This window comes from Akebia trifoliata, chromosome 12 (assembly GCF_017979445.1).
Source record: "Akebia trifoliata isolate Shusen 1 chromosome 12, ASM1797944v1, whole genome shotgun sequence".
In the NCBI taxonomy this organism is placed as follows: Eukaryota; Viridiplantae; Streptophyta; class Magnoliopsida; order Ranunculales; family Lardizabalaceae; genus Akebia; species Akebia trifoliata.
The window spans coordinates 27,238,700-27,382,878 of NC_141386.1; the positions used below are offsets into that span (position 1 = coordinate 27,238,700).

The following is a 144,179-nucleotide window of genomic DNA, read 5'->3' on the forward strand; positions in this document are numbered from 1 at the left end:
TAAATAATAATGAAAATTTTAATTTGATATAATTTCGATGAGAGTCACGTTAATGAAAATATCATTTTTATTAAATTAAGAGCGCATGAAATATTATCTTTTTAGTGGGATGCACTGGGTGACCTATCTAATATATTTTTATTATAAAAACTCGCTACTATGACCCTCTAGATTTCATGGTAAAAATATATTTAAAATAATAATAATAACTTAGATTTTGATCTGTGATTTTAAGAAATAGAATTAATGTTGAGAGGTGAGAGGATATAATAGATATTTGATTTAAAGAAACTAATATATTACGGTCATTTAATATTTTTAAAATGATGTAAATCCACTTTAAGTTTTGTTGAGTAACAAACTTGATGAAGTAGGCTCCCTTGGAGCTATAAAACATCCAAGAGAGATTTGTAATAAAAATGCAACTGTTGTAAAACATTGGAAGAGTTGTTTAATGTGCAAGGGCGGATTTACAACGGGGGCACTTGCCACCATAAGACATTTCAATGTCTATGGTTTGGTGAGTTGTTGCTATAGATTTTAGCGGCGGATTAAAAAAAATCTATCACTATTGCCTCCACAGCTATTTTTTTCCATTATTAGTTGTCCCCACAAATTTTTTTTCTTCTCTTGGTTGCCCCCCACATGGGCAAAATCTTGGCTCCGCCCATATTAATGTGGTAGGTCTGATTGTTATGACATTGAAGGCAAATATCCCCATGCAGTTAGTTGGGTTCCAATTAGGATTTGGAATTCACGTTTCGCCATTCAACAAACCCAGTTTGTAGGGGTGGACAAAGATAATTTGTTTCTTGATTCACTCAGGTTTGACACGAATGGAGATAATTCATTTCATAATTCACTTAAGTTTTTCAAATCGATTGGTTCACTTGTACATATATATACAAGTTGAGGGAGGAGAAGGACTTCAAGGAAAGTTCATTAATAAGATATTTGATGTTAGTACCAAAATATTGTGTTCGGCTAATAAATTAAGGACGTGAAGTTCCATTCATTAAAAATAAACAAAAAGGGAATGATGGTTAATTAAGCAAAAAGAAAATTGAGGGGAGAACATGGCTAATCGCACTCAACTTAAAAGAGCAAAAATACTGAATGGATTCATTTGGTGATTTTTTTTTTTTTGATACCCGGATTTGGGGTTGGCGTAATCCATAAACTATGATTTTGTCCAAGGACCAGTCTCAGGGCAGGTGCAACACCCACACATGCAACACACTAGGTAAGTAAGGGTACACCCTCATGAGTGGCCCCTAAGAAATTAGTGCTCACACTGGGTATGGAACTCACCACCTACGAGCATTAACTGCTCATCGGTAGGGCTGTATTTGGGTGGGTTCAGGCTGGGCTTCATTGTGCCTTAACCTGGACCTAAAAAGACAGGCACTCCATATACCCCTATTGGGCCAAGCCCTAGTCTGGCCCTAACGGGTTCGGACTTGATTTAGGCCTAATAAAATATTTAGAATTCATTTTTCTTAGTAGAAAAAAATGCATTTTTTTACAATAATATTTTTTTATTTGTTGTGTTTGAAGATTATCCTATTGAATTTGCAATTAATATCTTATTAACATTTAATTGTAGTAAAAGATGAAAGTTAAATTCTAATTATACAACATATCTTACTTTTATTGGAAAAATATTCATCTAATCAATATTTTACGAATGTTTCTAAAATATATAATAGCGGGCGGGGGTCGAGCCAAGTTGGGCACTAATAAATCCTAGCTCAACCCGAATTTGACGGGTTGAAAATTATTGAGCCTGGCCCTACTCTTGCAGGCTCAATATGAAGGTGGGTTGTGCCGAGCTCAATTGATACTTCTACTTATCAATCCAAAATTGCCATTGTGCCAACCCCTCAGGATTCCATTTGTGACTTATTACCGAATTCGTTCATAATAAATCGGTAACAAGTTGCCAAATTGTTATGAATGTTTATGATAAGAAGTCATCAAATGCACCTATTTTATGTTTTTGCTTTTTCTAAGTGGGGTGCATTTTAAAATTTAGCTGGAGGAATGGGACAAGTCCTTTGAGCTTTACACTTCTTTTTACAGTATCATCATGCAATCCAATCCATTCATGAGCTTGGCACAATTTTTTTTTTGAATCATGCTGGAGTGACCTCAGCAGGGGACACCTTGACATGGTGGTGTGCACATGTTTGTAGATGCATTTTACTCGTATCTCGGAGAAAACACATCTACGGGCATGCGCGCACTACCACGTCAAGATGTTCCTTGTATATCCTCCCCCGAGGTTACTCCAACATTAATCTTTTTCTTTTTTTTTTTAGTCAGAGTTTATGGATCAAAAAAGATTATTAAAAAAAAATAAAAAATTCAAAATATAGTTGTGAGTTTCAAATTGACAACATTCCTCCCTTGACCCAATAACTTTCTCTTATAAAATAATATAAAACAATCAAGAGTCGAGACAAAATTAACACGAAAAAAGCCACTAAAACTTCACTCATTGGCATGACATATGCACATAACCATAGATTTCTTTCCGTGGGATACATGAGGAAAATATCTATGATTCAATGCACATGCCACATCAGTCAGTTAATTTTGAGTTGTTTTTTTCAAGATTGTTTATCATTATTCAATGATCTAAATACCAACATCTCTAATTTCTATAATATATATTAAAAAAGAAAAAACCCTAGATTTTTCTCTCAAAAGTGCACCATCTTCAAATTCTACAACCACATATGCTAAATTATGTATAATCTATTGAACTTCATATTGATCCATCATTTTCGATCTCATCATAACGTGTTATTTTATGTTTGGCAAAATTTGTTACTATGCCTTCGAATACCACCTAGACAGTCCAATCAACTGGTGATTGTTAGGTAGATGGGTACATCAAAGAGGTGGTTTAAGAGATGCATATGGTTGTTATAGCATTGGTGAGAGTATGTCATCTTCTCCAATACATCTCACACATATTTAGTGAGAAGCAAGGGAGGAGAAAAATACCTTGTGAGTGTTTATGGTTTAGGAGAAAAAAATGATTCATTTAAGAACGCTGGATTAAAAATTAGAAAATACTTTTTTGAACTTTAGTTTTTTAATCATTTGCGCCATTTTCATCCTCTAATAAAAAAAATCCATGAATTTTCTTAAAAAAAAAGGAAAAAAAATAAAAATAAAAGAAAAGAAACCTTGGAATGAAGGCAATGTATGGCGAGAAATTCTTGTATGGAAAAAGATACAAGAAAGGTAAAATGCTAACCTCAATCCATGGGTTGTGGCTCTCCACCAACATGACCATTGGGATGGTAGGATTTCCCAAGAAAAAAAATGTATCACTGGAAAACATGTGTTAATACCTAGAAGATTGGTATTGATCCCTAGAAAATCTACCCCTCAAACCCTAATGGTCATGTTGATGGAGAGGGCTCAAAAAAGTCCAAAGGCTCTTTTGAAGAGTTGTTATCAGCACCCCAACTTTTATTTAAAACTTTTTCAAACAATTTCAATAGTTGTTTACCATTATGATTGGTCTCATGTAAAATCCTAAATCCAAAAATTAGAAATCTAGCGCGCGCGCGCACACACACAATTTGTGTGTGTGTGCACGCTTGTACTGGCATCCAACTTGTACTTATTCTCAACCATCCAATTATTTTCTTTATATTTAATTGGGGTATGCCAATTGTAGCTCTCTTCTTTTGGGTTTTCTAAAACGAAAATGCTAGTCTCCATCAACGTGATGATTGGGATCACGTTTTTAAAACTCGTTTTGAGACCAAATTGTCTTAGACGAATTATTCGATACATTTGATTTGTCTCATTCAACAACGAGACAATTGTACATTTGACTTATCTATTTGTCTCATTAGTAGATGATACTGAGACATATCAGACAAGTCATCTCGATTTTGGAAAAGATTTAAAATCATGGTTCGGAATTATTAAAAAAAAAACGATAAAAACACATCTTGCATCTATGAAGATTAAAAAATGCGATTATTTCATTTGTGATATTTAAAAAAAAAAAAAGTCGTTTTATTCTCGTTTTTTCATTTGGGATTATATACATATATATATTATTCTCATTTTTTTCATTTGACAAAAAAATTTAATTTATTTTTTTTTTCAATGTGGGATTATATATATAAGGTCCCGTTCGGCACCCAACCATTTATCCAACAATTTGCCCAATCATTTTTGTCTTACATGGGTTAGAAGTTTTGGAATGGGCTGATTTTTGGTGAGGATGATCTCTATGGTGAGGAGATCATCCTCACCAAAAATCAGCTCATTTCAAAACTTTTAACCCCATGTTTTCAAGTTAAAAAATCGTGGACCGTCCATTTTTTGTAAAACATTTGTGATGGGGTTAGAAGTTTTGGAATGGGCTGATTTTTTGTGAGAATGATCTCCTCACCATAGAGATGAGTCTCACCAAAAATTAGCCCATTATAAAATTTCTAATCCATGTAAGACAAAAATGATTGGGCAAATGGTTGGGTAAATGGTTGGGTGCCGAATATTTCCCTATATATATCTATATATATATATATATATATATATATATATATATATATATATATATATATATATATATATATTTATTTTTATTTATTTTTTTCATAATTTTAATATATATTTATCGTTTTTCTGTTTTTTTTTTCTCTCATTTTTAATGTGTTTTCCTTAGCTTTTCCTTATCCTCTGACTTTGAGACTGTGGCTGGGATATTAGGAATTCCAAAAAAATAAAAATAAAAAAATTGTATCACTAGGAACTGATATCTATCTAGGAAATATAATTTTTTTTTCCTCAAATCCAAAACGGTCGTATCGACGCAGAGGCTAGAAAAGTCCACAACAAAAATTGTTGTAAGGCGAAGGGGCATTTCGATAGAAAATGTTCACAACATTGGGATTTAGAAAGAAAAACCTACATTAGGGTTCTTTAGAAAATTTCCCAACAAATATAAACCACGCGCCATTGTTTTCTCTACTTCTTCACTGACCAAAACGTCGAAAAGCATAGCAAAGGCGCGCGCCATGGGAACTTCAGTCCAGGTCACTCCACTCTGTGGTGTCTACAACGAGAACCCTCTCTCTTATCTCGTCTCCATCGATGGCTTCAACTTCCTTATCGATTGTGGATGGAACGATCTCTTCGATCCCAATCTACTTCAACCCCTTGCGAGGTTTACATCAACCCTCATTTATTTTTATTTTTCAAATTTCCCCTCTTTTTGGTTTCGTTTGTTATAATTTTGAATTATTTATCGAACATAGAAGTTGCTTGATACCCAGTTCAAAATTTCGTTAGTTGTGATTCCTTATAAGATGGGCATTTGTAATTTGAACTTTGGAGCACTTTAACTGACAAAACAAGTAGAAATGGTTATTGAAACAATTTAAGTGAGAATTTGCGAATTGGTTCCGTTATTAGAACAAGAACCCAATACTGTTCCACATATGTATCCCAATCATTAAGATTTACTTTCAAATTATAATTAAGTTGATGGGATGTCGTCCTAGGGGGGACTTTCCACATCACGTATCATTTCAAAACTAAATTTAATGGAACCAAAAATAAAGAAATTAAAAATGATGGCTAGCCATGCAAAGTAATTTTTATTATTATTTTTTTTATTATAACGGGGTGTCCGGACTTATGTCCGACTAGGGGGGCCGGATGAGCCAGGGCTGGAGCCAAGGCATATGGGTCTCTCCCCTGGGCACGTGCAATGCCCACGCATCACATGCACCAGGTAAGTGAGGGAGCGCCCTCGCGGGTGGCCCCGAGGAAATATTGCTCATACTGGTATCGACTCTCACCGCTCATCTGATCCGAAATTGCCATTGAGCCACCCCCTCGGGGTTATGCAAAGTATAAAGTATTTTTAAGTGTATGATTTATTTGTCTCTTTTAGATTTTTCTTAAGTATGTTATTCAAATATGCAAGGTAGCTTCCACAATGGATGCCATCTTGTTATCACATCCAGATACACTTCATCTTGGTGCTTTACCATACGCCATGAAGCACATTGTACTCTCTGCTCCAGTTTATTCAACAGAACCTGTATATAGACTAGGCCTTTTGTCTATGTACGATCACTATCTTTCGCGGAAGGTGAAGTTTCTTCTTGCCCTTTGAACTCTATCGTATTTCAGTATATAATATTGAATTGTTTATGAATTTTTTATTTGATATAAGTACAAGGAGTCTAAGCAGTGCGAGCGCTTATTTTCTTTCAAGTTTTAGTGGCATAAGTGTTGTTAATGTTTTTGATTTGTGGAGCTGAATGTTGGACAATCAAGGAACAACATGTTCATAGATTGAGTACAATACATACCCGAGATTAGGATGTTGAGTTGGGTGAATTTAAAAATTAAGAAAGGTAAAATAAATAAAAAATGAATGGGATTTATGAAAACGTAGGAGTAGTGCAATAATTCCAATTAGAAAGAACATGTATGTTGAAAGGATCCAAAAGAGCGAGATGAACCAAAAAAAAACTCTTGATTGAGGTAGTGAGGGCAGATTGGAAGATGCTTGAACTAACCAAGAGATGATTGAGTTAACCAAGAGATGATTTTAGGTAGAATTTATTGGAAGAAAAAGATTCATTCAGCCGACACAAGATATTTATGATAAAACTTTGATGATGATGATGTTGAGTTATGTTCGTTTTCTAATCTTCTCTCCCTTTGCAGCAAGTTTCTGATTTTGACTTGTTTACTCTGGATGACATTGATTCTGCTTTTCAAAATGTTATCAGACTGACATACTCTCAAAATTATCACCTGTTTGGTAAATTTTTTTCTTACCATTGTTTCTTTTAGGGTTCACCTGGTTATTCACAATACATTAGCTGGAGGAACACTTGGGTCTGGACATACCTAGGGGCCAGAACAATCCATGTTTTACATACTGGTGGAGCTGGACCTCCGTTACATAAGTTGTTGTGCTACGTGCAGCAATTATGATGAACAGTACAAAAAAAAAGAAAAACAAGAAAGAAATTGAAAACACACAGATTTAACGTGGTTCGGCGGTGTGCTTACATCCACAAGAGTGAGGAGCCAAATTTTCACTATATGTCAAATTAGGGTTACATCATAAGAATTTATAATAAACCCTAGTCGTACAATAGGTATTAGAAAATTCCAATAATACCCCTGTATCATACCGCATGGGCATTGCCCCCGCACCCCTAACCTACAAATTTGTCCCTGGTAAACATATGTTTTCTATATATACGTGTTCCACTCAATATGAGCCACATACATCAACATAAGCCTAATCTAGGAGACATTCTAGGCCACAAATTTGTCCAACTCGGTGATTTTACCATCCAATATATAAACCTCTTTTTTCTTTTAAATTTTTCCGTGGATAGTTCACACACATGTGCATATATTCAACCCATCCAAATGTGCTAGGTGGATAAATGTGATTGCTTGATTGGGGTTGGTTTTCAGACTCATAGAACCCCTCAGTGGAACCCACCTTATTCCTTGTCCCAGCCCTTTGCATGTGTCCACCTATAAGATACGGTTGGATCTGTATGTAGGTTGGTCCGATATGCAGACATCTTGCCCCTATTATTCATCTATTACATATTTGATGTGTTCTTATCGTTCCTCTTTCTTTGGTTCTTTCTGATTTAAATTTATGTCAGGAAAAGGAGAGGGGATTGTTATTGCTCCTCATGTGGCTGGACATCTCTTGGTTGGTACTGTCTGGAAGATCACAAAGGATGGGGAGGATGTAATATATGCCGTTAACTTCAACCATTACAAAGAAAGGTCATATGTGACCCTTCTACCAATTACTTCCACCCAACTTAGAACTCCGTGGACTCTGTAATGCTTATGTTTATGAAAGGAATCAAGAAAAAAAAAAGCTTACTAACGGAACTGTTTTTGAATATTTTGTTTGTCTTGCTGTTTTGATAACAGATGCTTATAATGCTTTGAACAATCAGCCTTCTAGACGCCAAAGAGACCAAGAGTTTCTAGGTATTCCTGTCTTCTAAATCAAAATTTGATTATTTTTCATTCAAGTGCCCATTATTCATTTTTTTTGCGACACTCCCTGTTATCCTTTTTTTTTTTTTTTTTGTGTGTGTATGTGGAAATTTTTGTTTTGTTTTTAATTTTCTATCTTTATTATGAAGGACAATTGTTAGAATCAACGGTTTGATGTAATAATTCATGACATTTATGTCACTGTATTCTTTAACATTATAGAGTTGCTAACATGATTCATTATGTTGTTTGTTATTTTAAATTTCCATTAGATTTGATACTGAAAACTCTGAGAGCGTATGGAAATGTACTACTCCCTGTCGATACAGCCGGGCGTGTATTGGAACTGATTTTGATATTAGAACAGGTCTGTATTGGAAGCATTGATATATCTTTAGTTCTCTACTAGCTAGCTTTCCAGGAATTCTAAAGGTTGTGAGATGTGTTGAAATTGCAGTACTGGGCACAGCATCATCTGTCCTATCCTATATTCTTTCTTACGTATGTTGCTTCAAGCACGATTGATTATGTCAAGAGCTTCCTGAGTGGATGAGTGATTTTCAATTGCAAAATCCTTTGAACATACACGTGACAATGCTTTTCTTTTAAAGAAAGTAGCTACTTTCCTTATAGTCCCAAATACCAACAGGGAATACATATATTCAACATTATTTCTTTTCTCTTGCCACCTTATGGTGTCCTTTAGCTCTGTCACCTGTATTGCATTCGCTACTTTTTTCATGAATACACAGAAAGTCTCTGAAGTTTCTTATTTTTCTTACGAATTTCCTTTTATTTGGTCAACAATTGCTTTACAGATTTTATGTTAAAAATTGCAGGCATGTCACGCTACTAATCAACAAGAATGAGCTTGAGAACGCACCGAATGGTCCAAAAGTTAGCACACCTTTTCTTAAAAACTACTTATTATTATTATTTTTTTCCTTTGAGATGGAGTGAACTGATGTCTGTTTTAGATTGTTCTATCATCCATGGCCAGTTTGGAAGTGGGTTTCTCTCATGATATATTTGTCAAATGGGCAAGTGATACGAAAAACCTTGTGCTTTTTACAGAAAGAGGCCAAGTATATTTTCTAAACTTTCCATCAGTTATTTGTGTGTTTCATTTCAACTCATATACTTTTTTCCCCTTATAATTGACAAATTGTATATGAAAAATTATGTCTTTTAGTTTTGTTGCTTATTATTGGAAATGAATCCATAATTAGACACTGCTACATTGCTCGGATGTTTCTGATGCAGCTTTAAGATTGAAAAGTCGTTTCTCTTGGTTTTTTCTTTTCATCCTTGTGCAGTCATTGCTCTTGAAAAATCTCCTTTTTCTCATATAATATTTGATGGTCTAGTTCTAGTAATCCTTTGATTTTCTTAAACTTTTTTATTTTTGATTCTCAATGTTTACACATGTGCATTTGTTTTTTTTCTTTAAAAAAAAAATGCATATGAAATATTTGGATGGTATTTATTTGTCTTTGCTCTTAAAAGATCCATTTTGACACCTTTTGCATCAATTAATTGTGCAGTTTGCAACTTTAGCTCGCATGCTTCAGGCAGATCCACCACCTAAAGCTGTAAAAGTCACCATGTGCAAGAGGGTTCCTTTGGTTGGAGAAGAGTGACGAGCTTATGAAGAAGAACAAAATCGAATTAAAAAGGAGGAAGCTCTAAAAGCTAGTCTAAGCAAAGAGGAGGTAAAAGCATCCCATGGAAGTGATGTTGATGTAGTTGATCCAATGGTCATCGATACAGGCAATGCTCATGCTTCATCTGATGGTATGTTTATCCTATTCTGTTTTTATTATATATTAGAAATCTATCTTATGCAATTTTCTTTTAGTTTAATTCTTTTTCTTTTCATTCCAATCATATTCTTACAGCCTTAAGATGTTTGTGTACACACATGTTAGTTCAAACTGTGGTCAGAATGCAATAATGAGAGATTGCCCGCCTTTTTTTAGTGGACAGAGAAGTTATCTAATACTTCAAATGACATCTATTTGATACATAAAAGAAATTAGTAAATGAGTAATACTTTTTGTTGAGCAGTAATGACACTGAAAAATTGTGTTTGATGTAAATGCATTGCCTGTATGGTTCAATGTAAATGCTTAATCTCTTTCTGATTTACTTTGCAGTGACTGGTCCTCATGGTGGTAGGCATCGGAACATCTTCATTGATGGGTTTGTTCCTACATCCAGTAGTGTTGCTCCAATGTTTCCTTTTTTTGAGAACTCTTCTGGATGGGATGATTTTGGTGAGATCATTAATCCTGATGATTATGTAATCAAGGAAGAAGACATGGATCAAGCATTTATGCCTATAAGTTTCTTTTGCCAATTATTTCTCTTTGCTTACTTGCACAGTGTTTGATCAACAATCCTTGTTGTTATCTCTTTATTTTTTTTTCTACTTGTATATTTTATTTGTCAAATGTTGAATATTCCTCACATTTAAGGATAATGAAGCTTCGTTATCAAATACTTAGAAATTTATGTAGAAGCCAAGAGGAATATTCTGTTTTATCAATCATGCCAATCTGTTGAAGATTCAAAACATTTGAATCATGTGGAAATCGTGAAATGTTGATTGGAACAAGCCTTTACCTTGGCTTGATTTCCGGTGAGTCCTTTTAGAAAATATGTGAAGAGTGAAAATATCCTTGAATCAATTCAACATCTGACCAAGTCCAACAAGCCTAACACTGTGCAAGCAGATGACATTTCTTCCATTCTTCCCTCCCTTGATCAAGAACTTTTGCGCAACTCAAATTAAAAATTGCACCGGGGGCTACTAAGCAAATTAGATCAAATAAACTAAGGTAACAATCTGTCGTAGATCTCTTAGTGAATCTCGTGATAATGAACGTAGGAGCCAGTGCGAAATCTTAACAATATGTTTTTTGTTATTAGATTAGTAGCGTGGGATACTTAACTAGTTTGTAAGAGGTTGAACATCTATGATGATTTGATGAATGAATAATAAGTGTGCATCCTTGACATGACTCTCTTTTGCTCTCTCTGTTGCGTGCGCACGCACACACACGCGCAAGCATTTATACGCAAGTGGGGCATTATTATTATTTTTTTGATATAGCAAACTATCAGTTTCATTGTATGTCCTGGATGAACATTAATCTATTAACACACCTGACTCGTCCCTTCGAAGGAATCCTCTTGGGTCAGTTGACTTGAATTAAGGTTTCGGGGAGTAAGATTCATCAAATACCTTACAAAACTCATATTCTGATAAGAATGTTTATAAGGATTGTATTAACCAAAATAAGGAAACTAATCTAACATAAATATTCTAATTTATTAGAATTTTCTAATGTAGAATATCCCAATTGATATTGCAATATATATTATTCTCCAACACTATCTTCCTTTTTCAGATGAGATACATTTATATAATACAATATATCATGTATCATAATATGATGCATCCAGTTGTCTACCATTTGAACATAAATTGGACATTGAAGGCCACCTTTGAGGAGGCAATGATCACCAATCTAACTAAAGATCATAGGGTCGATTTTCCTTTATGTTGAATTCAATTCAACTAAATGCCACATTTTTTGCTGACCTTAAACTCAAACTTTGATTGGGTGGGTTCAAGTCCACCATACTCGCACACGACCCTGAATATATATATATATATATAGGGTCGGGTTCCGTGTACACACATATCTACTCATATATCTACAACGTGTTTTGTCCTATGTGGATTAAAAGTTTCTAATTGAGCTGATTTTTGGTGAGGATGATCTCTATGATGAGGAGATCATCCCCACAAAAAATCAGCTAATTCTAAAATTTCTAACCCCATATTTATTTGTTGAAGAATCGTGGACTGTCCATTTTTTGTAATCACTTTTGACAAGGTTAAAATTTTCGGATTGAGCTGATTTTTGGTGAGGATGATCTCCTCATCATAGAGATCATCCTCACCAAAAATCAGCTCAATCCGAAACTTTTAACGACTAGGACAAAACACGTTGTAGATATATGAGTAGATATGTGTGTACACAGAACCCGACCCTATATATATAAAATGAATCGTGCAATCTACATGATGTGATACCATTCTTTGTACGATAAGATTAATAAGTCTTAATTAGTGATCATCTGATAATGTTGCATTTTAATAGGTTGAGCCGAGGATCCATAGATTCATGAAAAAGGACTCGGAAGGAAACCAAAATCACCAACGTTAAATATAGAAATCCACAGTTTGGGATAAAAAATGGATCGTGAGGATACATCAAGTATCACTAGAATAAATCGTGACAGTTGGATTTTGTGTTTTTGTGGTTAGGATTTTGTGCATTTTTATGAGTCCTTTGTTTGTGAATCGTTTTGTATTAAGGAATCTCCTTGGCATGGTTATAGAACTCTTTGAATCGAATCAAAACTCGGTTAAGACAATGGGACTGGATTACATTTCGATGTGACATGGCCCAACACTCAATGAAACCAACTTGTTGAGTTAACTCAGAAAATCATCAAATCAAATTCAGCTTGAACATACCTCGAGTTGAGTTAAAATCTCACCCAAGTTATTCAACTATATATAATAGATTGGACTCATTGCCCCCACCCTTCTAAAATCACACCCCATTTGAAAAAACAAAAATACCAAATTGGTCCATTAGATGACCTATTTCCGAATCCATCTGTAACATATTGGTAATATAGAGGTCATCAAATGGACCCATTCAGTATTTTCATGATTTTAAGTGTGGTGTATTTTGCCATCACATCGGGGGGCAAGAAGTCTGAGTCTATACAATATTGTTGGCGAGAAAAATTACAAATATTATATTTGCAAAATCCAAATAATAGAAAGTGAAAAAAATTTCCAAAAAAAAATGAGTATAACAACTAGCATGGAAAGACTTGAGAGCAGTGACCATCGTAGAGACACCTTTGCAATCTTTGGGTCTCAGGGGCGGATTTAGAGTGGGGGCACTTGCCCCCACAAGAATTTTCAAAGTCTATGAATTAGTGAGCTATTGTGACAGATTTTAGTGGCGGATAAAACAATCTGCCACTATTGCCCCCACAAATTTTTTTGGCAGATTTACAAAAACATGCACAACATTTCGAATATTTATCAAAACGGTACACTGTAGCAATTAATTCCGAAAACGGTAAATTTACCATTTTCGGAATTAATTTTTTTTACCAAAACGGTAAAAACAATAAAATTTATTTTTTTTACCGAAAATGCCCTTTTTTATTTTTTGACTGAAATTACGAAAATAAAATTGATTTCAATAAAAAAAAAATTATAAATACATATGATTGTTGGATTACCGAAAGAGAGTGAATCTTTTTAGTTGGATTTTCATTTTTTTAAGGTTAAAATTGTAAATATATATGTAAAACAAAAAAAAGGGTATTTTCGGTATAAAAAAAATATTTTACTGTTTTTACCGTTTTGGTAAAAAATATTAATTCCAAAAACGATAAATTTACCGTTTTCGGAATTAATTGCTACAGTGTACCGTTTTCGGAATTAATTTTGAAAACTCTACCATTTTGGTAAATTATTCATTTTTTTCCCCAATCTTAGTTGCCACTACTACTTATTTTTTTTTTACTCTTAGTTGTCCCCACAAAAAAAATTCTACTCTTGGTTGCCCTGACATGGGAAACATCCTGGCTCCACCCCTGTTGGGTCTCTTTCTTGTAATTTAAGAGAAGTGTGAGAGTTCCAAGTTTCTTCTCAATTGATATAATCTCTCTTTTAAATGATATAAATCTTTTTGGAATATGGGAAAAAAATATTCCTAATTTTTAAAATGAGATTAAATCAGATCATTTTTAAAAGTTAAAGATTAGTATCGTAAATAGGTTTTGTGTCAAATAGAGAGAATGCAAACAGATGTGTCTTTGGTCCTTGTGAGAGTAAAATTTATGTTTCCTTTAGAAAACACATGTTCCATTATTGAGAGTATTTTGGGGAAATAGTACCAAAGGTGACGTAGGAGAAGTCGAAGAAGAGTTTATGGATTGGAGCGTTTGGCAGAAAACTCAATGGGTTTTAAAACTATTATTGTAACTGGTGACTTTAATTAAATTTCTATGAATAATAATGCAAGTCTATGGCACATGCATATAGTAACCATTGACTACTTCAAGCACTAGGTGCTAAGTAAAACTGATAGCAAAAGCCCATTAAGTTGGATTAAATTCATTTGACTAATGCTGGAGTGACTCAAGGAGGGACACATCTGACGTGGTGGTGCACACATAACTGTAGATGCTTTTTTACTCGTATCTCACGGAAAAGCTCCTATGGTTATGTGTGTGCCACCATGTCAGATGTGTCACCCGTGTCACCCCAGCACGACTCAATTCATTTAAATAAAAGATAATAAAAACTAAACTTTCAAATGTCTGTTACAACATTTAATTTGTTCTCTCCCCTCAGCATTATAAATTAGCCTACTTTACCCTCTTCAATCACCCAAGCCTTGTTCAAGAAGAAAAAGGTCTAATTCTGCTTGCAAGTTGCAAACATGGTTAAAAGAGAAAGGGAGATGTCTTCTGTACTTTTAATGGTAGTATGTGTCATAGCCATGTCGATCTCCTCTGGTTTAGCCCAATTGCAACCCAAAGATCTACCATTTCCCGTCATTGGGCTTTCACCACCAGGTATTGACAAAGAGCTGAAGCAATGTTGGTCATCTCTTCAAGACATACAAGGGTGCGTGTTGGAGATGTTCTCCCCCTTTTACAACGGCCAAGTCCGCTTCATGGCCCCGCGTGTTGCAAAGCCATCACTGAAATTAATGAAAATTGTTGGCCTAAGATGTTCCCCTTCAACCCCTTCTTCCCTCCTTTGCTCAAGGCCTATTGTACAAACAACAAAGCTCCAGTTACTACCCCTAAAGCACTTGGAACCATTAGGAACAACGATGATACATCTAAAGTAGTTGAAGGAGAATCTTTGGCGAGGCTTGGGTTACTTGATCCAGAGATTAGGCAGTGCTTAACGTCTCTCCAAAGCGTAGAAGGGTGTGTGGAAGAGGTCATCTCCTCTTTCCTAAGTTTCCAAGTCCGCCTTCTTGACCCCGTCTGTTGCAAGGCCATTATTGAAGTTAATGACAAGTGCTGGCCCAAGATTTTCCCATTCAATCCTTTCTTCCCTCCCTTGCTCAAGAACTACTGCACTAGTCTCGTAACCATTGCACCAAGGCCTACTAAGCAAATTAGTTCAAATAAATTGTCAAGATGAGCTTCATCTGATCTCTTTTAGTTTCTCATGAAGGTGAATGTAGCTGTGCTAAACTTAATCATATGGTTTTGTTATTAGATCATTAGAGATACTTATTTTTATCTCTAATGAGTCTAATATCTTTATGGTCTTCAGTGAATGAATAAGAGTGTGTGCTTGGCATGACTGACTGACTCTCTCTCTCTCTCTCCACAAATTTTAATAGGGAGATTTTCCAAGTAACAATCCTACATCTAGGTATCTTAGACTCCACAGAAAATATATCAGACCAACGAGGTACATTGTCATAGGCATACCCCACTGGTCAGATATATCTTGGGATCAATATATACCTGATTGGATCCAAGAGATTTCAAGTTGGATCGATAGTCAAGCTAGCTATGATAGTGAAGCCATCCCATAAAGGCACATGGAGTCAAGAATCAATATTTAGGATCGCAATTTGGGAAATAATATTACTGGATCAGGTTTCGCTAGCATTTATTAAGCTTCGAATTGGTTTTGTGCTTGGATTTCCGAAACTGTCCGAAATTCAGGTGGCATGGGTAAAGTTATTTGGCTACTCAATTATTCCAAGCCCATCATCTAAACATAATATTGTGGGGACAAATTTTTTTATCTCAACCCTAATGTAGCATATCATATTGACATATTGAGATAACACATCAAGCAAAACTTCTAGACCCAAAAGTTGGAATATTATAGAGGTCTTGTCTATTACATAACTCTATAGTCAGATAGGAATGCCTGGTAAACATTTGCAATAAGAAAATGAAGGTAGAAAAAAAGGTCAATGGAAGATCTCAAACATTGCAGAAATGATATAGATTAAAGAAAATAAAACAAAAATTCTAAAAATCATGTAAACTCCATGGAGACCTAGACATGAAAACTTATAAATAAGAATGAAATAAACTAATATTATAACATTCACTCATTCAATTCTCCTTGTATAAACTTGGATTTTGAATTTTTTTTTTGTTGATAACCGGGTATCCCTGTAAACAGTGAATTGGGCCTATCTGGGCTTTGCTCAATTTATAGACCATGGTCTTGTCCAAGGACTAGTCTCAGGGCACGTGCAACACCCGTACATCACACTATCGATCTCTCTTATAATAATTTTATAAGTATCCAAAATATCATTCTCTCACTTCTTTTAACTTACCTAAGTTTCTCAGTGAGGATTGTGACCAATTCCAACTATTTTTTATGATGAATGCAGAATGTTATACTTATAACTTTGAACATTTAGATATAACTTTTGACCTATTTCAATAATTTGAAACAATGAATAACAAAGCGAGAAAGACTCACTAATAATTATTAAGATTTAGTCGTTTTGATCCAAATGTCTATTTCGCTATTATTACATATGTATTTTGAATATTTCAGAAAGATCTATCAAAATGTCAAGCTTGAAAAAGAAAGAAAAAAAAAAACAAAACAAAATCAAAAAATTAAAATTGTCGAGGTCAACTTTTGAATTATTGAGATTGATGTTTGATCTCGAAGATTTCAATTTTTCAAGCTTGATGCTACATAGATCTTTCTGTAATACCAAAAATGCATATATGACATGGAGAAATAAACAACAAACTTTACACTCTGATTAAGATTATTTGGAGTTCAATAATCTTAAATCATAGTATAACATTTAATTCGAGAATCCATTTCTCCAGTATTACATATGCATTTCGGGTAATTTAGAAAGATTTATTCAGCGTCGAGCTTGAAAATACAAAATGCAAAAAAATTGAAATTATCTTAAATCAATGACGGTTTACTTTTTCATCTCAAGAACGTTTTGCATGATTTCTTATAAGAAAATGTTGGAGGATGCAAAATTTTATGATAGTTTATTGTTGGCAAAGGCAAACAAATAAATGACAAAAATTGTCGCGATTTGCAGAGAAGCAGCCAAACATCTGCAATTTTTTTCTTTTACCAACAATTAAGTCCATGATAACAGGGCTTTTGAATTATGTACATAAGACTTCTGGGGATAATGTAATAGCATTTTAAATAAAAAAGAAAGTTTGATTTCTTTTATAATCGTGATAAATTGACTAAAAAAAATCACTCGAAATTCACTCAATTGCATAGAACCACATATATTTTTCCTCGTGTATCCCGAGGAAAAATCTATGGCTCCATGCACATGCAATGCCAATTGAGTGATTTTCGAGTATCTTTTTTCAAGTCAGTTTATCACGACTCATTATTTAATGGTGATGTCACGTGTATTGAAAAAAAAATACATATCTATATAAGTGACTTCACCATTGATTTATGAGTGTCGTTAACATGTGCCCTAAGGGCACACGTTAAGATGTATTAAGCACACTTCAAAAACATTTTTTACTACCTAACTAAGAAGTGGCATGTGCTCATTATTAAAGGATTTATTTGTAATTTAGAATATTGATTAATTTAGAATTTTGAAAACTAAGAAACGTTGGTGCAATTTTTTCGATCTTTTATCAAAATTACCCTAATTATATTAAATTTAAATATAATAGTGGGGGATATTTATGGCCACCCAAATTTTGGTGAGAAGTCATTTCTACTCCGCCTTCTCTCATTATAATAGTAAAGAAATGTCCTAAAAGAATTATAATTTTCTACTCAAAACGCTCTTAAAGGCTTATTTCTAAGGTGTATTTAACGCATCTTAACATGTGCCCTTTGGGCACACTTTAACAGAACCCTTTATTTATTCAATGCTTATTATAATTTTGAGGAATCGTGATATTAGACTCATCAGGTGGCATACTCAATTAACTCCTTGACATGAACAAGTTCAGGAACCATAGATTTGTACGTCTCGGGATACATAATTACACTTCCCCATCAAAAAGTGTATCCCAAGGGAGTCATGTATCCCGAGGCATACAAATCTTTAGTTCTCAAACTTGTCCACATCTGGGAGTCGATTGAGTATGCCACCTGGTGAGTCATTTTATCAGGACTCAATTTTGAGTGGTGATAGTATGACTCCCCCATGTGGCATACTCAATCGACTCCCCTAATGTGGGGTCACACTAAATGAAAACTGGAAAATTTGACATAAAAAATTGACGGGCCAAAGCCCATGAATTTTAGAACTTGAATTTTCGAGGTTTAGGACCGTCGAAATTCTTGATATTTCCAGATTTGACAGCTTAGAGTTGTCGAATTTCTCCCATCTTTCATTAATTTGACAGTTTCGGGCCGTCGAAAAAAAGAAAAAATTTGATACTGAAAAATTCGACGCCAATTTTACCTCTTGGTCCTTCGAATTTTATGAAATTTGACGGCCCAATGCCATCAAATTTGGGCTTTTTTCACATTATGGGTGTGCCAGAACCATAGACTTTATGCATCGGGATACAAAATCGCACATCCCCATCTTTCCAGCTGTGATCCCGAAGAAATGAAATCTTTTGTTCTGGCACACCCCACATCAGGGGAGTCGTTTGAGTATGCCACCTGGGGGAGTCCGATTATCACGACTCTATAATTTTACATTGAAAATTGAGATTCTGTCTCAGGAAGAAAAAAATATTTAATAATATTTTTTTCCTCTATTTACAGCTACAGGACTCTGAAAGTCAAGTAACCTGATTGAAGATTAACTATTGTATTGAAACAGAAACCATTTTCGGTTCTAGAAAAACAATTAACACATGAACTGATAGCTAAAGCCCATTAAGCTGAATTAATGGGATTTTGCTAACAGTGATGAAAATTTATTATCATCTTAAATTGAATTATTATCTATGGAACAAATTACGTCGAACTCCATCAACCTTTACCAAGGTTTAGGTAACATTTCCCAAAGTGACACAAAAAAAAAAAAAAAAAACTGATAGAATTAATACTTCCATTCAGTTGGATTAAATTCTTTCAAATAAACCTCTGCAACACGATATTTAATTTGTTCTCTCCCCTAAGCACTATAAATTGCCACACTCTTATCCCTCTTCAATCACCCAAGCCTTTGTTAAAAAGCAAACAGATCTAATTCTGCTTACAAGTTGCAACCATGGTTAAGACTTCTATACTTTTGATGGCAGCATGTGTCATGGTCATGTCCATCTCCTCTAGTTTAGCCCAATTGCAACCCAAAGATCTACCATTTTCCTTCATTGGGCTTTTACCACCACCAGGTCTAGACAAAGAGCTGAAACAATGCTGGTCATCTTTTCAATCCATAGAAGGGTGTGTGTCTGAGATCTACACCTCCATTTTCAAAGGCCAAGTCGGCTTCATCGGACCCGCGTGTTGCAAAGCCATCACCGAAATTAACGAAGATTGTTGGCCTAAGATATTCCCTTTCAACCCATTCTTTCCTCCCTTGTTAAAGGCCTATTGTGCTGGACCTCCATTGCCTCCTCCTAAAGTACTTGGATCATCAAGGAAAAGCATAGCTACGTCTAATGTAGTTGAAGGCAAATCTTTGGCGACGTTTGGGTTATTGGATCCAGAGATTGGGCAGTGCTTAGCATCTCTCCAAGACGTCGAAGGATGTGTTGAAGAGGTCATGAAATCTTTCTTTAGTTTTGAAGTCCATGCACTCGGCCCCGCTTGTTGCAAGGCCGTTACTGAAATTAATGACAAGTGTTGGCCCAAGTTTTTCCCATTCAATCCTTTCTTCCCTCCTTTGCTCAAGGACTACTGCACTGGTCTCTTAAAAAGTGCACCGGGGCCTACTAAGCAAATTAGTCGAACTAAATTATGGTAACAATCTGCAATTGATCACTCTCTCCCTCTTGCATTGAACTAACTTAATGAGGGTGACCAAAGGTTTTCTTTTATCTAAAGTGGAGGATATATATACATGTTTTTTTTTTTTGTAAAGGAATTTTCAATGTCCTTGAAGTTGTAGGTTTTGATGAATGAATAATTTGACATGACTTTGTCTCTCCATTGTTTTTAAATTGGATTTTTCTAACCTCAAAAGTGGCATGAAATTATATATATATATTTGCTCAGGTTTTGTTGACTCAAGAAAAAGCACACAATCCTGAGTTCTTGACTGAATAAGCAGGAAATCCAAGGATCAAGAGTTGTCTCAAGATAAGCATCAATGAGATACATAATTATGTATTTATCAGGATATAACCTATCCTTGGATTTTGCACTTATACAATCTGGATCGTGTGTTTTTTCTTGAGTCATCAGTTATCTGTATCTTACATATACTTGGAGTTATCCTCAAAATAAGTATCATTGGGATATCTATCATAAGGATACGAACAAGTCTCGACCATTGATATAACACATACATGGTTGAGAAGGCATGTTTATTCTTGAGTCAAGGGGAATCCAAGGCTATATATGGGATCCATAGAATAATGATAAGAAACTCATATACACACACAATCGTGACCATGTAGACACCCCATTTTTGCATCCGCCTGATTAATCAAGTCGTCAATCCGATCGCAAAGGTTCCCAATGATGGATGTCTATTCCAATGCTTTATTTTGTTACCAGATATGTTTCAGAAATCCGGATGAGGTATCTCGAACTGACAAAACTTAGAAACCACGCCACACTAGGAAAATACGACCCCAGAAACATAGAAATCATCATCTTGCAAACCAAAAAGAGCTTCACGATAAAAATCACTAAAAATAACTAAATTACCAAAATACCCCTAACATCAAAACAACCTTAGAGCCTACATTACGCTTAGGAAAATCCGTTCAAATACATAAAACGACAAATCGAAACCAAATAAATCATTTCGCCAATTTTCACAAAATTCGACAAAATTATGAAAATACACCTCATAAAATTCACGACCATTTCACACAAAAAAATTTTATAAATGAAAAAAACCAACATTCCATTGAATTTCTTACGAAAAATTGATTCCAAAACATCCTGGAACATTGAAAAACGACTTAAAACGTAAAAAATCATCTTCGAGGGCAAAATGGTAATTTCACAATTTTAATAATTAAAAATTTCGAAATTAATAAATAAATTATTAAATAATGTAAAGTGAAACATTAATAAAATTAATTATTAAAATTTAAACCAAAAAATTTATCAATCAGGTTTTCAAGCAAAATTGTTGAGGGTTCGCAAGATATTTCTTTAAGAACCCATCCATTTGGGGGTCCAAAGAATTAAAGATATAATAGAGAGGGGTTCTCCAAAAATTTAAAGCCAATCAAGCAAGACTAAAGTCAAGATATTAAAGTCAATCAAATAAGACTAGAGTCAAAATTGAAGTCAATTAAGTAAGACTAGAGTCAAGTATTAAAGTCAATCTCATAAGACTAAAGTCAAAACCCTAAATCAAAACCCTAATCTAAACTAATCGAGTCAATCTCATAAGACTAAGGTTAAAAACCTAAATCAAAACCTTAATCTAAACTAATCAAGTCAATCTCATAAGACTAAAGTCAAAACCCTAAATTAAAACCCTAAAGACTAAGTCAAAACCCTAATTGAAACCCTAATGCTTCTAAAAACTTTATAAATAGGAGCCTCCACACCCTATTTTCGTATCAAAGAAAAAACCTTAGAAAAAGTAGGTGAAGAAGCCTCCACAACCTTCCCAAAACCCTAATTTTGGAGCCCCAACTCTATCCCTAACACCCCTACTCCGATTTTAGCCTAAAAAACACCAAAAACCTCTCAAAAACATCCTAAAAATCCACAACAAATTCGAAGCACCCAGATCCAAGAAGGAGATACCTTACCTCGGAGATCAGAAATCAGATCCGGAGATAGAACGAAGTAAGGAATACGGTACAAGGAGCCGTTTTCACCAGATCTGAGGGAATATCACTTTTGCAGATCGAAGGTAAGATTTTTCATTATTTTTTAATCTAGGTTTGTCATTAGCGATGTAGATTTATTTGGGATAAGTAGAGACCGGCAATGGCCGGACGGGGTTGGTGCCTAACACCTTCCAACCCCGTAACATGATCCCCAGATTCAGATTTTCTATAGTAGATTAGTTCATTATCCGTTTTAGAGTCAGTTTGGTTCCTAGACCATAATAACTAGGTGGCGACTCCCAAACCTCAAGGGTCAAAAGCGGATCCGCACACCCCGCGGATCGAGGGCGCTTTCAGATCATTAAAACATGAATTCTACCAGTGCATAATTTTACAATAGATCACATCTAATACTCTAATATCATCACTGTTGAATAATTCTGTTTTAATTAGGTTTTTTAGTCTTTTTGTCCTTTTTAGTCTTTTCCACTTATCAAACTATGTAACCCTTTAAAGCCTAATTAAGACTAATTTAATTAATTAATTAATTTTAAATCCTCTCAATTCAACTTGGTATCAGAGCCTCGATCGTCCTCCTCCCTGAGACAACCTCCGTCAATCCTCACCTCCATTAAAACTACTTCCACTACACCTCTCGCGCTTAATAACCATCTCACCCCTACAAGGGTTCTTCCTACTCCTTAATTGTACCATGTGATAACGTTCTTTTTCTTCAAATCTCTATGAAGGGCTATAGACAACAACATAGTTGTTGTATGGTGAGGTTGCAGCAACAGTAGGGCTGTTGTTTTGTAACCAACAAAGGCATGCACTTTTGCAATCGATTGTTGAAGATCGTAGCAACAACAGAGTATTGTTTTTTAGTCAGAATAGGTCAAACGACACCTATTTGGCCATCATGGAGTCTCGCAACCCCCTATTGAGAGTCATAGCAGCATCAACAGAACCTGGCGATGAATTTTTTTGACAGAACAGGGTCAGGCGATACTTGTTTGCTAAAAACTAAGGCAGGCGACTCGTTGTTTGACTTCCATAAAGGCTTGCGACATAATAGGTTGTTATTTTGAAGCAGGTGACACATGTTTTTGATCTCCATAGAGGCTCATGACATAACAGGTTGCTGTTTTGAAGCTTGCGATCATAGCAGGTCTACTATTTGAGGGTGGCGACAGGTTTTTTGAACATCTACGGGGGCTTGCGATCATAGTAGGATGCTATTTAGGGTTGTTCTCATAGCAGTGTTGCTTCTTGGTGCCCTACGATTGTGCTAATAACTACTTGAGTCACCCACGGCTGTGTTTGATCATCTTTCACACCGCTTACGATCGAGCATTGTCACTTTTAGGGTGCTGCGATCATTTTCTCCTTATGAGTCACCCCCTTTTCTTGTTTGAACTCTTTTCAAACCAAAGCACATTGACTCTTTGATAACCTCTGAGACGTCTTCTTCCTCAATCAAAGGTAATAGTGATGAATTGAGTAGTCTTCATTCTCTTTCAATCGACTTTTCAAGCATTTAAACTACTACCGTGAAATTAGATGGTCCTAATTATCTTCTTTGGTCATGATCGATTGAAATGTTCATTGGCGGAAAAGGAAAGATCAGTTATCTCACAAAGTAGACAAACAACATGCACATATCGACACTTCTTATTCCTACTGGTTTGTTAATGATTCTATGGTCCATTCTTGGCTAGTTACATCTATACAACCACACATGACGGCTGATTTTATGTACTCCTCAATAACAAAACAAATATGAGATTCTACAAAGAGTATTTATTTGCAACGTCAAAATAACGTTTGGATCTTTAATTTAGAACGTGAGATTTCCCATCTTTTGTAAGGTGACTCTTCAATCACCAGCTATATATCACAGTTATGTGCTCGGTGAGAAGAGTTGACATTCTATTCCTTGTCCTACGCTTAGAAGGATTCCCTTGATGAAGCATTATATGTGTTGATTCTAGATAAGAATTGAATTTTTTAGTTTCTCACTGGTCTCTGGGATGAATTTAAATATGCAAAAGTTCATTTATTGGGTATCATTCGATGAAAGGGTGACGAATATCTCGCACCACGAACACCAGGTGAAGAATCCTTCACCGGGGAAGAAGACCAAACAGGCAACCACCGAAGACCAACATTCATAGGAATGTTGAATAATCGAGGGCAATACCTCTCTTATAGTTCTACGCATTTACTGCCAAAGTCGGTAAGAAACTCGACCGGGACAGCAGACGGAGGCCTAACAATATTCTCATAACCAAAGTTAGATTTCTTTCTAACTCAAAGGGAGCTACGCGAAGGGATGGTTCGGAATGCCCGAGCGAGAGCGATGACTAATGAATGGGAGAAGCCCTAGGTCATTAAGCAGTCCTTCCTTTCCTCCGGTAAGGCAGCCCTACCCTAGGTCATTAAGCTATCTGTCGTGCTTTCGCTAGAGATCTCAGGTGAATGTCTCTGTCGTGCCGTCCCTTCCTGCGATAAGTGGAGTTTGCCTTCCCAAAGATCAGTCAGTCAGTCTATGAGTAGTACTAGGAGTAGTAGCTATCATAGCTGTAGTAGCAATCCCCGGACATTTCAGACTTTGCACATAATCCTGCCACATGGATCCCGAATCTGTGATTGGAACTCACTGGGGTATCAATTCACATGAGGGACTAGTGATGAGCAAGTCGTCGACAAGGGAACTGAAGAAAGCATGAATTTAGCTTTACCATGCTATAGATGCCCATACAAAGACTTTTTGAGTCTACACACACATATATGCCATGCCCTTCCCTTATTGGATCATTTGTCGTCCCTACAGACTGCGTATGCTTATATCTTGACTGATTAGAGTCATCGCGCCGTTGTCCTACCTCATTTTTCAAGAAACCATTCCGCTATACTTGCTTGCCTACCTTCTCCATAGCCTCTCAATGAGTGTCTACCTACCCGTCAACAACATAAATGTGATTATTGTGGAAATTTGGATTACGTGAAGGCTCATTGTTATACACTTCATAATCGTCCTAACCAACAACATCAACAGTCTCAACGATCTTCAACTCATGTAATCTCTCAATCGATTATTGATCCAGCACCTCATTCAGCTATTACCTCTTCATCAAATTCAGTATATCTATTCTAGGTTGAGCTTGACAAGTTCAAGAAATTCTTAATCAGATAGAGACTTCATCTCAGTCGGTCTCTACTTTCGATCTCTCAGGTACCTTTGTATCTTCACACGGTGTTTCTACCACTTCTTTACCATAAATCATTGATTATGGTACCTTAGATAACATGACCGTTACGTCCTCCCTATTCAAAATCTATAGTGTTTGTTCTGGTCATCGTAAGATTCGTCTGACTGATGGTTCTTTGTCTTTTATAGCTGGTCAATGTCATTTTCTACATGTTCCTCAACTTACTATTAATCTTATATCTGTACGTAACCTTACAAAAAATTTGAATTGTAGTATAATTTTTATTTCTTTTATTGTGTCTTTCAAGATTTGAGGTCAAAGAAGACGATTGACACTGGATGTGATGTAAATGGCTTGTATTTCTTAGACGTACCCGTTTCACTTAGCACCCCTTCTACTTCTCAGCTTAGTAGTAGTAATAAGTCTAATAAGGTACTTGTAATACATTGGCACTTATGCTTAGGCTATATTTCCTTTGGATATTTGAAATACAAGTTCCTTATTTTATTTAATAATAATAATTTACTTGATTTTTCTTATGAAACTTACCAATTAGCTAAACATGTGCGTTCTCCTTATCCTATTAGTATGAATATTACTGTACCTGTTATGATTTTCTCTCGATGGCTACGCAATACTACCATCACTCCTATGCCAGATTAGCTCGCTTCCTCGCCTCCAACTCTACTTCTTTCTATCCTTTGTGATGATCGTCCTATTGCTACTCGCAAAGATAAACGTACTTGTACCTATCCCATTTCTAATTATATATTTGGTTATACCCTATCACCCTCCTATCAAAGTTTTCTTACTTATATTTCTGTTATTTATCTTCCTAATACTGTTACATATGTTATTACCCATCCTAAGTGACGAACAATTATGATTGATGAGTTGAGTGCTCTTTAAAGACTCAGACTTGGGAACTTGTTCTTCTTCCACCGAGGAGGAAGACTATATGATGTCGTTGGGATTTCACCCTTAAACATAATCATGATGGTTTTATTACTCATTATAAGGCACATCTGGTGGCAAATGGTTATGCTCAAACTTATGAGATTGATTATCATGAGACATTTACATTGATTGCCAAGATGACCACCATTCGAGTTCTTTTTCTATTACTGTTATTAGAAGATGACCTCTCTTTCAGTTAGATTTCACGAATGTATTTTTCAATGGTGATCTTCAGGTTGAAGTCTATATGGTCCAACCTCCTAGTTTTCTAACATCTGTTTCTCCTACAAATATCTATTGTCTTCGTTGTTCTCTTTATGGATTGAAGTAGTCTCATCGCGTATGGTCTGAGCACTTTACTAAGGCTATGCATCAGTTTGATTTTCATCAGAGTTCTACTGATCACACTCTTTATTGCGTCACTCATAGGGCAAAACTATCCCTTTAATTGTTTATGTGGATGATATTATTTTTATTAGAAATGATAGTGCTGGCATTACCGAGGTAAAATTTTACTTAGGACGTCAATTTGAGATTAATGACCTTAGACATCTTCACTATTTTCTAGGTATTGAGGTTGCGCGGTCTCATTCCAGTATATTTATCTCTCAGCATAAATATGTCATCGATTTACTTAGTGATTCTGATTAACTTAATTCTCATCCCGTTGATATTCCTATTGAGTAGAATAATAAGTTTGTCGATTCTGAAGGGAAGTGTTTATCGGATATTAGCCAGTATTAGCATCTTGTGGGAAAATTGATCTACTTATCATGACTTGCCCTAACATTGCCTATGCTGTTAGTATTGTAAGTTAGTTTATGCACTCGTTTGGAACATATCATTTTACTAATGTCTATCGTTGTAGATACCCCATTTTTGCATATGCCTAATTTGACAATTTGTTACTCGATTGTATTGAATTCTTAATGCTAAGTGCAAAGAACTCGAAAGCTTGACAGTAATGTCCCTGATTTCCATTTCTAGTATTTCCATTTTCCTTTTTCGTTACGACTTAACATAGAAATTTGCGTATGCGTAGGATCATTACACCTTATACACAATTTAGCAAGCATGTATACTTAGGTTCGCTATACATTTCGATAACCTTAAGATATCACGACGCTAGAAAAAATGTGACATCAAGATGTAAAAATAATCATGTTGGGACTGAAAGAAACCTCACACCTAAATTCGTAAAAAAAATGTAAAAAATCAATAAAATGATAAAAATACCCCTCATAAATTTTGAACTTCCAGAAAGATTCAAAAATATTTTCATTACCTTCAAAATATGATTTTGAGTTTAACGGGACCCAAATTGACAAAAACAAATAAATTTATAAAAAATCACAAAATGATCGAAACACCCCTCAATGTCCGACCTTTATATGGACACCTTGACTCTTAAGAAAACCAAAAATCGAAAGTTCTAATTTCAATGGAACGATCAACTAGAAAAATTTAAATCAAAATTAAAATTCAACCAACCAATCAAGATTAAAGTTAGAATTCAATCAAACAATCAAAAGTCGATCGATCAATTCAAATACAAATAAATATTCAATCACTAATCAAAACAAAAATTAAAATTAAAATTAAAATCAACCAACCAAATTAAAATTGAAATTAAATCGACTAGTCAAATTGAAATCGACATTCAATCAGCCAACTAAAATTAAAATTAAAAGTTAGTTAATCCACCAAATTGAAATTTAAATTCAAATAACTGATCATTTCAACAAAAAATATGAATTGAATCGAATTCAAATTGAAAATAAAATCTGATCAACCAATCAAATTGAAGGTAAAAATCCAATCAACTAATCGAATTGAAATCAAAATTCAATCAAACCAATTGTGAGTCGATGAATATATGAAAATAAAACAATAATAATTGGAAAAATCAAATAATCAGCCAAAAATCCTTTAAATGGACTGCCTACCATAGCAATTTATTTCATGAGAAGTCCGGGACTGTTGCTACGCATGCAGGCCTCCTTCATGGATTTGACAGAAAAAAAAATATAGAAAGAAAGATGAGACTTTCTTTAACTATTGAAAGAAAAATAAAAAGGGAGAATAGAGGAAAAAAGGAAGAAATTTTTTTTATAAATGGTAAGACTTTCTCACATTAGGAAAGGAGGTTGAGTTTTATTTCATCTTCTCTATGGAATTGATCTTGCATAAGAAAATGAGAAGAAGGGGAAAAAAAAGGAGGAAAAGAATAGGCATTATTTTTTAAGAAGAATCGAATATACAACAGCTCTCTCTTTCCCTCTCTCATGTCCTACATTATCTCTTCTTCCCTTGGACAGTAACAAAAGGAAAAAAAAAACAAAAAGAAAGAAAGGAAAAGGAGAAGAGAAGAAGAAGAACGAAAAAATACAAACTTACCTGGGTAGCAGCTAACATTCAAATGTTTGTTCTTATTCTCTTGAATACAATAGCCCTTTGCCTTCTGTTTTTCCTTTTCTCTTGAACCACCCAACAACAACATCTTCAGCCTCATATCTTCTTCTTTGGGACGTTCCCAACATCAACAACTCCAACTGATGAGTAGGTTTTATACCTACGAATTAACCACTTTTAAATATAATATTTTGTTAATTTTAGAGTCTTTTAGTTGTTTTTATTTAAGTTTAGTTAGTTTTATACTTTTTATGTGTTTATATGTTTTTATTTGATTTTTATGCTTATTTTACAGATTAGGAACAATATGGAACATTGGGATCGGTGCATACGTTTAGGAGAAATTCTGACTCCAAATTGGTTCACTCTCGGAAGAAGAAAGCTAAGCATAGAAGCTAAAAAATCTTCAAGCCGCAGCTTGATAGAAAACGAGGTCGCGACGGGAATTCAAGAATGGCATAACAGAAATATAGAAATACAAGCCACGGCATGATATATTGGGAGGCCATGGCCTGCTTACGTTTTCAGCTTTACACGTTAATTTGTGGTGACCGAATTAGAGACGGATTTTGGGACTCTTAAACCCTAATGACTCCATATCTATAAATAGGAAAGTTTAACCCTTATTTGAGAAGAGAAGTTTTAGGGTTTTTCTTGGAGGCACAAGATCAAGAAGGAGGACGAGAGCTGGAGATTCGACTTTTGAGTTTTATCTTTCTAAACTTTATCTCTTCTCTTGATATTTGTAATCTCTAAGAATGGCTGAATACTTTTGTGATTTTATTTTCTTTTCAATGAAGAACTAATTTCTATTCTAGGGTTATAATGGAACCCATTCATGATATTTGATTAGTTTTCTTTCTTTCTTCTATGATCCCACATGTGATTGTTTATTCTATCCAATGTTTAATGCGATTTGATTAACTGATCATTGATTGAATTGATTTGGTGAACCTTAATAATATCGGCAGAGTTATTTTGTGTTCATGACCTAGATAGATTAACATATGCTAATTTGAGATAGGAATATACTCAGGTTGCATGTGCATTCCTTATGAGAACTTATTCTTAATGAATTCTTCTTGATTTGATTCTCATAGGCATATAGGGAATTAGTCTAGAAGGGTATTTTTACATGACCATCGGAAGAGGCTTGTAGAGAATTTAGTGTTCTTGGATGACAACCATATTGGATTAATTTATCATAGAGGGAAGGAGAATTAAATCAAGTGAATTGTTTGGGGGAAATTATAAACCTAGATTTTATCACTCATTGATTTTAAATCTGCAAGTTTATTTCCTCCATTAGTTTTCTCGTTTAGTCTTAAATCCTATTTTTACTTTTGTTTGGATAAAATTAGATTGAGATAAATTGGTAATTAATAATAGATTGATATTTAGTCTCCGTGGGAACGATACTTTCTTATCACTTTATTACTTGTTTCGATACGTATACTTGCGTGCGTAAAATTAGACAACAAGTTTTTATGTGAGGAGTAGTATTTTTCTGAAAATTTTTCTTTGATTTTTGTGTTTGCTTTCATGTGTTTAAGTTTAGGTTTGGCGTGTTTAAGTTTAGGTTTGGCATGTTTAAGTTAGTTTTAATTTCTATTCTTAAAAAAAAAAAAAAAATTTATTTTGTGATGACTTTTGCTTGATAATCTGCAGCCAATGATAATGATTTTGATTTAGTACATACATGATTCTTAGAAAATGATGGAGGTTGAACTTGTCTGTGTGCTTAACTCTGATGAAATTCATCCTTGTTTTAAACTCTTTTACATTGAGTTTATAATCTTGCTGCACTTGGTTGTTTGATACACTTGGAGAATGTTTATGCTTTTGAAAGTAATCCATGATCTCAATGAACTCTAGAACTTATTTGATTGTTACTCGAGGCGAAATCCTAGGTTGCACTTGATCAGAAACATGATTTAGGCCATTCTTGGATCGATTGAGCCTTTTAAGCTTACCTATGTTGATTTTATCACAAGTCTTCCCCATTGAGCCTTGTTTCCAATTTTCTTTGGCACCCACAACTCTAACCAAGCCTTTTTGTCTAATTTTTCCAAGATTTGACCCATCACCTCTTAGGCATATTGATTGCTACTGGATAATTTTGAGCTATGCAAATAAGGGTTGAAGGTGAAGTTCATGGAATGTGGAAGGCAAAGTTTCATGAATATTTAGTTGAGGGTTCGGAAATACTTATGTTGAAAAAAAAAAAAAAAAATTTATTACTACATCCCTTCTTGTAAAAGAATGCATTGAATCAGATAAGTTTGGGGGTGCAGTGGGCTATATAAAAAAAATGGTGAATAAAAGGTTGTCAAGGGAATGAAGTGAGAATGAAGTGAAACAAGATTGAGAATGCGGAGTGACTTGATGTTGAAATGTAAGTTTGTGCTCTGTGAGAATCCTAAGAGATTGATGTGTTTAAGGGGTGATCTAGCCACAAAATTTCCTTTTATCCTACCTTTAACCTAGCCACACATTACAAGCCGAATTAAAGTCCTATTGATTCTTGATTGAGTGACAACCTACATTAGTGGAGAATAGCATGAAAAGTAAGCCTATGGAGTTCATCAATTTCAATATCTAGAGATCATCTGTGTTTACTCTTGATTACATAAACTGATTTGAGTTGAAAACTGATTAAGTGATAAGGGGTTATTTGCACATATGTGGATAGTTCAAGGTGAGGTTGAATGACATTTGGGTTGAAAATCTAGACTGTTTCAATTTCTAAAGTTTTCTTTTGAATTGTGAAATTTGCATAATCTTTGAGGCAAGTGTGGAGAATCAAGCTAGTATCATCACTTGTGTTTTCTTTATTTTAGATTTCTTTCCCGTAATTAGGTTTTCTTTGTTTTTGTTTTGCTCGAGGACTAGCAAAATGTTAAGTTTGGGGGTATTTGATGAGTATATTTTATACCTACGAATTAACCACTTTTAGATATAATATTTTGTTAATTTTAGAGTCTTTTAGTTGTTTTTATTTAAGTTTAGCTAGTTTTATACTTTTTATGTGATTATATGTTTTTATTTGATTTTTATGCTTATTTTACAGATTAGGAATAATATGGAACATTGGGATAGGTGCATACGTTTAGGAGAAATTCTGACTCCAAATTGGTTCACTCTCGGAAGAAGGAAGCTAAGCATACAAGCTAAAAAGTCTTTAAGCCGCAGCTTGATAGAAAACGAGGCCGTGGCGGGAATTCAAGAATGGCATAACAGAAATATAAAAGTACGAGCCGCGGCATGATATATTGGGAGGCCATGGCCTGCTTACGTTTCCAGCTTTACACGTTAATTTGTGGTGACCGAATTAGAGACGGATTTTGGGACTCTTAAACCCTAATGACTCTATATTTATAAATAGGAAAGTTTAACCCTTAGTTGGGGACAGAAGTTTTGGGGTTTTTCTTGGAGGCAGAAGATTGAGAAGGAGGACGGGAATTGGAGATCGGCTCTTGAGTTTTATCTTCTTTAACTTTAACTCTTCTCTTAATTTTGTAATCTAAGAATGGCTAAATACTTTTGTGATTTTGTTTTCTTTTCAATGAAGAACTAATTTCTATTCTAGGGTTATAATGGAACTCATTCATGATATTTGATTAGTTTTCTTTCTTTCTTCTATGATTCCACATGTGATTGTTTATTCTATCCAATGTTTAATGCGATTTGATTAACTGATCATTAATTGAATTGATTTGGTGAACCCTAATAATATCGGTAGAGTTATTTTGTGTTCATGACCTAGATAGATTAACATATGCTAATTTGAGATAGGAATATACTCAGGTTGCATGTGCATTCCTTATGAGAACTTATTCTTAATGAATTCTTCTTGATTTGATTCTCATAGGCATATAGGGAATTAGTCTAGAAGGGTATTTTTACATGACCATCGGAAGAGGCTTGTAGAGAATTTAGTGTTCCAACCTCATCTTTTTTTTTTTTTTTGGGATACCCCCAACAATAACCACTTCAACTTTATCTCTTCTTCTTTTTTAACGTCCCCAATAACAACACTTTCAGTCTTCAACTCTTCTTCTATTTTGGAACATCCCATACATTAGCAGCGTCAACTCAATTTTTTTTGTCATCAGCGGTAATAGAAACGGTTCATATTCCTTCACGTAGCCACTTTTACTTCTTATATTCTATTACTATAGTAATTGCCAGTCTTTAGAGTAGTGCTTGAAGGAACGATACTCGACTACTATCTTATCATAGGGGTAAGTTTGATTTTATTTCTGTTTATTTTCTTATTTTAATTTTTTTTATCTTGTTTTTTTTTTTTTTTTTTTTCATTTTCTTATTTTTATTTTGTGGATGATTATCTAACCTTCATTAACGTGTTTATAACATTCGCCACATGTTCGAACTTTTTGGATTCAAGAATTTTGCATATATACATAAGTTTTTGATTTGTTGATTTGTCACGTGTTTATAACGTTTTAGACTCCAGAATTTTGCACATATATATGAGTTTTCGATCAGCTAATTTGCTACGTGTCCATAACTTTTTGGATTCAAGAATTTTGTACACATGCATGAATTTTGATTCATTGATTTGCCACGTGGTCCTAACGTTACAATTCACAAATTTTGTGTATGTATATGAATTCTCGATTTGCTTATTCATTATGTGTTCACAATATTCCCAAATTAGGAATTTGACATGTATGAATCTCTAATTCACAGATATGTTAATATGTTTATAGTTTACCGATTTCGAGATCCATGTATGCTAATATTTTCATGGTTTGGTAATTTTGCATGATACTGATTTTTATCAATTTTTGAGATTCATGTACATTCATATTTCATTAATTTGGTGGTCTTGTGCCGATATTGAATTTTGTTGAGTTATTGAGTTACCATGTACTCATAATTTCCTAATTTGGAAGATTTCACATTCATAATTGCTATTTTGAAAAGTTCATGTTTGAAAATTTCTAATTTGGAAATTTCATAATTCTTTGTTTTGAAAAAATTCATATTTATAAATTCCCAATTTAAAATTTTCAAGTTGGCAATATTCCAATTTAGTAGTTTCACATTTTTTAGAAATTTCATATTCATGGACACTTATGACTTTCTAATTTGAAATTTTCACATGTCTATTTTGGAATATTCATATTTGCAAATTTTAAATTTGAGAACTCGTCATATTTGCAATTTTCTATTTTGAAAAGTTTATTCTTATAAATTTCTAATTTTGAGATTTATCATATATTCTTAGATTTTTAATTTGGAAAATTTTCATATTCCTAATTTAGAAACTTCATAAATTATCAAATTAGAAATTTCATATTCGCAATCTTCTAACTTAAAACATTTTTACAAACTTCAATTTTATCTGATTAGAAAGATATTTTTATATGTGATTTTTTTAATTGAGAGATATTGTCACGTGAACTTTAGAACATGAGATGAAATTAGAGCCTTTTCAAAGTTTTTCTTTTTGTGTGAAATTTGATGAATCATTTAAATATTTGAGATAACTTTAACCGTAAGATTCATTTAGCACATCCGATATAAATTGATGATGATTTGACCTTAGTTTAATTTTAATCTTTCCATGTCGATCGTAGGATAATTTTGGATCATAGTAGAGATCGATCATCTTGATCGGGCGAGTTCAGTGCCTAACACATTTCAAAACCTATAATCTGACCCTTTACCTATTTCTATTATCTGTGGACCAATCCTAATCCATTTTTAGAATTATTTTTGGTTCCTAGACCTAATCTAAGTGACGACTCCCAATTATCAGAAAATCCTCAATTTATCAATCGGACTGCTCTTTACTATTTAGTGAAAAAAGGTCGAAGCATTTCAATAGTATTTTTAGATATCTTAAGGGATATCCTGGTCAAGGTATTTTATTCAATAATCATGGTCGTCTTTACGTTGAGGCATGGACATATGTAAATTATGTTGGTTCAGTGATTAATAAACGATCAACTTCTGGGTATTGTACTAAAGTTAGTGGCAACTTGGTAATTTCACGCAGTAAGAAGTAGGATGTGGTTTCTCGATCTAATACTGAGTCAAAATACAGAGCTATGCCACTTGGAGTGTGTGAGTTATTGTCTGATTTGTGTCTTCTTGTCACAGTCCTTTTTTTATTATATTGTAATAATAAATCAGCTATTAACATAGCAACAAATCTGATTCAGTATGACCGAACGAAGCATATCAAAGTTGATTGACATTTCATTAGAGAAAAGATCATTTTTAGGTAAATTTGCACTCCTTTTGTTCCTACATCTCAACAACTCGTTAATATTATTATTAAAAGCATTAGTAAAATCGCCTTTGAAGGTGTCTTGTCTAAGTTGGGCGTTATTGATATCCACGCATCAACTTGAGGGGGAATGTTGAATAATTGTGTTTTAATTAAGTATTTTTAATTTTTTTTAGTCTTTTTCACTTATCAGAATATGTAATCACTTTAAAATTTAATTAGGACTAATTTAATTAATTAATCAATTTTAAATCATCTCAATTCAACTATCACCATTTTGTAGTGATGATGGACGATAGAAACCACAAGTATTATCGCATTTTAGGCTCTGCTTGGTATATTACAAATCATTTGCACTACAAATTTTGAATGATGAAAATTTTACCATTGCTTGATAGTTATAAGAAAATCTCTTGCGAAATCATTTATTTTGTATTTTCATGATATTTGCAATGAAATTTTTTTGAAGTGATTTCTTGTTAAATAAAGAGAGCTTCTATTGCCACACCAACTTTTGCTAACACCACCCCAAGTGTGTGCTACTTCTTTGGTGATTTACATATGATTAGGGAGGCATTAACAAAAGTTGGTGTGGCAATAAAATCTCTCTAAATAAAAGGTAGAAACAATTTTAACTTATTTTAACTTATCCCAACACCATATATCTCTTCTTGGACTTAGTTGGCTTCATATTTAAATCCAGAAACCTGACAAAAAATTAAAATAAAATAAATAATATATTTAAAAAAAAGTGAAAAAAACAGATAAAGAATACACACACACAATAACGTAATCAATAACATAGTCAAAATGTTTTGTCCTACATGAGCTAAAAGTTTTTGAATTTGGACATTTTTGTGAGGATAGTCTCTATGGTGAAGAGATCATCCTTATAAAAAAAATAAAATATTCTGAAACTTCTAACCCCAGTTTAAAAGTTGAAGAATCGTGGATCGTCAATTTCTAAACCACTTTTGATGGTGCTAGAAGTTTTAGAGTGGGATGAACTTCTGTGAAGAAGATATCCTTATCATAGAGATCATCTTCACAAAAACTCGGCCCATTCCAAAAAATTTAGCCATTTAGGACAAAACATTGTCTCTCCTTTGCAAGTGCCAGCTAACTTAGTTGGCAAAAGTCTTTGGGTGATGATGCTAGAGACTTGGGTTCAAATCATGCCAACATCGAGTTACTGAACTCATTAAAAACAAGCTTACTAATATAAAAAATGGCTTTGACTTTTGGTTGTCGAACACCACTCAAACGTCCCACTCCAGATATGGTGGAGTGGGGTATAAACATACTCCTTTTAACTTTTGAAGAAAATCGGAAATAGAAATAGTTCCTTTCTGATATGATTGAAGTTCTTGATGCAACTGTAACTCTCTTGCTTTGGACAGATTAGCAGATATTTTGCAAGATTGTTCACACTTGGTATGATATCTTTAATCCAACAATTTGTGCCATTATTGGTTCTAGTAAGGTGGTGTAGTTAAGACTTAAGACAAGTTGGTCCATTGTTTCTCATTCTTCATATAATAGATTTTGGTAGATAACATTATTCTCGTAAAAAATGGTAAAAGGTGCAATGATTTAGCCATCAATGTACCCCAATAATTTTTTACCTTTTAAAAGAGTGACTAATTGATTTTTCCATAAAAAGAAGTTGTCTCTTGTCAACTTAAAGGAAAATAAGCCATGGTCAAGAGATAATTTTTCTTGCATTATGGTAAAAGATAAAAGAAAATTCAGAAAAAAAAGGACTAAAAGTGGTGTTAAATGAAAATGCAAGAAGAAATATTATGTTGAAGGTTTATGGGCATTAGATGAAAGAGGAAAGAAATAAAACCAACATGGCTCTCATACCATAAACAAAATTAGAAAGTTGACGTTGGATATTTTTTAAATAGATAACTTTTATTAAAAAAATTATTGAAACATTCAAGATTATTTATAAGGACAATGAATCTCCTGCATTAAGAAAAGTGGAGTCCTTGTCATGCATATACTTATAATTTATAACTATAATGAGGTGTTCAAATTAATCATAGGTGACAAACTCTACATCACATAACAAGTGTTTAAGAAGAGGTTACAACAATTATACATGGAGCATTCTTCTCCATACAAAAGTAAGAAAAGTTAGAATAACTTCTAGTGATGATACAAGTAGTGATTGTTGCGCAATTATCTTGTATTTTGTTTCCTTTTTAGGGTTAGTAAAAAAGAAATATGTAGTATTTTCTTAAGGAATCTTTCAATTGATGAGATGTATTTTTATGAAATCACATGCATGTTATTGTTGCAAGTACTAAGGGTTATTTTAGTAATTTAAAATTTTCTTTATTGAGGAGTATTTTTGTAATTTCAATATGCATTTAATATATCATGATGATCAAGGGTATCTTCATAAATTTAAGTGCATATTGACGTGACAAGTATTAAGGGTATTACTATAATTTGATTAATTTCTTTGATAAGGGGTATTTTGTATTTTTGATATCCATAGGTCAAAGTTGAATAATTTTACAAATGATTTTTATTACATTGCCAGATATCATTTCAAAAATTTCTTAAGAATTTAGGTGATCCATGCAAATATTTTCACAGTGTAAGTCATTTGCATTGTATAAACAAGCACCCATAAAATTGATTTTAGAAAATCATTTGTATTTTGCAAATGATTTGCAGCATACGAAGCAGGACCTTAGAGGTCGATACAAAATGAAAAACCTATTAATAATGGAGGGAGGATAAAGGACCACAATCATATGGAAAGTGATTGCACTATTGGAGTGGTGAACAATGATCAATGAAGTTATGGACATTGCAAGGCCATGAGATTTTTGCAAATTGTTTGTTCAATTCTTTCGGTATGTGAAATAATCATGAGTCACTTGTTATGATTCATTAGTTTGCAAACTTTATGAATCATGATGATTTATACTTATTTCGCATTTACTTGTACCATATGAACATTGTTCATGAATTATTCCAAAATTTAGTAATTATGATTCCAACCATTAATTATCGCACGTTTCATGATCTACTACTAATGTTTCTTATGCTTTGAGGTCCTATTTTTGGGTATGGATCCTCTGTAGTATTTTTTCTTGCAATTCTCTATAGTGAGTTTTAAATAGCAGAGAATGAGATGTTGAAAACAAGATCTAACACCACAGCCACGTAAGGATCATGTTGTAGATTAGATCTTAAGAAAAAAAAAATTAAGCATGATTCTATGCTTTGAAATTGACGGCGTGTGATCTTTGAACTTCATTTCTTTGACAAGTGGCTTATTATTTTTATATGACGTTGCAATCTCTCATCTGTCAAAATTCACTATAGAGAACTATAGGAAAAAAGTACTATAGAGGATCCACTCCCCCTGTTTCTCTGTCATTTTGGTATTGTTTTTATTTTTTATCTTAATTTGGAAGGGGTGGGTTATAGGTCCATACATATACATATTTCCCGAGTGAAAAAGATGATAGAATAACATTAAATTACTAGTTTATCAAAAGTTGAATGTGTTCCTAGAGGCGGGAAACAACTTAAAAAGATATGATTATATTTGTCAAATATCATAGAATTTATCACAAGATCATAATACCCTATTTGAAAAGTGAATCTAGGTATTTTATAAATTCAATTCAAATAACATCACCACATGCACCACCACATGCACCTAATAGATTTTGACATTATTTGTGTGTAGAGAAAGTGGCCCACATAAAATATATTATTCTTTCTTGCCAAATAGAGTAAATGGTACATATGATTGATGTTTGTAAGGATGACAATAGTGTCCCCACATCAAACTTTCCCCACTTGTTCCTCTTCAAAGTTTTCTTATAATCTTTATTCCTCTCTTTACTTACTCACATATTTAATGGTCTTGCTCCTCCTATCAAGGGTCTCTAACAATAGATATAAAAAACTTCATTAAAACCTTCCTCTGTTGACCCTTATTCTTTCAAATATATAGAAAGACTTCACTGTGACATTCATAAATAAAGTAGTAGGCATGGTCATCTGTCTGGTCTAACTGTTTGGTCAACCTACTTGTACTTACCATAAGCTAAAACTAAATGATTCTCTGGCCCCTCAATTAATGTAATTCTGCCCGTTTAATCCGATGGTTAGGATTCAATCATAGAACAACCAACGGCTCACAATGAAAAACTTGGAAATTTTCTTTTATATATAATTACTTGATCAATGTATACAATCAGTCAGTGTGGTCACTTTGGTTAATTCAGATAAATTAGAAAAATCTTGTTAAAAAATAAAATCTAGAAAAAATTTGATGGAGGAAATATAACAAAAAATAGTGGTTATTTTAGAATTTTTTTTTTTTTTTTTTTTTTTGAATAAGTGACAATGTTTAAGAAAGAGAGAGTGAGAGAGAGACTGTCGATCTATTTTGTGACCCACCAATTAATTTTATTGGTGATTGTTTTTCGAATTGTTGACAAAATTTGGGGTATTTTGTCACTTTGTTTCTACCTAACACACCATAACAACTCCATGAATAGAGCTTTCCTAGACTGAGACTATTAGGACATTTTCAATCGGTTTATTTGGGTTTCCTAATCTTCTTAATGGGGCCACTAATCGTGTGGTCCTGATAAGACTTCACCATTTGTATCAAAGCCATATAGTACTCTAATCTAGAGAAGGTTCATGTGGCCATTAATAATTGTTAGAAACTTTATGATTAAAGTTCTTCTATCCACATTTGACCAACAAAAAGGACAAATATTAGGCGCTCAAAAGAGCAATCTCAACTGAATCACTACTTGCCCTAAGATTAAGAGGCCTCCTTTTGTCTTTTCTGGTGTCAGCAAATGACTTTGGGTGGGCATTAGAAGCATTTGAAAGTTACAACATATGATGGGGGATCTCAAGCTGAAGGTTTCAAAGGCCAGACCAAACAGGTCCAAACCTAAAATTACATAATAAAAATCGATTCGGGTCTAGTACAATCAAGATCTTTAAACGAATCGTCTACTTTTAATCAAGATGAAGGTTTCAAAGGCCGGACCAAATGGGTCCAAACCTAAAATTATATAATAAAATTGATTCGGTTCTAGTGCAATCAAGATCTTTAAAAGAATCATCAAGTTTTACAAAATCAGTCATTTATCTCTTGAATTGATTCAACAATATATATATATTTTTTTTTACCAAATTAAAATATATAATTTTTTAATTGTATCATTCTCAATATAAGTTTTTCAGGAAACCACGAGGGGATTGACTCAATAGGATTTACTCCCTTTGGTCGTGTGTTTGAAATTAGGTGGCCTCCTGACTTACTCTATTGGTCGTTGAAAAATTTCTAAGAAATTGGGATGTTTGAACATAAGGACTAATCCCATTCTAAAAGGTGTGGGATGCCCTACAATATTAAATATATAAATATATATAAGATTTTTTTTTGAAAGATTATTATTTCTATCTAAGATGGATTGATTCAAATCTTATAATATATATTAATATTATAATTTTACAAAATTAAAATAAGTTACGAAATATCAAATTACATTTTTAAAATTTCTCTAACAAATGAAAATCAATCCAACAAAATTGAATCAAGGTCCAATCACGATCGTACCAATTTAAGAAATTTTCAGTATAATCATTGATTCAGATCTTAAAACTTTGCTTGAGATTGGAAAGATGATGATGATGTCTTGACAGTCAAACAAATAAGAAATAAAAAAGTGATATAGAGGAGCAGCTTGAAAGAGAGGGCAACTTGAATTGTGGGGCCTACAATTATTCTGTTATGGTTTTGTTAAACCAACCAGATTTTGCCTTTAAAGAAATGAAATTTCACAATGTGGGTCCTCAAGGAGCTGTTTGGACAGACCCTAAAATCCAATTTTTGAATGTCGGCAAACCGCCTTTTTGATGGCACAAAGACAATATTTCCCCAAATATTAATAAGAACTGTTTTTTCTCTCTTGATGTTTGCTTTTGTATTCACACCAAATTTTTTAGATGAGACTTTGGTGATAATGACTTAAATTTTGAGAAACCCTTTCCTTACTAAGATAGTGAGGAAAAAAAAGCTTTACTAAGCCTCATCCAGCATAAAAAAGATCTCGAGATACTTAAAATAAGATCTCAAGATACATTCTGGATCTCGAGGTGACATGAAGTTATGGAAATGGAAGATGACCCTTATAAATAATACTTATCATTCAAGAAATGTATAAGATACAACAATCAAATGTATAGTTAATTGAGTTTGTCCAATTTTTTCTTGATCTTAAAAATATTTTAAATACGGTTCACTAAACAACTGAATAATTTCAATAGATAGAATAAGGATCATCTGGCCTACACTCTTTCGATAACTAAATCTTCAAGAACTATGCTTCCAAGATATCTCAATTGACTTTGATAGGTATGATGCATCTCTATTTATTATCAAAATAGGTATCACACATACAATGTACAATCGATCTCACAATAAAGAACACGAAGATTGCTAATTTTCACCTTACAAAAAGAAAGAAAATAAGTTCAATGTGTATAAAATCTAAAATAAATCCAAATGTATTTATATTACAATTTTAGTAGATTTCTCATATTACGAATTTGTTTTATATTCCTCTCATATTTTCTTTGAAGTCTTTCATGTATGTGAAAACTTGTAAAACAGAGGATTGTGAGAAGATAATTTTACGTTCTTCTTGTTAATGTGAGAAGTGAGAGAGAATATATATATCTGGGTATGAGACTGACGTGGCCAGGGCCCATAACCGCACATCTTTTTCTGTGTATCCCAAAGAAAACGATCTATAGTTCTGTGCCCTTGCCATGTCAGCCGTGTACCCAACCACGTGCATTGTATCTTATATATATACAAGATACACATCAACCCTAAAATCAAGGAACATATTCTCCACTCAACAACCATGGACACCACAATTTGGTTTAGTTGTAGAATCCTTCTCATTGTTCTCATCATCTAGAGAACACATGAACAAGTCCTAGTAGTATTTCCTATAATATTTTCTATGGTACTTCCAGCATATCTTCCATGGATGTTTTTTGATATTTGGGAAACTGAGTTGTGTTTATCAAATTTATGATTTGCATTTTCTCTTCAAAGTATCCTTTCAAATGAAACTATAAAATTGACTTAAATAAAAGTGGTTTCATAAGATTAAATACTAGTTTTAGAATACAAAAACTCAAGCTTAAAAGTTCGTGGAATCGACTCAACAAAATGGTGTTACACAAAAATGACCAAGTATTTTGCAAAAAGTATACAACCATTCATTTTTTTAAATATTTACTAAAACAATCATATACCTGATTTGTAACTATTTGTTTTACCAAAATGGCTATATTTTGTATGGTCCCGTTAAAAAAATTTACATATTTACTGTTTTTGTGAACCTACATCCAACTCAAGGAAGTTAATAAAGAAAAATTTCAAAACGTGATCAACTTTTGACAAAATTTTGATTTAGGCACACTATTCATTTTAATCCCCAAAATATGAACAACGAGATGGCATGCTTTTCAAGTGACAATCTCGCAGATTTCAAGTGACTATCTTGTAGGTTTGTTATTTTTTAGTGAGATTATCACTATATAAATCAACAAGATTGTCACTTTGGAATAAAAATATCAATGAGAATGTCACTTTAAACATGCAAGATCATCACTTGGAAAAGTTGTGATCTCGCTATTTACGATTTGGGAATTAAGATGAATAGTTATCCAGAATTGTAATTTGCTCTTAAATTAATTGTTCATACAATGATAGAATAACATATATTCATATTTGTAAAAAAGAAATAATTATGTACTCATATTCGTAAATAAAAAAAAAATCATGAAATTGGGTACATTGCCCTTTTAATCATGGTTTCAAAACTCGTCCGAGACCGAGATGTATTGTTTGAGTCATCTCGATATCAAACATGGGCGAGACAGCAGGACGAGTCAAATTTTCAGTTTAAATATTAAATCCTACGTTTGTTTTTCAATTTTTTTTTTTAACGAGACGTCTTAAACATATCGAAAAATCATATGAATATATATACATAATTATTTCTTTTTTACGAATATGAATATATGTTATTCTATCATTTTTAAGTTGTTCGAGACGACTCAATATCTGGTATGGATGAGACGAGAAGCAAAACCAAGTTTTAAAACCATGCTTTTAATAGATTATAGTTACTATCTAGTTGAGTAATAGTGTAAACCATTAAATCTTTTTCCTGAAGGAAGAGAAGAGTGGTTACCAAGTAACATGGGCCACCAGATATACCAACCACTTGTTGTTAAGTTATAATCAACTTTACCTTACAAAAAGAAAAGGACCCCAAACTTTTATGGCTTATACTTTTGGTATATTTGCTTTAATAGGGAGAAAGATTAAATAGAGAGAATGCTTAAAATCTCAAAACTGTTGTTAAGTTATTATGTACTCAGCAGCCACCATGACCCACCACTGTGGATAGACAGCTTAAAAATCATACCAATCAGGTTATTCCAACTCTCCAATCAAAACCTAAAACCAACGGTTTAGATTTATTCCTCGGCGGGTCGTGAGTAGGTTTTAGAGTTTTAAATACGAGGCACTATCACACTAAGGTAATATTGAAACTACACTAAACATTATCATCTTACCTCACCATCATTAAAATTTATCTCAAAGATTTGGAGGTGAAAAAATTGAATCATGATCACACAATTTTTCTAGATTAAATTGCAAGATTCTATTGCTACACCAACTTTTGCTAACGTCACCCCAATTCATACATAAAACACATAAGAATTTTACAAATCTTGGGGTGGCACTAGCCAAAGTTTGTGCAGCAATAGCAACTCTCTTAAATTATTCCTTCTGTTATTAAAACTTAAGGATATGTTCATATCATTAAGATAACGTTGAAACTATACTCAACATTCATATCTTATTATCATCATCATTATTAAAATTTATCTCAAAGATTTGGAGTCGACTAAATAAATCATCTTCCTTCACACAATTTTATCTAGACTTAATCATGACTTTTGTTACTAAAAATATAATCACATCAATGTTTGTGAAAATATCGAAGAGGTTGTGTCTACTTCTCAGAAGTTTGCTAATTGAGTCATGATTTTCTGACGCCCCCACTAACATACGCTTCTTGATGTGGCATGGGCTAAAATCATAATTTTTTCTCTCGAGATACACAATTGCACATCCTCATAAATATGTGCAGTTGTGTATCCCGAAAAAAATCTATGGTTCTAACACATGCCATGTTAGGGAGCGTATGTCAGAAGGGACGTCAAAAAATCATTATTCTTACTAATTTTTCGCATCCAACTCATTTTCAGAGTGAGACAAGAGAGAAAGAGAGAGGTTTAACTTAATGACAAATAATATAACTTTTTTAATTAATGCAAAGCAAGGGGTCCTATCAAGTAACCATGCAATATATTATTAATCTAAGGGTGTGTTTGATTATTAAAAAGAAAATATTTTTTCTCACAGAAGGTCTGTCTACCACGTTCAGTTTCTTTCTTGGGGGAAAATATTGTATTTCTAATAAGATTTGTCCGTCACCCCAGAATTTTTTTTTACCTCCCTTTAGAAAATCAATTTTCTGTGTCGTAAAACCTTTCCTAAAGTAAATACCCTTCAAGCCAACAAGATGGCCCCGTGAGTGATTTTCTACAGAAATCATTTTACCGAGGAAAGCATTCTGTTTGATTACAGATAAGATCTCTTAAAGACATTTAATAACTGAAATAAAACCTATGACACAATAAAATCTTACCCTTAACTCCCACCTCTGGCTTTGTTTATTCCACTTATTTAATGTCTTCTTCACCTCCAATGGGCAGCTCTGTATTTAACCAAACTTTTGGATTTTCATGGCTTCCTCAGCTCCTTAGAGAGACTAAGTTCTTTCTACATTTGTTAAACACTATAGATGGGTTCTCTTTTTCAACTTTTGGGTTTGTTTTTTTGGGTGTATATCTTCAGTTTCAGCTCCATTTCTGTGGTTTCTCAGAATGTAGGAGAAGCTGCGAGTGTAGAAGGAACTGTTTTTATTGATGGAAGGGTTTCCATAGCAAGTATAGATGATGATTTCATTTGTGCCACTTTGGATTGGTGGCCTCCTGAGAAATGTGACTATGGGACTTGTAGTTGGGGTCGTGCTTCTCTGCTCAATATGGTATGTTTTTAGATCATTTTTACATGTATGGAAAGAGAGAGAGATTTGGATCTTTGCAGGTTGGAAGTATCTTTGAAGAACTTAATTTGATGTGGGTTTCTGGTATTTTTTAATGGCACACTCTGTTTAATGTGGCCAGTGTTGTCTAATTTTCCTTCCATGTGATTTGATCGATGAAGATGATATAAGTTGATAAAATTTGCTATGGGGTTATAGAAACGAATTTCTTCTCTTTTATGTTTTTCTTTTTTCTCTTTTTCTTTTTTTTTTGGTTTTTTTTTCTTTGGTAATGTTTTGTGAGATTAAACTCTTGTCTTTTAAGAGTTGAAGTATAGCTTAGAAGAATTTATTTGATATGGGTTCTTGTATTTTTAATGTCATTATCTGTTTATTGTAGTCAAATGTTTAATTTTCCTTCCAATGTGATTTGATCGAGGAAGATGGTATATTTCTGGTAATTTTTAATGTTATTCTCTGTTTATTGTGGTCAAGTGTATTTAATTTTCCTTCCAATGTGATTTAATTGATGAAGAGGGTATAAGTTGATAAATTTTGATATGGGTTTATAGAAACAAATTTCTTTTCTTCTGTTTTTTTCTTTGTGGGCATGTTTTTTTTGACATTAAACTCTTTTTCTTAAGAGTTAAATATGATTCAGATGACGATTTTGGGATGTGGGTCATTTATGTATCACTGGTTTTGGTTAATTTTCTAATCCTTTGTTCTTTTAATGGAAGGATCTTGAAATTTGAAACTGATTTCAATAGTAGTTGTTTTATGTATTTTGGATGGTTACCCTGTGTGGAACTACAAATCTGGATATCTCAAACTTGGAAAAGGTTCAGAAGAACTTGTTTTGATCTTGATATTTGGTATTCTAGCTCCACTGTCTGTGAAGTGTTGATCTCTCTGTTTTTTTAGTGTTTTGGACATGCTGTTTGATGAATTTGATTGATGAAAATAACATAAGTGGTGAGAAAATTTGAAATGCATTCTTAGAATCAATGTGGATGGTTTAGGTTTGATTCTATCTTGGATTATCTTCTTATTCCTTTGTAATTGGTTTATTTTAAATGGTCAAGAGCTTTAAGTGGGGTTCTTCATTCGATGTTTTTTTCCAAGAATTATGTAGTTGGAATTAGGGCAATTCAAAAGATCTCAGGAGTGGAACTTTTTTGGAAACTTCTATTCTTCTATCCTTTGTAATTTTCTAATTCTGTTTAATGGTTAGACATGTGTTTCGAGCAATATGACTTCTGAATTTAATTGTTTAAGGTGATTATGAAGAATCGGTTTTTACAGGATTCTAACGTTTCTATCTTTCTAATTCACTTTCCGTAGGATCTTAACAACAATATTTTGCTAAATGCTGTCAAAGGTATGGGTTTCGTTAGCTAATTCTAGATATTAGTCTTTTATTAGATTGATCATTGTTTATGAAAATTTAAGACAATATATTACTCTTATTTTCAATTATTCTACAGCTTTTTCAGCATTGAAGCTTAGATTGGGGGGTACTTTGCAAGATAAGATCATATATGACGTGGGTGACCCTCAGCAACCTTGTCACCAACTAATTAAAAACAGCTCCGAGCTTTTTGGCTACTCTCAAGGGTGCTTACCCATGTATAGATGGGATGAACTAAACAATTTCTTCAAAAAATCTGGGTAACTAGATTTTTTTAATTCAATTTTGCGAACATAATTTTTTTTAGCTAGGAGATTGATGTATGTTCACATTTTCTTTTTCCTATTTTCCATAACTTTTTTTTGTGGGTAAGCTTGGAATGAGCCCTCAGCCTCATGGTTTCATTGGATTGCATGGCTCAAGTGATCCTTGCTTTAAAGTTTGCTTTCTACAAGTTGAACTATTTCATTGAACATTTATCTAATTTTTTTTGTTTATTGTTCAGGGCTGTCGTTGTTTTTGGGTTGAATGCTCTCAACGGTAGAAATCTTACATCTGGGGGTTTGGCAGTAGGGCGTTGGAACTCCAGCAATGCTGCATCTCTTATACGTTACACCGTCAACAAAGGCTATACTATTTATGGTTGGGAGCTTGGTATGAATTTGTCTTATTTACAATCTTGCCACAAGAAGCTGTGGAAAAAACTCAAAAAAAAGTCTCTAAAACAAAGATAATAAAAAAACCAAACAATCTTGGTTTATCTGGCCTTGAAGCTTCTACCCAATGTGCCACTCAATCCTTGAAACCACGTCTCCCTCTCACCATTAATCTCAGCTGTTATTATTCAATCAAACTCTAAAATTGTGAAATGTAGAGATGGTTCACAGTTTATATCATTTTTTTTAATCAAGGGATCGTTAAAAACTAGTCATGTGAGAAAAATCTTTTTTTTTTTTGATACATGGGTATCCAGACTTTATCCGACTATTCCCGTGGACATGTGAATCACCCCTTTCCAACATGTGCCAAGTGTAAAAATCAATTCTTACTTCTATATTAACATAAGACATGGGTTTGGTATGTTATAGGGAGTCTCTCCATCTCCTACTTTCATACTAGATTGGGTATGGTTTTGTTTCTTTTAAAAAGTCCGTTTTGTTTCTCAGGAAACGAGTTAAGTGGGAGTGGAGTTGGAACAAGGGTCACAGCAGCGCAGTACGCCACTGATGTGATTGAACTCCATTCCGTGGTACAAGACATCTACAAAGGTTTTAAAGTTATGCCACTAACAATTGCTCCGGGTGGGTTCTTTGATGCAAATTGGTACAAAGAATTCGTACAAAAGACACGGAATTCAGTTGATGTAGTTACCCACCATATATATAATCTCGGTCCAGGTATTTTGCTTCAACAAAAGACATTTCATTAGTTGAATCAAGTATCATACATTAGATGATTTTGAAACACTTCTTTGATACTTTAAATAGGTGTTGATACACATCTGATCGAGAAGATTCTCGATCCAAACTATCCCAATGGTGTGGCGGACACATTTCGTAGCCTCAAGAACATTCTTAAGGGTACTGCAACTTCGGCTACTGCATGGGTCGGCGAAGCTGGAGGAGCCTATAATAGTGGTCATAATCTTGTCACCAATGCATTTGTGTTTAGTTTCTGGTGAGCAAGCTTTGATAGACTAAAACTTTCCAATTTCTTAGATATTTCCTTCAGGACTGATCTTGCTTCTGACTGGCCATTTAGGTACTTAGATCAGCTTGGTTTGGCATCAACTTATGATACTAAAACATATTGCCGACAAACATTGATTGGAGGAAATTATGGTCTTCTCAACACTACAACCTATGTACCAAATCCCGATTATTACAGGTTATTGTTCAACTAATGAGACATCTATTATAATAGCTCCAATATAAAAATAACTATATGTCAGATGTTTTGTGTTCTTTCTTTGCAGTGCTCTTCTTTGGAGCCGATTAATGGGAACACAAGTCCTGTGGACAAACTTCTCAGGGACAAACAAATTACGAGCTTACTCGCATTGTGCAAAACAATCTGTAAGTTAGACTCACACTTGGATGGACCCACAATTTTTCTTTTTTGTAATTCGTGTTTTTTTATAAATTCTATTTGTAATCTCACAGCAAGGGATCACAATTCTCTTGATCAACTTGGATGGTAACACCACAGTTCAAGTCCATATTACGACTGAAACAACTTCCTCAAATAGGACTTGGACTTCAAAGTATCGACATGCATCTCCAAGAACAAGGTTTGCTCGGATGCCTCCAGAGTCAAAGAAACCCGTGTTTACAAGGGAAGAATATCACCTAACAGCTAAGGATGGGGACTTGCACAGCCAAGTTATGCTGCTAAATGGGAATATCTTGGCTGTAAATTCATCTGGAGATATTCCTTCTTTGGACCCAATAAATGTAGACTCATCGGAGCCGATAAGTGTTGCTCCTTATTCGATTGTATTCGCTCACATTCCTACAATTGATGCCCTTGCTTGCAGGTAGGAGGGACAAAAATGTAGAATTTATTCTCTTTGATTATTTTGATCAAATAAGAAAAGAAAGAAAGAGTATATTTTTCAACAAGGATATCATCATTTTGTATAATTGTGTGGTTCATCAAATCACGATTTAATGGGTGTTTATGGATTGAATGGTCATGGTTCAAAATACCAAAATGCATCTATTGATACAATACCAATATAATACACGATCAACTAACATTTATTGAATTTGAAAAAGAATTAGAAGAAACATCCTCTTATTTCTTGAACGCAGAGATCCATGAATCGGGATCCTGATGCATATAAATACAAATGGTTCAATGAGAGCAAGAATTTCCAGGAACATTTGCGGTTGAGACGAATACAAAACATTGATTGTTTCGAGAATATATCGGATTATATGGGTCTTTTATCGAAATACGATATTTTAAACCTTGGCTGAGATCGTCCAATCAGTAAATATCTAGTTTGGTATGGTCCTCATGGTGGGACCCACATGGGTAGTTCAGCCACCCCTTCACATGCCTCACATGAACAACCATGGCTTTTGGTTTAGTGTCTTCATCATCTACTACCTAATTGTTATCTGATTTCCACAAGTAGAAGAGAGAGGAACTTTGTAACTGCCAGCTGGAGTGAAGGGGGGAGCACTTGGGGACATCTTGATGTGGTGGGGCGAGCATGCCCATAGATGCATTTTCTCTAAGATACTAGTAAAACACATCTATGGACATGCGCGTCACTACGTCAAGGTGTCCCCGGTGTGTCTTCCGCTGAGGTCATTCTAGCACGATTAGCCACTGAAAAGCATCCTTACCCAAAACTGTTAGAAGATCCCAATGTCTAGATGCAAGGTTTCAAAAACTGGTCCAAACCTATGGTTCAATCAGCCTCAACCCATTTTTGTACCCAAATTTGTGGTTCAACCACGAATGAACCTCCATTTTATAATTCATTATAATGTACGAAACAGTTTCAAAAACTAGACTAGATTGATGGTCAGACCCGGCCGGGCAAGGCCAGATTTACAGTGGGGGCAATGCGGGCAATTGACCCCACAAGAATTTCTTAAACTTTAAAGGAACTACTTAAAAATTAAAATTTTTTTTTTAAGGATCTTTAAAGGCTTTGCCCTTACAGAATTTTTAATCTTTGAAGGAGCCATTCATATATTAAAATTTCTAAAGACTTTGCCCCCCTTCAATTTTTTTTTTTTTTTTTTTAAACTTTGAAGGAGCTACTTATTTTGAATAATTTAGAATTTTTATATCAACAATGCCTCTACGAAGACAAAATCCTGGCTCCACCCCTGGGATCGGGTCTAACCAAAATTTTAGACAAAGTTAATCTGATTCATTGAGAACCGATAAATGATCATGAACCCACAATTTGTATGAACCAATGGTTCAATCATCCGAACAGACGATTTTTTTTCGTCGGACAGGAAGTTAGATCTAGAATATATATCTTTGCAGATTCATCATGGACTCTCTTTCATCTCTACTCTCCAATAAAATCCAAAATCAACATCTAAAACCCAAATCAAGAAAACTGTGGGGGTTATGAGGAACCTGTTTGTCATATCAGGATATAGAAGTTTTCTTTAGTCTCTTTCCCAACAAAATCTAAAATCAAAATCCAAAATACCCAAATCTCCTATCTCTTCTCTAAAGGACCATTCTCAATCTCATATATGAAAAGTATGATGGTACGTAGTAAAAGTTATGATCAAATGGAGTGAACGCATTTTGTGATTGAATTAATAGCCGATGAATCATAAAAAATATTCAAGTAGGAAGAAATCATATAACATAAATGAGTCATACAGAGAAATATTGAAATGTAAACGGGGGGACATGAATGTGTGTCAGAATCATAAATGCTTTCATTTAGATTTCAGTGACACGCATTTACATCAAAAATGTTCCCACGATGTACATTTTAATGTTAATCCAACATTAAATTGAAACAAAAAAATTAATTCAAGTCAATCTGACCAACTCAAATCCTTGTCCAATCAATTGGGAAAACTTTCAGATTCGATTGTTGGCCCAGCTTTTTAAAATATTTATATAAAAATTTTAAATTTCTCTTTTTAAGGGAAGATCAAACAATCAAACCATACTAACGATATTCAAATTTATTTTAATATATATAAAACTAATAATTAGGTAAAAATCACAAAATTTTAAATTATTATGTATTATGCAATAATATAAAGATATCTGCTATTGCCACACCTGTCTTTTACTAATGCCACATCATTTCTTATGTAAATAAGCAAAGAATTGCACACAGTTGGTGTGGCAATACCAACTCTCGAATGTAATTTGGTCCAAACAAATTGGGACTCTAAAAGCTGTCAGACACTCCGACCAATTTGACAAAAAAAAATTATCTTATTAAAACAATGAAACATAATCATAACTTAGGTCCGTGTTATGTAACTTTAACATATCTTGGATATGATTTCTTTTTTCCTTTTTCATTTTGTAATTTAGTTCAAAAGTCAGAAACAAGTGGCATAGTGCTTCCTAGTATATCATGATAAAGTGGTTTGCCTTTTTCTTTATCATAAATTTAAATAATTATAAATTTTTTTGATATTTTTAAAATATTAATAAAATTATTATGTAATATTGGCAATTTGATAATATTTTATTAATTTTATGTGATAATTATGTTAAACACATGTAATATTTTTAATATTTTTTAAAATTTTGATAATTATTTAAAATAAAAAAATTCTATGAATTGTAATAATGTAACTTAAGCACGGGGCATACTAAATCAACTTACCTGATGTGATAGGCTTGAAAATTGTAGATCTTCTCTCATTGGATACAAAATCGAAAGCTTTTTATTTTATATGAAGCACATCTACTGGTCCCGAATCTGTCAAGTCAGGTAAGTCAATTTAGTTGGAACATGCCTAAGTCACATTATCAGCACTTTTTTATACATCTAAAGAGGCTAGTAATTGCTAAAAACAAAGAAAAAAAAACCAGTCAAATTACTAAAATACCCAGTAAAACTTTTTGCAAATCATCTCAACTTGAGAGAGTCAGCTCAATCATGAGTTCTGTTAGAAATTAGTTCCTATTTATTTAAGAAAAACACTTTCCTTACTAACATAGTAAGATTTTAGGCTTTACTAGAGGTAGTTTTGTTCAAATGGATTACCACCTTAGCAGTCCAACACCACAGCACTCTACATTTCATAGAAATACTCACATTAGGAATTCAAATATGGGAAATGTTCAGCACCCAACATTTTGCCTAACATGTTTTGTCCTACATAGGTTAGAAGTTTTGGAATGGGCTGATTTTTGGTGAGATTCCTCACCAAAAATCAGCCCATTTCAAAACTTCTAACCCCATCACAAATGGTTTATAAAAAATGAATGGTCCACGATTTTTCAACTTGTAAACATGGGAGCTAGAAGTTTTGGAATGGGCTGATTTTTGGTGAGGATGATCTCCTCACCATAGAAACCATCCTCACAAAAAATCAGCTTATTCCAAAACTTCTAACCCATGTAGGACAAAACATGTTGGGCAAAATGTTGGGTGCTGAACGGGACCCTATATATATATATATATATAATATATATATATATATAGGGTCCCGTTCAGCACCCAACATTTTGCCCAACATGTTTTGTCCTACATGGGTTAGAAGTTTTGGAATAAGCTGATTTTTTGTGAGGATGGTTTCTATGGTGAGGAGATCATCCTCACCAAAAATCAGCCCATTCCAAAACTTCTAGCTCCCATGTTTACAAGTTGAAAAATCGTGGACCGTCCATTTTTTGTCAACCATTTTTGATGGGGTTAGAAGTTTTGGAATGAGTTGATTTTTGATGATGATGATCTCCTCACCGTAGAGATCATCATCTCCAAAAATTAGCCAATTCCAAAACTTCTAACCCATGTTTTGAAAAATATTTTGCCAAAATGTTTGGTGCCGAACATTTCCCCCATATATATGTGTGTGTGTGTGTGTGTGTGTAATTGACAATGGGAATCCCAAGTATGAGTCTCTTTAGGGCCTCTGAACGCTACCCATATATATAATTCAAGTATGGCTCCTGTTCGGCACCCAACATTTTGCCCAATATGTTTTGTCCTACATGGGTTAGAAGTTTTGGAATAGGCTGATTTTTGGTGAGGATGATCTCTATGGTGAGGAGATCATCCTCACCAAAGATCAGCCCATTCCAAAACTTCTAACCCCATGTTTACAAGTTGAAAAATTGTGGACCGTCCATTTTTTGTAAACCATTTGTGATGGGGTTAGAAGTTTTGAAATGGGCTGATTTTTGGTGAGGATGATCATCCTCACCAAAAATCAGCCCATTCCTGAACTTCTCACCCATGTAAGAAAAACATGTTGGGCAAATTGTTGGGTGCTGAACGGGACCTTCAAATATTATGCCAAACATTTTTTAAAATAAGTATTAAAATTTTTATAATGAGCTTATTTTTTGTGAAGATGATCTCTACAGTAAAGAAATCAACTCCTTCCAAAATTTCTAACCCTAATTTACAAGTTAAAAAATTGTGGACTGTCCAATTTGTAAAAATGCTTGGCATAATGTTTGACTCTCCTTAAGGCCTCCAGACGCCTCCCTATATATATATATATATATTTGGGCATCGAATCATGTTTTTAGATGTCACGAGGTGAGCTCAAGGACCTTACTACTAAGGGCTCCTTACCAAGTAATTTTAGTTGGACTCTTTACTTTATTCCATGGGTAGCTTGTATGCCACTTTCCACATGTCACCATCACATTGAGCATTGGAACAAAAGCATCCAAACAACCTTTGCTACTCAGAATTCACATTCAAATCTGTTCTCAATTGTTGATTGGATGGCTCAGATCATCCAATCAAGGTGGATGCCAAATGGGGAGGTTTCACCCACTTCACATGCCTCACTAGAACAACCAAGCTTTTGATAGATTATCCCCTTTATTTCTGATTTCCACAAAAGATGAGAGGTAAATTACTCAAATAAATTGCAACTGTCACTAAAAGCATCCTTACATTGAAGATTGGTGTTAAATTCACCGAAAACATTCCTTTTGTGGCCTATCTGACCCTTTCAATCAGAAGATATAATCATTTATGATGTGGATATACATTGTATTACATATCATATAAGTAGATATATACACTGGATGATATCAATCTTCACATCTTCGCCAACAAAATCAGATCTTCACTTAATAAAATGAAATCTCGATCAAGTTGATGACAAAAGGTTTAATCTTCCTTGGAAAAGCTTTGAGGCTTACTGCTTGCAAAGACTACCCATACAATCGTGCCCGTCAAGTAGAAGAAGATTGACGGAGCAAATAATGCTATCTACATTAGATACAAAATAAATCAACACTTAAAAAGTGAGCAAATAATGCTATCTACATTAGATACAAAATAAATCAACACTTAAAAAGTGACCGTGGGATATATATATAGGGTCCCGTTATTCGGCCAACAGTTTGGCAAACACTTTTTCAAAACATGGGTTAGAGGTCTTGGAATGAGCTGATTTTTGGTGAGGATGATCTCTACGGTGAGGAGATCATCCTCACCAAAAATCAGCTCATTCCAAAACTTCTAGCCCCAGTTTACAAGTTGAAAAATCGTGAACCGTCCATTTTTTGTAAACCATTTTTGATGGGGTTAGAAGTTTTGGAATGGGCTGATTTTTGGTGACGATGATCTCCTCACCGTAGAGATCATCCTCACCAAAAATCAGCCCATTCCAAGACCTCTAACCCATGTTTTGAAAAATGTGTTTGCCAAAATGTTTGCCAAACTGTTGGCCAAATAACGCTACCTATATATATAAGGAAGCTAATGAGAACTAAATGAACTAAAATAATTCAACTTACACTCCATGAATGGGTTGAATCAAGAAGATACCCTGTGAGAGCAACACCGACAATTCCAGGCACCGCCCCAACTGTGTTGGTTATACCCTGTATAGAAATATGTTTTCTTATCATCCCTTCGATGAAGTTGCAAGGAATTCTTTATATTTCGTTCTCAAGCAGACACGAAATAGTTTCTTGGCAAATTTCTCTATCATTGCTTTCAAACATACGTACCAGAAGTATGCTCGCGTATTCAGGAGAAATGTCCTGATGGGTGCAATAAAGTCCTACAGCAACACAAAGTATGGATGAACATCATGAAATCCTTAGTTTTAGTGAAATAGGAATCTCAAGTACATTTATAACTTCGGTTAACTTTTAAAATGATGGGAGTATCAAATCTCATAGAGATCAGTACCTGATAAGGCAAAGCTTGAGAGAGCTAGGCCGGCAGTGAGAACCGCGACAACTTCCCAAGGAGGCAATCCTAGATCCAAAGAGGAAAGAATCATGCAAACTGCAGGAGACAAAAAGGCAACTGTTTGGCAAAATTTTCGCACCTACAGGTACAAAATGTGATAATCAGAAATCAAAAGAACACCAGTTGTAAATGATGATAGATTTTATTCTAGAAACTCATCTGCTTGCAAGTCCGGGAATATCCAAGCAAAAACTGAGGTCTACTATGGTAACAGCGCACATTGGAAAGAAAAAAAAAAACAATTTAAACAATGTTGGATGTGATTTCTTTTTTCATTTATTTGGAAATTAAAACAATTGTGATTGATTAAGTGTTTCCAATAGTCTCATGGTGAAAAGGTTATGCCCCTTTCTCCATATCTAAAGTGGTTATTGTGCTAGAATGTCTCTTTCTATTCATTTCTCTTTCTCTTTCTCTTTCCTATTAAAAGCAGATTATATTTGAATTCTGTAAATGATTCGAGATTTAATTATGTCACAAAAATGAAAGAGAAAAAATTAACGATGCCTCGTCATTATTTGGAAGATGGCTATAAAAAATAAGGGCACTATAAACCCCTCTACCTTTGTGGTGTCAATTCCTCTGGAGATTAAGCTGTCAGCAAATTGCGATGCAAGGCTAGTAACAAGAATTGAACCCAGAGGAGGAAGGACAGAAACCTGCAGAAGAAAAAATCAAAAGTAATATGAAAGAAAAGCTTCAAAAATATTTGTTAGGTATTCTAAGTAAAAGAGTTTTAGATAAATTGAAATAAAAGAGAGAATTCTATTCTCCCGTAAGATTACAATAAATAGAAAAATTAGGAAGTTATATAACCACCTAAGCATTACACATTTTCTTAAACTACCCCATCCTTATCTGGAATTTTGACATGATGTATCACAATTCTTGTTTACTAAATAACACCAATCTCTATTACCCTCATGTATCGCATGTTCCTTTGAAAAAAAGAACATGAGAATTGTTAAATTTAATATCAATCATGATCCCATAGATTTAATGGTTTATATCATTGTTACATCCCGCTCATCTTGGAATCGATCGAAACTGGTGACCCACAAAATCAGGTCTAATGTGATCTCTCCCAAAAGAAATTGATTGGATCGAGTGACTTGATTATCTCTCTGTGAAGACTAGATTGAATGAATTTATGATGCTGGGAGAGATTGATAATGTGAAATAAAAGAACAAGATCAATGATGAAAAAAATAATAGAGAAGGAAAGATGAAGGTAGTGAAATATGTATAGTGCAAGTAAGCATCATGACCGACCAAAGTCACCAAGTCGGGGTTCGGGAATAACTCAACAAGGGAAAACAAATCCAAAAACATGGTAAAATCATGAAACAATCAAAGAAAATCGTGAAAACAATGAGTCAGGGTTAGGATCATGTAATTTTTCCTACTAGCTGTTATTCTCATATTATATAATCAAATACCATGTTAAATTACAATAACAAATCACCAAATCCCATATCAAATTACCACAAGTAACCACAGGTCTACAACACAATCAAGGTTTATACTGTTCAAAATATTAAATGAAAACAATCATAAGTGTAAGTTAATATTCATCAATTGACCAAAATCAATGTCATCTTCATTTGCATCCTCATTATCTAACACTTAATTGGTGGTCATCTTCGCTTACTAGTGAATCAAGGACATCTTTAATTTTATTTTTTCGATTGAATCACAAATTTTGTGATTTAATCATGAAGTTCGTAAAATTCAAGATTTAATGAAAATTCTTGATTAAATCGATGAAGGAAAATGTCACGATTTAATCGTGACTTTTTCAATAAGTTGCAGATTTTGGTGACTATGTGACCCCAACAAGATCATAACATCAAAGTCAGCCATGGCCATGGCTCTCATACCATGCAAGATTTTCTAACTAAAAGAGTTTTAGATAAATTAAAATATTAAAGAGAATTATAATCTCCCATAAGATTACAAGAAATAGAAAAATTAGAAAGTTACATAACCACCAAAGCATTCTACGTTTTCTTAAACTTCCCATACTTATCTAGAATTTTGATATGGTGTAACACAATTCTGATTTACTAAATAACAACAATCTCAAAAAATATTATTACTGGAAACATCTTTCACTTGAGGATTATTCAAGCACAAAACTTTATACATGTGATAGTTCTTGTCACAAAGTGACAATCTACTTCAATATGTTTAGTTTTCTCATGAAACTTGGGATTGGATTTATTTGTTCAAACTTGATTCACAAACTAGCATAATGCAAAGGATGAAATTCATAAATCACATGCTTACCCATGCGGCTTCCATCAAATTTAGGCCCAACTCCTCACTGCATGGAAATGTCAATTGAAAGTTTAGAAGGCAGTGAACAATACGTTGACTAAAGATGCCAAGTTTAAATTAGTTTGAATAGAAAAAGAAGTAACAGAAAAAGAAAATATATAAAGATACCTAAAATAAGTAGGGAGCCAAGATAGACAAGTGTAATGGCCCCAACTCCCACAAAAATGAGCATATATCATCGCCCATACAGCTTGACTTTGAAAAAACGCCTTCCATGGTACATCCTATAAATAATAAGCAAGATAAACAATCAAGGCTAATCCAAAAGGCAATACACAAATAAAAGTTCGTACAATTTTTCAATGGAATAAAAGGATAAGTTCCCCATGACATTAATACCACCATCAATTACGGCATTATGCACAACAAACTAGATTTAGAAAACAACCAACTTATTCTACAGATGGAATAAATCCAAGGAGTAGGATTTGAGAAACTTAGGTATTTGTTAAGGAGCCTTTCCAATCATTATGGTTTTCACAACTATTCTTTTGGAATATCGAAGTATAGACTATTTCGTGTGTTGTATGACACAAGTAGTACATGTCCTAGATACCACTTTCTACTTACTTGAAGTATCAAATATTACTCTACTTCCCATGGTACAATAGAGCTCTGTTATGAGAGTTTTCTCTCCTTTACATTTCCTTCCACTTCTTGCAATGTCTTGTTAGATCTCAATCTTCTCACATTAAAAGAGTTCCACATTCATAATGTGTTATGTGCTTCATCACTTCCATTGATTTCAATTTTTCAGTTCCCCCTCCCCAGATTTAGGTTACACTAATGTACCAATAGTTTTTAAATAAGATCACAATTCTTGGATATCACCTTTTCAACTGATTAAGAAATACTGTTAATAGAGCACAATAACTAGGTTTTGGACTCTTGTTTTATGAGAAAAACAATGTTAACTTGGTAGATCAACACTTGGAGTCCCTACAGCCTTTATGAGTACAGATCCCTCGGTACTATTGCAATAATACTATACCATATTCACAGTGTGACACCATAACTCTGATTCAGAAAAGATATTAACTTCATTATTTTAACCAATGATCACTTTTCTTTTAAAGATTTACAAGCCACAGAATCACTCCTTTAAATCCGCTATTTTGGTCTTAGCTTTCACCCACGGATGGGAATATGATAGATTATACATTTCCTTCTTAATCCCTAACTTTATCGATAAAAGAAATGAGGGAAAAACATAGAATAAGTAGTCAAGCAGACCAAATCTATTGGAAAAGACGTCCAATAAACAAGACACGAGATTATTGCCTAAGATCAATAATCTTTAAAGAGAAAAAAAAAAAAAGATCCCATCTAAAAGCAAAATCCACAAAAGATAGGCATCCAAAATCAATGAAACCAATACCAATAAAATAAAATGCATCAATACTTGGAATAACTTCCTGCAACAACAACTCCTTTCCTTAAAAAATTCTTATGTTTCTCTTTCCAAATAACCAAACAAACCACCCAAAAAAAATTTAATAATAATCTCCACACAATTCTACCTCTTGTACTAAATCAGAGCAGTAATAGGAAATGTGACATTCAGCGGCTACAACGGAGAAAAAGTGAGTCCTAATCGTAAGAAAGAAATCACAATGGATTAGAAAGTGATTAATAGATTTCCCACTACCATCACACATAGAACAACAATTCACAATTAAGATCATATGAGAGACAAGATGATCGACTAGGACTCAAAATCTCATCCAAGTCAGCTTCCTAGACAAAAGGGAACTTTGGATGGGATTTGGGACCCTCTTATAATAGAAGTCAGGAAACATGAGTGATTGTGATAATCAAGTAGTGAATAGGAAGATATAACAGAGAAGGAACCATTACAATTGAACTTCCATACTCGCATGTCCTCAATTTTTAAAACATATCAGAGATGCTACAAATGAAACAAGCAATGGAGATCACATCCCAATCATTCAGGTTTCTCCTAAAAAAAAATCTAGTTGTCGTCACTATCAGCCAAAACCAGGAAATTATGAATTGATAATTCTTTTTCATTGAAATGGAAAAAAATCAACAAATTGTATCATATGGGTAGAATCTTCACACCAACTATCTTCCCCATTAGCATGAAAAAAAAAACTGTCTAATAAATTTATATTTTTCAGAAAATAAAATAAATTGTCTTCACATAAGCGGATTTTGGTCCCTTAACCTACCTTGAAATTGGTAAAAAAATAAATAAATAAGCCATTCAAAAACTTTTCAATTTCTTAACATACTCCACATCCTTAGGAAGTTTATCCTCAAGACTACCCTAACCAAAACTTTAGCTCCCAAACTTGTACTAAATGTTTCTCCTCCAAAGGCCAGAAGATTCATCTCCAAATATCCACAATCATTTTCCTAGGCTCTATTCATAATAGTTAACCTCAATGTAGCCAAACGTTCCTTACATATACATTTTCTCCTCCATAAGTGAAATTTATAAAAGGATTCATAATTGCCTTAGGATTATAGAAGACACATGAAATGTACTAGATATCTTGGGGAAAATCTAGTCTTCATACACTAATCTCTAGTTAATTCTCTCAAAGATTGGTCCCACCATGCCTTAGATCTATATATAGTCCCCAGGGGTAGGCTAAGGTATGATGTTGGAAAATACCCAGTCTCACATCCCAAAACATTAGCTAGGAGGTCCAGATTATTTGCTGTCACAATACCACATTTGTTTTTTGAAAGGTTCGTAGCAAGACTCAAGACTACAGAACAACATATAAATGATTAACCAATGCATCAACAATTACTAGGGTATCATTCGCAAAATATAATAGAGAATCCAACATAGAAAATCATTATTCCTGAACATCTACTAGGAAATTTTGAAGCTTTACAAAACTCACAACCAAATCCCAGGTTGTAGAAGTGTGGAAGCTTGATGATATCATAGGTTTAAGAACTTTTTGAGATTCTGCAGACATGCATTGACTATTTATCCCCCTAGAAAGAACAACTTGGCACACACCCATTCGAGAGGGTGAATGTACATTTGATGTATGCATTCATGTGTTTCTCTATAAAATAAAATAAAAAGACATGACGAACTGAAAACATTTTGGTCTCCCATGTTCGGTCTCTAAGTAAATCAATACTTTATAAAGATAAATTAGTTACCGATATTAACGAGCAATGTTTTCAGATGCTGAGGTACGAGGCAAGGTGCTCGGCTGGCCAGCTCCTTGAGGCATAAACATAAGCCTCACACACATGATACTTTTAAGTAAATAATATAACGCATAAAATAACTAATATTAGACAATTGAAAAATTAGGATAACCAACATATCCCCAAATTTCAAATCCACATAATGGAAGTCTAAGTTTTTATCCATTACAATAAATAATAATATAAAATATTTTATGTTGCATGCTAACAACAACAAAAAAATGGAAGTAAGGAATAAATTTATACATTTTTTGCTTAATTAGTATAACAAAGAAGTGAAGAAAGAAAAGAAAAAGAAGAGATATTTTTATTTTAAAAAAATAAAAATCAGAGAAATTAATGTGAGGCGTAAGCCTTGGCCAAAGGCATATGCCTCAGTCACATCTCATACTGAGGCATATGCCTGTTAAGATCATTTTGGTCTAAGGCGTAAGCCTTGGTTGCTTTTATGTTTCAATCCAGCGCCTTAAGGCATTTTAATGAGCCTCATCTCGAGGCGTACCTCGAGGCATAAGCCTCACATGCCTCTAAAAACATTGTTAATGAGTGTGTGAGCCGAGATGGTGTGTTTATTTGTGTCACTATACAAAATATTGTCTCAATATTTAAACATTACATTAAGATTCTAAATTTTTAATTTGTAAATACAAGCTTAAAACCTTTTAAGGTAGATTAATCATCAAAAGTTTGGTGTAGCTATCGTGTAAGTTTTTTAACTAGATCAATAACTCAAAGTTGAAAATGGTTTTAGAACCCAAGACCTATGACTCAAGCATGCAGACCCTTACCAACTAAGACATGTAGGCATTTTCCAAAAATTGAGGGGTGTTGCCACTAGGCAAGCCTGTTTTTCAATAGATCAGTAAGTTCAACATGCAACAGGTTTCAAGCCAAAGACTTGTCGCTCTACGATAGGGCACTCAATGCTAAGGGCACTCCTCAAAAAGATTGGTGTAGCCATTTTGTAAGACTCTTGTTAATGGGATCAATAACTCAGAGATGAAAACAGTTGAATCCAAGACCTATGACTTGACAATACACGCTTTTACTAGATAAGTAGGAATATGCCAAAAAATGATTGGTGTTGCCACCAAGTAAGCCTGTAAAAGATCAGTAAGTTGTAAATGGAAATGAGTTTTGAGCCTAAGACTTGTTATAGACCAACTTGGACAGGTAGGCATTAGTTAAGCTTGTTTCCTTACGAGATCAATAACTCAAAGGTGTAGATGGTTTTCTACGAAGACCTGGCACTCACACTTCACTCTCTTACCAACCTAGCGAAGTAAGCATTTGGTGGAACACTAGATGAGATTGCTTTTTAAAGTGGATACAACATCTATCTAACAGAAAATGCCCTAATTAACTCAGGCAAGTGGATAGTCAAGTAGGATGTGCCATATCCGATTTAGGATCCATACCTAAAGCTGAGTCAGGATAGGTCAACAGGGTAGATTCTAAGGATTTTAAGGATCCAAGTAGCATAGCCCATTTACCACCAGGAATATAATCATACAGTTCTAACACAATATATTGTAACCTAACAAGGTAGCTTACTCATTGACCCAGAAATATCATGATGCATTTCTAGCACATTATATTGTAGCCTATTACGATTTGTACATGTCGGGATATGTCAGCAAGGGCAGATCCAAGGGATTTAAGAGCTAGGTAGCATAGCCCATTTACTACCAAAAATATCATCATGCATTTAAGCAAATTACATTGTAAACATTATGTCCGTACATTTCTGATAAAGCTTCCCAGAAAATAGTACTTCACCTGTAGTGAGCCACCCAACTCTTTCAAGGAAGTATCCAATGATTTTTTCTGAGGGATAGGAGTCAAAGAGACACCATCCATACTCGGGGAACTGCCTGTTAAAGATTGTGAACCATATTTCATGAGTCTAATAAATGATGAATAGAGAATGGATCTTGAAACAAGAATGCAAGTATGATTAAAATAAATACCTTGATTATGAGGACTATTAGATGGTTTTGGTATATTTACCTCCCATAAACCTCATTATGCCGGCAATATTAGTGAAATTCATTTTACATTTACTCTTAATATTAGTGAAATTCATATTCAATCTAGCACATTTAGGCGTGTAGTCTTTTTATTCATGCAAGATATCTTGAGGGCCTTATTACACTTCAACATATTTCTTCCCAATATCACCTGACTGATATCTTCAATAAAGCAAATGACAAGACCAAGCATGACATTCTTGTTAACAAATTGTTTCCTTTCACCTTATGCATCAGATTGATGAGGAATGTGAACAAGTGTATGATACATATCTGTACTGGATATTACTGTAATTGTGCATAACTTAAGGGATAATTAAATGTTTAACCAATCCATTTATTCCCCAAAACTTTGATTTCCTTTCCAATCCATATACATGTATGACAGTATCAATTTCCATTTCCAGCTATATATATATGTAGGGGACGGATCATGGGACATATGTAAAAACAATGTAATAATAATAATTTTTCAAAATATGGGTTAGAAGTTTCGGATTGAGCTGATTTTTTGTGAGGATTATCTCTATGATGAGAAGATCATCCTAAAAAAAATCAGTCCAATCTGAAACTTCTAACCCATCAAAAGTGATTTAGAATGTGGATCGTCGATTTTTTACCAATAATTTGTAAACCACTTTTGATGGACATATAAGTTTCAAATTGAACTGATTTTTTGTGAGGATGATCTTCTCATCATAGAGACCATCCTCACCAAAAATCAGCGAAATCCAAAACTTCTAACCCATACTTTGAAAAACCATTGCTTTTACATATGTCCCATGATCCACTCCCATATATACAGGGGGCGGATAGGGAGCGGATCATGGGACATAAGTAAAAACATATGTCAAAACAATGTAATAACAATCATTTTTCAAAATATGAGTTAGAAGTTTCGGATTGAGCTGATTTTTTGTGGGGATGATCTATATGATGAGAAGATCATCCTAAAAAAAATCAGCCCAATCTAAAACTTCTAACCCCATCAAAAGTGATTTAGAATGTGGACCGTCGATTTTTTACCAATAATTTGTAAACCACTTTTGATGGTTTAGAAGTTTCAGATTGGGCTGGTTTTTGTGAGGATGATCTTCTCATCATAGAGATCATCCTCACATAAAATCAGCTCAATCTGAAACTTCTAACCCATATTTTGATAAATGATTGTTTTTACATATGTTTTTACTTATGTCCCATGATCGGCCCCCATATATATATGACGAGGAGATCATCCTCACAAAAAGCAGCCCAATCTGCACCTTCTAACCCCATCAAAAGAGTTTTAGAATGTGGACCATCCCTTTTGTACAGATAATTTGTAAACCACATTTGATCGACTTACAAATTTCAGATTGGCTGATTTTTTGTGAGGGTGGTCTCTATGGTGAGGAGATCATCCTCACACAAAAAAATTCAGCTCAATACGAAACTTTTAGGCCACATAGGACAAAATTGGCTCCCTAACATTGGCGGCTGAACCTGACCCGATATATATATATATATATATTTCTCAGGTTTGAATTCCAGACAAGGATGAAACCCAGTCAACCCATGAGTAACATTGAAGAAATCCGTAGATCCCATATTCATAATTGCATGAAACAACTCCTTAAAATGTCCAAATTATAGCCCATCGAATAGTAGAACCGTACAAAGCATGTATCATAACTAGGACCCTAATGACATTGTCAAACAAGAAAGTTTACTAGATTCACAAGACGAAAAGCAGCTTAAGTTGTCAATCAAATAAAGATGAAGAAACAACACAAGGAAGCAAATACTTACGTGAGACGTATTTACCAGCAAATGCAGATTGTCCTTCTTTAACAAACTCAAATCCCAAACACCTTCAAGATTGTATTGAGAATCACATGTTAAAGTCACTTCAGTCAAATCAGCACTTAAAAATTTTATTGTGCTTTTCAGATCAACCATTGAACTTTAAACACTATTGCAAGTTAGAAACACATTGGCTGAAAAAATCAGGCAAATTTTGGTGTACATCAACATGCCCTGCAAGTTTGCAACTATAGAAACTAAAGATTCTCACAGAATGGAATGTCATTCCAGCCCTACAAATTCTGAAAAGTGTTGGAACAATTGAGATACTTAAACCCACATTGAAATGCAATTTAATATGAATTATATAACTTTGACATACCAAATTATTCCAAGAAATCCAAATAAGTAAAAAACAGATTCCCAGCCAAAACTCTGGATAAGGGAAGGAGCCAAGAGAAGCCTGCAAGATTTTTCAATGTAGAAAGAGCATAAAAAAATCAGTAAGGTGTCAAATATAACGTATGAAGCCATATATAAATGATGAAGAAGAAGGTAAATACTACAGTAAAAATATGATGTATGACATTATATTTCACAAATTTTTGGGATAATGTTTGATAATGATGATGTATGTTTCACAAAATTACAAGGGTATCAAACATTGACCGCAAAGAAAAACATAATTCATTATGCACCATTTTTACCACCATAGTAAAAAAGGTACGTACCCTGCAACACTTCCTACACTCAAACCACCGAAAACAAACGCCACTGCTCGTGAGCGCTCTTCCAACGGTATTGTCCTGCATTTGACGAATAATCAGTAATTAAGCAAACAGAAAACTATATGTGAGCTACCCAAAAAAAACAAAAACAAAAAAACATTTCAGTCAGCAAGTAGAAAGCATAAACTTCTTTTTTGATAGGTGCAGAAAGCATAAACTAATATTCAGGGTAAAAGATAATATAATAATTGTGCAGAAAATCAGACACCAGCATTGGGTGCAGATGTGGTAGCATCTCGGAGTCATATATGTCAACATTCACAAAGTCTTATTCCAACTATTTGGGGTCTGCAATATGAATCACATTCCACCATTAAGTTACATCTAGAGTCTAGAGGAACAAATTCTTTTAACACACAGAATTTCTGAGCATATATAGAATATACAATACCAAAGGATAAATAGCGAATGGTTGGGTTGATAAAATCTTTTGGATGACTACAATACTACAGTTTGGGAAGTTAAAGGTGGTCTTGATGAAATTAAGGCAGCGTGGTTGGTGATAGAAGTATGAGCTCTGAAAGCAATGGGGAGATGACATTGAATAGCAACACCATGAGAAGGAGATTCTAGAAAGAAAACATGCAAAAAAATATATAGGGAATATTATGGATTATGGTAATGTTGGTCAATGAAAAAGTATTAACTGTTTGAATACCAGAAAGAAATGTGGTTGTGGGGGCATATAAAAGCCACAAGGAAATATTAGTTAACGTCATTATCAAGGATGACTGAGGTTCAGATCGAAATATTTATCATATGGTTGAAGACAAGGAAAGAAGTATGTTGTTGTAGAGTACAATTCAAAGGTGCCTGTGTAGGGAAGCCAGACATTAGGTAATGGTGTAATTTATCTACCGAAATCTAGATATCCTTTCTACCTTTATGTCAAAGGCAATTATCACTCTTGTCACCATCAAAGCCTAATTTCAAATATCTGGGTTCAGATGAACAAATGTTGTTCCTCCATTTTCTAGTTATAAGGAAAATAATTAGTGAACAATTGGAGAAACATAATTATCTCAGAAAATCTCCAAAAGAATATTTTGCATTATAATTATTGACATAACGACAATTAGCAACAAAGAGATGCTCTTGCAAGTTGGCATGATGAATGCCCCACCACAAAATTGACAAAAGGAAAATCCACCTAGAACTGAAAATATACATTGTAAGCGTGATTTAGTGCCTAAATAATGTAAGAAGTAAGAATAGCCAGAACTCTCTTGACATAGTTTATATAATAAATATGCTTTCTAAGCCATACAGAATATTTTAGTATCTTGCCTGGCAATAAGGTCAGTCGCAGCTGACGGGGAAACACCTTCTCCTATTCCAACCTGGATTTTGCAAATAAATAAATAAGGTGCTTATGAGGCAACATAAGTCTTGAAGAACAGAACTGGACCAGAAAGACAAAATCAGGCATGCATGAATATCCTACAACAGTGATAATATTCATCAAATATTTGCATTAGCCAGGGAGACTTAGGTGGTCAGAAACCAAAAAGGAAATGATAAAAAATAATTCGTTTTGACAAAAACCAACATACCAATATCCTTGACAAGACAAGTCCAGGCATAAATCCGGCTGCAAAAGGAACAAACATAGTGGCTAAAGACCAAGTCAAGACTCCAATCTTAAGAACTTCCCTACATCACGCAGAAGACAACTGGTAAGCATGAAAAAGATAACTTGTAATAAAAGAAGGGAGTTTCAATGCATTAAATGTATATCAAGGAAAATAAATGCAGAGAATGTAATAAATACATGTGAGCTAATAAATGTAAAGACTGGAAATGAAATAAAAGGCAACCACTTGGATACTATTATCATGACACGCACTCTATAAGGTCGGTGTCTACACACACGCACACGCGCACAAATACTTGTTCATGCTTAGGTGTGCGTGCTATGAGCATATATGGGAGAGGAAGTCATAGGACAAAAGAGGATGAGAGTGATGGTGTAAGTATGTTATTTTCACATTGTTCAAGAAAATACATTTAACTTGTGAGAATCCGGTGACTTCTAAAAATCCTTTAAAATTTCATTATAGAGTGTTTAAGCTTAAGTGAGTTTGCATTGTATACCATGATTCCAAATTGTTATCCAAGAATATACCATGGGACATAGGGACTGATAAGTGTGATTTTGATTGCCACAATGACATGAAGACCTGACACCCCAGAGAAAGAGAGAGAGTGTGCGTGCGTTTCCATGAGATTAATTGCGCAATTTGAGACGATCTCCCAGGCTCCCTAAAGCCAATTCACTAGTATACTTATTGGTACAAGATTGATCCCCATTTCCTAACAATGTTGACTGTTGAGGTCCTTAGAAAGCATTACAAGCAAGAATAGCAAGAAATATGCCTAAAATCAAGATGGTCCAAATCTCAATTGATAATAACACAGTTTGATTTTAAATTTTATTCCTTATCTAGTATGCTGCATGGACAACCCAGATGGGAATGTACAGTTTCTCGACCTCCTGACTTTTCTAAATTTCGACTTCAGATTTCTTCTCATGATTCTGGAATTCTCAAGGTGGGCACACTTGAGGTGAAATGGGTCCAGCTTAGATTAAGAGCAAATTCAGGCACGCACAACAATCCAGTTAAAGTTAAACATAAACAACATTTGCTAGCTAACTAAAGTAAGTTAAGTGAATTTGCCGAGAGAGAAATCTATAAAAACCAGATGAAGTAATAAAATATTGCAGTGTGATTTTCTTTACCATACAGTTCAGCGTCAAGTAATTGAATTGCTCAATTGTTAACAAAAATAGTTGATACATCTTGTATGGTAACTTGAGGGCTAAAAACGGAGTTTTGATAGGTAAATTGGCCAGCCTGGTCATTCTTAATAAAGTATTAAATTATTATGCATTCCGATAAGGTGTACACTGGTGCGCCAGATCATCATCTTCATGAGATTAGGATCATAGCACTTGGTTAAGTTAGTTAGGATAGTTATGCATGGCCATTGTAGTTTCCAAACTTCCATTACCACCTACTTCAACTTCACCTCTACAATGGAAAACATGAAGTGACAAACTTCTATCTCTTTGACCCTCACTCATTTTCCATTTCCTAGTAAACAATCACAATATCTTATGTCCCTTCATATTTCAGAACTTTATCATTGAAGCAGAACCGACACTAAAAACTCCTTAAAAACCCTAGAAAAGCTATCCTCTTCAAACCAAGCAAAACTTTTCTCATATTCTCTCTCTCTCTCTCTCTCTCTCTCTCTTTTAACATCGCTCACCAAACCTCCTTTGATATCCTACCCTTGAGAGCTATTGTAGATGTGAACCATGACCGCCACCATTCACCATTGCACCCTTAACTTCTCAAAGGGTTGGGAATTGTTTCCCCAATTTACAATAAAAGAATTTAGAAAAGTAATTTGCAAGCCTCATAATGAGAGCTTGGCAGATATATATATATTATCTAAAGTGTGAATGGACATAAATGCCCTTACATAGAATAAAAACAAGAAAAAAACTACTACTATATCCAATACTCCCCCTCAAGCTAGGGAAAATATATCTACTAAACCAAATAAGCTCACAAGTACCAAGGGTCATAGCACGATACTCAGTTTCAGTAGAAGAGCAAGAAACCACACTTTGTTTCTTATTTTTCCACGAGATCAAGTTAATATCATGGAAAGTACAGAAGCCAGAGGTAAATCTCCAATTTATAAGAAAACCAGCTTAATCAGCATCAGTGAAGCAGGATAAATGTGGTTGAGCAGAAGAAGAGTAGAAAAATGCAAGACCAGGACGAAACTTCAAGTACCGAAAAATACAATAAACAGCATCAAGATGAGAAGTGCGCGGGGCATGCATAAACTAACTGACTACACTAACCGCGAAGGTCAAGTCTGGTCTCGTGTTAGTCAGATAAATCAGGCGGCCTACGAGTCTCTGATAAAAAGAATGATTAGATAATAGATCACCAGCTTCGGCATGGAGGTAATGATTTTGATCCATAGGAGATGAGACAGGACGACAACCAAGTATACTAATGTCCTGAAAAAGATCCAATGTGTATTTGCGTTAAGACATCTAAATACCACGGCGAAAGTGCACCACTTTTATCCCTAAGAAGTACTTGAGAGGACCCAAGTCCTTAACCTCAAAAGTACGACCCAATAATAACTTAACCCTATCAATCTACCGTGCATCATCTCTTGTCACTATAGTAGCATCCACATAAACCAAAACAATGGTGCAACGGCCATCCACTCCTCAACAAACAAAGCAAATATGATCTGAGTGGCATATGGAAAACTCTATAGATAAAATGACCTCAAAAAAACGTTGAAATCAAACTTGCGGAGATTGTTTCAGGCCATACAAAAATTTGAGCAAACGACAAACTTTCCCAGAATACTCCCCTTAGAGACGAAACGCATGAGGGGATCCAAATAGATAACCTCAGTCAGATCACCATTTAGAAAAGCATTTTTTACATCAAACTGGTGAAGAGGCTAGGAATGACAAGCAGCTAAAGAGATAAGGAGGCAGACGGTAGAAAGTTTAACTATTGGGGTAAATGTAGCACCAAAACCTTATCTGGAGTCTGTGTAAATCCCTTAGCAACTAAGCAGGCCTTGTATCGATCAACAGTGTCATCTGCAAGATACTTGACAATAAAACCATATTTAAAACCAACAATCCACTCCCCAGAGGGAAGGGGAACAAGTTCTTAGGTGTGATTCTTCTGCAAAGCATTCATCACAGCAGTCATGACTCTAGTCCACTTACGATCTCATAAAGCCTCTGATACAAACTAAGGAACTCAAATAGAATTAGTAGCAACAAAGTAGGCTTGATAAGAAAGAGAAAGTCCCTGATAAGAAACAAATTGTGCAATAGGATGATCAGTAACACACCCCCGCTTTCCTTTGCGAAGGACAATAGGCAAGTGAGAATTAGAAATAGAAGGAATCGGAATAATAGTAGAAGAGGGGATAACTGAGTCCAAGGTGGAAGTTGGCAAAGTTGGAGAGGGTTGACGAGAGTAAACCTTAAAAGGCAGCAACGATGAAGATGTATCTTGCATAGGAAAAGATTATTGCAAAGAAGACGAAGGTGTATCCTGCAAGGGAAAAGAGTCATGCAAAGGAGATAAAGATGAAGAGAAAAATAGAGAAGATAGCACTATAGGAGATAAATCCAACAAAAAGGTATAACGCAAAAATAGGAAACATTTTCAACAAAAGTAACATCCAAAGAGTGAATTACACGATGAGAACGGGGGTCATAACAACGATACCCCTTTGACATAGACGAATAACCCAAAAAGACACAACAAATGGCTTTGTCATCTAATTTCGTGCGATGCGGTGTCCTATCCTGAACGAAACAAGTGCATCTAAAGACTTTAGGTGTAATGGGGAAAAGAGCGATATCAAGTTGAAGAACATGAAGAGGCACCTGTCCCCCTAAGATGCGACTTGGAACGCGGTCAAGAAAAAAGTCACAGTGAGGACTATCATATTTCAATATAACTTAAGAACATGCATCCCTTGAAGAAGATAATGGGTAATATTCATAAAATGACAATTCTTGCATTCCTCCACCCCGTTCTATTCAAGAATGTAGGGACAAATCAACTGATAAAGCACACCAAGCTCATGAAGATGGGATCGAATTCCATCAGAAATATATTCCCCTTAGTTATCAGACCAAAAAGATTTAACAGTGGTGTTATACTGGATCTGAATCTTTTTAAGAAAATTAGTAAAAATAGGGAGCACCTCTGAATGAGAACGCATCAAGTAAACCCAAGTACAACGAGAATAGTCATCAATAAATGCAACATAATATCTATGACCATAAAAAACAGTAAAAAGGGAAGGTCCTCACACATCAGAATGAACTAAATCAAACATTTTATTAAATCGATGCATACAAGGAATATAAGAAGTATGTATGTGTTTAGAAAGCTCACACACAGAGCACTGAAACTTAAGTCCACTACAAGAGGTTTTTAAAGCAGGAAATAAAGAACATAAGTACTGAAAATTTGCATGTCCTAAGTGAGTCTGTTATAAATCTAAGGTCTGAGAAGAAAAAATATGACTCCTGGAGAGTGGAAGCACGGACGTTAGAACCGCAGTAAGTTAAGATCAAACAAGTACAACCCATCTCTCTCATACCCCTTGCCAAAAATCCTCCTCGAAGTCAGGTTTTGAAAAATACAGTGAGTAGAAAAAAAGTTACGGAAAAATTTAGAGATTTTGTAATACTACTCACAAACAAAAGATAAAGAGATAGGTTGGAGACATGAAGCACAGAGTCAAGAGAAAAATTAGAAGATAAGAGGATGATACCCTTGTTGTGGATAGGAGTAAAAGACCCATCAGCAATACGTACCTCCTTATAAGTAGCAGGAATAATAAAAGACATAAAATGGTTAGACTCACCGGTCATGTGATCAGAGGCACCAAAATCAATTACCCAATTCAGAGAAGCAGAGTCAGACTGAGTAGCATGAAATGCAGAAGATGTACCTTACGACGTGATAACTAAAGTCACAGTCGAAGATGAATGAGTATGAGCGTGGATCTGATCACATGCAATAACAACACTCTAAGTCTGTAGTTGTTGCAAATCAACAGTACCACAGGAAGTAAGAATATCAGAAGGAAAGATTGATGATGACTCCACAGTAGCAACACGGGGAGCAGACTGTCCCAAAGAGGGGTAGTAGAAGATCACACTAAATGGGGATATAGCTGAAAGCAGAGGGGCATTCTCATGACCAATCTTCCCACAATGACTGCAATTAAGACCACTTCCTTTACTACAGCCACGGCCTCCACGACCTCGACTCTTAGATCCTTAAGTACGAGAGTCAGAAAATCCCGAATTGACTACTAGAGCCATCTGATCTGTAGTTGGAATAGAGAGAATGCCAAGGACCTAAGTCTAAGAGGAAACTACACGGCGATAACACTCATCACTATCAATGGTTGCAAATGTCTCGAATTAAGAGAATGACCGTGTGGTGTTAAGGATCTAAGTCCAAAGTGCCTCGAACTCAGGACATAAACCCATAAGAAATTGGTATGTCTGGTGTCTAGCAATTCGTGTAACCACATATTTAACAGCCTCTACAGACAATCCAGTCATAAACTCATAGTGAGAGAGCTCTTCCCAATGAGACTATAAGAACCCAAAGTAGTCAGCTACACTCTGAGTCCCCAGGTAGCCTGAGCGATGTCTCAATAAAGCTCATATATCCTCAAGTTATTCTGAGCATGCACATATATTTGAGTGAGGGTCGACCACAACAAAAATACAGTTTCATGGTACATGAACATGATGTAGATGCGCTACTCCATAGAGTTAAAGAGTCATCCAAGGATAGTGCAGTTGTCAATCTCCCATTATTCAATTTTGGGATTAGTAAATGGTTAATGGTGCCCAACAACCATCCAGATTTTCCTCTACTCCCCAAATAAAGTTTAACTAACCGAGATCAGGATTAAAAATTTAGACCATCTAAAAGAGCATTAGTAATATGTTATGCGGAGAGGTGTGCTCCAAGGATGGAATTGGAGTCATTGGTCTCTTGATGCGATGTCATTGCTTACTGTGAGCAAAAAAGGTAGAAACTTTGGTTTGAAGGGAGATCACTACAATCGAAAGATAACCAAAAGGCTAAGTAGAAATCACTACAAATAGCTCTATTACTGTTATAAACCCTCAAATCAGACTGAACTACTGTGTAGGGCTTCAGGGAACCCTATGTAACTGTCGCAAACACCAACACAACAATTTTCTGTTGTTGTAAGTCTTCAAAACAAACTGAATTACTATCGTGGGGCTTCAAGGAACCTGTATCATTGTCACAAATATCCACACAACAATATGCTGCTGTTGGAAGTCCCCAAATCTAATTACTATTGATTGTTGATGTCGTGGGACTGCACATAGTCCCCCAGATAAGGTTGGCCATTGTCGTATGACGTCAAAACAAAGGTAATACAAAAGTTGTTGTTATCATGGGCCCAAAAATACAGTAGACTGTTGTTGTGGATGCTAATACAACAAGTTGTTGTTATCGTGGGTTTAAAAATACAGCAGATTGTTGTCGTATAACTCCAAACACAGGTTGACTACTGTCGTGGGTACTAATATAGCAAGTTTCTGCAAGCTTCTGTTATCGTGGGTTCAAAGATACAGCAGAATAGTATACGATTAAATAAAAAAAAGGAACCCTATTGGAGGGCAAAAAAATCACAACGCGAATCGCAACATGTGGAAGAACATTAGAAAAAGTTTATCGCACAATAAGAAGAAAAAATTCCTAAAGGGGAGACTTTCTAACGAAGTTGCAGTTAGGTTAGTAGGTCTCAAGATCCAAGGATTTTGAGAAAGGAGGAAAAAAGAAGAGAGGAGAGGAGATAAGATAAAACTTCAAGGTCCCAAAGGAAATCAAAGAGGAGAACCCAAAGAAAAAGTGGGACGTCCTCCAGAGTTGCTCTGATACCAAGAAGAATAATTTAGAAGAGTAATTTGCATGTCTCATAATGAGAGCTTGGCATATATATATATATATATATATAGGGAGCGGTTCGGCAGCCCTAAAGTTTGCCAAGTTTGGTGCCAAACATTTTTTGTAAATCACTTTTGATGGGGTTAGAAGTTTTGGAATAGGCTGATTTTTTGTGAGGATGATCTCTACGGTGAAGAGATCATCCTCACAAAAAATCAGCTCATTTTGAAACTTCTAACCCTAGTTTATAAGTTGAAGAATTGTGGACCGTACAATTTTTGTAAATCACTTTTGATGGGGTTATAAGTTTTGGAATAGGCTGATTTTTGGTGAGGATGATCTTCACATCATAGAGATCATCCTCACAAAAAATCTGCTCATTCCAAAGCTTCTAACCCATATTTTGAAAAATGTTTGGCACCAAACTTGGCAAACTTTAGGGCTGCTGAACCGTCCCCATATATATATATAATCTAAAGTGTGAATGGACATAAATGCTCTTACATAGAATAAAAACAAGAAAAAAACTACTATTATTTCCATTAACAAGGACGTTTGTTAAAGAAGTTGGATTTGATTTTGTTTAATTCTCATACATTAAAAGATTGGTGTCTATATTTTCAATTGATGTCCATTCGATCTACCCAAACTTTTAGTTAGTCTCAAAGACCAAGATCCCAATGATCTTTTGTTTGAGTAAGAACTTGAAGGAAAAAAAAAGTTGAATGATTCCCCCTCACTACCATATGGGTCTCATATAGCACAAAGCCCACTTACAAGGCCCAATAAAGGCAATTTCCAATGAAGGAGCCCACAATGAAGCTGCCATTGAGCCCATTTACTAGTCTATTAGAGAACATCACATTAGATCCTTTGATTATTTTCAGATTAAAATCCATGAAGGCATGTGGGAATATATACCATCATCTCTCTCAAGCAAACTATCACCATCCAACTCTACATATCATCAATGGTGTGCAATCAACAAGTCCTCATCAATGGTCACATTTTTCAACATAACTCCTCTCACAAGAAGGTCATGTTCCACATTTCATTAACATTCATTTGGCAATCAATGTTCACGTTCTTAAGAGACTATTAATTTTAGCAAACTCATGATGATCATGGAGCACCATAGATTTGAAGGATGGTAATAGAACATTAAATTACAATGCATTTTGATAACGTACACAGTGGTATACCAGACCATTATCCTCATGAGATAACAATTAGATTAGTTAGTTAGGACAGTTATGCACATGGTTGTAACTGCATATATTTATCTCTTTTCTCTATTTAATATATACTCATGGGAGACCACATTATTCCGCTTATTAAGATTATTTTAAATTTTATCAGTTCAACTGATGGCGGCATTCTAACAAAAATACTCAGATTCTGATTTTGAATTGTCAGCGCTCAATCCTAACTATCACTTGCTCTTTAAAAAACTAACCTTCCACCGAATACCTTCGCAAGCCATCCACCGGGCAATTGACTTAAGGCATATCCCCAAAAGAAAGACGATTGCACCAATCCAGCCATCGATGAATTCCACCCAAACTGATGCGACATCGGGATAATTGCAATACTCAAATTGACCTAAACAATTAACAAGCAAAAAATAATAATAATTCAGCACAAGCACACCAAGCGTTCGAAGAATTGCCCAACAGAACGAAAACAACAAAAAGATTACCTTATCCATGTTACAAATAACAAAAGCTAGTGATGTAGTCCCTATAAGCTTATACCGTTGGGGGAGATTCTTCCATGGCGGCCAATTCGAATTTAAACCATCTCCAGAGCTACCATTGGAGCCCAATTGATCCTCAGAGACCGGTATTGGATTCGTTTTGTTAGATTCTTCGACTTGAAGACCTGTAAGAATTTCATTTCTTTCTCCTTCGACGATATCTCGTTTTTCTTTGATACTGGAAACGATTCTGAGTTTCAAATGTGGTTTTGAGGAGAATAGATGTAATCGAGTGTGTTTGAGATTAAAGATGGAGTTTTGGGATGTTGTGGGGCGAGGAGAACAGCACCAATTGTCTGGTCTAAGAGAGAATTTCGCCATTTTTAAGGAGAATAAGCTCTGTTTCAGTGAAAAAAGTGAGAGACAGAGAAAAAGGGTAAAAGAGGAGTACCGTATTTCGAAAGGACTACAGTAAACCACGCCAAGGAAGGAATGGTGAGGGGATTATGTCTGAGGCGCAGTGGCGCTCTGTTAAGTAGTTGAAAATAACGGTGACCACCAATTCAGAGTGGAGTATCGTCGACCTTTGATGCAACAAGTTTTGAGGCGTAGCGCGCGTAAACAAACACGTTAGCTTTTGCGTGAATTTCCTATTTAATAATGCTGAAGTGACTTTAACCTGAACCTCATATTGCACTTCTTGACGTGAAAGTTTATGGAAGTCTTTGATGTTTTGCATCGAGATACGAATAAAAAAACATCTATTATTACTATTCACTTTCACGTCAAGAAATGCTATATGAGATTCCAGATTCTTTGCTATTCGATTGACGTAAAGAGTTTGATGTCCCCCTTCATAAAAATTTATTCTGGCACACATGACATGTCAACCTAAATATTTCATTTTCTAGGACTGTGATACAACCTGAATATTATAATATGTTTGTACACGTAAAGTCTAATATAATGACTACACGTCATCCTATTCTCACAAAGTGAAATAAATTTTTTTATGAATTTTTTTTTTAAACATAATATCCCAATCGGACCAGGACTAAGACCCGGTCCATCAGGCAACCCATAGGACAAGCTCAACCCAAGTTTCCAGTCATACCCGATAGGACTAATCCATGACCACATGCACCAACCCACACAATACATATGGCAAGTTATTCAAGAAATGATCTTCAATTTTGAATACATGTGATTGGAATATCATTTTACTTTGATAACATAGCCTAAGTGAAATAATTATTTTTTTATCGATAATATCTATTTTTATGAGATATTAAAATTTCAATGTTGGTAGGATTGGATTGGAAACTATTCCACGATTGCATATTGCAAGAGTTGGAACTACTTTTTTTATATTATGGATAAGTCTATTTTTAATGAGATCATGTTAACTCAAACTCAATGATGATATGAATTAACCGAGTTCTATAGCACCTCAACAAATTATTATTATTATTATTATTATTGAAGGTTATGCAAGTCCTTGGGTAACTTTGAATAATCCCTCTTGATTTTGGTGAAACTTAGAGATATCCCTGTGAGAGACTAAAATAAAAAGAGTAAGATGCACTTGTCTTCAATCTTTTTCAATTAGTTCAGTTGGTAAAGTCTTTGGGTGATGCTGTCATAAACCTGATTTCAACTCCCTCCAATATAAAGTTATTATCTTGTTAAAAAAAAAATTGTTAAAAATCTCATCATCTTCAATTTCTTAAATAATTTTTTATACTTTTTTCTTGAACCTATAACAAACAAAAAAATCTTTATTTCAACTATCAAACCTTAAGAATATATGATAAGGGTTTTGGGGAGGTTGAAGACAATAAGCTTTCACGAAGAAAAATCAATGATTTCTACCTAAAAGTTAAAGATGGTTGGTTGAACATAAGCTTGAAGATGTTTAATTGGTTAAAAAACAAATAAAAAAATCTTAGAAGTTTTAGACACCACTCTGTGTGTTGAATTTGCATGAGCGGTTCAATCTAATTTGTTGCACCATTCCTTGCTCCATCATACAATAAATGAATGAGACTTTTCTTCTCCCCATGAATCAAACTTTTTCTTACCATAATGGTTTAGTTCCTATTATTATCAATGATACAAGTCATATCCTAGATGTAGAAATATAAGGAGGACCCCTTCTACGTCAAACCAAATGAGATCATTGCTGATACAACAGAGCATATAAAAAAATGAATTAACCAAAGTTACATGACGTAGAGGCATACAATAGACGGATGGGACAAATAGAAAATGCACGTTAGCTCATCACGGCAATGCATATACATGCAAAGTGCAAATTGCGTTTCAAGAACAATACCAAAGGCAAAGTCACTACTTTAGTCCTTTTCTAGCACACAATTTTTGAACAATTAGTATTAAGATAGAAGTGATCCTATTTAGACTTGGGATTTACTCTTTTTTTTTTTTTTTTGTGAGTTGATACCCAATACGAGTAGTATTTCCTTGGGGCCACTCACAAGGGTGCACCCTCACTTAACCCGTGCGTGTGACATGCGGGCATTGCATATGCCTAGGGGAGGGACTCATATGCCTTGCCTCCTCCAGTCCCCCTAGTTGGATATAAGCTCAGACACCCCCATCATAAAAATAAAAACATCAAGCATAAAGTTTTCCTTTAATTTAAAATTTTCAAAGTTTCCTACCAAAATCAAACTTCACATAAATATATATATATATATATCAAGCGTTGTCAACTCGAGGGTCTACCAAATGACATTGGAGTCAAAAACCCAAGATAGTATTTCAAATTCTTGAAATCTCATTTTTTTTAAATAAATCCAACAAGAAAAACAAAAAACCTATGCATATCGATAATTGAAAATCCATTTAAAACTAAGAAATAAAGTAGAACCAAGTTCAAATACCAAAAATGACTACAACAACATTTTTTGCGATATGTATAGCAAAATTGGATATATGCTTGAAATTTTAAAAATGTGATAACCACTAGAAATGTAATGTTTATGCATTTGTGGGAAGATTATTCTTGTGATGGAATACTTCAATTCAGTATTCTATCCAACACCAAGCAATATTAACATGTATATTTTTTAAGTCTTCACAACCAGGGGGCAACATAACGGATATATGTCGTGAATCTGTCTATACATCCATTTTCGAGCAAAGACATGACTTTGTTTTGCGTAATTTTTTTTCTCTATATATGCTGTTATTATGTTGAAAGAAAATCTCTGATTAAAATGAAATCACTTTCCAAAAATATAATTTACTCTGTTTTCTAACGACACCAACTAATATTAACATGATGTGTCCTTAGGGCACACGTTAAAGTGCAATAAATACACTTTGGGAATTGGAATATGAAGGCATTTTGATAAAATAAATAAAATTTAAGGGCATTTTCAGTACAAAATCCAATATTCAATGTGTATTTATTGTACTTTAACATGTGCCCTTAGGGACAAGTTAGCAAGATCTCTTAACATGATAATGTTGAAAAAAAAAAAAAATGGAACAAATGCATTCAATGGGTATGACCTAACACGAATGCCATCGGACGTAAGGTCTTTGTCAAAACCTTCTCATTAGAAGGTGAACAGACCGATTTCTATGGTTGAAAAACTTGTTTGAAATATAGCTGACTTGAGTTTGAGCAAGTCATCCTAGTCTCAAAGGCAACTGATAAAATACTCTCTCTCTCTCTACACCTCTCCACAAATAGGTGAGAAACAATATTCTTAAAACTAAATCGATGTTTGAATTGAAAATTTATCAAATTGGTCGGATATGAGTTCAATTTGGTTGGATTGATTTAAATTTATTAAAAATTCAAATTATATATATTATTTTTTAGGGTAAATTTTCAAATAATTACAAGTATTTTTGTTTATTCTGAAATCGTTACAAGTGTTATTAACAAAGCTATGACTTAGTGTATATACTTTGAGAACAATTTGTCAATAATATGTGGTATTTATGGATAATTAGATATATAGTTGAGGACATTTCCTTATTTTTTTCCTTAAATTGCCTACATTTATTGTCAAAGGAAAATAACATTCACAAAAACCAAATTCACTCACCAAACCAATAGTGTCATAAAATTTGGTCCAACCCAATCAGCCCATCTATTCAATCACGAAAACCGATTATTCACTCACCAAATTGATTATGTTACAAAATTGATCAAACCTCATCGAACTATCGATTTGGCCCATTTAATAAAACACCGATCCAAAATGGCTGGTAGCCCAATACAATTAGATTACTTCGGTTTGGACTTTGGAGTGGGTTTTGCTAGGCCCAATTGAAATAACCACTTTAAAATGACACCTAATATTGGAACAAAACATCAATCATTACCCGCCATTTATTATTTTAAAACAATTTCACAAAATTCTAATTCAACGGCTGAGATCACTCCTCAGATGTGATCCCCACCAAGCACATGATAACTGTGAGCACGCATTCATGATTTTTTATCCCAAAAGTCAAAAAAAAAAAAAAAAAATCCTACTAAATCCTGCAACTCACACCCATCAATGAAAGTGAAACAAAATGGCAAAACCAACACACCAATCTCCCACTCCAAACCCTCTAAGCAAAACCCTAGTAAGGGTGTTGCTCATCACCCTCCTTTGCTCTATAACCTACATTTTGGGCTCTTACAACAACTCAAATTCAATCTCTCAATCCCATTTCCAAGACCCTGATTGTCCTCAACTCAACCTCTCAACCCACACAACAACCCCTTCATCAACCCTAAATTTTGAACCCCACCACAGAATTTCTCTACCTCCAGACCCCTCTGTTCATCTTCAATTCTTCCAATTCTGTGCTAAGAACTTCACAGATTACTGCCCATGTCAAGACCCATCGAAAGACTATCAATTTGATGCTGCAAAGAAGTTCCACCTAGAGCGGCGTTGCCCGGAGAAGGAAAATGTGACTCGATGTTTGGTTCCTAGGCCGGTTGGGTACCGGACACCGTTTCAGTGGCCAGAGAGTAGAAAATTTGCTTGGTTTAACAATGTACCTTATAAGAAGCTGACTATTTACAAGAAATCTCAGAATTGGGTTCGGTTGGAAGGCGATCGTTTGGTTTTTCCTGGTGGTGGGACGTCTTTTCCAAAGGGTGCGAAGGACTACATCGATCTGATCAGATGGGCCGTACCGTTGAAGTCGGGGAATGTGAGGACAGTTCTTGATGTGGGCTGTGGGGTGAGTCAATGTGAAAGTTCCTGCATTTTATTTCTCTTGTTTTATTAATTGTGTTTTATTGTTCATCACATGAGTAAGAATGAAAACTAGCTGTTAAATAGTATCTGTTTATGTTAGTGTTTTTATCTCAATTTTGTCATTTTTATTGCTTAATGTAGGATGGAGTAAGAGATAAAACTTCAATCTCCATTGAAGCCGAGATTTCTTAGGGACATAGGGAAACCTCCTATAGGGTGCTATTTTAAGCAAATTGAAAAGTTCACAAAGGAACTAAAGAAACTCTAAGGGCCAATCATATTCAGTAATCGAAGGTCTTTCCTTATATGCTCGCATAACATTTATTTATAGTAAACAAAACACTAAACCTAAGTTAATACCTAATAAACAAATCCTAACCATTTATCTAATATACTAAAAAGTTTTTTTTTTTTTTTTTAATAGTTGCTTAAATATACATAATTTTCTTCACTTCTAGTATACCAATACTTCCAACTTAGTTTTGACATTCAAAACCATCATAACATCTATTAAAGTCATTAAGTATATGCCTAGTCTTATAACAATCTTTCCAACTCATTTAACGGCTTCCCAATTGGATATTTGAGTTAAAAGTTAGGGTAAAATATTTTAATATTTATGAAAAAGCAACTATTTTTTCAAAAATTACCAAAAATGAATTAAGTCACTGGACAGTCCAGTGTTTTAGTAACTCGTTGGACTGTCCAACGTTTTAATGTGTTAAATTACATTGTTTTACCAAAAATGCCCTGAGGATGATTAAAACGCTGGACTGTCCAGCGTTTTAATCTTGCTTTTAATTCCTTAGCAATTTTGCCTCCATTTAAAACATTGGACAGTCCATCAAGTTACTAAAACACTGGACTATCTAACAACTCAATTCTTTTTTGATCATTTTTAAAAAGTTGGTGTGGCAGTAGAATCTCTCGTGTTTTCTTCATTCTCTAATGATCATGGAGATGGATAAATATGAAGGCTATTAGATGATTTACTCTCTTGTTTCTTTGCGGAGGTTAACTACTATCTTTGCTCGATTCAAGTTTGTGGTTCTTTGAGGATCCAATTGATGAAAGTCGATTTAACTTATGCTCTTGTGCTTTTCTCTTTGTTAGGGAATCTTAATGGTTGGTTCTTAATTTTACTTCTTCAGGTTGCTAGTTTCGGTGCCTCTCTATTGGACATTAACATCTTGACTATGTCAATTGCACCAAGAGACATACACATGGCTCAAGTACAATTTGCATTGGAACGGGGACTACCAGCCATGCTTGGAGTACTAAGCATTTATAGGCTACCATACCCATCAAGATCCTTCGATATGGCTCACTGTTCACGCTGCCTAGTTCCATGGACTAATTATGGTACTCAAACCTGAATTCTATATTACAATGTGTGGCATAAAGAGAATTCTGATTTATGGTTTATGTTAACCGATGACTAGATGGACTGTATCTGATGGAAATTGATCGGGTTTTACGTCCTGGTGGCTATTGGGTCTTGTCTGGGCCACCCATCAGTTGGAAAAGCGGCTACAAGGGATGGCAGAGAGAAGCTAAGGACTTGAAAGAAGAACAAGACACTTTGGAAGATCTTGCAAGGCGACTGTGCTGGAAGAAGATAGCAGAGCGGGGCCCGATTGCAGTATGGAGAAAGCCAAGTAATCATGTTCAGTGCATCCAAAAATCAAAGACATGGAAATATCCCCGTTTCTGTGATGAAGCCGATCCTGATGCGGGTTGGTGAGTGTTACTCAACCCATTCTCCCAAAATAGCTTTTGTTTCATCTTTTCCTCTATCAATGTGTCTGAACAGAACTTCTGAGTGTTCTTCAAAATACTTCTGTGAACATTTGTCAACATGAAGAATCTTAAGTTTCTGTTCTTTTTTCCAAAAAGTCATGTAATATGTTGTATGGAAAATTCCGTGCTCAAGCTTCATGGTTGCTTTGGAAGAATCAAATAGAGATATTCTATTGCCACACCAACTCTTTACTAAGAGCACCCCAATTTATATGATATTAGTGGGGTACTCTTAGTAAAAGTTGGTGTGCAATATAATCTGTCAATCAATATTGTCCACCTTTTTTCATACAAACTGAGAAGAAACTGAATTAGTTACAATAGTCTATATATATTGCCCAATTCTTATTTAACTGATTTGAGGGTTCATCTTTATTAATTTAGTTTTCTGAACCTTAAGCTTTCTGCCTTCAAATCTTAAGTTCATTCTATTTTTGAGACTGCATTGTGGTGCCCTTTCTTCAAGAGAGGTGACATGATACTATTTATATATCATATAATCATAATCCTCTGATGTCTACCCGACTGAGGAGTTAAACCCAATTGGCTGATCCTAGCTACTTAATAAACGACTTTTCTTCCACACCATTTCTCTTTTTCTTTCTTGGATTACCCCATAGAATGCAATTGATTGGATGGCGAGGATGCACCATTTCTCTTTTTCTTTCTTGGATTACCCTATAGAATGCAATTGATTGGATGGCGAGGATCATCAAATGTAGTTTATTTTCAAGATATGGGATCTTGTTGATATCAAAGTGTCAAATGTATGGTAGAGGAAAGTAGAATTATTCAGTTAATTGGGAATATATGTATTTCCATCATCTGCAATTTAAGTTCTCATGTTTCTTCTACCTTGTTAATTTACTCCGATAGAAGCTCTCATACAGGTACAAGAAAATGGTGCCATGCATTACTCCTCTACCGAAAGTAAGAGATATGAAAGATACATCTGGAGGTGCTCTCGAGAAATGGCCTAAAAGGTTGAATGCTGCTCCACCAAGGATTAGAAGTGGGATCAATAAAGAAATTAGTGTTAAAGCTTTTTATCAAGATAATCAACTATGGAATAGGAGAGTTTCTCACTACAGGAAAATTCTCGAATCTCTTTCCACGGGTAAATATAGAAACATTATGGACATGAATGCGGGCTTAGGTGGTTTCGCAGCTGCACTGTTCAAGTACCCAGTTTGGGTTATGAATGTGGTTCCTTTTGATGCAAACAATACTCTTGGTTTCATCTACGACCGTGGGCTCATTGGAACTTACATGAACTGGTTAGTCTTACTAGAATTTTTTTTTTTTTTTGGGTTTTTCCTCTTTAATGGAAGGTTAGATTGGGGTCCAGCCTATCACATTAAAGTTGACACATGGTTCAACCAATTTAAACTTTTTTGCAATCCAATGCTGATTTTTTTTCTTATTTGTTGTTTTTTGTTTGAATGTAATGGGATTGACATTATAACAATGTTTACTTGCAGGTGTGAGGCCTTCTCAACATACCCTCGCACGTATGATTTGATACATGCAGATGGGATATTCAGCATGTACATGGGCAAGTAAGCTTTCTAGTTTGTTCTCTTTTCCTAAGAAATCATATAATCCTCAGCTTTTAATAGAGGATGGTACATTGTAATAAAATGCATGAGTTGCTCCTTATCAATATTTAGTTGTGTCCCAGCATATATATTGTAGATCTGAATTTGACAATTAGGATGTGACTACCATCAATTATAATTGGATTAGGTTCGGGATAGCTGTCTTAACATTTTTACATTTAAAATCATGCTTATGTTCTATTTTTCCAAAAAAAGAAAAAGAAACAATAAATAAAACATGCAACTTGGTCGCGTTTCATTCCTATTAGCTGAGTTTTTGAATTGATTCCCTAAGTTTTTTAATCGACTCGGTAAATCAACTCCTTTTTAATTGTATACCGAGTTACTCCAAATTCATCGTTGTGTGATCTCTATTGCAGGTGTGACATTCTCGACATTCTTTTTGAGATGCATCGTATTCTTCGTCCCAAAGGGACCATTATAATAAGAGACCACATTGACGCTATTGTAAAAATAAAGGGAATTGCTGCCAAGATGAGATGGAATGGCAAGATCCAACATAGTGAGCGTGGGCATTCCCATCCTGAAAAATTATTCATTGTCGACAATTCTGAATAGATGAACCATGCAAGCAATGACGTGTTCCGCCACCTAGATGTGAACAATGAATTGTTGATAACTATATAATACCGGGCAAGACCAGTTTCAGCTTATGAAGTAAGATCCAAGAAAGCTTTGAATCCATACCATAGCATAGCCCAGCCTACGCAATATATGTTCCCAAGCATAAATCTTTGATGGAAATCGGTCGCCACTTCTTCTTCCTTTGCTTTTCTGCCACCTTTTGTTGCAGTGCAGATTGAATGTATCATTTGTGTCTTGGGTTCCTGCCCAATTTGGATTACATCTGTTATGGACCGGACCTTGTGATTTGCACAGTCCGTAAATTGACGTTTGTGGTATTTTTGAACTACCTACTATTGATTCATCCACATTTAACTGATTCAGCTTGAGTTGTCCAAATAAGATGTAGTAGTAAATGACTTGTCCATATTCTTTCCTTTGACCAAGGTTATCCAGGAAAGTTTAAGGAGAACGTGGGTGAATGTTTTTTTGTTTGTTTATCCACTCCTCGATATACGTATTGCAGAATGGTTTGATCTATCATTTTTCTCAAGTGAATCTGATTGGTCCAGTTCTTCTTCTCTGGTGAAATGATTCAGTTCAAATCTTCTTCTCATGTGAAAGGTTAAGTATCGTCTTCTGCAACGAGCTGGGACACCGGTATGGTATCTACACTCTGACGATCAAGTTAGTACAAGGGCCACCAAGTTAAAAGAATAATAAGTTGTAAGAAAAAGAGAGAAGGAGAGAGATTATGAAGTATAAACCTAAATAAAAAAGTGTTGAGTTCGACAATAAATAAAAAGAAAATACTGAAATGACACAAAGTATATATAGTGATTCTCACAAGTCTGACGTGGGATGTGCACATAACTATAAATGTGTTTCCTTGTGATACAAGTAAAATTCATCTACGATTCTGTATGCATGTCCACGTCAAAATTGTGAGAATCACAGTAAATCCTGTGTCACCGCAGCATGAATCTAGTGGTGAACTTGACAATAAATAAAAAAGCGGTGAGTTCGCCAATAATGAGGGACATTAAGGCATATAAAGTTTATTAAATGTCTTATCAAGCTACTACACAAAATACTATTTAGAAATAAATCCCTCCGTCAGGGTCTTTTAAGTAACTCTAAAAAATTTACTAAACTGAACTATTAAGTTATGATGAAAAAGTTAGGATATCTTTAGTAATCCTCCCTAACAAAAATCTAGATAACGTCCAAGAGCTTTGCTTCTCAAAGTAGCAATCTCGAGTGTGCAAGAATAATTGATTGTCTCGACTCTTGAGTGCATGAGCCTCCTATCTCAAGAGAGAAAAAAAACATCCATCATATCTCAATTCTCAAGGGCTTAATAAGTAAAATTTGGGGTGCCAATAGTAGCTCTCAAAGAAAAATGCTCAACTGACTACGATGTTGAGCTGACATGGCAGTGTGAACATAGCTGAGGATTTCTTGTTTTACATCTCAAGGTTTGTTGCAAACTTATCAGTTCAGATACAACAACATCTGAATTCAAATTTAAATTTGATGGATGTTTTAAAACTCAGTCCAAATTTGAATTCAATTATCCTTTCGGATAATATCCGATTATTGTATCGTATAATTTGTGAAATCTGAATAGAATTCAAATAATTTATAATAAAAAAATACACAAATTTTCCTTATGCAACTGATTTTTCATTATTAAAACAAATAACCTAGATGAGACGTATTGAAGAAGACTAAGTTTTATTATATATTATATTATTTATATAAATAAAAAATAAAATATATTATTTATATATAAAAAATAAAAATATCTATTATATATTATTTTGAATCGGATATTATCGAATTCGAAATATTAATATCCAAATTCGTATTTGACAAAGATTTGAATATATAAAATTATCTGAATCAAATTTTTATTTATAATATCCGATATTTCAAATTCAAATTAGAATCGGATTTGAATTTTCGACCTTCCATACTTCGTAGAAAATAGAAATTCATTAAGAGAATGGAAGAGAAGAGAAGAAATACTTAATTTCTCTCCAAGAATATTTGGATTGACAAGAGAGTACTTGAGACAACTTTAAAATTTTAAAATATTTTAAAAGAGATTTAGAGGTAAAGTTGGAATTATAATATATTTAAAAATGATTTCTCTCCTCATCCCTCCACTTTTGAAGAGAAAAAAAAAACTTATTTCTCACCTTTTTTTTTTCTCTCCCCGATTCTTTTCTCTTCTCTCCCCCACTTAACAATCCAAACAAGAGAAAGGGAGAGAGTCTTTTATTTTCTCTTCTCTTCTCTTCTCTCCATTTCTCTCAATCCAAACACAGCGTAAAGGATTGCCTCGAAGAACCACGGCCTTGTTCATCATCTCCATCTCCATCATCATCATCATCACTGAGATCTTTGTGGAGATTTCTCGATTTATTTTTAGAAATATTTTACTTGTTGGTGGCGAAGAATCCATCGAAGGAGGAAAAACAAGGGTTTTCTTCTCTGTCGGAGCTACCTGTCTCTCGATTCCACTCTCTCCTCCTAATTTCCCTTCGGTTAGGGTTTTGAAGTATCTCTACGAATTTTGATCTACTCCAGTTCTTGATTCAATTCGTTCTGATATTCTCATAATTTGAGTTAATCTACTGTCTTTTGTCTCCACTAAACCCTAAAAAAACCCCCAATTTGTTCTACACAATCATGGATATCTCGAATCCCGTAAAACCATCAACCATGGAAGAAGAAGAAGAAGACGACTACGTCGAGTACATTCCCGTGAAGAAGCGAAGAGCAATGGAAGCCCACAAAATACTTCAACGAAAGGGAAAATCTTCAGCACTCGAAGACGATCTCGAAAGCTCGAAACATGCCGAAGTGAAGCCCAGTCTCCTCGTTAAGGCATCTCAGTTGAAGCGTGATCTACCCGAAGTCACTCCCGCCGAGCAAATCGTCCAGCAAGAGAAAGAAATGATCGAACACCTATCGGATCGCAAAACCCTAATGTCTGTCCGCGAGCTAGCTAAGGGAATTACATACAGTGATCCATTAAAGACTGGATGGAAACCTCCATTACCGATTCGACGGATGTCTTTGAAAGAATGCGAATCCATTAGGAAACAATGGCACATACTTGTAGATGGTGAATATGTCCCACCACCAATCAAGAATTTCAAGGACATGAGATTACCAGACCTAATTTTGAAGAAATTGAAAGCTAAAGGGATTGTTCAACCAACACCCATTCAAGTTCAAGGGCTTCCAGTGATTTTGTCGGGGCGGGACATGATTGGAATTGCATTTACGGGTTCGGGGAAGACATTGGTTTTCGTGTTGCCGTTGATTATGATGGCATTGCAGGAAGAAATTAGGATGCCAATTGTTCCAGGTGAAGGGCCATTTGGTTTAGTAATTTGCCCATCTAGAGAGCTTGCGAGGCAGACTTATGAAGTTGTTGAGGAGTTTTTGATCCCTTTGAAGGAATCTGGATATCCGGAGTTGAGGCCTTTGCTTTGCATTGGTGGTATCGATATGCGGTCGCAATTGGAGATTGTGAAGAAAGGTGTGCATATTGTTGTTGCCACGCCTGGGAGGTTGAAGGATATGCTCGCAAAGAAGAAGATGAATCTTGACAATTGCAGGTATTACCTCTAAATTCTACAATTTTTTATGCTTTATATCATTTGTTGCATTTTTTTTTTTTAATTCTGAGATGCCCATATTAGTAGTCTTTAGTATTCTCTGTTCTTAGTTTTATTGGGGAATAGTGTTCATTATAAAGCTACTTACTCTTGAAGTGTTCAGTCTATTTTCTCAACCATTTAAATTCTCAACTCCACTATTGGGTTTTAGCTGCATCATTCTCCTAGCAGACAATGAACTTTTCCTTAAGTTCTACCTTTGTATTGTTTATGACCATCCACTTGGTTAGCTTTAGATGTGGAGCGTTTCCAAATTCATGAACGAAGTCCACTTTGCTAGTACTGTTAGCCTTGGTGTCCCTTAGGGTTTACTTTTAGAGAGATTCATGAGTATCTATTGATTCAATGACATGGGAAGACTTCTTTTCAGTCTTCTGGTTGGTTTAACCTACTTCTCTTGGTAGGCATTGTATTCACTTGTGTCACTCAGTTATAAATATGCAAGATGAAGATTCTAATAAAGTGAATTGGAAGACCCAAAAGAATGTAGATTGAGTTGTTGAAAGTTGATCTGAACACACTTTATAGTGTAGTGTAAGACATGATTCTAGACAATTTAATGGAGGAACATGATTCATTTAGCTGACCCCAAATCTTTGGGACTGATGATAAAAATTAGACTGTTAGACAACAAATGTGTAATAAAAATTGCTTTATCACATTCTCACAAGTACATAGTTTTCCAAAGTGCAAGTCTTATAACTTTTTCTACTGCTTAATCTTCCAAAGCTCTGTTGTCAAGGGGCCTAGGCACTGATTCAACTCCTTCACCATCCAGTTGCCTGGGCATCACGTACTTGTACGGGATTTAAAAAGGGGTATTTCAATTAGTTTTTGGTAGTCTCTCATACAATACCTTGGTCTAGGGGGGTATGTCTTCAGTTTAAAATCTAGGGGGTATAATGCTAAATATTCACCAAAAAGTGAAAGGGTATGTCTAAAATATTTGATAGTGGGTATGTTGAAGATTCACCAAAATTCTAGGTGAGGGCATTATGCCCTAACCTTTCTGAACTGAGCCTAACAAAGAAAAGAATGGCACCTTTTCTCATCCCCTTGAGAACCTTTTCCTCTAAGAATAAAAAGAAGAAGAAACATGAAACATACAGCTGAAATGAGAGGAAAAACCTGGGCTTCCTAGATTCAATACTTATTTCTTAGGAGCAATGCTGGTTTTCTAGTGATGCATGTTTCTTGAAAATCCATGAGAGTATCCTTCCATTCGTTGATTTTTTGTTTGATAATTATAAATTTATTAAGAGAAGAGAAAAGCTAATATAACAAGCGGCTGAGATGACCAACCCCAAGAAAAGCTAAAAGTTACAAAAAGAGTTCCATCTAAAGACGAAGTCTTCAAAAAATACATCCTTAAACTCTGGACATAACTTGCACCAAAAATACATCAAACCCTAGACACTCAAAACCAAATCATGAACCGAAGAAGTCACCCCTTTAAAGATTCTCCTATTCCTTTCCAACCATAATCCCCAAGTTATAGCGAAAGGAAGAAACCTCCAAAAATTGTTTTCTTTCTCCCCATGAACAGAGCAATCCCAACTTTGGAATAAGGATAACATCGAATTTGTGAACACATTGAAAACTTTGAAAAGACCGAAGAAGTGGGACCAAATGGAATAAGATGATTGGCAATGCATCAAAATGTGGTCCACACTTTCACCATTCCAATTGCAGAGATAACAAGAGTCACAAATCCTCGATTGATTAAATGATCGAGGGTGGGTAACTTGTCAAGGGTAGCTAACCAAATGAAGAACCACACTTTTGAGGGTGTCTTCGAACCCCAAATGAATTTGAAGGGGAGTTGTAAGGAAAGATTGGTAGGAGTGATCATCCCATTGGCGAACGAACTAACAAAAAAAATTAAACCTTTAGTTCGAATCCACACCCTTGCATCATCTTCCGTAGTCTCCCACTAAGTATGATCAAGCTGAGTCGTTAGATCTTGAAGTTCCCAATTGTTGAAATCCCTCCTAAAACTCAGGTCTTAGGCAGGCTCGCTTCCCTCAAGATTCAAAAAAGCAGCATAGGGCAATCCTTTTTTCAAAGAAAGATTATAAATGCGAGGAAAATGAACACAAAGCGCTCATCCCCACACCACCAGTCCTCCCAAAATCTTACCTCAATCCCCCTTTCCCACTCTAAATCTCACCCACTTCCTGAACTCTGACCCCACCTTCATAATACCTTTCCACAAACAACACCCATACGAGAATTTATTCATTTGTTGATGTACCTCACATGTTATTTGAGGCTAGTAATCCTTTTTTGGGCTCTCCATCAAACATGCGGCTAAGATGAGAGGAAAGACAGCTTTTCTAGTGATTAGTTTAGATTTTCTAATGATCCATTTTATTTAGCCCAGTTATTCATTTGAAGGAGGGCATATTTATCATTATTTTTTGCTATTTTTTTTCTTTTCCTTCTCACTTTATTTTTACTTTTATTTTGAATGACCTTAACTATAGCATTGAATTTGAAACATTAATTGATTGTTGCTTCAAAAAAAAAAAAAAAGGAAGCTCTGCCAAGAGTATAGGGGGTGTACCTGCTAGGATCCACTTGGCACCTTTGATAACCTTGCTCCAAAGTGCAAGTCTCCTTCCTACCGTATCTACCACTGGATCCCACATTACCTTTAAAGCCTAATCTTAGCTTGACCCTATATTCTCACAGTAACCCATGCCCTCACGATGTTGGCAACATCATGGATCCTCGTCTGCTTTGTTGCTACTTATGCTTGTCTTGGCCCATGTCTGTCACACACCATCCTTCATGTATTTAATGTCCGGAGATGTGGACATCAAACCTCGTGGATCCTTGTCTGCTTTGTTGTTACTTATGCTTGTCTTGCACCATGTCTGTCACACACCATCCTTCATGCATTTAATGTCCAGAGATGTGGACATCATACAAGTACTTGCTTTCAAGTATTCTAATTTCACAATGGCATGCATACCTCATTTATAAACAGCTGCTTCACTCATGATTTTATATTACTGATTATATTGTTACATTCCTTGAACTAAAGGCCTGCAAAGTCTTTTACCTACTAATGTCACTCGTATTACATTGACCTTGTCTGACTATATTCAATCTCATAAACGGATTCTCTCCTTACCAGGATAATGTTTGAGAATGGAGACCCTTTTCTTTGAACATGGTTCAATCTCTCTTTTATTAACACCTTTCTTTTGCAGCTACTTGACACTAGATGAAGCAGATAGGCTTGTTGATCTGGGCTTTGAGGATGATATTAGGGAAGTCTTTGACCATTTTAAAGCTCAGAGACAAACTCTTCTATTCTCTGCCACAATGCCGACAAAGATCCAGAACTTTGCAAGAAGTGCTTTAGTAAAACCTGTGACTGTCAATGTGGGACGGGCTGGAGCTGCTAATCTAGATGTTATACAAGAAGTTGAGTATGTGAAGCAAGAAGCGAAGATCGTCTACCTTCTCGAGTGCCTACAGAAGACTCCACCTCCTGTCCTCATATTCTGTGAGAACAAAGCTGATGTGGATGATATCCACGAATATCTTCTGCTGAAAGGAGTAGAAGCAGTGGCCATACATGGAGGGAAGGATCAAGAAGAGAGAGAATATGCCATTTCATCATTCAAAGCAGGGAAAAAGGATGTCTTGGTCGCAACCGACGTTGCCTCAAAAGGGCTTGATTTTCCTGATATTCAACATGTTATCAACTATGACATGCCTGCAGAAATTGAGAACTACGTCCATAGAATTGGACGAACTGGAAGGTGTGGGAAAACGGGAATTGCGACAACTTTTATAAATAAAAACCAAAGTGAGACCACACTTCTTGATCTGAAGCATCTCTTGCAAGAGGCAAAGCAGAGGATCCCTCCTGTACTTGCGGAACTCAATGATCCGATGGATGATGTGGATGACATCACTAATGCAAGTGGGGTGAAGGGTTGTGCTTATTGTGGTGGTCTTGGGCATCGTATCCGTGACTGCCCCAAGCTGGAGCACCAGAAGAGTATGGCGATTGCCAGTTCAAGAAGAGACTATTTTGGGTCGGGAGGTTATCGAGGGGAAATATGATCTATCTTTTTTTTGTTTTCTTATCTATAGCTTCTTTGTTTACACTGTTTTGTGCAAATGAGATGGCAATCTCTTAATTGGAATTTAAATCCGTATGAGATGGTAGTGTTGTAGATTAATCTGTGACAAACACTGTTAGCAAATTTGTTTCATATATGCATACTATATTATTATGTGATTCAATGGAAAATGTCACTCTGATACATAAAATTACAGAATGATCAATCTCTTTTAATTTCTCAGCTTTTGCTTTTTTGTCTTGTTTTATTTTTGCTATTAGTGTCAAACGCAGATTATGCTTGAGCTTCCTCATACTGTAATTTGTTCATGTCACGATAATTCTGAGGAAAAATAAGGGCCACTTGCCTGCGGGGCTGTTTCCCTAGCCTATACAGAAGTTGTTATTGGCCAGCCAAAGGTTGGTTTGAGTATTCAGAGGTGGCAGGGGCCGTGGTTCATCTCCGGTAGGATGTTGGGGATGAAGGAATGGGTGCTAAGTATTGAATTAGCTAACTTGAGTCTTCGGCTATACCTGTATGGCTTAAGATCTACAATCTCCCGAGCCAGTTTGGAACCTAGACACAATCAGTTTCATTGCGAGTAGGATTGGAAAGCCTCTGTTTATGTATAGTTTAACAGAAGGACAGCTTATAAAGAACTATGCTAGGATTTGTGTTGAGATAGAAGCAGAAGGTGATCCACCTAAGAGTCTCAAACTAAGTGTGAAGGAGGGTAAAATGGCAGAGCTGGAGATTGAGTACGACTGGCTGCACCTCGGATGGGATGCTCAATCTGTTACACCTTTGGGCACTCTGAACTTAGCTGCCCCGAGGAACCCACCCTGGCACAAATAAGACAAATGAGGAGGGAGGAAGACACAAGGAGGAAACAGAAGGCCATAGGGAAGGGAACAACCAGGGGTGGCAGGATGTGGGTGGGAGGAACGGGCATACAGGGAAGCATCCACAGAAGGCTACCATTCCCCCCACAGACAGTCACGCTGCTCGAGACTCTCAAGTAACACATGTTACATCTCTTGGAACTAAGGAGAAGGCCACTACTCAACTGGGTGATCAAGCTGGAATGGAGTGGGATGGTGACCAAGAGGGAAGGATTGAGACAGAAAAAGGGGAGCCCAGTAGGGCCAACGAAGACCTCCAAGACCACCAGGGAACCACAAGCCAACACTTAGAAGGGGAAGGAGACACCAAAGGCAAGGGACATAGATCAACAAGAACCAGTAGCAAAAGCTAATGTGCAAGGAAACAACACCCGAACTTCTAACAGATTCCAAGTGTTAAATGAGGAGCATGACAACAGAAGTGTGGAGATAAGCAAATGGGGCACCAAGGACTATGACAACCTAAGGGCGGATGAAGTGGACATGAGAGATGAGAGGAAGCTCCCTAGCTTGGACCAGATCAAGCATAACCCCACAAAATCCAGAAGGAGCCTACTCTAGGAGGCAGCCAGGAAAAGAGGAAGGGCAAGATGGATTGGGGCACCCTTACCCTTTCTAAATGAATATAGCAGCTTGGAATACGAGAGGGCTGAACGACCCTCTGAAGCAGCAGGAGGTTAGATTGTTTGTGAGGAAGCATGGTTTTGTTGTTATGGGGATTGTTGAAACAAGGGTTAGAGAATAAATAAAGGCCACATTGCCAATATAATCTGGCCATGATGGAGGATGGATGACAATTACAGCCAGGCTCTGGCTGGGTTGGGACCCTGATCATTGTAGCCTGGATGTACTGCACAAAACCGATCAAACCATCATAGCCATTGGGGAAGCTGAGGATAGGAAAATGTTTATGGTTACTATGGTGTAGGCTCTAACAGAAGACTGGAAAGGACGAGACAATGGGAGGAGCTTGAGTGCATAGCAGGCTATGCCAACTATCCCTGGATTGTGATGGGAGACTTCAATGCTATGAGCTGTCAGAGAAAAGATAGGGGGGAGACCTGTTACTCAAGCGGATATAGAAGATATGGGTGAGTGTATCCAAAGAACTTGCCTCATAGACCTCAAGGCAGTGGGCTGTTAGTATACCTGGAGTTATAAGCAGCATGGGGGAAGCATCATGTCTAAAATAGATAGAGTCCTGATTAACATCAAGCTAACTTTCTGACTAGTGGAATTTCTGACCATAGTCAGATGATTGTCAACATGGGGCTGAACAACATAATACCGAGAGACCCTTCAATTTCTTCAACCATTGGATCAACTAGCAAGGTTTCTTGCCATTGGTGAAGAGTTTGGGAGGACCATGCTAGGGGCAAACAAATGTATCAGTTGGTGCTCAAGCAGAAGAGGATCAAAGAAGTTCTCAGAGAGTAAGTAGAGCAAGGCCAACTTTGGAGGTGATGAGAAGGTCATCACTCTGGGGAAAGACTTGGAAGCTGTCTGGGGGTTTTCACTTTGGAGGTGTCCAGCAAGCCCTACAGATTGCTCTCTGGGGGTTTTCTCATTGCTCATCAAAGTTTAGGACATTTTATCTAAAAAATTCCATAAGTTTATGACAATGGCAAAAAAGTCACTTTTTTTTTTTAATACTCAAAAAAATTCCATTTGCTAAGTAACTCGTGTTTTTTTTTTTTTATATACAAAAATACCCTTCACTTCATCTTTTCATTAAATCTTTTATAAATTACAACTTCCTCCTCCATTTTCAGATTTTTCAAAGGAGAGAACTCTCCATTCTAGCTCCAAAAATCAACCAAATAGCAATTGGAATCATAAAAAAGGATCCGTTGTGAGGAACAATCAACATCTTGTTGATCTCGGTGGATCTCATGTTCCATCCATGATCTATTGGACATTTTCATCAAATGTTATCCCTCTCTTCTTTCTTTATTTCATTTCTTTTAAAATCATTTGTATTATAATGTATAATTTTATCCTCATAGTTATACAAATGGAAAATGAAAAATGAAAGTGGAAAATGGTAGTAAAAAATCGGAATAATTTTGCAAATTCTTTAGGTCATAGATCATAAATATTTTGCAGTGTTGAGGTTCCACATTGGAATATGATAGAGCTATAGTCGAACTTATACTTTATATATAATAGTCGAGGTTTGATGCTACAAAAGTTTTATTTAACATTTTGTTATAAATTTATTGTCTAACCTCTGCAATACTATTATAGTCGATCCTCTGTTTAATATACAATCATTGAGGTTCAACGATTCAAACAACTTTTATTTACAAAAGAAACGTTATGTTAGTCATTGTCGAGGTTCAATGATAGGTAATGTTGAATCTCGACGATAGTAATGTTATATTCTAATGTTGAGTCTCAACATAGCAATTTTTTTATGATCCATGCCCTAAAAAATTCGTAAAATCATTCAGATTTTTGTTATCATTTTCTATTTTCATTTATATAACAAAGAGGACAAAATTATACAAGGGGTTTTAAAAGAAATGAAAGAGAGAGAGAGAAGGGGGATAACATTTGATGGAAATGTCTAATAGATCATGGATGGAACACGAGATCCACCAAGATCAATAAGATGTTGATTATTCCTCACTACTGGATCATTTTTTATGATTCCAATAGCTATTTGGTGGATTTTGGAGTGAGAACGAGAGTTCTCTCAATTGAAAAATCTAAAAATGGAGGAGAGAGGAAGTTGTAATTTTTTTTTTTAGAAAATTAAAGGGGGTTAGCTAGACCCCAATCAAAAAAAAAAAAAAAAAGAAAATTACAATCTGTCATATTTATGCCCAGAGGCATCCTTACAAACAATGTCACTAAGACAACTTGGGCGATCCTTATGCTCAAAAAGAATTCTGCCCTTAGTGGGAAGGAAAGAGGCGTAAGAAATCCGTTGATTGATTGCATTCTCTAATGCAGAAATTGAAATTAATTTGTTGGAATAGTGAATCTCTAGCTCTTATGGCTTTGACCAACCTCTCTTCCCTCCATGGAGGTATGCACTTCACCTTGATGCACTCAATAATCACCTTAGAATCTGCTATAAAATAAGGGCATTTTTGTATATAAAAAAAAAAAAAAAGAGTAACTGTAGCAAATGAAATGTTTCTGAGTATTAAAAATAAAGTGTCCCTTTTTTTTTGCCATTGTCATAAACTTATGGATTTTTTTGATAAATGCCCTAAAGTTTAACGTTGAAACTTAAAAGAAGAAAGTCGTGACAAAGTGATGCGGTAATCGTATGCGATTGATGTGGAAAGCGCACAGAATCATAGATCTTTTTTCCTTGTGTATCCTAAAGAAAAAGATCTACAGTATTGTGTGTTTGCCACATCAACTACGCATAGACCATGTACGATTCACTGCGTCGCTTTATCATTGCAAAAAAAAAAAGAATGATATTTTGAGCACTCAACAAATTTATATAGATTTTTAAAGAGTAACACCAAGCATTCCCCCACTCGCAAAAAGTCATAAAATATCATCAAAGTAAAGTTTTGCACTAAAAAAATTTCAAAAAAATAAAATATTTATTAAAAATAAAATTTCAGAAATTTGTTAAAAAAAACAAATTATGACAATAAAAAAAATGTGATATTAAATAAATCTAAAAATTATTAAAAATAATAAATGTTTATGAAAAAAATTAAGCAAATTGTAATACTAAAAAAATAAAAAAATAATATTATTTATAAAAAATAATTAAATTTGTTAAAAGTAAATTATAAAAATAAAAAAATAAACAATTAATTATTGTTAAAAATAAGAAATTGTAACAAACAATAACAAATTGTACCACTAAAAAAACAATTTTTTAAATATTAAATTAATTACTAGATATTAAACATAAGAAATTTTAATGCTAAAAAATTAATAAAAATAAGAAACTAATTCTCCAAATTAAAATGAATTGTTTTCTAATTTGGAAAGTTTTCTATTTTGAGTGCATGGTTTAGTAAAACAACTTAATAATAATAAGGGTAAGATATTTTAATATTTACAAAAAAAAAAATCAATTTGTTTAAAAAATTACCAAAAATGAATTAAGTCACTGGATAGTCCAGCATTTTAGTAACTCGCTGGACTGTCCAACTTTTTAATTTGTTAAAATAGATTGCTGTATCAAAAATGCCCTTCTAATGATTAAAATGCTGGACTGTCCAGCCACTTAATTCGTTTTTTGTAATTTTTTTAAAGGTGTTTTTTGTTGTTGTAAATATTAAAATATTTTGCCCTCTTTTAATAATTTTCCCTAATAATAATGAAGTTGGTATATGAAATAATGGATGGTGGGAGCGGATCCTCTGTAGCTCCAATTTTCTGTAGTGCCCTGTAGCACTCTTACACAGTTTACAGAGTGCCACGTCAACCTTACTTTTATAATACACCGTTGAAAAGTGTTTGAAAATTAGAGGTTCAGCGACGGTCCATTTTCAAAATCATGGATCATCTTAAAAAAAAAAAAAACTTTCTTTATTTGAAGATGATCAATAGAATTAGATTCTCATGGAGAGCAAGTTCCCCATAAAGTGTCAGAGCGAAGTTGGGAAGCATATTAATGATCCAGTTTAAGAAAAAACACCAAATGATGCAATACTTGTTAATGACACCAATTGGTGTTAAACTGTACATGTCAAAGCATGTCATCAACTGCCAAATCACACATTGATACTATATGATGAGAAGAATAACTAGGATGGCTTACAATCAAGATGAATAAGTAGATTTTAAGCCAAATATATGAAGAACCAATTGATCTCTTGTTATATAATCCAAACTAGATTTATTACACTCTTTATGTACAGATTAACAGTGAAACTGAACATTTGCTTCAGTTGCAAATTTACAAACATTCCTCTAAACTTTTAATCGAAGTAACGTGCATGAAAATATGTAATCTGAATATGTTGACAATATGAGCCTATATCAGCTTTCTTGCATTTCTCTAATAGGGTCATGGAAGGCAAAGGTATTGGCTTTAAGAACTCTAGTAATAAGAGATGGATTTGTATCTTGATGAAGAACTTGTGACAAGCCAATAAACTTGCTTCCATCCTGTTTACGAATTTACATAGTCATCCGGTTAAAAGCTAATCCATTAAGAGATTACAAAGACAAGAAAAACTATAGTACACAACAAGAATATTAATTTTGTTTATGTAGATGTGAAAAACAAGCATAGAAATACTCGTAAAGATATAACAGAATTAAAAGACTTAATGGACTTAATAGCACCAACGTTAATATTGTGAGCTGAAAACGTTTCAGAAAATCATACACTAGAGTAGATGTGCTGTGGAATTGATCTTTTTCATGAAGAATCTTGTAGTTGATTACAATTGATCTGGGTGTTAAATGGAGGATTATTGAAGAATGGTTGGTAAGAGCTATTGAGATACTGACCCATGAGTGCAACTGCACAAGGGATGAATTGACATTCAGTGATTACTTTTCCTCTTTTTTGGTACGTGTAGAATGAATGAAACAAGAGATGAACAAACAAGAATGTGTACAAGCATCATGGTTTTAAAACTCGGTTTCACGTCTCGTCTCGTCCAGCCAAGATACCGAGTTAACTCGGACGATACGTCTTGTCTTGTTCGAGTTGTCTCGTTCGGCATTGAGACAATGATTTTTAACCATTTAAAAAATCTGAAAAAAATCTTTAAAAATTCAGAAATGATTCCTATTAAAAAATGAAGCCAAAAAAAGAAGATGAAGAAAAATCAATTTGTGGGTGAGAGCATAGGGTTTCAAGCTTGAAAACCTGCTGTCTCGTTTAACGTGGACGAGATTTTGCAAAATCTCATTTGAGACATCTCGTTTATCTAGCAATAAGTTGCTGTCTGGGTTGTCTCATTTGTGTCGGACGAGATTTTACAAAATCTCGTTCGAGACGTCTCGTTTATCTCACGATACGCGATTGTCTCAAATGGGTTTGTGCGTTTGTCTCATCCAGCCGCAATGCCGAGTTAACTCGGGCAATACCTCTCGGTCTCGGACGAGTTTTAAAACCATGACAAGCATACACACCTAAAGTACCGAGACAACTATAAGAAAAACAGAAAAAAGAGAAGAGAGGAATGCTAAGAACAGAAACTAGTTTCTTAACAACGCAATGCAGATGTGGCTTCTAACTAGTGTAGTTAAAGTCGAAAGGCACAAAAGCTTCCTGATGCCTAGGTCAAGGTGAGGTGGGCGTAAAGGAGAGCACAATAAAATTATAAAAATTAGTAAATTAAATAATGAATTATGGATTCTAGATGCATTATAATTATAATATTATAAATATTAGTTTTATTAAAGAAGAAGGAGAACGATCAACAATAGCAAAAAAAAAAAAAAAGTTTATAGAGGAAGGAGACCAAGAATAAGAAAAGAAAAAAAGTAAGTTGGCCAATAACAACATGTGTTGTTGCTGCTATGATACAATTAGGGTCAAGGTTTAAAATGTCATATCGGAGGAATATTTCTGTCATGGAAAAATATTGATACTATATCGATTGATACATTCAATGCTTAGGGGTCAATTTTTTTTATTTGTCTTGGCTGACACTAAGATGTATTGACCTATACATTTCAATATTTTGAACCATAACTAAGGCCATCAATGGGTAGGTTCGAGCAGTCTTTGGTTGGGCCTTACCAAAGCCCTAGAAAGGCAGGTTCAACCTTAGCCTAGCCCTATACCACAACGTGAAAAAAGCCTATATTTGATGGCCCAAGGCCGTCGGATTTCATAAAATTCGATAGATGAAGGCGTCAATTTTTTTTCGAGGATTGAAACTGTCAAATTAATGGAGGATGGGAGAAATTTGATGGCTCTAAGCCGTCGAATTGGGGAACATAAAAAATTTCAACGGCCATGGGCCATAGAAATTCGGTTTCTAAAATTTTTGGGCTTTCGCCTGTCGAATTTTCTTTTCAAGATTTTCAGTTTTCACATAGTGTACCCCTATGACAAAATATAAACATTTTTACTGAAGCGCAATCAAGACGTGTGACTTGATGTGCTTCACTTATATTGCCTCGCCTCACATGCATTAAGGCTCCTTGGGCGTGCCCTGCCTTGAGGTGCGCCTGAGATGCACTAAGGCGCTCGCTTTGACTATAGAGCTTCTAACTCTTGCTTCTTGCAGAAAATGTGTATAACCTCTTTCAGAAACCTTAGATGTTCTCTGCAGGTTTCCTGTAATGACCAACTTGAACATAAGGTATTAGTGGCTTTTGGTATGGATGTATCTGGTTCCATAACTAGGAACACCATTAAAAGTTTAACAAGCCCCAATCAACTAGTGGAAAAACTAGTCGTGCAAGACAAGTGTTGGGGCTTCCAGTGAAGATCAGAAAAATTCACAATGACGAGGGATGTGAATCACTAATTTAAAAGCAATAAAGAAACATTTGAAAGTTCTTGTTCAGACCAAGAATTAATACTAATCAATTTTTTCTATAAATCCTGACTGAATCGTTAAAATCGTGTAATCTGACATTCGAGTTATGGTCAAGGCTGTATTGACTGCAAATTTTGTAGGTTAAACAGTACATGGCATAATTCTCAGGACAATCACCATAGATTGTATCTTTGAAGTATTAAAACAACATGCAAGAAATGGTTAGAATACAAACCATACCTTATCTAGGCTTAGGATCAAAGAACCCGCCAAAGACTTCTCGCCATTTACTCGACTACTTAGATGTTGACATATTATCTGAAACCTCTGAGATATCTCACTCAGTAACTCACTTCTTTCTTTCACACTTCCGATGAATTCTTTCTTAATAATTTCGTTGTCCTCTTCAAGAGTTTGCAATCTCATACAAAGTTGTTCGATTTCACCACGCGACAACCCCACCTTTCCCTTGTGTGAATTACCACCAATCTTACCTTCTAAACCAACCTTCAAGGCTTCACCACCTAAACTCAAACTCGACTCTTTATGTAACTTCGATCCATCTATGCAGTTGTTGACTGGAAATGATTGGGACAAATTAGTTCGATACCCGTTATTTCTAACCCCCAAATCTGTACCCTCAAACCTCAAAAGATTCTGTTTGCAGGATTGGACTAGTAAATCCAAAGCAGCGATTTCCATTTTCTTCTCATACATAATTTCTTCGAATCTTTGAAGGGTTGGTACATTTCTTGTATGGGGTCTATCAAAACAACCAGATTCCATCATCTAATTTACAGAAACCAAAGAAAACCTAAGAACCCATATTGGAAATATTTAAAAGAAGCAAAGAAAATGTAAGAAAAACCTCAAATGCAACCAAGAAATGCTAAGAAATCAATTTCATAGAAATGGGTTCAAACAATTCGATCCAATTAACATAGAAACTGGTGCAAATAATGAAATCATTGGTAGCTGAAGTGTTGTAGAAGATGAAAAAGAAATTTAAAACACGAACATTGAAAAAAAAGAAAAAGAGGAGCAAAGGTTGGAGATGATAAAGAGAATGATGGTTGCTTACCTGACAGAGTTGCAGAGATGAAGATGGAAAGAAAGCTTCTTGAGTGGATGTCCAATTCTTTGCTTCCTTTGTAAGATCAGAGAGAGAGAGAGAGAGAGAGATGGCGCCAACTTTCTCAGTAGAGAAAAAGTCTTTCAAGTTGGTTTTAAGTAAGAGGCTTTGGCGTTTAGTTTTCATTTGAATTACTCAAATCACGAAACAGCCCCTAATGTTTTGAGTTAATTACCTGTGTTTTTCTCACAACAAAAAAAAGGTTTACAGAACCGAACTTATGATCCGACCCGAAAATACTATTAATAATTTAATAGTGCTTAAAATGGCTAAGACCTGATCCAGATATGAGTATATCCATATTTAGATTTTGATATTTTCACTGGATATCCGTTTTTGAATCCAACAGATCCCACTAGATAAAATCATATTTGAACCATTTTATTTTTTCTTAAACAAGACCAACCCAACCTAAATTGCTTGATTTTGATTGGGTCGGGTTGCATCGGACCAGGACGGAGTGAGTAACATTTTTTCTAATTTACTTTTTTGTTAATTGTTATACTATTCTATTTTATCATTATCATTATGAATATTTCTAATTATATTAAAATATTAGAAAAAGATATTTTATAAAATCTAAAAAAACAATTTTAAAATAAATATATCATTTGGATCTAGGAAGATATATCCATATCCTACTCATATCAAGGGACATCAAACCTCAACCCATTTTTTTTATTCGAATCTACTCCAAGGATCCAAACATGTTAAATAATGTCAAGTCCTACCCATATTATACCCTATTATTAAAGTTTGATTATTACAAAAAAAAAAAAAAAAAAGCCCTTCTATAATAAAGAATTTAGGGTGATTTAGAAACGCCCCTCCATACTTACTTCGATGGGTATTAGAAATCCTCCCTGCGTTTTTAGAAATCCTCATCTTCAAATGTCATTTGAGGCTGCAATAATCCTTTTTTAGGCTGTCCATCAAATATTCGGATACGAGAGGAAGGACAGCTTTTCTAGAGATTAGTAAAGATTTTCAAAGGATCTGTTTTATTTAACCCAATTGTTGGTTTTGATGAAGAGCATTCTTATCAATTCTTCCTTCTTCTTTTTTTTCCACATTTTCACGACCTTAACTATGGCACAAGGCGGATTTTTTGTGAGGAGATCATCCTCATAGAAAATCAACTAATTCTAAAACTTCTAACCCAATCAACACTACATGAAAATCGAAAACTTCGACAGGCCAAGCCAAGAATTTTAGAAACCAAATTATGATGGCCAAGGGCTGTTGAAATTTTTGATGTTTCCTAGATTCAATGACTTAGAGCTGTCAAATTTCTCCCGTCCTCTATTAATTTAATGGTTTTGACTTGTTGAAAAAAAAAAGATTCAACAATAAAAAATTTGACGCCTTGATTAGTTGAATTTTATGAAAATAGATGGTTTTAATGGACTTTTTCATGTATGTTGTGCAGAAGTGATTTTCAAATTGAAGAATTGTAGACCGTCAATTTGTAAATCACTTTTGATGATGTTAGAAGTTTTGGAATGAGCTGATTTCTTGGTGAGAAGAAAATTCAGCTCATTCTGAAATTCTAACCCATACATGATAAAATATAGGCTTTCAACCCATATGTGTAGCATTGGAATGCTCTAAGTAATAGCACTTTAGCTTTGTAAGACGAATGTGCAATTTGCCAGTCCCTTTTATTCTTTCTACCAATGTATCCTACATTGCCTTTAATTTATAAGTTTTTGCCTTTGTATTGAGAGAAGAGAAAGAGAAAAAAAAAATTGAGTTTCTCCCCATTTCTTCTGTTTGGATTGTTAAGTGGAGAGAGAAGAGAAAAGAATTGGAGAGAAAAAAAAGGCGGGTTTTCTTTCTCTCCAAAAGTAGAGAGAAGAGGAGAGAAATGAAAAGAAACCCTTTTAAAAATATTTTATAATACTAACTCTGCCCCTAGATCACTTTTAAGAGATTTTAAAATTTCAAAATTGTCCCAAGTTCTCTCTTGTCAATCAAAACATAATAGAGAGAAATTGTGTTTCTCTTCTCTTCTGTTCTCTTATCTCTTAGTAGGTTTGATGTGTCCTCCATGCTCTGTACAATGTTGTCAACATCATGGATCCTTGTTTGCTTTGTTGTTAGTGTGCTTGTCACATACCTACTAATTTCATTATTATCTATTCATCTTCACAAATCCATGGCTATGTTTCCTCCGAGTCATGATAATCTGACTACCCCATGTGGCATACTCAATCGACTATCTGACGTGACAAGTTTGGAAATCATAGATCTGTGAATGGGGAAGTGCAGCCATGTATCCCGAGGAGCGCAAATCTACAGTTGCCAAACTTATCACGTGAGGGTAGTCAATTGAGTTTCCCACATGGGGTAGTCAGATTATCACAATTCTTAATTCTTTTCAAGACTACAAAAGGTGATAATGCGGGCCCTAGTGGTTTGGGAAATAAGACTGTTCCTTATGTTTTAGACTCTCCTAAGGAAAGTGAAGATTTGGGCTGAGGTTTTAAAGCCCATCGTCGCGCAGATCCAATATGGGATGGTGGGTTGGGCCTAGCTCTTTTTAGGGAGAGAGAAAAGGTCATGAACCTAAGCTAATCCACCAAGGGAGTGGGCTACCATCCCAATTTCAGGATCTTGCTTTGTCCAATGGGAATATGAACCTGAAATGCATGAAACCCAATTCTGTTGATCCTTACCTGTCCTTGACATGGTTTTAAATCTCGTCCAAGACTGAGATGACTCGCCCGAGTCATCTTGGTATCTTCTATGAACGTGAGGGATAGACAAAGTGTCTCAACTCTGCCAAATCTTGCTAGATAAACGAGATGACTCTGCCGAGATTTTGTAAACCTTGTTTGAATCAATAAAACTCAACCGATTCAATCGGGATTTTGTACATTTTAATTAAAATAATTAATTTTTTATAATTTAATATATACATTATCTAAATAAAATATGATCTATGATTAAACATCTTCTAGTCAACATTATTGTATAACAAAGATTACAATTATTTTCATATAATTATATATGAGAAAATGACTGTAAAACAAGTTCAAGGTTTTTTTCTCATCTTAGATGAGTTGACTCGTCCGTGAAAACTCGGTCTTGTCCATGGACGAGAGACGTCATATTGAGTTTTGAAACCATGGTCCTTGAAGAGGAGGCTAATGGGAGCAATGTAAAGAGAAAGAAGGTCAAGACTAATTAGGAGGTTAATGATCTTCAAAGGATGGTGTGGGAGTTCTCAGTGAAATCGTTTTCATGAAAGAGGTCATGGCGTAGATAATTGTTGGTCAATGTCAATTAAGTTATTTTATTGGAAAATTAGAGGGCTCAATGATTCATGGAAGAGAGCGATGATTAAATCTATGATTACTTATGATAAGCCTCACATTGTTTCTTTTTAGGGGTTGAAGATGAGTGTTTGGTGCAGTTTGTCAATAAAAATAGATAACAAAATAATAAGCATTGACAAGTAATGATCGATCCACAGAGACAACGTCGATCCACAATTTCTAACTTAAAATGATCATAGTTAAAAGTATTAAAGGAAAATTGAATAAAATTAACTTTAGATAAACAAGAATAAAAATCATAATGTAAAAAGTTAGATCGGTCGAATCTTCAAAAAACAATCCGTCTCATTAGTTTATTTGTCTTTATATTATCTTTATCCAATCAACAAAGCTAATATTGTTGGATCAAAAGATGAAATCTATTAAACCCAAATATGTAATCTAAATTTTGTGATAAAATTTAATAAGACGAAATCAAAAAGGTTAAATATAAAATCTCTAACAAGGCACAATTTAAATTTATCTAGATTAAGCTATCAAAATTAAGAGAATAAATATTAGATCTGATGATCACTACTTAATCAAATTGATATCAAAATAAAACACTGAAACATAGTTAGAAACAAATAAAATTAACTAAGATGGTCTTGCTCAAGCTTCATTGACCTCTCTAATGGAGGTCTAGTTACAAATCATTGCAAAAATAATAAAATAAATTATAAAAATAAAAAGAGAAGAAATTGATAAGAGAATGATATTTTTTATTATTAATCTTGGCTTGAAATTGACAAAAAACTCATTATGTTTATAAAACTTGAACAAAAAGTAAACCTAAAAATTGAAAACTAGAATAAATGAGAGGAACAGAGAATATTGGAGAAGATGATCTATAACTCTTGTCTGGTCTCTTATTTATAGAGACTGGATTAGGGTTTTAGGATTCAGAATACTCTCATGTTTTACAAAGAGTCTAAACCCTAATGTGTTATGTCACAAATCACGCCGCCCTAAAGTTTCATGAATCTCGAGGAACATTTTGTCGACATCACTGCAACGCGGCTATTGTGGGCCCAATAGGTTTGGTCTTCAGTCCGTGAGTTTGTTTTGGGTCTTGGATCGTAATGTACTTCTTTAATTATCCTGCTTTATCCTTTTAAATCTCATAATTTTGACCTATCACAAGTAAATAATGGTCAAAAATTCATAATTTATTCAAAAAATAAAAATAAATAAACATGAACTATCAATGAATTATATCTATTTAAGAGATTTAGTATATAATCAAATCTTAAAGTCTCTATAAATAGGGCTCTAAAAATGACTTTCTAAGTCCTAATCACACCCTCAAACTTATATTTTGTCAGTCCAAAAAAAAAAAAAAAAAAAACCTTAAAATAAAAATTATACTTTCGTAAGTTATACGATTGCATAATGTAATAAGTCCTTAAACCCGTAGATTACTCCTAATGGACAAGTTTGACTCGTGAGGATTTGTAGTGAATATACCCACAAAAGTCAAACACTAAATGAAATATTAATATCAAAATCGACGTACGTAATGAAAACATAACGACATTTCACAAATCAATCAAAGGTCCTTTATGCTTAAGAAGAGTCTTATTTTTTTATTCCTCACTTTAAAAAATTTAAGAAATTGATAGCTTGAGACCTTGTGCAAATTTTTTGATTAAAAATAAAAAATATCAATTTTTTTAGAATAAGATTTTACCTCTTAACTAATAAGAATGGTTGGTTCAATATAAATTCTAACGCTTGTCTGAGATAGTGAGAGGTGTGAATGATCCAGACCTTGCATTATCCTTGGAAGATAGGAAATACATATACATAGTCTTTCCTCGAAAAAAGCCACTCAAAATTCACTCGTTGATATAGTATGTCTACTGGATCATAGATATTTTATTTGTGTATCCTGAGGAAAAATCACCTCTTTAGGGATTTATCCCTGAATTTACCTAGTGCAAATACTTTAAGAGGACCGAACACCAAGGTTACAAAAAATATATATCATCGATCAAGTTTGCATTTTTGTATAAGTTCACTATAAAGTGGTGGCATAAATCCTTTTTTTTATAATATGTTTCCCTTTATGCTTATTTCCAATGGTAGAAACTCGACGTATGATAAAAATTCACCATGGGATTAATTTAAGCATGATTCGAACATAAATTAATGTTAAAGTTGAAAACTAGGGTAAAAGAGTTATCCATAGACATTTCATTGAAGAGGAGGGTGATGGTATGTGTGGCTCACCAAACAAAAAAAAAAATTCATTTTTCAAAGGCTTTATAACTTTAAGTTAAAGAATAAAGAGGTGAGTAATAACCTTTCGTTTGTATACTGGAGAAGGTGGAGGTCAAGGGGGCATGTAAATATTTGAGATAGTCTGTTTTTTAACCTGATTGCTGCTGACTTGACTTGCGTATTGTCTCATACACTAATGAGAAATGATCCAAATGCCTTTTTCTTCAAATTTATAACCAAAAAACACAAACCATAGATCTTTTCGTTGTGTTTCTTGAAGAAAAAGTTTTATTGTCTATGCATTTTCATGTTAGGGGAGCTTACAAAGAGCATCAAGTTTTGGGGCGTCAGTTTATCACGAATATTTTCTAATGTATTAACAGGTCAAATAGTGAAATAAAAAAATATCCAAAATCAAATTAAGAAATAACCATTAATAAAATAATGAGACCAAAACCAATGAGTTTGGCCATTAGAAAGAAATTGAAGAAGAGGACAAGGAGGAGTAGAAGCGGAGGAGGCGGAAGAAAGAAAAATGGTTTAAATATACATTTTTCCCTCATCTAGCTAGGCCAAGAAATTCTTTTAGCTATTCGCCTACCCTAACAGTCTCATCATTCTTTCTTGTAAGTCAGGATTTGTTTGGATGTAGGAGTTAGATGGATAAGTACTATGCATTTGGGAGCCAATTCTTAGAAGTGTTGTTAGAATTACTTTTGAGACAGTTTTGTGTTTGGGAACTATTTTGAATTCTAAAAAAATGACCAGAATGCTCTTATAGAGACCAATTACTCTTTTATCATTGTAATTGCATTAATACCCTAAAATAATGTATTATTATAAAAAATAATACTACTGGCTCAAAGGAGCTCTGATCAAAGATATTTTTATTCTACAAATAATAATTCATACATTTAATCGTGTCTACATTCAATATATTAATTAAAATTCTTTTGTTATTCAACAAAAGAATTCAAAAAAATCCACCTAATAGAACTTATGCATAAAACAATCTGCAAAATTCCACCAATTTGTGCATGTTTGGTAAATTTGCCTTTTAAAAACCCATCAAAATCATTCCTTGTTAGGATTGCTCTAATCAAATAAAGAGACCCAAGTTTACGAATAGAACATAAAAATACTCTTTTCTTGTAAAAAAAGAGAAGGGGAATAAATCACTAAAATTGATTAAAAAAATAAAACCATAAAGATTATAGCAATTGCAATTAAAGCAAAACAATAAATGAAAAAATTGATCACTTTCTGTCAAATTAAACCAAAAAACTCAAGAAGAAATCTATTCAAGATTATACCTTACTACAATTCCAAGCAACAAATACGAGATAACAATACAACCTTTTTGAAATTTATGGAAAAAATCCTTTTACAACATTAATACAATTAGAACAACTGAAAGGGAAAAAAAACCCAACAAATAGTCGATAAAACCCAACCCAACCCATCTCATCTATGTTTTCTTTTCCACCCAAAACATAAACATAATTTAAATAAAATCCTAGCTTTCTGCAACTCCCCATCTCCAATAACATGAACTTAACATCGCAACCGACTGCTTGTTAAAATGGCATTAAAATAGTTGTAATTTCTGATATTGATGAGGGACATACTTGTTTCAAAGCTGTTAAAATGGCGGTATTATTGGCTCGCCACCGCCAGCGCACATTTGAGAAGTACTAACTTAGGTGCTTTGTCAAAACAACACTTAAAGTGCTCTTGAAAAGAGTAACTTTTTTTCCGTCGAAAACTATCCAAATGGTTGTCAGGTACTTATGGCTCACCGTTGGAGTCATAAGCACTTTTCCCACTCTTCTCCTTGGAAGTTAAAAGCTCGACCGACCAGCACCTCCAAACCATGAAAACGATTATAATTGATTTTTCAAAAAATAGATAACCACAATGCACAAAAGCTAGAAAAAAAAGGTTAAAAACTTGTAATTGATGAGACATGGTTTGAATTTCAAAAATATATAGTGCTTGAAACATATCTTAAAAAGGAAGGATCTGCGGTAAATAGCCTTACAGTCAGTGGAGTTGGATTCCATAAAAATATATTTACAATTAAACAGAAATGCCATGATCAACGATCAAAAAACACACGAGATGGATGGAGAGAAAAATCTCCTCTCAAAAAGGGAATTATAAAATTCTCTGTCATCATGAAATCACACATTTCATATTCCAATGATGGAGGTTTATACTTTATATAGAAAATTTTGACTGAAAATTTATTAGTATTTCAAGGTACTACAGGTACACTACGTAAAGTTCAAAGATTTTAGAGCTTATCAAATCACTTATATTAATAAACCTATGTATTTTGTTTGTAGCATGGATTGGACCCAATAAGTTTCCTCTTTTGCTTTCCACTACACCTAGCCTTAGAAGATTTTGGTAATAACGTACATTGAATCAAATGTCGGAAAATTTTACCTTGCCTTAATATTAAAAGACTTTGTTAAAATTTTACAATTTGTCAAATCCTTATCTATGAATAACATTCTTGCATTGTTTGTAACATACATTGAACCATATCCACCCAAAACACGATCACAAGGCTTATCGTTTGGGACACTGGTATGCACAGAACCATAGATGCTTCTCACTCATATTTCGATAAAAAACATCTATGTTTCTATAGACCCATCCACATCAGCAATGTCTGAAATGATGTCAATTTCAATGTTACTTCAGCATTTTCCAAATACATAATGTTAAAAGGTATTTATGATAAGATTTTATAACTTATCAAATCTTTTAGATTAATAACATTCTTGTTTTGTTGGTAACATACACGAACAAAATATATATAAATAATATTTTTATTTTACAACTTGTGAGATCTTTTAGATTAATTCTTCTTATTTTGTTTTTGACATACACTCAACATAGTATGTATAATTTACAATTTTCCTTTTCTGCTTTTTGTTACACATAGTCTTAGAAGATTTTGGTATGATAAAACTAAACATTTCCCCACCCTTAGTAGATGTTTACCATTATAATGAGAGAAGGTTGGGCACAAATTGTTCTACGCCAAAATTTAAAGCCCCACAAATGCCCCTAATTTTTGCATTTAAACTTTGTATCAATCAATAAAATTAGAATCCAACAGGTGTCAGTTAGCTAACTTAGTTGGTAAAGTCTTTGGGTGGTGATATTAGAGGTATGGTTTGAATTCTCAATGGTACCATGTTACTAAATTCTATTATATCTGTGACGTTAGATTAGAGAAAATAGACAGAAAATAATGTGAAATAAAATAACAAAATAAATTATAAATACCGTAAAATACTATCTTAATATTAAAATGAGCGAGGGTTGAATTGAATACAATAGCCCTAAGAAAAATTCCGTCCCTGTGAAATGCTAGCAGTCTTTGAACATTTGTCTCTCAGGATACTACGCTCAACATATGTACAAGACAACACTCTTAGTGTATACGTACAAATGAACTTATACTGTGATTTGTACTCTCAAGGACACACAAAGAAATCTATTAAAAACAAAAGGGCATTATGCAAATTAAAATTTTGAAAATTGAATTATGCAAAAGAGGAAACAAATGAGAATTTATAGAATTAGAAGTATTTCTCTGGATAGTCACTAAGACTGGTGAAAATGTTCGAACAGACACACATGTATGTAGAGTTTTGAGTTTCTTAGAATAGTCACGAGTTGATACACGCGCACCTACGTGAGGTTTAAATCCAAAGATTTGCACCCCCTGCATCCCTCGTGCGCGCATCGCATGCGCACACACATTAAGGTTTTTTTGACCAATGGGTCTAAATTCCTTTTAGAACCCATAAGCCCTCATGTGCTTGTGGGCTTTACCTATATCTCTTTTTCACTTATTACACTATGTGAGAACTTCTATATAAGAGTTATACTCTTTAGTTGTTTCTATACGATGTGAGACTAAAATATTATACCACAACTTATAAACAAACCACTTAACTCTTACTTTTACTTTTACTTCCACTTCCATTTAAACATTAAGATAAATCCCGCTTTTATCCAACAAACTCATTAAAAAAAGGCTTACCAAACAAAAAAATAAAATAAAAAATACAATCCTAAGCCTTATAAACACGTTAGTTTTAGTTTTTAAAATTACAAATTTTCTTTTACTGTATTCATCATCCCCTTAATTAGTCTTTAAATTACAAAGGGCCCTTATGATGCATGTGTATATTTGCACATGCCACCTACTAGTGAAAATTATTATATTATTAAATAGACTAAATGATAAATATTTTGGTAGAATTATATAATTTGTCAAATCCTTATCCATAAATAACTTTCTTGCTTTGTTTTTAACATACGTTGAACCACATAATATCATTAATATGTTTCCATTTTTATTTCTTTACTGAAAAGTTAACAACTAGTTGTAATGTAAAAATTCACTTTAGGATAAGGGTGGAGCCATGATTTTCCTGTAGTGGGGGCAAACTATGGTTAGTTGTATAGTGAAGATAAATGGTTTTAGGGAGAAATTAAGAGGTTTTTAGTTAGAAGTTGAAAAAAATGACATCTAGGTCATTTCCAATTAATATTTGAGAAGTCTTGGTCAAGAGGCAATGTCATCAATAAAAAATTGAAGAGGTGAGGGAGTGGGGACAAATGGGGCATGTAATTAGTTGAAAATATAGGGGTGTCTCAAAGTTCTATGGGACAAATGGGGCATGCTATTTATATTTTCAAATAAAAGTTTAGTCTCACGTTGAGGCTCTCCATCAAATAGACGGTTGAGATGATATAGGTTTTCAAGAAAAATGTTCCCCTAGAAAAAAAAAAATTGTATTGATTCCTAGGCGATCAGCATTGATTTTTAAGAAATATTCGTTATTCGTCTTATCTCAATTGTTTGTTTGATGGAGGAGTTGGAATCTAGTGTTTTCAAAAATAATAAAATGAAAAATGAAAGTGATGTAATTGTCCATAGGCGGATTTGTGACTTATAATCCAAGACATTGAATGCATTTTTGGATGTGTGGTTCGGTTCGAATTATCCAACTAATTAAAAAAGTATTTTGGTGAAGCTTATAAAATATTAATAAGAAAGAGACAGGGGCAGAGCCAGGATTTTCCTATAGTGGGAGCAAACTATGGTTAGTTGTATAGTGAAAATGAATGGTTTTAGGGAGAAATTAAGAGATTTTTAATTAGAAGTAGAAGAAAATTGGGTCATTTCCAATTAATATTTGAGAAGTCCCCGTCGAGAGGTAATGTCATCAACAAAAAATTGAAGAGATGAGGGAGTGGGGACAAATGGGACATGTAATTAGTTGAAAATATAAGGGTGTCTCAAAATTCTGTGGGGGCAAAAATTGGAGGGAAGTGAGGGTGTAATGGCAAATGGGGAGAGAGGTGAGGGAACGGGGACAAATGGGGTATGTTAGGGGTATCTCAAAATTCTGTGGGGGCAAAAATTGGAGGGAGGTGAGGGTGTAAGGGCAAATGGGGAGAGAGGTGAGGGAATGGGGACAAATGGAGCATGTAATTAGTTGAAAATATAGGGGCGTCTCAAAGTTCTGTGGGAGCAATTGTCCCCACCAGCTCCTTACTAGCTCCGCCCCTGACTTTAGGATGTGAGAGATCACAGGTCTTTCAAGTGACGATCTCTCAAAAGTAGTAAACTTATGAGATTGTCACTTTAAAATGAGAGATCGTCACATGAAAACCTGTGAGATTTTCACATTCAAGTTTTGGTAATTAAAATGTATGGTGATCTGGAATCGGAATTTGATCAAAATTTTATCACGTTTTGGTAAAAAATCCAAAAAATAAAAATAGAAGCCAAATCTTATTTAAGCAAGAAAGTAAGGAATAAAGTTACCAACCTATTTGTATCCACATATCCAAGTACCACTCAAATTGAAGAAAGAAAGAATTCTGGTTAATGGGAGTAATTAAAGGTTCTTGATGCAGATATGCAAGATGTGTGGGTTCTCTCATTTTTGCAGCACCAGCAGATATAGATGGCTGAGCATGATTGTGTTTAAAGAATTGGATAACAACAATCTTGTAAAGGTTGTTTATGAAAGAAATAGAGAGCTGCTATTGGCACCCAATTTCTTAAATTATTTTTCGCCCCAATTCCAGATTGAAACAGACCATTCAAACATACAAAGGTTTGGCTCAGATTATTATCTCAACACTTCAAACACTATAAGACTTGTTCAAACAACTTCAGTAGTTGGTTACAATTATGATAAGGTTCATATAAAATCTTAAATCCAAAAAATAGAAATCTAACAAAAAAGGAAATTCTATTAGCACCCCACCTGTTACTTTTACACAACCATTTACTTAATTTATTAATTTTTAATTGGGGTGTAATAAGTAAAAGTTGGTGTGCTAATAGCAGTGCAATGTGAGGGCATAGGGTGAAGTTAGAGGACAAAAAATAGTAACAGGTTGAATACAAGGGTATTTTGGTCTTTTTATAAAAGTCAAGAAAAGTCGGGATGGTTCCCCAAACTCACTTCCAATACAAAAGTATTTTTCGTAATACTTCTCAGAGTTTAGTCCCAATCGCACTTCTCGCACATAAATACTTCTCCAGCTCTTTCATAGAGAACTTTGGCTCTTGCTTTTTGACAAATTACTTTTGCCTCTAGTATCGAAACAGGCCCTCAGCTTCTCAGCTCAACCAACAAACGCCTCCAAACTGTAAAAACGATTACAATTGAGTTTTCAAAAAATAGATAACCACAACGTGCAAAAGCTAGAAAAAAAGGTTAAAAACTTGTAATTGATGAGACATGGTTTGAAATTCAAAAATATATAGTGCTTGAGACATACCTTAAAAGGGAAGGATCTACGGGAAATAGCCCTGCAATCAGTGGGGGTGGATTCCATAAAAAATATATTTACAAGTAAACTGAAATGCCATGATCAACGATAAAAAAACACACGAGATGGATGGAGAGAAAAATCTTCATTCAAAATGGGAATTATACAATTCTTGATCATCATGAAATCGCACATTTCATACTCCGATGATAGAGGTTTATATAGAAATTTATTAGTATTTCAAGGTATTACAGGTATGATAATAAAGTTCAAAGATTTTATAGCTTATAAAATCTTTTATATTAATAAACCTTCTTATTTTGTTTGTAGCATTCATTGGACCTAATAAGTATCATTAATAAGTTTCCTCTTTTGCTTACTACCACACCTATCCTTACAAGATGTTGGTAATATCCATTGAACCAAACATTGGAAAATTTTAGGTAGTCTTAATGATAAAAGAATTTGGTAAAATTTTACATTTTGATAAATTATTATCTATGAATAACATTCTTGCATTGTTCTGTGCATACCGATTTAGAACAAGCTGTGATTTGGTTCCGGGTTACAAAAATGGAGAATCGATCAATTTATTCGATTCTCAGATGAAGCTTGTATGGAACCGAACCAAACCGAGAATGGAACCTTTATGCAATATATATATTAGATAATAATTATTAAGAATTATTTTAGTTGTTAGGACATAGATTAATGATCTTTCATGATAAACTAATGATTTTATATGGATAGATTAGTGATTTATTATATAAAATTTTATTTTTATTATATGTTTGTTTTTTCATTAAAAATGTTATAATTTCTAGAATATTGACAACCTATAGAATCAAAGAAGCTGCAATAAAGAAATATATATAAAATCAAAATCAAAATCAAAAGACGACATAAAAAAATTAATACATAATAGACTACTATGAGAACACTTTTATTAAAAAGTCCTAAAAAATATCTCAAAAAAAAAAAAAAAAGTTTACCAACTAATGTTTCTCATTCATTCTCAAAACAAAATTAAATGTGATATTTATATAGAAAACCAACTAATACTAATTAAATTCCAATTCAAATAATCCCAATACAAATCCAAATGCAAATCAAATTTCTTATTACAACATAAGCTGCTCAAGACAACATGTCAGATGAACATTAAAGTGACATTGGCTTACCAAATCAAAAACAACATTCAAATATTTATTTGGGCAATTAAAAAACAATAGACTGTTATTCGGAAAGTGAACTACTAAGTTCAAGTGATGAACATGTGTTAGAACCTTTAATTCAGCAATGAATTCTTTTAATGCTTGCATATCCATCTCTTTTGTTGCATACATGAAAAGTAGTTGAAGAAAAAGGAAAATAAATTCTGATAATGAACGTCAGGAAAATCTAGGCCAAGATACATAGACAAGGGTACATTTCCTAATGTGGAAGCCAAATGATCTTTCCTTTCCCCAACAATTCTCAACATTACTAGTGCACTGTGTACAAACCCTTAAAACATCCAGATTCTTGACATTTCATGACAAATGAATATTGATAATCCGACTGCCCACCTATATGTGCCGAAGGCTGTTGGGTGCCAAGATCAAAAAGATAATTTTACATCGTTGGCTTCGAATCCTAAATTAGGGGTTTCAATGACCGTCCATTTTTAATAAATTCGATCAAGGTGAAAAAAAAAAATGTTTTTTTTTTTTTTTTTCCAAACTGAATCTAGACTACAAATTTTAGAGGGCTGAGGCGTCGTTTGGAACAAAAAAAAAAATTATATGATTTTCACCATTGTATTTGAATTTTAAATATGGGAGTTATACTGGTCCATTTTCGAAGTCTTAAATCATCCCAAAAACAAAAAGGTTTTTTTCTTTTTCCCCCTTTCCTTTTTTCTAGAGAAATTAAGACCAAAGAGGTCTAAGGTGTCATTTGGACCAACTCGACAGTCGACATGGCCTGATCTTGATCATGGTCCTTCAGTCCATGCAACTTTGCCATAATATTTATAAATTGGGCGTTGTCTTGTTAGTAAACAGATAATGCTAAGAATCCACCAATTAGACCCCATTATGCCGTGTCTATTGTCTCGAATCATCAAGTTGCTCAAGATCTACACTTTGTCAACTCCACATTATGTTGTGGATATTGTCTCGAATCATTAAGTTGCTCAAGATCTACACTTCATTCCAAAGCCCGCCGTCATAGAAGGAGGGGGGTTCTCCAACTCAAAATGCTTTCTGTCTTCTGCACTGGCCAAGATCCTAGAAGCCCGTAAAGGTGCTTCTATGGCATTGGCCTGGTAACACATGGTAATATCTCTATTGTTGGATGACAGAGAATATGAATGTAGAAGGCTCGGTCGAGGGGTTCCATGTGTGTTTCAAGGAATGGAGATATTTGCTCATTGCGGAAAGGATATTCATTTTAAAGGCCCTGTCGGCCACTGCTTGCGAAGATGGAGCTTGCACTGAAGTGGACCTATGGCTTGACCTCAGCTACACAACTACTAAGAATCACGACGCTCTCCTATTTATCTATATTAAGATTGGAAGGTTGGGATGCTTTTGAACTTGCCTTTCTAAATGTGATCAAGGGATTAGAGTTTTGCTTCAACTCGCAACATGTAGCATTGTATGCCAATGCACGAATCCTTTCTTATGAACCTGAATTTCTACCTGAAAACAAGTGTTTGGAGCTATTCTGTATGAAGGCCTTCTCCAAAAATGGAGCAATTTGCCTGCCTGAACTTGATCAGTTGGGAAACGAACTTCTGGCAAAAGGTGTTATCGCACAAAGAAAAGGCAGCAAGCTAGTTGGAGAAAGTGTACAATTGCATCAATAGGCAATTGCAACAACAAAGCTGTGAAAAATTACCTGAAATCATTCTTCCTTTACTGACGTATCCGAAGACACCCAGATTCATGCAAGGAAGCTTATAAACTTTGGATTGTGAAAGGGACTCCTCCAACGGAGGATTTTATTTGCATGAGTTGATTCGTCAAAGCATGAATCAAATAGCAAAAAGGAATTCCAATGGGTGGATGAAAGCATGTTGTATACATGACCTTTAACGAGACTTCTCCATTTCTGAAGCCAAAGGTACCAAGTTCATTGCACGTCAAGATTCTATATACCCAACAGTAGCTGTTTGTCAGAACATTACCTCCGAACCACTCTCTCTTCTGCATCAATCTTACTTGAGATTAATCCAAGAAAAAAATCTTCACCATGGTTACTACAAGAACTTCTCCAAAGGCCCTTAAACCTGTATCTCAAAGGTGTTCGCCTTTCACACGTACCCGATGATAGTAGAAAGCTTAATCATGTAAGTTACCTTAGGTCAAGGAGAATGGAAATATCTACATTTCCATCCCTCCATAGCAACCTTTGCAATCTTCAGATTCCCACATATATGAGAAAATCAGTGTAATAATAACCCAGTGATGGAGTTTAGGGAGAAGAACCAATATATCAGATATCTATGAATGGGTAGATGTGTGTTTCACATTTCTAAGGTTTTCAGTGAAGAACCCATTGAGATACCCAAACAAGTGGGATTGGGATGATCCAACCATAAACACTTTTCGCACCATCTGCATATGTACTTGCTTTGTAGATTGAAGTTACCTGATCGGAACAAACTTTGAGCAAATCTCACCAAAAATGTCTTAAAAGGTTCAGAGTTAAAGCAAGAAGACAATTTGCAGTACTAAAGAATTTGCCTATGCTTCAGATTCTTGGATTCTTGTGAAGATCGTACTCAGGAGTCTTTCTTCGAAGAATTTGGAGTATGGAAGTAGGACCGTTGCCTAGCATCAAATTTTTTTCTCCACAAAGGAATGATGTACATGAGTAAGTCGTACCTAGGAATTGAAATTTTTGCTTGGAAGAGATTGGCATATTAAGAACAGGTTTGCAATTGCATGATAATTGAATTGGTTTATGATTTTATTGACAAATTTGTGGGAAGAAATATAATATTTCTCTATAAAAATGAGGGAATTTTATGGAAATTTCCAACCTGCAAAGTAGCCAAGGATGCTCTACTAGCCCTCTAGTCCTCTACCACTACTCGAATTGATTGTCACGTCAAGCACATCTTCCCCTGGGTCAAGACCGTTGGATGGTTCTCGAGATTCACCATGACTACCCATCTATCTGAATGGCATGGCGTTTTCATATCCCATCATGACTAAAATCAAAACCTATTAAGATTTGCAAAACTATAAAAAAAAATAATAATAAGATAAAAAATAAAAAAGAAACATGATCAAGGAAAGTATTTATCATTCACAAACACTTGGTTCTTTATTCAAAATCAAATTGAAACTTGAAAAGGATTTAAGTACAAGCATTGAGTAGATAAGTTAGAGGGAAAGATCAGCCAAATCAAAAGTTCTCGAGACGGCCTTGCACCAAGACTCCACTTTCTTCTTCCTCTGTTCCTCATCTAATTTGGGTCGGAAAGTGGTGTCTTTCTCGGCTTTCCCTTCGGCAGCAAAAATATCATTTTCAGTCCAAATTCCAACAGCTAATCCAGCTGCATAAGCTGCACCAAGGGCTGTAGTTTCAATGTCAGCGGGTCTCACCACAGGACTTCCCAACAAATCCGCCTACAAATCAGAATGAAAAACAAAGATTAATCCATGATTAAGAGCATGAGAATGAGAGGCTGCACACGAAGAAAAAGTTAACAAAGAGGATGGTTACAGTTCAGTATAGTTCTATTGCTGAACCTTTGCATAAACATTGTTAAAAGGGAGTATCGAATCCTTATAAGATAACTGAAGAAGTATATCTGTAAATCTCACTAGAAGATTTTGATCCTTTTTTTTCCTTCTGGGAGGAAGAGAAACATATGTTCTTTAGGGAAAATTAGCATAAACAAGAATTTGAAGTAAGAAAAATCTTTTAAAATCCAAGTTTACCCTTGTGGGTATCAATGGGGTAAGTCCACAAACCTAAATTGAATGGTATAAGATTTGGCTATGAACCTACTCAAAATTTACTAGAAGCCAAGCTCAATACACTTATACCCCTACTTGTGGAACCATTTGAGAGTGTTATGAAGGAATAAGACAGAATGTCCAAAATCCTAACAAACCTGACCGACTATGCAGATTATATGGAAAAAACCAGCAGAATTTTTTTTCTCAAAATATCTATCAGAGTTGAACCACTGTTTGGATGCGTCGCTGAGGTGGCCGATTTACAGTGAAAAAAATTGCCCATAAATCCTAGATGAAATCACCTAAATCGAATCAGATTCGTCCAGGTTATATAAACCAAGCCTTAAAGAGCATGGTTTTTAAACTCGTTCGAGACTGAGACATATCGCCCGAGTCATCTCGGTATCAAGCATGGACGGACGGACAAGTCAATTTTTCGGACGAGATTTAAGACCCCATGTCAAAATTTCAAATTTTTGAATGAGACGTCTCAAACGTATTGGAAAACTCATCCGAGACGACTCGGTATCTGGCATGAACAAGACAAGACGAGAAACGGAGTTTTAAAACCATGTTAAAGAGATAATAGTCAAAATCAAAACTAACCAATCAAACTGTAGACTATAACTAACGAGCTTTTTAAAAATGGGTCAGAGTTGAACTGGATTTTGAAGAGGCATTGAGGTGGCCGATACAGCTTGGGAATTTGAGATGACTTTCCCAAGCTGAATCAAACTAGTCCAAGTTTTGAAACATGATTTGGTGGGTTAATCTTACGGCCAATTTGGATAACATAAGTATAACTAACAAAAACCAAAACAAGAAGGGATCAATGAAACAAAACCTGAGTCTGCATCAAAAGATTGTTAACAGTTGCTCCACCATCCACCCTAAGCAAGAACTCTCCCTTCTCGGCCTCTCCCTTCTCACTTGCATCTTTGTGCATTGAGTCCAACACATCCTTCACTTGAAAACACATACTCTCAAGAACAGCTCGTGCAATGTGTGCCTTGTTCGTAAACCTCGTGATCCCAATACACACCCCACGTGCATCATCACGCCACCACGGTGCAAATAGTCCATTGAAAGCTGGCACAAAGTACACCCCTCCAGAATTCTCCACCTTTTCCGCCAACTCTTCAATCTCACTCGCACTCTGAATTATTCCAAGACTGTCCCTCAACCATTGAACTGCTGCACCAGCAATAGCAATAGACCCCTCCAAAGCATAATTCGCTGGGGCATTTGGGCCAAGCTTATAGGCAAGTGTGCTCAATAGACCGTGGGAGGATTTGATCACCTCATCACCTGTGTTGATTAGTATGAATGCCCCAGTGCCATAGGTACTCTTCGCTTCACCTTTCCTGCAAGCTTGTCCCACCATTGCTGCATGTTGGTCACCTAGACAGCCAGCAATCGGGACATCTGTAATGGGCCACCCATTTGTGATCTTACCAATGATTTCAGAATTACTAATGATCTTAGGCAGGATTTCGATGGGAATTCCTAAGGTTTTTAATGTGGGTTGATCCCATTCAAGAGTCTTGAGGTTCATGAGCATCGTTCGAGATGCATTTGAGACGTCTGTGACATGTAATCCACCGCCATCACAACCACCAGTTAGATTCCAGATCAACCAAGTGTCAATGGTTCCAAACAGAGCATCCCCTGTTTTTACAGCTTGTTTAACATCATCCACATTTTCAAACAGCCAGAGGAGCTTGAGTGCACTGAAATATGTACTAATAGGTAAACCACACGTCTCCACGAAATGAGTTCTTCCTCCTGGTAAATCTTTCTCCAATTTCCTACAAAGAATTATAAAATTCCAAAACATGGGTTCCCCTAAGAATAATAAAACCCATATTCCAATAATAAAATTTCAAACAATGGTTCTGTTTATATTCACAAATGAACAAAACCCATATTCCAATCTAAAATTATAAAAATGGGTTCTATTTATAATCTCAAAATTACAAAAACCCATAATTCAATATCAAAATTCAAGCCATCGGTTCTGTTTATAAATGGCAAATAAAACTACCGCGGATTTGGATTTAACTGGTAAAACAAAGGCGATTGTTTTGTTCACAATGTGAAAATAACAAAACCCAGATCTTTAAGCACAAAAATCCAAGACAAGGGTTTTGTTCATAATCGAGAAAAAAACAAGACCCAGATCTTAATCTCAAAATCCAAGGCATGGTCTTTGATTAAAATTGAGAAAATAACAAGACCCAGACCTTCAAAAAGAAGAAATAGAAACCTGCAGATAGAAGTAGTTCGAGCATCCATCCAAACAATGGCGTTGTGAAGAGGACGACCAGTTGATTTGCTCCAAACAAGAGTCGTTTCTCTCTGATTTGTGAGACCAATCGCCTTCAATCCTTTGTCAACGTTGTGTCCATCTGCAGTGGCTTTGTCAACTGCCTTCTCCATACAAACCCTCACACTCTCCAGAATCTCCATCGGATCATGTTCTACCCATCTACCCAAACAAGTTAATAAAAAAAAAACGATGTAGAAGAGAACAAAAATTGAATTTTTACAGAAAAATTTAAGAAAATAGAACAAAAGATGGGTTGTACTTGATTACCCTGCTTCGGGATAAAACTGAGTAAATTCGACCTGGTGGGACCCAACTGGTTTAGCAAATCGATCATAGATTATGAATCTCGTACTCGTCGTTCCTTGATCAATCGACCCAATAAAAACATCTTCATTCGCCATGATTTTTCTATTTTTTTTGGGTTCTTCAGAAGTCTCAAATTCAGAACAGGGAGAGATGGGTAGAGAAGCGATGAGAAAAGTTTACTTATTTAATGGGGGGATGAAATCTCCTTGGAAATATAAACAGAATAGAGGGAGCCTTATCCGAATAATCACGAAAATAGTATCTTATCAATGTGAAAATTGTTAGTTTTCAAATACTGAAAGTCACAGATTTGAGGCAAGAAGTTCGTCGCCACGTCTATTTTGACGTTAGTTTCCAGAAATATTGGTTTGATTTCATCGGTGTGGGTGGGATCCACGTGAGGTCTCTCTGTCTATCTGTTGCGGGCCAGTGTTGACTTTGAACGTGTAGATTCTAAGGTCCTGTTTGAAATAGTTCTTGGATTCCCATTTTGGTGGGGGGAAAAAAAGGCTTTACGTGGCGTGGCCGGCTCAATACAATGACGAGGCTTTTTTATATATTTAATAAACAACAGATTTGTTATCACCACACCACTGTGGTGGGGGGCAAATCTTTGTTTGGTGATTTACGTAGAAAGTGGGCTGGCATTAACAAAAGTTAGTGGGGATCTTGGAATATCTTTTCTCAACATTTTAATCAGGTTTTTTTTTTTTTTTTTTTTTTGTTGTTTGTGTGTGTGTGTGTGGGGGGGGGGGGGGGGGGGGGGGGAATAAATAAATAAACATTAGGTTTAGTTACATTTTTTTAAATTTTTAAATTTTAAATTTTATTATTAAGTATGTACAAAAACTTCCAATTAATTCCAACTTGTAAGGGGGTTTAATAAAAAAATTTCCATTGTTGTTAGTTTTAAGGGTTCCTTACTACAATCTGCACAGATTATAACATGAGTGATTTTTTTTTTTTTTTTTTTAAATCAAAAGACCCCCTTAACAAAATTGTTTTGAGGGCCTTCTACAATTGTGGGGCCTTAGGCGGTTGTATAAGTGGCCTTTTGCTTGAGTCAGCTCTAGGTTTTACTAAGGCGGTGTTTGTTTGTGCTATTTTTCAGTGTTTATTACTGAAAAAAATTAAATTAAGCACTTTTGTCAAAATAGCGCGTTTGTTTATTCGTGCTTATTACTGAAAATAAGTGAAAAAAAATTAACACTATTTTGATGTTGAAAAAAAGTGCTGAAGCTGTAAGCACTTCGTTTTTTTTAACACGGACAAGTATGCCCTTTATTTTTTTTTAGCATGGACAAGTATGCCCTTATTCTCAAAATGATATTACCTCTTATATCCCATGGATAAGTATATAAACACCCCACAAATTAATAAACCCACACCATAGCTAAATTATTTTGTCTTATATGGGTTAAAAGTTTTGGAATGAGTTGATTTTTGGTTAGGATGATCTCTACAATGAGGAGATCATCCTCACAAAAAATCAGCACATCTTGAAACTTCTAACCCTATCAAAACAAGTTCAAAAATCGTAAATTGTCCTTTTTTTTTTTTTGAAAACTATTTTTAACGAGTTAGAAGTTTCAAAATAGACTGATTTTTTGTGAGGATAATCTCTAGACCATATAGACCATCCTCACTAAAAATTTGCTCATTCTAAAAACTTTAACCCATATAAAACAAAACAAAAAATGGTTATAGTGTGGGTTGTCCTTATTAATTCATAGGGTGCTTTTATAATTACACATCCTTCATTTCCATCGAAAATTATTCATCCAAAATTAAGTTCTTTTAAAGATGATTTCAAATTTTGGTGACTTGTATGACATTATTATTTTTAATTTGAAATTTGTGGGTTTTTATAAATAGAAATTATTATTTATAAATTGAAGATTATTTGAGTATTATTTATTATTTAAAAATAAATTGTATTTTAATTTTATAAGAAATAATATATTTTATTGTGTTTGATAATAAATAAGCATTTGAAACATGTAAACAATGTATAATATGATTGTAAGGGTAACAAAGACAATTTATCAGTTTCAGCAATGTGTAACAAATATGATTCAGCATCTAAACAAACAACTTTTTCAGCACTTAAATTCAACGCTTATAAGTTTCAGCGCTTAATGCTATTCAGCACTTATTTTTTTCAGTTTAACAAACAACACCTAAATCTCATTAGTGGCCAAAAAGATATCGAGAGATGCGTAAATCAAGATCTCGAGATTCATAAAAAATCTTGAACTTTATTTTATATGTCTCAATATCTTTATTTTAATGATGGATGAGACTTGGTAAGGCTTTTTCCTCAATATGTTAGTTAGGAAATTGATAGGCTTCATAAAACACAATGGGGAACTCCACTCAATTATAATTTTGTAGGTATAAAGATTATGGTAAATATGGACACACTCATATCTGGATTGTATCTGACCCGTTTTAAGCACTATACAAAATCAACATTATTTTATTATTTATATCATTTAATATTAAGGGTATGTTTGGTAACACTTCTGAAGTAAGAAAGTCTAGTTTTTGTTTTCTGAAATCTGAAATATGGTTATGGAAAAGCTGTTTGTTTGTCATTTTTAAAACTTTGTGGTTATGAACAGAATTTTTAAACATAATGGTCATTTTGACAATATTATTCTTTCGTAATTCTAATAAATTATTAACCGAAAAACATAATATGTTATGCATAATAAAATCATCCACACATTTAATTTCGATTTTTAATAATCAAATACCTCAAAAGTATTGTTTTTAAATTGAATTCATACTTAAGAATTTATATTTCAACAAGGTAATACTCACAATAAACAATCATGCATTTTTCTAGTTTACTTGCAATCTAATTACATAAAGTGATCATATCAACCGGTGCTTGCAGTGAGAATATTTCATTATATTATGGTAGATCTTCTAACGGTTTAGAGTCTATTAGATTTTTTTTATATGGAAAATGTGGTGTATATTTTCAAAATAAAATAAGAATTTTTATAGTTTTTTGGTTTGTTTTTCTTAAGTTAGATTTTGAGGTTTTTTGTGTATATAAGGTTTAGTCCCACATCGCTCACAAGTTAGAAAGTGGTGTACCTTATAAGTAATAGCCAACATAGTTAGTTGTATTTGTGTCACACATTTAGGCTTTGATCCAGTGCTTCGAGGTGGTGCGAAGCACCACCCGTGCACGCGCACGTGCGACGTGCGAAAGGCGATTGGGCGTTTAGGGCGCATTGGGCGCTTTTAGGCGCACTTGGCACTTCGCACGTACGCATCGTCGCGAGGAACTGGGGAGCCTTAAAGTTTTCGGGATACGAAACCATCCAACGGTGGTGGTTGATCCATCACGTGTGATGGATCGGGTGCGATCAGCACCGCACGATCAAGTTAGTATCCGATCGGGAACCGATCGGATACGATAGATCGAAATAATACCGAATCGAGAATGATCCGATGCATTGGATTAAGGTAGTACCTGATCAGAATGATCAGATGCGATGGATTGATATAGTACCTGAACAGTAACGATCGGATCCGTTAGATCAAATGGCAACTGATTGGACGCGATCAGAGCCACTAGATCAAACAGATTCAACTAAAAAGTATTAATTAAAGGACATGAGACACATTCTTTCGATAGGTGCAATCTAGATCGTTAGATCTCAGATAAGGCACAATCTAACGGCTATTAGACCAAGAGACATTATATCATGACTCTTGGTCAACAGACACAGAAATGGCTATAAAAAGCCAACCAGGATTCAGATTTCTTCACCGAAAATTTCGTATTCTCCTCTCTCTAAGCTTAAGATATAGGCATCATCAGTTTGTTAATTTTCCGAGTGTTCTAGGCTAAATCAGATCGTACATAATCTGATTTAGTGTATTGAGTGTAAGGCTTCTTTGTATCCTGAAGGCATTTGTTCGTCGATCCCTTGTGTACTTTGGTTCAACCAGTAGGGGAGAATATTTATCTAAAAGAGATCGAATCTTTTCGAGCCTAGAAGTTAATTTTCTTCCTCCTTCATCAGATTTCCAACAGTTTTAGACAAATAACCTCTTTTTCGATGGAGGATTCGACATTTCATTCTCTCCAAATGATGAATCAAGACATGTCTCGTCTTGACCGATTTGATGGACAACACTTTACTAGATGGCAACAGAAAGTGTTGTTCTTTCTAACTACACTAAACATAGCCTACGTTCTAGATGATGATCTAAAACTCATTCCTGAGGCTACTCCAGAAAACAGTACGGAATTGAAAGAAAGGCGTAAGAAACAAAAGGCGGATGATTTTCTGTGCAAAAACTACATTCTTAATGCTTTCTCCAATTCGATTTACGATATCTACCGTACGATCAACTCAGCCAAAGATCTCTGGAAAGCCTTGGAGAACAAATACAAAATAGAAGAGGCAAGTAATCAAAAATTTCTTATTAGTAATTATTTTGAGTTTAAGATGTGCAACGATAAACCAGTTCTGTCCCAAGTACATGAACTTCAATTAATCGTTGGGGATCTTAAGATTGCCGGTATCGATCTTCCAGAAGATTTTCAAGTGGGAGCTATCATATCAAAGCTTCCTCAATCCTGGAAAAGTTACAAGAAGAAGATGAAGCATGAGGAGAAGAAGTATACTTTGGAATCTCTACAACGTCACCTTCGTATAGAAGAAGATGTTCGTAATAGAGAACATAAAGATGAAGAAATAGAGAAAACCAAAGTTAACTTGATTGAGGGTGATAAGCCCAAGAAATTTGATTTTAGGTTAAAACCTAAGAAAACTTCCTCCTTTAAGAAGAAATCTGATAAAAACAAGAAGAAAAACAGCAAGTGTTTTTATTGTAATAAGCCTGGTCATTATGCACGAGAATGCCGACATCGAAAGAAGGAATTCAAGAAAAAAACAAATACAGTAGTGGTAGAGGAACCAATGATTGCAACAGTTTCTCATACTCGTTCACTTGCACATGTTGTGTCAAACAAAAGTGGTTGGTGGGTTGACACTGGAGCAACAGATCATTTCTGTAATGATAAAATTCTTTACACAATATATGAACCTTGTGGTGAAGGTACAAAAGTGAAAATGGCAAACGGTTCACTTTCCAACATTCTCGGAGTTGGGAATGTGGGTCTTAGATTCACTTATGGGAAAACTGTACTTCTTTTCAATGTTTTCCATGTTCCAGAACTCTCTAAGAATCTCGTGTCAGGAGACTTGCTTAATAAATCAGGTTTCAAGCTTGTATATGAATCGGATCGACTTACCTTGTCCAAGAACAATGAATTTGTGGGACATGGTTATTCTTGTAATGGCATGATACGCCTAAATTTAGATAATGAAATTTCTTCTGTTTTGTATGTTGTTGATTCATTATGTTTGTGGCATGGTAGATTAGGACACGTTAATTATGGATCAATTAAACGTATGATTAATCTAGGACTTATTCCTAAGTGTAACTTAGAGAATATTTCTAAATGCCAAACCTGTGTTCAATCTAAGATAACTAGAAAATCCTTTAAATCCGTTGAAAGAAATCTACTATCTTAGAGCTTATTCATAGTGATGTATGCGATCTTAATAGTAAAACACGTGGAGGCAATAGATATTTTGTTACCTTCATTGATGATTACTCAAAGTACGCATATATTTATTTAATGAAAACTAAAGATGAAGTTTTTGAGAAATTTCGAATCTTTAAGGCAGAAGTTGAAAATCAACTTAACCATAAAATTAAGATTCTACATTCTGATAGGGGTGGTGAATACTATCCAAATGAGTTCATTAAGTTTTGTGAAACTCATGGCATTATCCATCAAGTTACGGCTCCTTACACGCCGCAACAAAATGGAGTTGCAGAAAGAAAGAATAGAACTTTAATTGAAATGGTAAATGCTATGATAATTAGTTCAGGATTATCTTATTCGTTAGTGGGAGAAGCAATTCTTTCTGCTTGTTATATCTTGAATAGAGTTCCAACAAAGAAAAATAATGTTACCCCTTATGAACTCTGGTTCAAAAGGAAGCCTAATCTAAATCGTCTCAAAGTGTGGGGGTGTCTTGCCTATGTAAGAAAACCCAGTCCTAAGAGACCAAAGTTAGGAGTTAGAACCTACAAGTGTATATTTATTGGTTATTCTCATAATAGCCTAACTTATCGTTTTCTAGATCTGGAAACTGGTGATATCATTGAATCTGTAGATGTAGAATTTTTTGAGGATTTGACTAAGTCAAGTTCTCATGATCCAATTTCTGAAAATTCTATTCCTAAACAGATTCATCAACCTGTTCAAAATAACACTAGTGGTGATCCAGGTTCTGATCAACAAGATCCTGAACCTAGGAGAAGTAAGAGAGCTAGAGTTGAACGCACATTTGGACCTGACTTTCTAGTTTATCTCGTTGAAGGAGATAAAAATGAAGTCAAGAATATTACTAGGTTCATATTAAATGTAGAGAGAGATGAACCCTCTACATTTTCTGAGGCTATGAACTCAAGAGATTCATTATTTTGGAAAGAAGCTATTAATGATGAGATGAATTCGATTATTTCTAATCAGACTTGGGTTCTCTCAGATTTACCCCCAGGTGCGAAACCTATAGGGTGTAAATGGATTTTTAAGAAGAAATTGAACGCAGATGGATCAATAAATAAATTTAAAGCTAGATTAGTTGTAAAGGCTTTAAACAAAGACACGGATAGACTATTTTGATACATATGCTCCAGTAGCTCGGATATCATCTATTCGACTACTAATTTCTCTTGCTTCCATTCATAAAATGGTTATCCATCAAATGGATGTAAAAACAGCTTTTCTAAATGGTGATTTAGAAGAAGAAATTTATATGGAGCAACCGGAAGGTTTTGTCAAACCTGGTCAAGAAAAGAAAGTTTGCAAACTAATTAAATCACTTTATGGTTTAAAGCAAGCTCCTCTTCAATGGCATGAGAAATTTGATAAAATAGTCTTATCTTATGGTTTCAAATAAATGATGCTGACAAGTGCATTTACTGCAAATTTGAAAATAATGTTGGTGTCATTATTTGTCTCTATGTTGATGACATGTTAATATTTGGAACTAACATTGAATGTGTAGAAGAAATCAAAAAGTTTCTATCTACTAATTTTGATATGAAAGATTTAGGGGAGGCTAACGCAATGCTAGGAATTAAAATCTAAGGATAGACAATGCAATGGTTTTGTCACAATCTCATTATATAATGACAATTTTGAAGAAATATGGTCATTTTGATCATAAACCAGCCTCTACCCCTATGGATCCTAGTATCAAATTAATCAAGAACACTGGTCGTGCTAAAGCTCAATTAGAATATGCCAGTGTTATTGGGAGTCTTATGTATGCTATGCATTGCACAAGACCTGACATTGCACACGTAGTAGGTATGTTATGTCGTTTTACTAGTAATCCAAGTACTGAGCATTGGAATGCTGTATCTAGAGTTTTAAAGTACTTGAAGGGGACTTTAGACTATGGACTACATTATCAAGGATATCCAAATGTACTTGAAGGGTACAGTGATGCAAGTTGGAATAATGTTGAGTCAAATTTAAAGTCTACAACTGGCTGGATCTTTACGTTAGGTGGAGCTGCTATTTCTTGGGCATCTAAGAAGCAGACTTGTATTTCAGACTCTACCATGATATCAGAAATGATAGCATTGGCAGATTCATGTAAAGAGGCAGAGTGGCTTATAAATCTATTAATGGATATACCATTATGGAAAAAGCCCACTCTAACTATAATGATCAATTATGATAGTCAAACAACATTGTACAAAGTTAAAAATAAAGCGTACAATAGAAAATCAAGGCACATAAGCCTTAGACACAATTTTGTGAGACAATTACTCAAAAATAGAGTAATTACAGTCGACTATGTGGAATCAAATAAGAATTTAACAAATCCTTTAACTAAAAGACTTCCAAGAGATATGATATATAAAACTTCAAAAGAAATTGGAGTAAGATCTATAAAATAAATCAATCACCTTTGATGGGAATCCAACCTTTGTCTTGAAATAGATAGACAAGGTTCAATGGGTACAAACAAGTCAAATAAGTGGTTTAGTAGGACACTAGAACTAATTTACCCCACTTTCTAAATCTAGTGTTGGTTTCTGCAAGATAAAGGATGGATGCAAATCCTTAATAAGTTCTAAAATTTTAACTAGTGACTCGCAGAATCACTTCAAGTGAACTTACCTATATGAGTGAGGAAATCAGGCCGTTTCCTATGAAAATTAGACCGTTTCTAAAAGCACTCATGAAATTAGGATATAGCGCATGGCCATTAATGTGCATAGCAAATAGAACACTCAACCTCATGGAGAAAAGTATGTGTGAAGAATCCGGCTCGTCTTTAAGGGTCCTTGGTTCAAGATACGTTCACCACAGCACCTTGACAAAGCTCTGATTGTTTATACTAAGTGAAGGTTCAAATCCAAAAGATACTCTCATCTATGTACTAATCTCTACGATGATGCCAAATTTTTTTTTTGTAAACTGATATAATCGTTTAATCGTCTTTAGTTGTAAGAACTACGGAAGCTTGATCCCTAGGGTATGTAGGCAGCCATTTAATGGTGCAGCTGTTTTATTATATATATATATGGTCAGCTATATATATATATATATATTATAATATATCTATATTTCAACTATTTATATTTTGAAATAGTGGGGGATTTGTTGTATATTTTCAAAATAAAATAAGAATTTTTATAGTTTTTTGGTTTGTTTTTCTTAAGTTAGATTTTGAGGTTTTTTGTGTATATAAGGTTTAGTCCCACATCGCTCACAAGTTAGAAAGTGGTGTACCTTATAAGTAATAGCCAACATAGTTAGTTGTATTTGTGTCACACCTTTAGGCTTTGATCCAGTGCTTCGAGGTGGTGCGAAGCACCACCCGCGCACGCGCACGCGCACGTGCGACGTGCGAAAGGGCGATTGGGCGTTTAGGGCGCATTGGGCGCTTTTAGGCGCACTTGGCACTTCGCACGTACGCATCGTCGCGAGGAGCTGGGAAGCCTTAAAGTTTTCGGGATACGAAACCATCCAACGGTGGTGGTTGATCCATCACGTGTGATGGATCGGGTGCGATCAGCACCGCACGATCAAGTTAGTATCCGATTGGGAACCGATCGGATACGACAGATCGAAATAATACCGAATCGAGAACGATCCGATGCATTGGATTAAGGTAGTACCTGATTAGAATGATCAGATGCGATGGATTGATATAGTACCTGATCAGTAACGATCGGATCCGTTAGATCAAATGGTAACTGATTGGACGCGATCAGAGCCACTAGATCAAACAGATTCAACTAAAAAGTATTAATTAAAGGACATGAGACAAATTCTTTCGATAGGGTGCAATCTAGATCGTTAGATCTCAGATAAGGCACAATCTAACGGCTATTAGAGTAAGAGACATTATGTCATGACTCTTGGTCAACAGACACAGAAATGGCTATAAAAAGCCAACCAGGATTCAGATTTCTTCACCGAAAATTTCTATATTCTCCTCTCTCTAAGCTTAAGATATAGGCATCATCAGTTTGTTAATTTTCCGAGTGTTCTAAGCTAAATCAGATCGTACATAATATGATTTAGTGTATTGAGTGTAAGGCTTCTTTGTATCCTGAAGGCATTTGTTCGTCGATCCCTTGTGTACTTTGGTTCAACCAGTAGGAGAGAATATTTGTCTAAAAGAGATCGAATCTTTTCGAGCCTAGAAGTTAATTTTCTTCCTCCTTTGTCAGATTTTCAACAAAAATTTCATTGAACCAATAAAGAAAGGAGGTTGAAATGAACAAACAAGGGTACAAAAGTTCCAAAATATCCCAATAACTAAGCACTCGAAATACTACACACCCAATCACCTTTCTCAAAAGTATCAAAAATAGCTTTTAAACTCTTTCAAAAAATATCATTAAAAAAGAGAAAATCTGTAGACACCCCAATTTGCACGAATCAGTTAGGAAGATCCAAATTTCCTCGAATTGATTCCGATTTAGAACTCAAGATTTTCGACGGACCCACATTGCTATTTTGCATCATTTTTCATGCATACATGCATCATGTCATATAGTTTGCATACTCAACCTTGTCCCTAACCCGTAACCATTCTCTATTCACCGTTCCATCACCCATATCCAAAGTCAAGTCCATAAATAAAGTCTAAAACCCAAGTCCATATCCTAAATCCAAAGTCAAGTCCATAAATAAAGTCAAAACCCAAGTCCATATCCTAAATCTAAAGCCAAGCCCATTCTAAGCTCAAACCCAAGTCCATATCCTAACCCAAACTCAAGCCCAAGCCCAACACCAAGCCCATTCCAAGTCCATTCTCTCACCTCTTCATATGATGACACATGTTGATACCTTATAAGCCCCCAATGCCCAATGCATCACCTAATTGGAGGGTCAACTTCCTTTTTGTGTAAACTCAAGAATGCCCTTCTCAAAAGGTTTAGTCAAACCAAAAAGGTTGTTTGGTCTTTGGTAATAATCCATGAAGGTGAGAGAACTTCTCATTATGCCCTCAAAATGTGGGAATTTTCAAGTACATACATGGAGTTCTCCTATTGATTCATTTCAAAATTATACTTCCACCCTTGCTTTATTTGTTATTTACAAATAAATTAAGATCTACTTTTTACCTACCACTCCACCTTTACACATGTCACTCCCCCATTCATCCTCCCAAAAGTACTTTTGTTCTCTCACATCTATTTATCAAAAAACCAAGGATCAAAGCATGCTTTTAGGGTTTCTTCACAAATGTCATCTTTACCCTTATACAAATGGAAAATCTAAAAAGAAATAACCTAAATCTCATGTCCATTTTCTTTATTTTTAGGGTTGGACCACTTTATCCCCAAAAGTTTTCCAAAAACTCTATAAATACCCTCATTTTCTATGAACAACACATGCTCTCAAGCTCCCATCTCTCAACCTAAAACTCTACCCAAATTTCTACTCACTCTCTTATATTCTAAATTTCAACTCACTCAACCTTCAATCACCTCACTCAACTCTTAAGCTCACTTCTCAAGATCAAGTTCATTCAAAACCATCAAGGGACAAGGTAGGGTTTAACATGTAGTCTATCTATTTCAAAACTTGCATCTTCTTTTTCTAACATTCTACTTTATTTTATTTTTAGAAAGCCTTAGGATGTAATGCATACCATCTCCCATCCCGGTAGATTGGACTAAGGTTCGATCGAAAGGATAGGGGTTGAAACCCTTTTCACCTCAATCTCATGCATCATATTGTACACAATGCACACAGTCACTTATGCATGACAATGATGAAGAAATGTGTCACCCTCTTGATGGGGTGAAACACTAAGTTTCTAGCCATGCATACATGCATCATGGTTGTGACTTCAAGGGAACTCCATTATGGAGTCTCTCTAAGAGTTCAAACCAACATTCATTTCATAAATTTAATGTGATTATATGGGTCATTCTCTTCCATAGAATGTCCCTAATGTCACATTGAAATCAAAATCTCTTTTTTAGGGAACATTTCACTTTAATACACACACCACCATTGTCATACATTCTCACGCATCTCTAATATTTGTTTTCTCAAGTTTTACAAAATAAAATGGCCAAGCAAGGTAACCACCTTTGGTGGAGAGGACGGGGTGCCTAACACCTTCCCCATCCTCTAACCGGACCTCCTTACCTAGATCTTAGGTAGACCGTGCCCTTTCCAACATATGAGAGTCACTACGATGCCATGGAAAAATGGTTTTCAAAAAAATCAATTCGGGTGCCCATTCACACCCATTTATAAAAAAGAATGGTGGCGATTCCAAACAATGTAGTATTGAGGTTCATTGTGAACATTTCATGTCTACAAAATCTATAAAATCGTAATTATCCTATCGAATTATTTGCTTGTATATGGTAAAAAATATATACGACATTTAAAAATAATTTTTGATGTGCAAGCATTATCCAATTGGATTGAGATGTGAACTACATCATCACTTCTTCATCATTTATAGAGTAAATAATTCTGGACTATTCCTAGAATAGACACTAGTATCATATGGTTTTAAAAATCGTCTAAGACCAAGATGACTACTCTAATAATTTCAATCGTTTTTTTCTTGACATACCCAAATCAGTAAAACCTAAACCTCATACGCTAAAAAAACTTTAGAGATTTTTAAATTACAAGTATATGATTGAAATTACATATATAAAACATATGGTAGAAGAAAAAGTGATGTCTATTAATGGATGAAAGTGGTAGATTAAAAATAGAGAGAGAGATCTTACTGTGTTAATTTTAGAGTGATAAATATAGGATTTTCAAACACGCAACAAGAGAAAAGGGAGAGACCTTGACGATACTGTTGTAGAAGAAGAAGATGTAGAAGAGAAATGAGAGGTAGAAAAGTTAAAAATAAATGTTTTAAGGTTTGTATAAATAAGGGACAAGTAATATAAATCAGTATTTTAAGGAGGATATTTTAGAAATAAAAAATAAATTCAAAATTCAGAAGTTTCATCCAACATCCCCACATCGTTTAACTAAAACTTTTTAATTTTGGTTCTTAATTCTGAAATCTGAAACAAAATAAATAACAATAGAACTTCTGAAGTCTGAATTTTAAAAGTGGATCACCTCCATTCAGATTTTAAAAGTATTACGAAGCACACAATAATTCAAGTTGGCTTAAGAAGGTATGAACCACCCAATCATATTGAATAAGTTGATTTATACTCAATTCGATCCTAAATCCATAGATTGTAGATTATGGGTTGTTCCAAGTTGACTAAAGAAATTTCATATTTATTAGCTTCCATTACAAAAAAAAGAAAAAAAAAAATGGATAATACACTTACCAAGCCCCTTTAAAATTTTTGTATATATTCTCACTAAGATCATTCTTCCGTTCTTATGTACAAGTGAGGGTGAGATTCACGTTTAGTGCCTTTATGAAGGAAAAAAGAATTCCCATTTTCTTTTTGGATGGTATATGAAAATCAAATTTTTGTTGATCCCACGGAGTCGACGAGAAAATAGTAGGGAAAATTAATATGAGCGATTAACAACCACAACTCAACTAACCTCCATAATACAAGCTGACGTGGATTCTTCCTTTACACCAAAGTAAGTGAATTTTTTCCGTACAGGAGGACTTAAATAATAAATTAAATAGATTTCAAAGGCACCGTGATAACTTTTTTCTATGAATGATGTAACATGACGTCACCTTACTCTCTCACACTTGCCCTCCTATGTCACTATTATTACGTTTGCCATTTGCCTTGGAATATATTAAAAGAAGATTTGTTATTATAAATATCCCAAGGCAAATGATCTACAATTTTGTCATGAGGTGTTGGAGGGGGCGTATGTATGTTGGGGTGGGGGTGAAATTTTCATCATGACAACTCAATTCTACTAAAATTTTCACCATAAATACTATTGTTTGGGTTTTGGGTCTTGGTTCGATCGAGAGTTTTGGATTTAATTTTGATTTTTGATTCTCAAAAATTGAAATGATTTTTTTTTTTTGTTTTAATTTCAAATCGAAAATTTTGGATTCGGTTATATTTATATATATAATTTTCAATAACTTATATAATTTATTTTATATGTTTTTTAAATATATTTGATCATAAATAGTTATTTTTGTTACCAATTGTATAAAGGATTTTGTCTAGTGTAGAGTTAAGGTTGAATAGATACACTTTGGAAATTGGAATCTGAAAGTATTTTGGTAAGAATAATATTTTAAAGGGCATTTTTGATACAAAATTCGATTTCCAAAGTGTATTTATTGCACTTTAACAAAACCATTGTATAAAATATAATGATAGTATTACCTATTGTATATGTAAAGTATAAAAATATAAAGATAGAACATTTATTATATAATAAAATAATTACTCTGTTTTTCATTGTACAAAGAGTTTGTTTAAGTAACATAGAAATTTGCATCATTTGGGACATTGGTGTGCATAGAACCATAGATGCTTCTCATTCATATCTCAAAGAAAAGTATTTATGATTTTATAAACACATCCATGTCAGCAATGTCAGCAATGTAGAAATCATATATATATATATATATATATAGAAAGAAAGAAAAATTATTATTGTGTTTTATTAAGTATAAAACGTAAAGATAGAAACACATTATGTTATTGGTAACTATTTATTATTTTAAAATAATTATTTATTGCCTATTGTACGAAGTATAAAATTTGAAGATATAATTTTTTTGCTTTAACTTCGGAAACTATTTATTACATAAAAAGGATATTGTGGCAAGGGCACATGTTAAAGTGCAATAAATACATCTTGAAAATTAATTTTTGTATCAAAAATGCCTTTTAAAAAATTTTCTTTTACCTAAATACTTTCAGACTCCAATTTCCAAAGTATATTTATTGCACTTTAATGCGTGCCCTCTGAGCACATTTAACAAAATCCTACATAAAATAGTTATGTTGTTAACTATTGTACAATACAAACCCTATATATAAAGAAACTCTCTTTTGATTGGTAACTATTTATTACCATAAAATAGATACTTCAAATATACAACTATGAAGATAGAAGGTGGGAGTGAAGGGAAAAAATTCAGATTTTTTTTTTTTTAAATTGGGTTTTATTTGGTTCTTACTTCAGTTCGGTAGGGTTCGGTCCAGTTTCCAAGGGTGGAAACCGAACACAGATGGACATTTTGATTTGGTCCATTCAGATTTTGGTCTGGGTTCGATTCCAATCTTTCGATTTGGTTTTCGGGTAATAGGTAATTTGTACATCCCTACCAGATCTAGCTGATTTGCAATTAAGGCAATCAATTATGGGATTGCCTTCCATAATTGTCGTACGATGATTTACACTTTTCTGTATAATTAGTTCCCTTTTTATTTTTCTTTCTTTCTTTATTCACATATTCGTCATGTATATTGATTCCGTCTCATGGTTTCTCATGGTATCAGACTGTAAGGTTAATATTAATTGTCTGGGTTCGAATCTTTCCACCCTCACGGATGCGGAGGAGTGTTGAGTATATATTTTTCTCTATTCTTGGGTCGGTCATAAATGAAGATCACAAAATTTTAAGAACTTTTCAAAAAAAAAAAATCTTTTTTCTCAAGTTGAATTTTAATTTTAAATTTGAGAGTTGGGTGACAGTCCATTTTCAAAACCTTGTATCAAACTCAGTTTATTTATTTATTTAACCATGAAATCTAGAGGGTTGTAGTGTTGGATTGTCCATGTGGAAATCCAACTGGGCCGGTGATCTTTAGTAAGAATTGAAATCTAACTGAGGTAGTCCCACTAAACTCACTTTTATCAAAATTAGGGTTTGGCCTCTTTAGGATTTTGAAGATGAGTAGGGATCTAGAATGATGTCCCATTCTTAAACAAGATCAGGTGACACCTCATTTTATGCCACGCGGAATTTTTGGAATCCATTGACCATATGGATATGTGGTCCCTGTGCAAACCTACATATCAAAATTCATAGTGTTTGATAAGTTGTATCTACTAGATCCAAGTTCTTGAAAAAGAGTTTAAATCCAACGATGAAAAATCATTCTTAAACAATGCTATAATCAGTGGATGTACATCACCAATCAAACTGATCTTTTGTGTGTAGATTCACCAAGGGATGGACTAGATATTCATACGGTCAGTGGGTCACCAAAAATGCCATGTGGCATAAAATGGGGTGCCACCTGACCGGGACACCGTCCTGATCCCTATTCTTTGCAGATTTATGAAAGAGATATTGAAAGAGGGTAGAGAAAAAGACAAGTGAAGAGAGAGAGGAGGGAAAGAGGGTGAAGAGCATCATGTTAACCAATTGAGCTCTAATAGTCGATAAAGGGAGAAAAAAAGTTAATTGAGATGGTTTGGGCATGTTCAACCAAACTGATTATAGCCTTAGTAGGAAGAAAAATTCAAGTTGAAGGTCCTAAAAAAGCAAGAGGGGTGCCTCAAGAGAATTTGGATCCGAAATAGTGAAGGAAGAAATTGACATAGCTTCAATAGTAAAAGATTTGGCTTTGGAAATAGTATAATTCTTTGCAGGAAATTGGAGAAAGATTTGCCGGGAGTAAGAACTCGTTTCGTGGAGGCGTGTGGTTTGCCTACTGGTACATATTTCAGTGCTGTAAAGTTCCTATGGTGGTTAAAAAATGTAGATGATGTTAAACAAGCTGTGAGAACAGGGGATGCTCTTTTTGGAACAATTGACACATGGTTGATCTGGAATCTAACTGGTGGTTGTGAGGGCAACGGATTACATGTCACTGATGTCTCCAATGCATCTCCGACGATGCTCATGAACCTCAAGACTCTTGAATGGGATCAACCCACATTAAAAACCTTGGGAATTCTCATCGAAATCCTGCCTGAGATCATTAGTAATTCTGAAATCATTGGTAGATCACGAATAGGTGGTCCATTACCGATGTCACAATTGCTGGCTGTCTCGGTGCTCAACACGCATCAATGGTGGGCTAAGCATGCAGGAAAGGCAAAGCGAAGAGTATCTATGGCATTGGGGCATTCATACTGATCAACGCGGGTGATGAGGTGATTATCAACTCGTCGCTCAGTCTATTGAGAATGGTTGCCTACAAACTTGGTCTTTGGAGGGGTCTATTGCTATTGTTGGTGCAGCAGTTCAATGGTTGAGGGACAGTCCAGGAGTGCGAGTGAGATTGAAGAGTTGGCGAAAAAGTTGGAGAATTCAAGAGGGGTGTACTTTGTGCCAGCTTTCAATGAACTATTTGCACTGTGGTGGTGTGATGATGCACGTGGGGTGTGTATTGGGATCACAATACCTTTCTTGTTGTACAATTTTGCAAATAATAAAAAGTTTGATTTAAGTCATGATGGGATATGAAGACGGCCATGAGATTCAGATGGATGGATGGTCATGGTATGAATGACGAGAACTCTCCTATGGTCTTGAATCTGAGGAAGATGGGCTGGAGGCTGGAGGTGACATCAATACGAGTACTCGCAGAAGCTAGTAGAGCAACCTCGGCTGCTTCGCTGGTTGAAGATTTTCATAAAATTCTCCCATTTTGACAAAGAACTATTGAATTTGTTCCCACAAATTTGGTTCTAGGCAATGGTCCTATTTCCATACTCCAAACCTCCAAATTGTGCAGCTGAATCATCAATTCTTTGAGGAAAGCCTCCCTCGTAGAAATGCATTTTCTTTGCTGAGTATGAACTTCGCCATAACCAAGAATCTAAAGCTTAGGCAAATTCATTAGTACTGCAAATTGTCGCCTTGCTTAATTACTTTGATGAGATTTGCACAAAGTTTTTTCTGATCGGGTAACCTCAATTGTTTGAGCAAGTACACTTTGTACAGATGACGATGGTGTGAAATTTTAATGGTGGGATCATTCCAACAGTTCTGATAGCTTAGAATCTTATAATGCCACATGAACAGAGAAAAAGTTTGTTCATGTTATCTAGAGATCAGAGAATAGAGACAAAAATGCAAAATATTTCCATATTTCAACCACACCTGCAAATTGTGCTCGATTAACCTTCAATATCACACCCAATTGTGAAACTTGCAACACTGGAGCACTATTTTGTCAAACTAGTCCAATGCAATAAAATACCATTATAGTGTGTTAAAAAACCATGTCGTCCCTCTCCATTTATAGACCCCAAGACGAAGTGAGAAAGAAGTTCCTCATTGGAAGCTGTCAATTAAATCTCTCTGAAGATAATTTTCCCAACAAAAGCAATATGATCATACAAGTTCACAAAGAAATATCAGTAAATGATAAAATTAAGTGAAATTGAGGGTAGATCTGAGTTATTGAAAGGATCCTAAGACAAACATAACATTTTAGGTGAAGAATCCAATCCCACAAGAGAGTGCAAATTTGCTAATAACTGCATTACAGGAATGACTAGAGCAGATTAAGTCCATATTCAAATCTATAATTTAAAAAGAAAGGAAATATGACGAGCTCTAGCTATAAAATATATTTTAGCTCAAAGAGTAAATTAAATATCAGAGAGGGAGGGGGAAAGAGAGATGTGTTGCAAATCTTTGAGATCTCAAGCTCAATGCATTCCAGATGCAATAATTGCATCAATCTTAAACCATCTCATTTTGGTATCACATATAAACATTAAGCAATTCTTGTGATCGATAAATGCAAATTCGAATTTTGGATGCATCAATTATCAACATCATAGCTAAACGAAAATCAACATACATTTCTGTAAGACACCCCAAATCCGTAAAAAGATCAAGGATTGGGATCAAATATCAAAATGCAAGATCAATGGCCATTTAGGGACCAAGCCTGGTAAAACAAAAATTAATGATTGGACTTAGATCCAATATGGTAGGCCGGACCTAGTCCGATTTACTAGATCGGTGGAGAAGATTAAGAGAATGATGGTTGCTTACCTGACAATCGCAAAGATGGAAACATCCATGCTTGTTTGTCAAGGTCGAAGTCGAAAATCTCGTATATATCAGGTGCTGCAATGAGTACAACTTATTTTGAGATAAAGAGATCTATAATCTAAAGTTCGACGTCCATTTGATCTCAGGTAAGCCGGTTTTAGGGAGATCAATAAATCAATGGTGAAAACAGGTTTTGAAATCAGGCGAGTATGCTTGGATTCAAGGTTGAGAGATAACAAGAATCCATGTATTTCAATAAAACATTTCACTTATATAAAAAGCAAAAGAATGGATTCCACAAGAAATGCCCCCTAAGTTTCTCTTAAACATTACAAAAAGTCCAGGATTCATAATAATTCATTCGCCAAACAAACACTTGCCCAAAAGTCCCTATGCGGCAGTTGTCACTGACCCTTAGAATCTTATAATGCCAAAAGAATGGGGCAAAAGTTTGTAGGTAGTTTACTCGTTCTTGTTCTCTAGAAACAAGAAAATAAAGACAATAGTGCCAAACATTACAAGATTTCAACTACTCCTGAAAACAGTGCTATATTATTAACCTTCAATGCATGCCAAATTTGAAACTTGCAACACCAGAGAGCCATTTAATTTCCTCAAAAGTAGCAACACCAATGCAATATAATAACATTCAAGAGTGTTCAAATTCATGTTACCCCTCTCCATTCATAGGCCCCAAATCAAGGATGGGAAGAAGTTCAATAACGAAGCATATTGAGAGAATTAAACGCACCAAGAAGGAGAAAATTTTCTGATCCCAAGTTCTTATACAACTGAAAGAATCTACAGGTACATATGAGTTACCGAAAGGATCTTACGACAAACATAATCATTTATGTGAGGAATCCAATCAAATAAGATAAGCACATTTAGGAATAACTAGAACAGATTAAGTCCAACTTCAAATCTGCAATTTAAATTTAAAAATAAAGGAACCATGACATATTCCAGCTATAAAACCTTATTTAGCTAAAAGAGTACATTGTCAAAAGCACTTAAGGTACGAAAACTAGTAATTTTCCCTCAACAACTAAACTAGTAGATGTGATTGAGCTAACATCCAGGAAAGTCTGAAGCTACAAGATCCATGGAAGAATTGTCACCGAAGAACCATGCGTGTTGGTACAAGCTCTTCGCCTTGAGCCAGAAGGACCGAAATGTATTAAATTTAAACAACATGCATCCAACAGTATCAAAAGACGTATTTTCCTCTTCTATAACTAGCGGGTCTTGGTCAGAGTCCCAAATGACATTCAACATCCTTGTAACCAGGAACAGGTTCCCTGATAATTCCACAAGATACTTCTTTTCCCTGAAACTTTTATCATCACCGGTTGAGGAGAAGAAGTAACGTCACAAGCAATAACATGTCCCTCTTCATGAACAACATGAAACTTTTCTTTGTGGTATATAATATCTGAGAACTCATTCCATTTTGATTCAATGGAAGTCCAAGTTTTGTCACCGGACTTGAGTAAGCCCAACCTGTAAAATTCACAATAGATAATCATAATTGCGTAATCAGAGGTCAATGATGATGATGGGTTGGCTGATAAAACAGCCTTCTTCACCATCATGGGAGTTAAAGCATCGCTGCAGATTATTATTATTATTATTGGACAAGAAATAATTTAAAAAACTAGTACAAGAAGCAGAAGCTTTGCTGAAATGGAAAAACAGTTTGATCTCCTCTCACTCTCTTGATATTGATGATCTCACTAACACCAGTACTCCTTGCAATTGGACTGGTATTCTATGCGACAACTACTTGGACAGCATCATCCGGATCGACCTCCATAATTATGACCTCAATAGCAGCCTTCCCCAATCTCACCTCCCTAAACCTAAACCTCATCTACAACTTCTTGTCTGGAGAAATCCCAATTCAAATTGGGTCTCTTTCAAAACTCATTAACCTCGATCTGAGTTCCAACTATTTCACAGATATGATCCCTTCTGAGATAGGAAACAGCTTACATCTCCAGGAACTTTCTCTTGAATTCAATTACCAAGCTGGTGAGATTCCACATGAGCTTAGTAATTTACAAGAGCTCCATCTTGGTACTGAATCCAGATCTGATTCAGTTTAGGGGAATGGCATCATAGACATGAGGTTCCCCATTCATCTTTCACTTTGAGTGCCCCAACTTAATCTCTCTTTACTTGTCTGACACTCCTAAGAACCTCCAAGTCCTTTACCTGTAAAATAATCCATGGGAGGGATCGATTCCATCAGAAATCAAGTATATTACCAAACTCCAAAGACCTGAATCTTTTTTTTTTTTTTTTTTTATCAGTAAAGATAATTTTATTACGAAAGAGAACAGCGGGGTCGAGATGACCAACCCAAAACAAGAAACCAACAAGAAACCAAAGACCTGAATCTAAGATGGAACAAGCTCAAGTATCTTACCAAAGTCGAAGAGTATCATTGATGTCATAATTGTGAAGGTCGATCCCGATGATGTTGTCTTAGTTGTCGCACAGAATACTAGTCCAATTGCAAGGAGTACTGGTGTTAGTAAAATCATCAATATTCAAGAGAGTGAGAGGAGATTAAACTGTTTTCCCATTTCAGGAAAGATTCTCCTTCTTGTGCTAGTATCTGCAGCGCTAATGCTCCAAGCTTTTATCGCTTGAATTTCAGGAAAGCTTCTCCTTCTTGTGCGGCGCTGCTGCTCCGAGTTTGAGTTTTTATAGCTTGATCGAGATTAGGTTTTAGGGTTTTCTTTTTTTTTATTTTTTTTTTTTTTTTATAATTTTAATTATTTTAATTTAAAAAAAAAAAGGATAATTATCTAAACAAACCCAATTAAAAAAATATTTAAAATGTACCAACTTTTCTTAAGTCAGAACGAAGAATCAAATTCGGCACTTGTGCCGTTTTTTTTATTATATAAAATATAGATTAAAAGACGGCTGTCAAAATTTCTGCCGAATTTTTTACTACAACTCTCTTACTCTACCAAGCTTTACACTCCCTTACTTTACCAAGTTTGTTATGTCAACAAACCTTACTTTATTAATCATGCTAGCATGATTAAGTTAATAAGATTTCGAATCTTCCAAAAGGTCATGGATTATAAAATTAGCAATTCAACCGCATGAACTTGTAGATTTCATAGAAAAATTTAGATTCAAAATAAACAATTATTTTAATCTTGATCGTAGTTGTTCAAATTGGATGGCTACTGAACTTCGAAGTTTAAAACTAAAATTCAATAATGAAAATTATTTTTTTTTTCAATTTTTTCTTTTAAAATTCTTATAATTTTTTCCTCTATAACATTGTGGCATAAGATCATGTTTTTGGATGCCATAAATTCATGTGTTTAGAATTCACTCCAAGTATGTTAAGTAACAAATTAACTCCAAAGTTTTGAATTTTAGGACATGGATCCCACTCCAAATTTTATTGGGTAATAAACTTTATAAATTAATGTCCCTTAGGAGTTGTCAGAACTCCAAGGGAGTTTTGTAATATTGTAATAAAAATGAAATCTAT

At 34.6% G+C, this 144,179-nt stretch overlaps 6 protein-coding genes, 2 long non-coding RNA genes and 2 pseudogenes across 9 annotated transcripts; 6 read left to right on the top strand and 4 right to left on the bottom strand.

Annotated features, from left to right (window-relative positions):
- The first annotated feature begins 5,977 nt into the window (after nucleotides 1–5,977).
- On the top strand, nucleotides 5,978–10,585 carry LOC147389226 (cleavage and polyadenylation specificity factor subunit 2-like; annotated as a pseudogene). The gene is made up of 10 exons (XR_015170998.1): nucleotides 5,978–6,133; nucleotides 6,718–6,814; nucleotides 7,686–7,739; nucleotides 7,966–8,025; nucleotides 8,307–8,401; nucleotides 8,492–8,535; nucleotides 8,874–8,931; nucleotides 9,012–9,119; nucleotides 9,579–9,828; nucleotides 10,191–10,585. The product of XR_015170998.1 is annotated as a cleavage and polyadenylation specificity factor subunit 2-like (transcript).
- Nucleotides 10,586–14,487: 3,902 nt separating this feature from the next.
- Nucleotides 14,488–15,449, top strand: LOC147389227 (uncharacterized; annotated as a pseudogene).
- A 3,847-nt stretch (nucleotides 15,450–19,296) lies between these two features.
- On the top strand, nucleotides 19,297–20,103 carry LOC147389228 (uncharacterized). Its single transcript, XM_086419012.1, has one exon. The coding sequence runs from the start codon at nucleotides 19,329–19,331 to the stop codon at nucleotides 20,025–20,027; it is 699 nt and encodes a 232-aa protein (XP_086275138.1). The 5' UTR covers nucleotides 19,297–19,328; the 3' UTR covers nucleotides 20,028–20,103.
- Nucleotides 20,104–44,686: 24,583 nt separating this feature from the next.
- GUS3 (glucuronidase 3) lies at nucleotides 44,687–49,111 on the top strand. The gene is made up of 9 exons (XM_086419128.1): nucleotides 44,687–45,074; nucleotides 46,416–46,452; nucleotides 46,559–46,742; nucleotides 46,988–47,136; nucleotides 47,649–47,879; nucleotides 47,970–48,159; nucleotides 48,244–48,369; nucleotides 48,458–48,557; nucleotides 48,645–49,111. The coding sequence occupies exons 1-9, from the start codon at nucleotides 44,829–44,831 to the stop codon at nucleotides 49,020–49,022; spliced, it is 1,641 nt and encodes a 546-aa protein (XP_086275254.1). The 5' UTR covers nucleotides 44,687–44,828; the 3' UTR covers nucleotides 49,023–49,111.
- A 4,912-nt stretch (nucleotides 49,112–54,023) lies between these two features.
- On the bottom strand, nucleotides 54,024–76,347 carry PHT4;5 (phosphate transporter 4;5). Its single transcript, XM_086417764.1, has 15 exons — nucleotides 75,750–76,347; nucleotides 75,507–75,652; nucleotides 67,082–67,181; nucleotides 66,816–66,868; nucleotides 65,472–65,546; nucleotides 65,123–65,203; nucleotides 64,747–64,808; nucleotides 62,708–62,802; nucleotides 57,836–57,951; nucleotides 57,677–57,713; nucleotides 55,951–56,046; nucleotides 55,325–55,466; nucleotides 55,141–55,193; nucleotides 54,925–55,011; nucleotides 54,024–54,394 (listed from the first exon to the last, which is right to left on the bottom strand). Exons 1-15 carry the CDS (start codon nucleotides 76,125–76,127, stop codon nucleotides 54,293–54,295), a joined length of 1,623 nt encoding a protein of 540 aa, XP_086273890.1. The 5' UTR covers nucleotides 76,128–76,347; the 3' UTR covers nucleotides 54,024–54,292.
- Nucleotides 76,348–80,244: 3,897 nt separating this feature from the next.
- On the top strand, nucleotides 80,245–85,349 carry LOC147389231 (S-adenosyl-L-methionine-dependent methyltransferases superfamily protein). Its single transcript, XM_086419281.1, has 6 exons — nucleotides 80,245–80,966; nucleotides 82,135–82,345; nucleotides 82,426–82,723; nucleotides 83,674–84,060; nucleotides 84,265–84,342; nucleotides 84,762–85,349. The coding sequence occupies exons 1-6, from the start codon at nucleotides 80,304–80,306 to the stop codon at nucleotides 84,958–84,960; spliced, it is 1,836 nt and encodes a 611-aa protein (XP_086275407.1). The 5' UTR covers nucleotides 80,245–80,303; the 3' UTR covers nucleotides 84,961–85,349.
- Nucleotides 85,350–87,230: 1,881 nt separating this feature from the next.
- On the top strand, nucleotides 87,231–92,986 carry LOC147389232 (DEAD-box protein abstrakt). Its single transcript, XM_086418038.1, has 2 exons — nucleotides 87,231–88,601; nucleotides 91,880–92,986. Exons 1-2 carry the CDS (start codon nucleotides 87,664–87,666, stop codon nucleotides 92,742–92,744), a joined length of 1,803 nt encoding a protein of 600 aa, XP_086274164.1. The 5' UTR covers nucleotides 87,231–87,663; the 3' UTR covers nucleotides 92,745–92,986.
- Nucleotides 92,987–98,423: 5,437 nt separating this feature from the next.
- LOC147389233 (uncharacterized) lies at nucleotides 98,424–101,610 on the bottom strand. The gene is made up of 2 exons (XR_015170800.1): nucleotides 101,319–101,610; nucleotides 98,424–98,739 (listed from the first exon to the last, which is right to left on the bottom strand). It is a non-coding gene; the product is annotated as an uncharacterized LOC147389233 (long non-coding RNA).
- Nucleotides 101,611–118,851: 17,241 nt separating this feature from the next.
- On the bottom strand, nucleotides 118,852–122,447 carry LOC147389234 (glycerol kinase-like). The gene is made up of 4 exons (XM_086418805.1): nucleotides 122,130–122,447; nucleotides 121,800–122,021; nucleotides 120,378–121,341; nucleotides 118,852–119,197 (listed from the first exon to the last, which is right to left on the bottom strand). Exons 1-4 carry the CDS (start codon nucleotides 122,261–122,263, stop codon nucleotides 118,952–118,954), a joined length of 1,566 nt encoding a protein of 521 aa, XP_086274931.1. The 5' UTR covers nucleotides 122,264–122,447; the 3' UTR covers nucleotides 118,852–118,951.
- A 19,116-nt stretch (nucleotides 122,448–141,563) lies between these two features.
- LOC147389235 (uncharacterized) lies at nucleotides 141,564–143,423 on the bottom strand. Its single transcript, XR_015170794.1, has 2 exons — nucleotides 143,088–143,423; nucleotides 141,564–142,873 (listed from the first exon to the last, which is right to left on the bottom strand). It is a non-coding gene; the product is annotated as an uncharacterized LOC147389235 (long non-coding RNA).
- Between the last annotated feature and the right edge of the window lie 756 nt (nucleotides 143,424–144,179).

Coding starts and splice junctions, on each gene's coding strand:
- LOC147389228 (XM_086419012.1), top strand. CDS start 19,329: ATGGTTAAGACTTCTATACTTTTGATGGCAGCATGTGTCATGGTCATG.
- GUS3 (XM_086419128.1), top strand. CDS start 44,829: ATGGGTTCTCTTTTTCAACTTTTGGGTTTGTTTTTTTGGGTGTATATC. Junction 48,160..48,243: donor GCATTTGTGTTTAGTTTCTG/GTGAGCAAGCTT, acceptor CTGGCCATTTAG/GTACTTAGATCAGCTTGGTT. Junction 48,558..48,644: donor CGCATTGTGCAAAACAATCT/GTAAGTTAGACT, acceptor GTAATCTCACAG/CAAGGGATCACAATTCTCTT.
- LOC147389231 (XM_086419281.1), top strand. CDS start 80,304: ATGGCAAAACCAACACACCAATCTCCCACTCCAAACCCTCTAAGCAAA. Junction 80,967..82,134: donor TTCTTGATGTGGGCTGTGGG/GTGAGTCAATGT, acceptor TTACTTCTTCAG/GTTGCTAGTTTCGGTGCCTC. Junction 82,724..83,673: donor GCCGATCCTGATGCGGGTTG/GTGAGTGTTACT, acceptor GCTCTCATACAG/GTACAAGAAAATGGTGCCAT.
- LOC147389232 (XM_086418038.1), top strand. CDS start 87,664: ATGGATATCTCGAATCCCGTAAAACCATCAACCATGGAAGAAGAAGAA. Junction 88,602..91,879: donor ATGAATCTTGACAATTGCAG/GTATTACCTCTA, acceptor TTTCTTTTGCAG/CTACTTGACACTAGATGAAG.
- LOC147389234 (XM_086418805.1), bottom strand. CDS start 122,263: ATGGCGAATGAAGATGTTTTTATTGGGTCGATTGATCAAGGAACGACG. Junction 122,022..122,129: donor CAGTTTTATCCCGAAGCAGG/GTAATCAAGTAC, acceptor TTGTTTGGGTAG/ATGGGTAGAACATGATCCGA. Junction 119,198..120,377: donor ATCTTTTGATGCAGACTCAG/GTTTTGTTTCAT, acceptor TCTGATTTGTAG/GCGGATTTGTTGGGAAGTCC.